This window comes from Dermacentor silvarum, chromosome 3 (assembly GCF_013339745.2).
Source record: "Dermacentor silvarum isolate Dsil-2018 chromosome 3, BIME_Dsil_1.4, whole genome shotgun sequence".
Taxonomy (NCBI): domain Eukaryota; kingdom Metazoa; phylum Arthropoda; class Arachnida; order Ixodida; family Ixodidae; genus Dermacentor; species Dermacentor silvarum.
In genome coordinates this window covers 12,707,527-12,837,230 of record NC_051156.1, presented here as the reverse complement: position 1 = coordinate 12,837,230, position 129,704 = coordinate 12,707,527, and the positions used below count along the sequence as shown (strand labels likewise).

At 47.6% G+C, this 129,704-nt stretch overlaps 1 protein-coding gene across 1 annotated transcript; it reads left to right on the top strand.

The window, feature by feature from the left end:
- Positions 1-11,561: 11,561 nt before the first annotated feature.
- LOC119443764 (meteorin-like protein) lies at positions 11,562-121,369 on the top strand. The gene is made up of 5 exons (XM_037708454.2): positions 11,562-11,738; positions 116,729-116,887; positions 117,362-117,732; positions 118,197-118,253; positions 120,871-121,369. Exons 2-5 carry the CDS (start codon positions 116,736-116,738, stop codon positions 121,161-121,163), a joined length of 873 nt encoding a protein of 290 aa, XP_037564382.1. The 5' UTR covers positions 11,562-11,738; positions 116,729-116,735; the 3' UTR covers positions 121,164-121,369.
- The last annotated feature ends 8,335 nt before the right edge of the window (positions 121,370-129,704 follow it).

Sequence of the window (129,704 nt, the reverse complement as noted above, 5' to 3'; positions counted from 1 at the left end):
GAACGATACGCATTAAGCGCGCAAGTCATAAATGGATTGCCAGATTTTCTTGGCCAGTAGTACCTAAGGAGTTCCTTTCGTTCCAAGGAGATTATAAACTTAACTGAAGCGATGCGTAGCTCAAAAGGGGCACGTGATAGAGAAGTTGTCCTTCTCTGTCGTCTTGCGTGCCCCGTTTGCGCTCGCTACACGAAGATCACGTAATGTCTCAGTTTAAATCACCGTAAGAATAATCGGGCAGCTTTCTTTATGTAGTCGCTTAGATTTGTAAGTATGCGCAACGTTAGACTCTCCCGGCATAGCATACACCAAATGCCGAGTCTCTTCTGTTATTGCCGCACCTGCGTTAAGCTGGTTAACCTCGACTCGGTAACCTGTCTAGTCAACCGAGCTGCCATGGTGTAGTGGTTTGGGTACCCGACTTCTAAGCGTGAGGACGTGCGTTCGAATCCTACCTGCCGATGCGTTTTTTTTTCGCCAGTAATTTTTTTTTATTATCGAATAAATGGCTAATTTAATTAATTCCATCTTCGAGGAGCATCGGAAAGAATAACCGTTACTCCCCTGAGGAGCATCGGAAAAGAGCAACTGTTAGTCCTCCGCATGGGGAGTAACAGTTCATCCCCTCTCACTTACCCCCTAAAGGGACGAATGGTTGTGGCAGATCAGTTCCTCCCCTAAAGGAGTAACCCCAATACCCCATTTCCTCCTTTTCTTCTTAGAGTGTAAACAACGAAGCCCTTTACGCGTCGATCCGGTGCACTTGGGAACACAACAGCCCGTCATGTCGACTCGATGCACTTGACAAGCTTGTCATTCATGCGGCTGAACACTGTCCAGCAAGTAGAAGCGTCAGCGAAGCATCCGCGCGCACTGTGACTCGAACTAAGCACCGGCACCAAACACTCGCAACCGCTCGCTGTGACTCAAGATGGCGTCGCCATAAAATAAAGACAGCGTCGCAGCGAGAAAGCGGCGGCGCGGGTACAGTGTACTAGTACACTGTAGCGCGGGTGCGGTCAAAGGATGGCACCACCCTGAACGGCGGCGCTGGCATCGAGGCACCCTTAGGGTGCCTCGATGCCAGCGCCGCCGTTCAGGGTGGTGCCAACCTTTGACCGCCCCCGCGCCGCCGCTTTCTCGCTGCGACGCCATATTGTGTCACAGCGAGCCGTTGCGATTGCTTGGTGCCGGTGCTGAGTTCGAGGCACAGTGCGCGCGGATGCTTCGCGGACGCTTCTACTTGCTAGACAGTGTTCAGCCGCATGACTGACAAGCTATCAAGTGCATCGTGTCGACATGACGGGCTGTTGTGTTCCCAAGTGCGCCGGATCGACGCGTAAAGGACTGCGTTGTTTTCGCTTCCCCCGGGACCCAGAGCGACGGAAGAGATGGAAAGCCCAAGTAAAGCGCGATCACTGGAAGGCAACGGATAACTCCTGCATTTGCGAGGTAAGTGTCAAGAATGTTTAGACTACCGCACCGTGTTTTTCATTTAAATAAGAAAGTATTCTCTGATCCTCGCTCACGTATCTACGTTCGCTCACGAACTAAGCACTGCACCGATGCTGAGTAGCCTATTGTTTGCGAGCGCGCGTCGCATAGGCTTTTGCCGTTTTGATCGGCGCAGTCTATGCGAGTAGTACCCCTATTTTAAGAACTGACGAAAATGCTTCGCCGCGAAATAGCCTTATATTAGCTACAAATCGTCATGTAAACCACCTATTTTACTTTTTCACGGGAAGCACACATCGTGTGTCTCTTGTTTCTTTTTTTTTCCCTAAGTTTCTTTTTTCGCTACTGGTTATTTGGGACTAAAGAACGCAGTGCTTCTTCTGGGGAGAGCGGCTGTTGTGTACGTGGCAAGCGAAGCATTGTGATTTTCTCTATTCTCAGGAGATATCTTGCGGACCTCAGGGTGTTACGTTACATAGCAGATTTTTTAGACTTGTACATATTTGTAGCGTGGTGATCGTAAGCCGATGGTCATTCGTGCTCATTCCCGATCGTAGTGGGTACTGTGACGGTCTTTAAATGCCTGTGCACGGTATAAGCCCAGGTGTAGTAGAGTTAAGGGGCATCATGGGACCAAAAAGTTTCGGCGCTTTCTGGCATGGTGTCTGTTGTAGCCTGTGCATTTCTTCGAAACGTGTGAAGTGAGGTAATACAGCATTGCTTCTGCTAAAATTTATTTTTAAGCACTGTAATGGGTTCTCTGTATTTACAAGGCAACTTTTCATATCAATAATCACTTTTGTTGTTTTACCTGTACTTAGAAACACTTTGAAGAGGACCAGTACGAGGGAAATCGACAGGATGGGCGCCGTCTGTTAAAGTCAACAGCCCTACATCATCATGGACTATATTTTCGAAGTGAAAAACATTGCTAATCTGTATTTGACTGTCTTAGTTTCATTTACGGTTTTTGTACGTGATATGTATGCAGTGTTGTTTATTTTTTCAATGTAGTTATCAGTGTTCTAATGGTTATTTATGAAATGTTCTGTACTCGCCATCGATGTGTTTGGCTGATACGACGTATTCGATGGTAGCTGATGTATGTATTCTGGCTGGATATCTTGATTAATATTACCCGCGGTTGCGTTTCTTGTTTGCATTCTTGTTTTCGATTTATATTGTGTGTAATAAGGTTGATGTACTCACTTGAACCCCCCCCCCCCCATGTAATGAATAAATTAAAAAAAACTCTATCCCGAATTGTGTGTCGAGCCTACCTTGCGAATTAATTTTTTATCTCGTCTTTAAACATAACCTTCAGGCGCCACACAGTACATATAATTTTTCATGTACATATATCTTTCATGATTGATTGTACTAGACATTATAAGTAAATGTATTTTGTGCATCGTTTGATTTCTTGTGTGTACTACGCAAGATTGACACAGACAAGTTACGTTACATTTTTCTCTACAGCACTAACTAAACCTTATTTTCACATCGCAGTTATTTTTACACCAGCTTAATCCTGTCAGCACACAGATTTGTGGGCAAAAAAAGCAAAAATTGCGCGTAGATATCGTCAAATAATTGCAACGAACGCGAAGAGCACGCGCAACGCAAGGGAAACTAACCGCCGTGCGCGAGTGGCTGGCTACGGTAAAGGAGGCGTGACGTGTAAACCAAAATACAACAGCGAAAAAGACAAACTTCCACACACAGGGGGTCGCAAACCTTCTATACCAAGCATCGAAGCGCAAAAAAAAAAAATAGTGCGTATTTTAAACTTACACACGGCATATTAAATGTGATTGAATTAGGCAACTTGGGGCATGTTCCCGGCGCCATACATTTACGTCTTCGACCTTCGACGAGTTAACGGCTATTGGTTATAAAGATATGCAGATGGGACACCGATAAAAAAATCCTCATCAAGGCAAAGCACTTGGAAGCGCGCCGCGAGTAACACTTTATGAACGCAAGCGTAGCTGAGTCTCAGCTCGTGTGACACAATATGGCGGCGCCAGCGGGGTTGTCTCCACCCTGGACGGCGGCGCTGGGCATCGAGGCACCCTAGGCACCCTAGCCTCTGCTAAAGTCCCTATATAAGAAAAGTACCGCCATCGTTTGACAAACGCCGCTTCTCTCTCTCTCCTGTATGTCCGATTGGACGATGATAGCGCGCGCTTTTCACTTCTTTATATTTTCTTTTTTTTCCGCCTCAGAGCCATGTTGAAAGTCCTCTGCGCAGCCGCAGTCGCCGGCGGCGGAGGCGGCGCGCGCCCGGCCTGAAAGCTTCAACGTGGACTTTCTAGGTGCGCCACTGTCGACTTGGCTTTCGCAAGCAAAAAGTAAAGAAAAAAGCAAGCGCTTTAGGAGAGGAGGCGGCGGAGGAAAGAGTAGATCGCGGTACTTTTCTTATATTGACCCTTTTCGCGGAGCAGTTTGTTTTAGAGAAACGAGATGGCGCTCACGGCGGCGCGCCATTCCTCTCCTCAGCGACCGCGCACGAATACGAAACCGTTACCGCTTCTACCTTGCTTCTGTGCAATCAGCTGTTGGAAATGCCTTGCTTCTGTGCAATCAGCTGTCGGAAATGCCACTGAGTTTTCGCTAACGCACGGTGATCCATTCATGCTGGTTTGAATCGTGTGGACTGAAGACGTGTGCAGTAGTTGGCTGCAAAAATAGTGACTGGCATGTTAAGGAATGTAATGAATCTATGTGGCCAAGTTCGCGGACCACTGCTGCAACTGTCCGAAGGTGTTACCGGCACTTCGTGATGTACGGCTTTCCTCGAGGATACAGAAATTTGCTCATCCGCCAGCCTTGTATCGCTAACCTTCAAAGAAAGGGCTTCATCCCCAGAACGTCGGCAAGAGTGAGTACCACTCGTTAAACAATGACAAAGGGAGTAGCGCGCTTCCTGTCATAGTAAGTTTCGCGCACGTTATTTATACACATCTGTCCCAAATGGCAGGAAAACTTACGCCCACTATATCACCGACGTATTAAGAAAAAGTGAATGGGCGCACAATTGAATACATGCGCACTGTATACGCACAATAAATGACGGACTACACCTATGGCGCACGAATGGTCGAAGCTGAATGTTTTGTGACGGTCCACAAGAGTAAGCGAGTTACTAGCTGTAATATATATTTGCTACAAGGTATTACAATGTACAAAAGAGCTACGTTTCAAGCCTTGTGCGCAGAAAGAACAAATCTATCGGAACTGAGCACACCCGCGAGCGATTAGGCAGAAAATAATCAGACAGTGGCCGCACCGAGGAACTTCACTGAGTCAGAAACTGACAAGAAACTGCTTCAAAATATTTGTCGAATAAAGAACAAAGAGCAAAACACACTAATCCTGACTGAATTCATAATCGGAAAGCTTGGATAGCTTGGAATACATGTTTAACCCCGCTTTTAGAACAAGCATCATATACGCTGCTTGCGCCGTTTGGACATAGCTTAATCAGCTCCGAAAGCACTTTGGCATGTTCTCTGAAGCTGTGATCAAAGCTTCGTGTCGTCCACCTAGTCACCGTCTACGATATCTCCGAAAACAGAGGTTTTCTAAGCCGCGCCGGTGTCATACACTTCCATTGTAAACAAGGAGGCAACGGAGGCAGTTGAGGCAAGCAATGGGCGCGTCACCACGTGATCAAACATGGCAGCGCCCACGGGATCGCCGCGAAAAGGGTCAATAGGGACTTTAGCTCTACCGCAGGCGAGCATCATCTGGTGGAATATTCGGAACTAGATGAGACATGTGCATGCTGCAGTAAAGATCCAGAAACCACTCAGCACATCGTGATGGAATGCGACGGGATCCACCCAGCGAGAACCGTAGGTAACGTGTAACTCCCAGAAGCGCTTGGTTTCAAAGTGGAAGGAAACATAAACAGATCAGCCGTAGAGATCAGCAAGAGACGATTGGAGTACTGGTGGAAAAAAAGCAGGGAAAAGATGGATACGACCTGATCTCTTAAAATCATAGGCAGCGGCACAAGGTAAATTTTTGAAAAAGAAAAATAATAATGAAAGTTATACAAAAATGCTAGATAAAGAACATGTATAGTATACCTGATTAAATCAAGCAGGCTAGGTGACTATTTGTCGCCGCCCCGTTTCAAAGGGGATGCCAATAAATCATCATCATCATCATCATCATCATCATCATCATCATCGTCCAATAGGAAGCGCGCAAAATGACGATGTCGTCAGCTAGCGACTTCCGGTTCGCGGGTTAGCGCTTCTGTTGCTTCGTTCAGCCTTGTCAGCAGTTTCTACAGTGCGATTTCCCGCTGTTTGCGAAGGAAACACGCTTCAGCAACGTGATTATGGCTCGGCATTAGGGTGCGCGAACTCTTCCGTGAAAGGAAAAAAAAAAGTGTTTCGTTTTCCATGGAATGAAGCGCACAAACGTAAATGGGCAGTTGCCGTCAAACGAGCGACCGTGAACGGCGAGCTGTTGGTACCGAACGTAGGAGCCAGAATATGTGAAGATCATTTCGCCACAGGCCAGTGTTTTGGCGAATAACTTCGTCTACTAACGTTCTAGTACAAATACCCCCTTTTTAACAATCAGTTAAATACACGCAGGTGCACCCAGCAAGGATCCTCAGCACATTGATTATGTGCCGTCTTCATTCCGGTACAACGAAAAGGCAACTGAGGCTGCACGAAAGAGGTAGGCGAGGTAACGTCAAAATAATTTGTGCGCTTTTGAGATACTTAAATGAGTGCTTTCTCTCTGCAGTTATACACGACATGCGTCTTTTGACAAAAAACGGGAGACCGCGAAGGCACAGCAGCTGACGACATGGCGCGCGCTGGGCACCGCTGCAGACGAAACAGCGGACGAAGCGATTGACTGTACCGTTTGTTATAGAAAGCGTTACCAACAGCCACTTATTAGGTTGACTTACCACTTATTAAAAACTACTTCTAAGTTAACGAACGTTTATATCCGCTCGACAAACGTTTGCGTTTGATAAACGTTATGACTATTTGACGCGACACAAACACGTTAGGGTATGAAATACCTGCCACATAAAAATACACGAGTCTAGCGACAAGCGACGCGATGGAGATGGCTGTCGCGTTCACTCGTCGCCTACAAGTCGTACCGCATGCGAGCGACGAGACGAGCGACGACTTTGAGCGACGTCTCCACTGTGTTACCGGTATGAAGGCAGCAAATACTCGCCGAAACTGGCGTTACGCGTGCTTTATTAATTTAAGTTGATGTGTTTTAATATAAAGAGTAGCATTAATATTTCTAAAGGTCTTGCACTACAGTATTATCCTTACACGTATCAAAATCTAGTCGTTTGCTCGTTCCGTGCGACAATCGGTAGTACTTGACAGATGTATATCCAGTTCCGACTTCGCGCTATTGGCACTTCCGAGCGACGAGCGACGAATTCTAGATTTCCAGAACCGAGCGATTGAGCGACAAGAACAAGCGATCTGTTCGCGCGACGGCCCGTTTCGTCGCTCAAAGCCGTCGCTCGTAGTCGTCGCGCACAAAATCGCTCTCATGCGGTTTGGGCTTAAGGGCGCCAACATCAGTACGAAGGAGCGATAGCTCACACCTACGTTTTGGAACTGCCCAGTAGTGCTTATACCGTGGTTTTCCTCCAAAGTTCCGCAGTATATAAAAGACAAAGCGCGTGAAGCATGGGTATGAAGTGACGACGGCATAGACGGCGTCGTGGCCTCGAACCGGAAGTTGTAGCAGAATACGCCGTACCCCACAATTCCTTGCAACAACCTCAGAGAGTGATAAAGATGCTATTTTCTGCTTACCCGGAAGGAAGCACGGCTCAGCGATTTTGCTATCCACCTATACAATAGGTACGAAGTGGTGAGAGGGATTTGGGAAGGGGGGATGGTCCCTAGTTTGACTTTCGGCAATGCGGTCCTGTGCATGAGATTGCTGTGCTGTTCGAGCAAGGTTGGAAGTTAAGCAGCGAGGAGTAGGTAGACTTGCTCTGGGAGCACACGGAAATGCACCAAATCAGGGGGTACAGGGTGACATGGGATGGACGTCATTTGAGGGCAGGGAAGCCAGCAGCAAGATAGAATTTGAGGAGCGATTGAGAGAAATGGCAGAAAAGCGGTGGGCAAGGAGAGTTTTCAGTTATTTGTACATGAGGAATGTTGACACAAAATGGAGGAAGCTGACCAGAAAATTGTCAATCAAATATTTGGACTGCAGGAGGGGTGCAAACCAGGAAACAGCGGGGAAGAAAAAGGTTAAAGAAACAGAGAGGGGTCTGTGGAAAACAGGGATGCAGACGAAATCAGCACTGGGAACATACAGAAATTTCAAGCAAGAAATTGCGAAAGAAAATATCTATGATAATTCTAGGGGAAGCTCTTTGTTGTTTGAAGCCAGGACGGGAGTATTGCGGACTAAGATGTACCGAGTCCAGTACCAAGGTATAGACACGTTGTGCGGTGCGTGTGGAGAAGAAGAGGAAACGGCTGAACACCTCATACTTTTCTGTAAAGGGCTTAACCCTACAGTGCAAAGCAACGGGGCTGATTTTTTCAAAGCATTGGGGTTTAGGGACAGTGAAGGAAAAATAGACTTTAAGCGGGCAGAAATAACCAAACGGAGGTTATCTGATTGGTGGCTAAAATCAAGGCAGGGGTCAAATTTCACCCACCACACAGTACAAAATATGTTAGTAGTCATGGCTAGGTGGCGTATGCCACCGCCCGATTTAAATGTTCAGCCTCATCCATCCATCCGCCCTGAGTATGTTTGAATACTGCTCACCCGTTACAAAGGGTATGACCACAAGTTCAGTTCAGTCAGTCAGTTCAGTCATCTGGTGGCGGTGTAAGGTTGATTGATAGAGAAGTTTTAAGGAAAAAAAATCGGGGTAGCTTGCACTAGTGGTGCAAGGCTAAAGACACAGCGGAGCTGATCGGTTCCTAGGTGGTCATAGCTACACGAAGTGATGTTAAGTTATACGAAGTAATGCCAAGTGATGCTAAGTGATACGAAGTGTACAAGCATTTCCTCGTGGTCGTCCGTGGCATCGGGGAACGCCTCGCGAAGCACTCGCAGTCCGAGCACACGTAGGGGAAGTGGGGCGAAAGCTATGAACAGTGTACGGGCGGCGCGCAGCAGACGACACGCCGAAATGACGTCACGGTGCATGCGCAGTAGCGCGCAGCTGGTGGGAGCTCGGCCAAGCCGCCGCCAGAGGCGCCTGCTGCAGACATGGATTAAAGCCCCTTGATAATTCTAATTCTAAAGTACCGCCACTCTCTTTACTCTGCCGCCGGCGCGCAACCTCCTCGCCTCCTCCTCGCCCCTCGCGAGTCCCCTCCGCGGCAGACGGTATTGCGCCCGCTTTCCTGCACGATTATTGGTCTCCCTGCCGTTGCCCTTGGAAACGAGCGGAGCTTGCGTTTTGCGTGTGTTTTGCTTTTTCGTTCGCGCCATTTTGCGCCTTAGCTCGGTTGGCTCGGTGTATAGAGAACGTCGCACGCTAACATTGCACCCTGTTTCGTGCACTGTCTGCTAGCGCTATGCCTTGCTGCTGCGCATATAACTGCAGCAGGAAGCGTGATAATAGTTATGCAGTTTTTACGATACCGCAAGGAAAGCGTGATGACTTGCGCAAGAAGCAGGGGCTGCACAACATTGGCCGAAAGAACTTTGTTCCCACAAGGAAGAGTATTGTTTGCGAGGTAAGGCGCTTTTCTTAGTGCTCATATCAAAGCATCCCCTAATGCTGCATTTTTTCATTTCTTCTGGCCTGCTCATTAGCGATTTTGCGGCAATTTGTACGTTGCATAAAAATGGGGTTCTCCTCAGAATGCTGAATATTCTGCTGGGACTCCATTACCTTGCACGTCGTCAACTGTTATTCAATCGAAAATGCAGCATTATAGATTCTGCTTTGCACTGAACAAATATACCCGAAGATACAGCCTCTCGATCGCACTTTTCGTGATTATTAGGATCCGTTGCCTGTTTTACTGAAAATAGGAATAGCAGCTTGTAGAGGAGCTATTTACAGCCTCGATGTGTGTGTCAGTCACTTAAACGCTATGAATGCAGGGCCTGAAAAAATTTGTGAGAAGTATACCCGTGATATTGCAGGTGATGAGCGCCAGCAGTCCACATTTTAAGGCGAGACCCTTAGTTGGATATGTTTCAAGGTGAGCGTTTGAGGTACAGAAAGTAACGTGACCTAATGAAGCCCAGAAGTGAGCTAAATCATGTCCAGCCGTGTATAATATATTATTAATGATTTGCAAAGTAAATTCATGACTGATTAAGGATTAGATTAAGGTGGTTTAATGTCGATTAAGGTGGATTAAGGTTAAACAAGGAGGGCTAGGGTCGATTAAGGAGGACTAAGTTGGATTAGGGTGGTTTAGGGTGGATCAAGATGTAATAAGGAGGATTAAGGTGGATTAACGTTGATTAACGTGCACGAAGGAGGATTAAGATGGATTAAGGTCGAATAAAGTATTAAAGAGGATTAGAGTGGATTAAGGTCGAATAAGGTCGATTAAGGAGGATTAGGGTGCATTGAGGTGGGTTAAGGTGTATTAAGGAGGATTAAAGTGGATTAAGGTCGAATAAGGTGCGTGAAGTTGGATTAGTGTGGATTGAGGTGAATTACAGTAGATTTTACAAGACTCGCATTCGCGCCTCTTAGACGATAGCTAAGGACACCTGGTAATTTTTTCAGTTCTTGAATTTGCTTTGATCTGGGCTGCCATGCACGCGTGAGTGGGTGACGATTATCATTTGGTTTTCTCACGGATACAGGCAATGTGCAGGAGGCGATCGCGCACCCTTGCTGTTACTTCTAGGCTGTCACAAAAGAGCGCGTAATCCAAGCGCGCGCCGCGTGTCACGCAAGCCAGGCGAAAGAACACGCCGGCCCCGCGCAACTTGAACGGAGGGGGATAGCGCATACGCCTCAAACAGCAACGCGAACAACGGTGCCTAGACGTCTAGAAGAGCATCGATGAAGTGACGTTAACCGGAGAGAGAGAGCACACGCGGGCGCCGAGACACCTTCTCACCCGGCGAGTCGAGAAAGATTGCTACAGCGTGAGCGTGCGCCAACGGGATGAGTCATCACCCCCCTCGACGACGCTCCGACGGCAGTGGTCGAAGGTGCGAGAAAAGACTAGAAGATTCCCAGGCTTTGGCCATTCTCCAAGATCACGACTCCGATAGGAAAGTTCGAGAACGCCTGTGGAAGCTATATAATCACCGTGCGAGAATCATGAGTTCACTTCAGACCGCTCCGGTAAAGAGATGTAACGTGGAGACTGACCGTCTGCGGAAGAAGGGGATTCCCGGGCAAGCTAGTCGACGAGTTCATCGAGCGTCTGCATTTCCGGAAGAAGTTTTCCTTCTTCGAGATTTGCCCCGAGCTACGCCGAGATCGTCTGACAAGGCCAGCACGGGTGAATACGATTGGGCACTTAGTCTTCCTATTCATTTTGTAATTTACGTGTCGGACTCTAATTGCTTGTCGTGAATTATTTTTCTTGTGTTTGTTAATACCCATCTTATTGTATTGTGTTGTGTCTAGCATAAGTGTACACGTGTGTGTGTGTAACTACCTTGTGTGAAGAACATATTTTGTTGTGTTTTGACAACTCCGGGCTCTGACTCGGTCTTTGGACAGCAACCGGCGTTCGCTGGCGCACCAAAGGGCCCATTCTTAATTGTCCTTGCTTTTGTGGGATTATTTTCGGAAGCTGATAAGTCGGCTTTGGAATTTGGTCCGGCGTCTGCGCCTCGTTTACGGGGTCTGTGACATAGGCGGAGGCCGGGAATCTTCGCTTTAATAGCGAATGCGTTATAATCACCTTTCATCGGTTTTGTTCTGAGGTTAAACCTTTTCCATCCATGTAACACGAGCCGATGTCATTGTATCAATGCGCCTTGATTACGAATGTTGAGCAATAAATAATGATTATGGTTATGATGTAGCAATGCAGGGAATATTATGTAGGCAATAATGTTTAGGACTGCAGCGTATTAGCCACTTGTACTTCTATAAAGGACGTTTTATTCATCCTGCCTGAGTGATTAACTCTTCGATAAATGTTTTAGCTACATTTCACTGAAGACCAACTTGAGCCGCGCATATTACAAGAACTTGGAAAGAAAAAAGCTGAGGCCCAACGCAGTTCCAACAATTTTCTCCCACCGACCTGTCGCGACGCACAGGAAGCCCCCTCGACAGCGGTATGAACCTCGATCTGACAGTAGTAAGTGATTGCTGCTGCTTGCTCCTTGTCCCGCCTCTAATAATTTCAGCAATAATGATCTCGGTCGCTTAACGACGCAGCCAACGACACTATGATCCTTTATGCAGAGCCTGTCGCCACCGTATATGCTTGTCCGCAATCTACAATGCGTCGGCAATAGGGCCCCCCGCTAATCAAAATCAGAATTTTAAATATCCTACTATATAATTTAACGGTATGTCGGTGTGAAGTATCAAAATACCTTATCCAGAGGCTTTTCTTTTGCCTAAAAATATTGAATGCCTTCTCCCATAGGTATACCGAGTATTTTTTAAGCTTCATTGACACCGACGTAAAGAATAATATGTAAATATCTTTCCTCAGCTTCTGTTATTGTGGGCGATGAGTGGTTGCCGGCACCGCTTCATCGCACTGAAATTGCGCAACCGTCCTATTCAATGCAGAAACCACAGCGCAAAAGCTATTTTGACATTCAGACTGTGGGAACACTGTCCACTACAAGACAACTTCACATGGACGGACGATGCACTCGCCAGTAATTCATTATAAGAAGGCACGCTAAATATAATACCTGCGGTGCACATGCGCGCACATGCAAGAAACAAAACGGAGCGATTTGCCACAAGTAACGCAGATGCACAAAGATGCACAAAGATCAGATGCACAAAGTAACCCAGCGTATCATGTGGCAGAAAAAATAACAAGTATATATATAGAAGTCGCCTCAAAGCTCCTTTTACATCTGTGTGTGCCATTTATACGGCTTTAAGATGAAACCAACCTCCTCATAAATGTTGCCTTCAGCATTCTCCGTGCTGTTATCACTATTTTTCAAAATTTCCTACGCAACTGGGGTTGGTAACTGGCCCAAAATCATGCGCCTTCATCGAATTTTGCGGCCCGTCCGCGGGAGCCCAGGCGCAATAGCGTGCCGTGCGCAGCGCGGGCAGCCGGCGGGCGAGGAGAATCGAGGAGGAAAGCGCGGCGGGGAGGAGAGTGTCGCTACTTTCAAGTTATCAAGGGGCTTTAACATGGATTAAAGCCCCTTGGCTTTAACATGGATTAGGGTGTCTCGATGTGGTCTCGATGTTCTCCTCCCCCGCCGCTCCGTACAGGGTCGCGACAACCGCGTCGTCTGCTACGGCATGCGCAATGTCAATGCCCACTTCTCGGCAGCCCACGGTTGGCGCGCGGTTGTAAAAAGCTTTTCGAGGGAAATAAAAGGATTTCGTGCATGAAATAACACGAATAAAATTCATTTCAAGCGTTAGCAGTTAAGGCAGTTCCATTGCTGGTCATTTTACTATTTTATATAATTGCAAAACAGCTGGTACGTTTCTTTTTCTTTTTTTCATACATAATAGTGTTTTCTGACACTGCATGATCCTTTTACTGCCTTCACCGTGGTGGGGGCAATTCTGGTTTTGTGTTGTTACACACTATAAGTAAGCAGCCTAGCCGTTCTATGACCTGTCGATGCTGCGGTCGGCGGTGGTAAATTCTACTGAACAGGAACAATGGCTGTCCTCCCGAAGGTGTAGGGGGGACACGTATGGAGCGAACCGTCACATATGGCATCGCTGGAATTTCCAGGATACTTGTCAGAAAGCATTTGTGCTTTTTGTCAAGCTCAAGTGACAGCCGTGACCTGAAGTGACTTGGTAAGTTACAAGCCGCCCATGAGTCGTCCATGTTTCTTCCTTTTCTGTGTCGTAAGTCGCGGTAAAGTAGGTCCTTAAGCCTTAGTGCTCGCGCTTTTTTCATGTGAGACCACTTAGAGATACTTTTCTGCTTCCAAAATAGTCATGCAGAGCAGCCAACCTAAGAATTTGCATATGGTTCCTGATGGGATGTGCAATCTCTCATACAACGAGCATGCTGGAATAAGCTGTCTTACCTCTGAATTGGAACACCTGTGGCACAGCGTCTGGCCTCAGTTTTTTCAACCGATCTGCTCTGTTCTGCTAAAAACTGATCTTTCAAAGTGAGCCTGTCAATCTAATAAAAACTATTATATTTGATTCAATCCATGGCAAATAAACACTTTCAGAAACTCGACGCGTCGTCTGGCTTTTTAAGAAATAAATGATGAGATTACGGCCACCAAGGGGTCCCTGGCTATACCAATGAAAAATAAACTAAAGCGACTAAAAATGCAGGATAAAACAAAACAGAGAAATAGCGGGGTACTAGGTTACCGTTTAACTCATATGTGTCAGCTTACTTGTTGTACAGATGAAAAGGGGATGTTATTTCTATCAGAAATAATAACTCACGCTACACTAAAAGGTGCCCCTAAAGCTAGTGAGCTCACGTTTTACACAGGGACATAATTTAGTTGCAAGTGGAACACAAACAAGGCCTCCCACGCAGTAGGATTCAACTCTAACTATAATGGACCGTTAAGATGTATCCTATTGATTTTATTTATTACGTATAGCAGGCACTGAACGGGCCCAAGCGGAATATGCAAAAAAAAAAACCCTCACGTAAAAAACAACCGGCTGCGCGTGCGCGAGCTCCAATTAAAGAACAAATACTGCAAGCAAGGTGCAGCATGCAGCGAACAAGAAAAAGTATATTTGAGTTTTCGGAAAAACTTTACATGTGCCTGGAAAGGCATGCCGAATTCAATGCTTATGTACTCGCATTGCATACGCGCGAGTAGTTCCCCGGTTGCTACTTCTCTCTCTTGATTTGCACCATCAGACAAGCCTTCATTTTTGGCTCTTTCGGAAATGAAAACATTCTCCAAACATTCCTGGAGTGATTCGTGCACAGGGGTACGCCACATCCAGGCATCTTTTTCTGAGCGCGGAGAATGAATGAATGAATGAATGAATGAATGAATGAATGAATGAATGAAAAACTTTATTTTCACAAAGGAGGTTTACCGGCGTAGGTGGAGCCTTCAGTCCAGGGCCCCTGTGGCCTTTGCCATCTTGCGAGCGCTGTCGATCAGCTTGAGCTGTTCTTCAGGCTTCGAGCAGGATAGCGCGGCCTCCCACGCAGAACCACCTAGATAGTGCTATCTAGGTGGTGTTGGCGACGCGCGCACTCTCTCGCTTTCATTTTCTCTTTCTCTCTCCCGGGCATATCGCGCGACCATCGAGGAAGGGAAAAGATAGGAGGGAGCCTACCGTCATGGAGGAAGAAAAATATAGGAGGGAGCATTACGTCACGCAGCCAGTCTTGGCAAGCGAACGCTTCGTGTAGCCAGCAGTGTGGCCCAACACGTGACCTCTTTGTCGAGTACACGGAGAATGAGATTTGCCGAGGCGTTTGGTTGTCGGTAGTTTTTATTTCGTGCGCGCTCGGCCGGCAGCTGCTCACATGTAGGAAGAGAAAAGATTTTTCCTGGCTTTGTTTTTTTTCCTTGTTTTGGGGTTTGTTTATTTCAAGAGTTTGAAATGGCTTCGAATGGGCACTGAAAAAAAAAATCAACAGGAGTACTAAAACCTACCGCGCGCTCTGACGTATCCTTCGTGCTCTGACGTTTTCACCACGTGTTGGGCCACCACAGTCGGCGACAATCGCGTTGCGGTGGTGGTGGTGGGGAAAACATGTATTTGGCTATGGAAGGACAGGAGGTATGCTTGGACCAGCCCGCAAGGGACTGGTCCTTACAAATAGTGGGTGGAGGTCCCTAGTTCGGGACCCCAGTGGCGGTAGCCGCAGCCCGGGCGCGCCCAACTAAGGCTTGTTGTGCCTGTAAGTCGTGGCAGCCGAGCAGGGTCACCTCCCAGTCTTCCCGCGGGTTGGGTTGGGGATGGGGGGGGGGGGGGGGGTGGCCGGGTTGGAGGGGCAGGCCCACACCATGTGATAGGTGTCCGAAGACACCACACCACAGTGTGGGCAGTTGCCACTAAAGGAGGGGTCAATATGTTTTAGAACTGCCGGGCACAGCAAAGTATTGGTTAGAAGGCGGAGAAAGAGCCGCTCATCCTCCTTCCTAAGGCCTTTGCATGGGCGGGGGTAAAGGCGATGACTGTCTTGATAGTATATTGTAATATCTTTAAACGTATGGGCCGGATAAAATCGGGTTCCTGATCGGGTGGGGAGGAGAAAAGAGCCAGGTGAGAGAGCGCGCGGGCGGCTGCTGCCTCGTTTCCTGCTAACCTCTGATGAGCAGGGCACCATATATGGTAACGGTGTGCGGGGTCCGTATCCCGTATGCAATTTATGTAGTTATTATAGGCTAGAAAGGGGGTCCAGCCTTGTTCGACGTTCCGACAGGCCCCTCGCGAGTCGGTGATTAGGTATTTCGAATCGGAATGTGAGGCCGCGAGAGCGATGGCGACTTCTTCCGCGTGTGTTGCATTGCGGGTTCTAAAGGTGAGGCCATTAACTGTATGCTGTTGTAAACTACTGCCGCAGTGTACCATCCCCCGTGGTGAGGACCGGAGGCGTCCACGTAGTAGACACCTATTTTGTTGCCATCATGTCGGGCTAGAGCTTCCGCGCGCGCCAGGCGCCGGCCATTATGATCTTCGTGTGACATGTTAGTTGGAACAGGTCGCACGTGGAGGGCGCGTCTCCACAGTTCTGGGATGCGAAACCTATCATCCATGGGAATGGTGTGTTGGATATAGAGTTGAGCAAGAAGGCGGCGACCTGACTCCGTTTGCGACAGGCGTGTGTATTGGTTTGTGAGGTGCGCTTCTCGGAGCTCCCGAAAAGTGTTCACCACCCCGAGGGCCATAAGACGGCTGTTGGACGTGGTGACGGGGAGGTCCAGGGCACGCTTAACAATTTTGCGGAGGATGACCTCTAGGGCCTCCTCCTCTTGTTTACGTAGGTGAAGGTAAGGAGTCGAATAGAGAATTCGACTGATCAGGAAGGTGTTTGCCAGCCGCAAGGCATCCTTACTTCGTAACCCCCCACATTTGTTGGAAACCCGGCGGACCATGCGGCCTACCTGGTCGCCCACCTTACGGAGTTTGGCCAATGTAGTATTTGGCCATCTGTGTTTCTGGATGTAGAGTCCGAGTACCCGGATCTCTTCAGCTTCGTGTATGGGACCACTGTCAAGAGACAGAAAGATTTGAGTTGTGCACTTCGGCGAGGGTCGGAGGTGCGCAAATTCGGATATTTGGGCGGAACATTGAAGACCGCAGCGGTGAGCGCAGTGGTCTACTATCGTCGCCGCTGTTTGCAGGCTGGTTTCAATGTGCGCTATGCTGCCCTGCGTGGCCCACAGGGTGATGTAATCGGCGTACAGGGCGTGCTGCACGCCGGCGGCCCCACCCAGCTGAGCCGGCAGGTGTATCATGGCCAGATTGAAAAGTAGTGGGGAAAGTACCGCGCCCTGAGGGGTTCCCCGCGTGCCGAGTAGGTAAGGACCGTGCTCTCTGTCTTGAATCCGGATGTAGGAATGTCGATCCGTGAGAAATTGGCGTATGTATTGGAATGTGTTGAGGCCACAGTCGGTCCGATTTAGGTGAGTGAGTATGATCTCGTGTGTTATGTTATCAAATGCCCCCTTAAGATCCAAGGCGAGTACTCTTCGGTCATTATGGGGGCATTCGAGGGGGTCAAGGACTTCCCGATTGAGTTGCAGGAATCATCCTGTGTGGATCTGTGTGGGCGAAATCCGAACATGGTGTCCGCCAACACATGTTTGTGTTCAAGATATGCAGATAGCCGGTCCCGCACCATTGTCTCCATTAGTATGCCCACACAGGAGGTCAGAGAGATGGGACGGAGGTTATCTGTGTCAATTGGTTTGCCTGCTTTAGGAATAAAGGTTCCAGAGCCGTTTTCAAGTCTATTGATAAGGGGGCGTCCCCGCGCCAAATTGCATTGATGTAGTAGAGGAGGGACTGGCATGCTGTGTCGGGCGGGTTCGCCAGAAGCTTCACGGTGAACTTATTTCTTCCCGGGGCAGTGCCTTGTTTCATTTTGGCAAGGGCCGCCCGCAGATCATGGAGCTGGAACGGTTGATCTAGTTCCGTGTTCTCTCTGCCTGCATAAGAGTACGCAGATTCACGGGAGCCTTGGGCTGTGCACAGATACTGGTCCCGGAGTTTCTGTGCGAGTTGAGTCGTGGTGCCAGGGAACGCGTGCACGGCTCTCTGCAAATGTTTCTGTGTTTCGGTTCGTGTTTGAGTTGGGTCGATGAGGGCTCGAAAGAGGCGCCATGTGTTGCGGCTCGACATTTGTCGCGCGGCCGTGTTGCATCTATCCACCCAGTTGGAGTCGGCGAGTTGGGTCGCATACTGGGCCGCTCTCTAGGTGAGCTCGGAAATTCGAGCTTTAAGCTTTGTGTTATGTTCCTGGCGTCGCCAGCAGCGGACGAGGCTGCGTCGAGATTCCCAGAAGTGTAGGAGGTATGCTCCCTCCTTTTATTTACAGCGAAAGCTGTATATGGCTAGGCGAAACGAAAAACCATTCGCCCCATGTTTCGCTAAACGTCTCCATTGGCTGCGCCGTCAGTTAGGTCGTTCTCTACGTCGCACCCAAGCGCGCGCGCCATTGGCAGCGCCGTGGCCCAACACGTGGTGAAAACGTCAGGGCACGGAGGATACGTCAGAGCGCGCGGTACGTTTTAGTACTCCCGGTTGATTTTTTTTTTCAATGCTCAATCAAAATTGGTTGAAACTCTTGAAGTAAACAAAAACAAAACCAAGGAAAAAAAAACAAGACAAGGACAAGACTACAGTGCCTAGAAGTATATTCTAGTCCCTGTAACAAGACGGCCGACGCGCACCGAATAAAATCTACAGGTAACCAAACGTCTCGGCAAATCTCGATTCTCCGTGATCTCGACGCAAGAGGTCACGTGTTGAGCCACCACTGCTGGCTGCATGAAGCGTTCGCTTGCCAAGGCTGGCTGCGTGACGTAATGCTCCCTCCTATACATAGTTTTCACGGACGTCATTACGAAGAACTACTGCCGTGGCGCCGGCGTTTGCTACGTGTGCCGGTGCGATACTTTCGTGTTGTGCGTGTTCTAATACGGTACAGCGTCGCAATGCCGATTTGTAACATGATCGGCTGCAGTGCGAGAAGCAGTCTGCCGCACAGAAAAGGAGCATGGAGCCAGGAACCGGGCTGTACTGCTTGCCTAAAGTGAGAACTCGGCAATGCGAGCGCACGAAAGTGCTGTCGGAGGAGCGTCGGTGTCACTGGCTCGGTCGCATAAACAGGAAAGATGTAAAGGAACCTACTTTTTACGCCTACATTTAACCAGAGTTACAGAAGGCCGTATTTAGGTAAGAGAATAGCGAAATAAGGTATGTTGCGTCGTACACAATGCCTGGCAGCGTCGAGCATTTGGAGCAGTGAGCAGCAGCGCACGGTGCAGTAATGAACAGCTAACGAACGAGTTCATCATGCAAATGGGTACCGTGTTAACCGCGTTATTCCAGCGGTACGGATTTACAAATATATTTTTGAAATGTTTGTAACCTTACCTCGCTCAACACGATGACGCGCTTGGGGAGTAGCCGCATTGCTGTCATGCCGCTTACCCGGTCAATTGTGAAGTAGTTGTGAGCCTCAAGGGACTTGTACGAGTTCATTTCAGTAAGAGATACGTGGTTCGTCGACAGCACCAAATAATTTACAATGTCAGCATGCGTCGTAACCGGCAGCAGGTCGACGTCCGTAGTCGTGTCGTTCCCATCGCACAACGTGTACGGGTCAACACCGTCACACATGTTGATTTTTGCGTCGTAGCGAGCACGCGTCGGGCCCACCATCTCGGCAAAATATCATGGGCAGAATCCCTTCCACCTGGCAGTCGCCATCATTGAACACGCGATCGTTCGCAAATCGCAAAATAAACGCCGAAAGAGTGCACAGGCGGCTCTCAAACATTTGCGTGCATCTGTTGCAGTGCTCCAACATGGCGGACGACCGCTAGCAGACGGCGCTGTGACTATGTATATTTTTTCTTCCCCCATGCGCGCAACGCTCCGCGAGGTGGTTGCTAGGCAACGCAGTGGCAGGCAGCTGCGGCGTCAATGGTTGCCATGGCTACGGCGCGGCTGGCTTTTCGTGAAACGCGCACGTTTTACGGCTGGCTTAAACAGCTTCGCTGTTAAAAATAACATTCAGGAGGTGCATACAAAAATGATAGAATAATAAATAAGTATAGCATGTCCTGCAGTAGACAAATATATAGGCTGATGATGATGATAGCATACCTGATTAGATCAAGCAGGCTAGGTGACTATTTCTCCCCGCCACTTTTTAAAAAAATTCTTACTTTGATCTTCACATTACAGAAAACTTCGCAAAACTTGTTTGGTGCCATAGCCTGGCTGGCAAGCAACGGGACCAATTGTTGAACATACCCACATAATTCGGCAAGCGGTAACAACAGTGACAAAAGGAAAACAAATCTGAATACAGATATTAGAAAACACATGATTCAATTATACATGAGGATAACAGCAAAGTTCACCATTTATCCATTTGCACCACTTATCCACTGAACATGAAACGCTTCATGGCCGCGGAAAAGTTGTGTGCTGCTTTCACGTCAGTCGGTATGGCATTCCAAATGAGAGCGCCATGAAAGTCAGTTCAGTTTAGTACATTTTTCTTAAGAACCCCGACTTCAGGGGTATTACATAAGGGGGGGGTACAAGATTTGTCTTTACACTCGTCCCCAGTAACACACACACACACACACACACACACACACACACACACACACACACACACACACACACACACACACACACACACACACACACACACACACACACACACACACACACACACACCACACACACACACACACACACACACACACACACACACACACACACACACACACACACACACACACACACACACACACACACACACACACACACACACACACACACACACACACACACACACGCACACACACACACACACACACACACACACACACACACACACACACACACACACACACACACACACACACACACACACACACACACACACACACACACACACACACACACACACACACACACACACACACACACACACACACACACACACACACACACACACACACACACACACACACACGTATATATATATAGGGTGTCCCAGCTATCACGCAGCAGGATTTAAAAAGAGGAACGGCGTTACGCGAATCAAACCTAGTGCGTATTGTTTGCAGTGCAGTGGAGTAGCCGCCCGTAATTTTTTCGTTACTTAGATTTCATTAGGTAATTGTAATTAATTATCTAATTCGAGAAGTACTGTCCTGATTATCAAAGTGCCAATGAGAAGATTGCAGAGCAAAATGAAAATCTCCCGATACAGATTTCTGTTGCTCAATACCTGCTACATAATTGTGTTTTTCCGAGCGTGAAAGAAGCCCGCGAATACACGCAGAATTGCTGCGCGAATACGTGCATCAGTTGTAACAGTTGTTTTATGGTATCCGTCCTGTGTGAAAATGTAATAATTCTTATTGCCCTCTTTTGTAAGCGGCTAATAGATTTCAAATACATTTTATATGTGCCGCCCCACGATACTATGCAGTAGCTCATAACCATGCACAACCATACGCTAGCTGCGAACATGTCTTGCCTATATGTGACTGCAAGTTCATATGTGAATGAAACATGACCCCTAAATATTTAAACAAGGCTACTCGTTGCAACAGTGCAGTCTCTAAAAGTAAATTAAACCTACCAAAATCGAGTTCTTTCTTCCTGGAGTGAAAAACCACGTATTTAGTTTTGTCCGCATTAATATTCAGGTGGTATCGCTTAAAGCATTAATGAACTCTCTGTAGCTCCTCGTTGATTTAGTCTTCGATCTCATTTAAGCTGTCACCAACAAAGATCAGTGCTGTATCGTCTGCGTACATTAAGGCTGCGGAGTATAATAAAATGAAGGGACAATCGTTAACATACAGCGAAAAAAGAATGAGTCCAATAGCGGAGCCTTGTGGTAGCCCAGAGACTGAGTGGAGGACACGACACCATCCATCGCTACTCGTTGCTGTCGGTCGGAAAGGTAGCATTTAAGAAGCTGGTGAATTTTGCCTCTGAAACCATACTCATGAAGCTTAGTTAACAATATGTTGTGGTTAACGGAATCGAAGGCCTTCTTTATGTCTAGGAAAACTACGACGGCAATCCTATTGTTGTTCAGGGCTTTGTTAACTTGTTGGGTTAATACCAGAACTACAGTAGATGTAAATCTGTGTGACCAGAAACCATGCTGGTTTGGGCAAATTATACTGCGCTTGGATGCAAATTATGTAGTCTGTGCTGAGAGTATTTTGTTTTTCGAATATTGAATTAATCACGCTTAGCACGGATATCGGTCTGTAACTTGAGGCACTTGAACGGTCTCCGTCTTTGTATACAGGGACGACTTTGCCCAACTTAAGTTCATTCGGTACATACCACCCTCCTGCCAGTGATGGAACATGTGCAACATGTGTGGGACTGCCAGAATGTCTATATTATTTTTATTAATTTGACTGTAATAGTACCAGGCCCGGCCGCTTTACTAGCGTCGATATTTTTTACTATTGATACGATATGTGTAATTTCTATTTCAAACAAGGCAAAGGTCGTGAGGGGCGCTTAAAATCCGAAGTGTCAGAAAACTGAGCAGCTAAAGAACGCCCGACATCTTCAAAATAGTTGTTAAAGCGATCCAACGTGTCTACAGCTATAACATCAGACAGTACACGTCTATCAGAGTCAATGCCAACTGCAACTTTTACTGTCTCCCAAACTCTTTTGGTGTTGTTCTCAGCCTCTTCGTTGAGCATGGTGTAGTATTCTTTTTTTCGTTTACTCATCAAGGAAACTGACCTATTCCTATAACATTTGAATTGGTTTAAGTAATAGTCATTGTTTCTATGTTGCTTCCATTAGTGGTACCAGCTGTCTTTTGTTTCAATTTTTCCAGAATACTGGGTGTCATCCAATGGCAATATGGTTTGGTATACAGTCAAACATCGATATAAAGAACCTCGATTTAACAAAATTCGCGATGTAACGAACTATTTTTATTTCCTCATCTTAGTTCTATTGAAATAATGAAACCTCGATATAACGAAGTTTTTCGCTGCAAGTACAACTTCGTTATATCGAGGTTTGACTGTATTTATTGTCGGTTGTAGTGGTGCTTAGTGATACAGGGTTTTAAAGAGAGCCTATGAAATTGTTATATTCTATATTAACATCCTCATCATACATTGCACAAAAATCGTTTTGACTTATTTTGTCTCTTGGTAACTTATAATCAACCTTTGTAGTCACTCTAGCCCTGGAAGGTTTAGTATTGAGAGGCTCAATTCTTATGACAACCAAAATGGGCGAGTGGTCAGCTACCGGAACAGGAAGCACACCAGCATACACACCATTGTCAACGTTGCAAATGGCACCATCAATAAGGGTTCTTAATTGGCGTGTTGGTGATACGCGTAAGCTCAGTTATTACGTTATGCAAGTTAAAATATCTCAAGAGGAGCATGTTTTCATTCCACTTATCACAGGGCAAGTCAATATTAAAATGCCCGGCAACTACAATATGATTGCAGTGCAGGCAGGAAACTCTCATAAGCACAGATTCAAATTCCTTCGGAAACGTTTTGATCGAAGAACCGGGCGGGCGGTACACAACACCAATGGCTGGCCCTCGTTCAATCTTGATAAGTAGCGTTTCTATAGTTCCATTAGTAACAGATGCATCAAAAATGACATTGCATACAATATTCTCCCGTACACACAAGGCAACTCCACCCCCTCGCGCACGCGAGTTCCGTGGTTGCGATAACAGCCCGAAATTCTGCATACTAACTGTTTCATCAGCCTTCAACCATGTTTCACTCACAGCAATAATGTCCAAAACAGCACCTAGCCGTGCTATATAGGCGACCAGAGTGTTTAAATTCCTACGTAGACTTCGCACATTGCAATGAAAAACGGAAAAATTATTACATTTGTTTTTTTTAAATCTGAAAGATTAAGCATATCGATAAATGCAGAGCTCAACTCAACACGAGCACCTACACAATTTTGGCAAGGTCACCTTCAGACTGAATCTGCAGCACCGCCGATTGTTCAGCTTTCCGCATCAGAATCCAGCCCTGAGACATCCACGCAGACTTCCATTTTAACGCGATATCGTTTAGGACCCCGTGTCGCAGAAAATCCGGCGTCGGCAACCGGCGCGTGATCGCGGGTGGTGGACAAAATCACCCAACCACATCGACCGCGCAGGCCCTCCACGTGGTACAAGGTTTTGGTGAACAAAAATTGAATTTCTCACAGTGAAATCTGTCAGAAAATGGTAAAGTACGACTTTACCATTCGGCGTCAGATTCGCCGTCGGATTGCAATTTGAATGTACAAGAAAACCTAATTCTGCTACGAGGAAACTCAAATATTTCTACTAGACCTGCGCGCGTCGCGGCAATAGCAAACAATTTATAAAATAATAAAAAAAGGTGCTAGTGCCTTCACATTTTAATATAGGACCTCTTATATCGCCCCTGGAAAAACGTCTTTCCAACAAATGCATTTCAGTTTAAAAGTGAAGCCGACTTTAAGGGGATCGGTGTAAGCTTGGTCTTTGTAAGCTGGCTATCCCACGTTCAGTGTTGCGGTGAATGAGGCCTACTTGCCACATGCGAACAATGCGATGCGAATGGGTCCCGATAACGCTATCGCGTTCTACTCTTAAAGGCGAAGCTTAAGCGTCCTCCAAGTTTTTTAGGGGCGAAGCTCCTTATAGCGACACCCGTTCGTCCCCGTCGTCGTAGTAGTAGTGTGTAACCAGTCTGAGAAAAATGAGAAAAAAAATTCCGAAGTTGAGTCCGTAGCGCGGAATCGAACCAGGGACCCCTCGCTTCCGAGCGCGCGGCGTTAGCCCACTACGCCACGAAGCTTTTTTTTTTTTCTTTATTCCCTTCTTTGCAACAATACATACACCCGTACAAATACAAAGCAGGTCACTTGGCGCTACACAATATAACGCATAATTTGGCTAGACTATGCTACTTTGAAAGGCCTTCAAAGAGGCCACCACAGACACCAAAACGTCAAGCTCCTGAATCCACTCTGGTGGTTCAATCATGTGCCTTAGGGCATCCCGGGTGTACGTAAGACTTTCAACTAGGTGTTGCCTTGCCGACCTTGCATCTACGCGGGCATTCCTGACATCCATGCGCGTTTTCCACACACTGTTCATACACAAAAGCATTATCATGTCAGCCGGCACTCCCTCTGCGTCTGCGCATGGCAAGAAACGAATACCGAAAGGGCTTATCGGCAGTTCTTTTTTCAGAGTTCGTTTGAGAACGTCCCACAAGAAAACGGAGTCATGGCAATCCAGGAAGATGTGCTCGATAGTTTCCGATTTGTTACATATGATGCAGTTAACAGACCATGGAACAAATATGCCTTTACTTTGTAGCCATGGCTTCACAGGGAGAGTGCCAGAATGCAATTGAAAAAAGAATGTTTTAGCTGAAGGTCTAACAGGCATATTTTTCACACGTTTCAAAACATTCCGTTCAGGTCCTAAGTTGTATATCGTGCGATATACAGGAAGCGGTAAGAAAACATCTACAAGATCCCGATAGAGTTTCTTTCGCGTCGCAGAAGACAAAAATTCATTCGAAAAATGAGCTTTCAGTAATGAAAATGACATAACAACTTCCCTCAGAAATCCGATTGGCGTTGGTGTTCGTTCATTTCTTGACGAAACAACCCACTCAGGCAACGAAGAACTTAATCTCACTTGAATAACAGTACGCAGAAATATATCACTTTGATCCCGTAAGAAAAAGAACCTACTTACGATCTGTTTCAAAAACAAATGTGTTAGTCCGAGTCCCCCATTCTTCAACGAATGAAACAAGTTACATCGGCTAGTTCTTTCCCAAGTAGATCCCCATATAAATACTGCAAACACTCTATGAAATTTCTGCACCGAAACTCTTGCCATGCATAAAACTTGTAGTACATAATACACTTTTGTAACTAAAAACAAATTGCACACACTAGCTCTTGAAAACATCGAGAAATTATGCCCACCCCATTTTTCTGTCTGGTCTTTAACTCTTTTTATTTCTTCGCTCCAATACTCTGCACTGTCACGATAATGTTGCAATGGCACCCCAAGGTATTTTGCAGGGATAACGCTCCAATTTATGTTGAAAAAATAGCCGGGTGTCTGTGGCCAGCTGCCGTGCCATAAGCCTAGGCACTTAGTCCAGCTGACAGCACTTCCAGTTGCGGCACAAAAAGAAACAACCTCTTTCATAGTTTTCTCCACACTCTCAGTATCTCTGCAAAAAATTGCCACATCATCCGCATAAGCCAGAACTCTAGTCTCAATTCCTGAATAGATAAATCCACTACGCCACGAAGCGGACATGGAAACACGCACCACGATAGCAATAAATACCCAACATTAACGAAAGGCCGCGTTTCTAGCGCGTTTCTAACGCGTTTGTGCTAGCGCGTTACGGCCCGTGTAAGAAGCTGGTGTAAGACGCTGTGGCCTCTCCGCCTTACCTTCAACGCGTTTCGAACGCGCTGCCCAAAGCGGTGGCAAGTCACAAGTTCAAGTCGAGGAGCGTTTATGAATACGGGGGGTATACTCTCTCAGCAGTCATGTGATGGCGTCGGCAAACGCGGTGCACGTTCCGGCATGTGTAAATGGCTGCGTAAGACGCTGTGGCCGCTCCCCCTTACTAGAGAGTACTGCACGTTTCTAACGCGTTTGTGCTAGCGTCCCCTTAAGCGGGAGATCCGATGATTCCCTCCGGAGCTTTTTTTTTCTCTTTTCGCCTCACGAGCTTTCCTGAACAATATCTTATTTTCTAAGATTAGATGAGTAGCCTCCAAAGACAGGTGATTCGTGTTTGGTCTTGTTTTCTTAGCTGCAGACAAACATTTGTCGTGAGATGTCCTGGTTGCGAATCTTACCACAACATTTGGTTTATCTTTATTCCTGGATGGGACACAATGGGCCACATTAATGTCTCCATCGGACAGCTCGATTCCCAGGCAAGTGACCATTGTACCCAATGTCGCCTTCAAATTCTCATCTGCAGTACGTGGAAGCCCTAGGATTTCCACGTTCATGTTCATTCCGTGCTGCTTCAGTTCAATTATCTCCCTCAATGCGTCAGCCAATTGTCTGGTCATCTCTAGGTTTTGTTCCGCAATCTCTTGATTTTGAGTCTTCACCTCTATTAGCTCCCATCGAAAGCTCTCAACATTTTTCTTAAACCCTTCAAAGGTCACATTGATAAATTCGACAGACTCACGCATTTTACCAACGTCGACTTTAACTTCCGAGTTGGAGTCCTCAACCTTGCCAACCTGAACTTTAATGTCAACTGCGAATCCATGATGACCTTGACAATCTCTGATACTACAAAGAGCCTTCTCGGCTTTTTTTCTTTTTGGGATTTTACGTGCCAAAACCAGTTCTGATTATGAGACACGCGGTAGTGGAGGGCTCCGGATTAATTTTGATCATCTGGGGTTTTTTAACGTGCACAACAACGCAAGCACGCGGGCGTTTTCGCATTTCGCCTCCATCGAAATGCTGCCGCCGCGGCCGGGATTCGATCCCGCGATCTCGTGTTCAGCAGCGCAACGCCTTAGCTAACTGAGCCACCGTGGCGGGTCGGGAGCCTTCTCGGCAAGCGCCTTCACTACGTCGTTAATACGAACAGGATGTGTGCCTGCCATATAGTTCGGAAAACGCAGCTATAGCGTTGGAGCAAGTGACCACACACCAATACAAAACCTCACAAAATACGCGACAGTCACAAGCACTTATGGCAATGGCAGCATCGGCATTGCATAGTATGAAACAAAAAGTGCAACCAACCTGAAAAACAGAAGTGCGCTGTCAGCCCGCGTCCCTGAGACGCGGCCGCCGCTGTCAAAGTGAACAGTTCCACGCCTACCAGCCGCACCATCTACCAGTGATAAGATTTATAAGCTTGCGTCCGTTGTTTACAGATGGCGGCTGCAGCAGTGACGTCCTAAAGTCCCTATATAAGAAAAGTACCGCCATATACTCTTTCCTCCGCCGCCTCCTCTCCTAAAGCGCTTGCTTTTTCTTTACTTTTTGCTTGCGAAAGCCAAGTCGACGGTGGCGCACCTAGAAAGTCCACGTTGAAGCTTTCAGGCCGGGCGCGCGCCGCCGCCGCCGCCGGCGACTGCGGCTGCGCAGAGGACTTTCAACATGGCTCTGAGGCGGAAAAAAAGAAAATATAATGAAGTGAGAAGCGCGCGCTATCAGCGTCCAATAGGAGATACAGGATAACAAAGGAGAGAGCGAAGCGGCATTTGTCAAAGGATGGCGGTACTTTTCTTATATAGGGATTTTATGACGTCCGTGCACAGGGAGATATGGGTTTCGAATTCCAGAAATGGGCTGTGGCGCGCCAGAAGACGTCGTCAGTCTGTCGATGCACGCCAGCCGGTTATTTGCAGCCGAGCCTGAATCGAGGGCAACACCAGGCAAGTCTTCCCTTGGAACGTCGAAATGCTGGTCGCCAACTGAAAAACAGACGAGCGCTGTTATAGCCTGCCTGCGTAAGCCACTGCCTGAGTTGTCAAAGGGTATGCCAATAAATCATCGTCATCAGCGGTGGCGGCGCCGGCCGTGCGAGGGAAAACAGAAAGCTCGCCTTTGCGCATCCGCGGCTGCACGGTAATTAGGGAGTAAACACTTCTTGGGCGCATAGAATGTATTCGAGTTGCGCTACGTGCGCATGCGCACGCTGCCTTTGAAACCATGATGCGTCGTCGTCCGTCGTCCGGCAACTCCGCTTAACAAAAGGCTCGGTATAATTTGTGTACGCCCGCGATTGTGGGTGTCTGCGTGCGCGCATTTATGCGTGCGTTCACTCTTGATGCACTCGTAATTCACTCTTGATGCACTCACACAAAGCGTCGCTGTATATCAGTAGCGTACCCAGGATCGCTGCCAGGGGGGGAGGGGGGAGATTTTTGTGACGGGAGGGGGGGAAGCAAGCACTTTACATAATATGCAATTTTCTTGCTTTAGTCAGAGGAACCCAACAGGAAATACAATGCCTACTAATTATAATAATATAACGACTCCAAGGATGATGCCGATGCTTATTTCTTCAGCGTTTTACTCAAAGTAATTTCAGGGAATGATTACATACAAGACAGCTATAGAGTGTTTGTGTTAATTAGGAAAATTCAAGCCTCTAGCAACCTCCCGAATTGTAATGACAATGTAAACAGAGCACTGGGCCGGTATTTTGTAGCGATGCCTTTCCGATTCTAATGCCTTTTCGCGCTTTGTCAGTGGTCAGAGCGACGGTCCGCTCAGGTTATCAACGGAATCAGCTGGCCGTGAGCGGTGGATGATAACACTAGTATAGACTAAAGCATAACGCATCACTACAAAATACTGGCCACAACAGGTCTACGACAGGGACAGGTCTATACGACAGATATGCTAACGCATTTCTGTCGTATAGACCTGTCCGCCTCCACAGCCTATGCCGCACTTTTGGACGTGATCTCCAACATTGGGCGCGCATCAAGCAACGCATCAAGCAACGCGTCAAGCCACCATCTAGGGTGCCTCAATGAGCATATGCTCCCCTGCTCTGGCGGGCGAGGAGGACATCAAGGCACACTACCACCGTCCTTCTCGTCCCACCCTCGCCAGCTTCCCCTCACCCCCACAGCACACAACGTGCGGGACGCAATAGGACCTTTTCGCACTTGTAATTCATACAGAACCTCACGGCGACCGCGAAAATTGGAGTGTCCATAAAATTGATATCGGAATAAAGTAGAAAGCGAAACATTTATTATGGTAGGAAATGTGAGCGGCCGACCTGAATCAAAGTTCTGACCAGCTACTCAGCATTAGGACGGGGAAAGGGAGTAAAAAGAGAAATACAAAAGAAAAGGCAATTTCTGTTTATAGTTACTTGAAAACCATTTATGTTTTTTTATCGATTTAAATAAGTAATCTTGTGACATGTTTTTGATTCAACGAAGTTTCCGGCCATTTAGAGCATGTACAGAGGGGTCCACCGTTCAAGGAAACAATTGAGTGCAGAGCATGTCCGTATTTTCCTCACTCGCAAGAGTACAATCGCCACAGATCTGCAGCAGATAACTTCTGGTTGGTAGCTTTGACTCCTTTCTAGAAACCCGCGCAGTGCACTGACATTGCTTCCGCAGTCCCCTGCCATCAGGGCGCCAGCAAAGTGAGAGGCGAACATGCGGGTGTTCCCTTTAACAGTCGATTGTTCTTGGAACCTGTATAGCAAGTAACTCTAGCAAAAAAAAAAACTATAAAATGTCGGTTGAGGTAGAAGTTATTAAGGTTACTTTTTTTTACTTGGTTACTCTTCGTGCAGACGAGTGTAGTGTGGGCAGGGGCTATAACGTCGTGGGCTGCGCTTGGCTGACTTGACTCTAGCCAATCACAGCAGACGGCGCGCCGTCATTTGGATTGGCAAACGTAAAGCGCCTGACTTCGCACCCACTGGCTGCGATATGTCCTTGCCTGAACTGAAAGCCAATTTACGAATTTCCTTTCAGCAACAGATCTGTATAAACTACAGTTTAATACCCTGCGAATGCGCAGCGCACGAAGACGACTTTTCTATGCATATAACACAATGTGGACTCTAAAAAAAGTCTGCGAAGTACCATCCGTGATTAAGATAATTTCATGTTCTTGTAAGATTAGCAGACCTTGTTCTATGACACATGGTCGCGCCAGAACTTCGCTCCCTGCAGCGAATCTTGTCTGTCGTATCGCCGACAGTCTCAGAAAAAAAAAAAAAAAATTTAAACCCCTCCCCTACCGGGAACAGGGGTGCATGCGAAGCTTGTCCAACCCTAGGGGAGGGGTTGGTTAGTTTTCGGAACGTTTGGAAGATGTTCACGGGCCCGCTGCTGTTCATTCAACGCAGCCTGCTCTTCGGCAGAACGAACCAAACGTGGCCTCCCCATCTGACTGGCGGGCCTGAACTGACGGGAAACGACGGGCCCAAGGCGAGCAAACACGCGATCACACCCTGTCCCTCTTCAGGAGAGAGGGGACGGCTGTGATTGGCTGGGGATATGGCGTGATGGTGTGATGGCGCGCGCCAGCTGCGGGCGCCGCGTCCACTTCTTAACGCATATAAAACCCCGCTTTAAAAGGCAAGTATGATGAGCCGAAAGCGGAACCAGCATTACTAATTAAAGTATGAATAGCGCCTCTTCTGTGTTGCTGCGTATGTCTGTCATTGTATGACTATGCACAATTGGTGAGTGTTTTATTGGATAACATGTTAATGTAATAAGTAACCGACAGTGACTGACTCGGTTAGCGTGGTGGTCTTGCAACCCGGAGGTCGGTGGTTCGATTCCGCAGCCTGACGAGCAATTTTTATTGGCGCGCGGCTTGGGTTTTTTCGTACGCCAACACCCGCACTGACGTCGACACGAGTGAGGCAATACAAGCTTCGCTTGAAAAATGGCGCCACACATTCGCTTGTTTGTCGTCCGCTACCTAAGAAAGTGTGTTTTTATGCTACACTTCTGCTATAAGAAATGCTATCGCGTGAGTGGGCAGAGCTACACTTCTCTTACACCAAATAAAAAAAAAGGCGGCTTCCTATACTGGCTCATGTAGCCAGTGTAGGCAAAAAAAAAAGGCCCTATTTGCACACGTCCATCGGCCTGAAAAGTTGGAGTGGCAAAAGCCCCGTTGTGTGAAGACGAAAATCGCGTTGATCGAAGCGTTCGCGCAAGAGAAGTGAACACTATATGAGAAGTGGCATGCAGGATAGGGTGCTTCGATGTCATTCTTAACCACCGTTTCGTGGCCGCGACTGGTTTTCGTAGCTGTTGCCCGCCATTGCCTAGCCTACTTCCCTCGGAACCAGCAGGTGTTAATTATGCGCGGACGCCAGGCCATGGTTTTCGGCACAGAATGCCAGGTGCATGCTGTGTGCCGTTGGACATCAACCACTCCAAATATTCTTAGAGAATGTGCCACATTCTAACAGAGCCGAAAATAATACTTGTATGGATCGCGAAAGTGAAGCATCGTCAAAGCGGTTCACTCGTGTGAACAGTGCAAGACGGCAGTCTTGGGGCCCAACAGCAGCGAGCATGCATGTATAGCAGATCCGAAGGAATGTGTTGTGATGGGAACAACCTGAATTCACTATCCGAGCGATGCAGCCTTGTGCACCCTATAAAATATTGTGAAGAGCATTTCAGAAGCATCACCACTTATTAGACGGATAGCGAGTACACCATGAAAGCGCCAGTGCAGGTCTCAACTGAGCAAGACGTTGGGGTCCAGTCTGGAAATGTGTGAGCAGCACAAGGAAGCCATGGAGAAGAAACTCGTCTCAAGCTACGCGAGACTGCATACACCTTCGTAAAGTTTCAGCAAGAGTAGTTAATGGAAATGTAAGCAAGACATACGCAGGAGTAAACCTGCCGTGAGCTCCGAAACTACCCTCTTGTGCCCGGTACATAGCCACAGCAGATGTCCATTAATTTTACTTTAGGGATATATAGTGTTATAATGTAGGCTTGTATTCCTACATTTCTCGTCATACTATGCATTTTATATTCTTTTCCTTCCTGTAATTTTTGGCATTTTATTCTGTATAGAGCTCATTTCCCCTTTCAGGTTCGGACTGGGTATGCAAGTGGAATGAAGAAAAGCCTTCAAAAGGTTTAACTGGTGTAGTTCAACAAAAACGCCAGTTTTCTTGTTTGTTTTTTTTTAAACTACGGGCGTATTCGAAGCTAGCATGAAGAAGAAAGAAAAAGCTGCTCAAGTATATTCCCCAACACAGACATAAATACCAGAATTGCCATTCAGTAGGTTTTTTGTTTTGCATTGATTCAACATTTTAAATTCACATTTAAATTCTCCGTGATGACACTTTAGTAAAAAATAAAAGTTTGTACGTCCACTTTGCTTGGCGAGGTGCAACATCTAGAGCTCGCCTACGCTAAAAGGAATGAGCCTACACCCACGCCAGCAAAGATCAGCCAACTACGTACAGTATCTGCCATACGTACGTGGCGTGAGAACACAGCGATCTACATCACGTACCTTCTATGCGAAGAATTACGGCACTATATACCTCGAAGCAAAACACACCGCATTTATAGGAGAATATCGCGTCGCAACATAGGTTGACCAAAATTATACCGTAAATGAGCGAGATTCCCTGATATATTATTATTCCCTGCCACCTGTTCAAGCACGCAACGCGCCTGCGGACGAGAATGTAGTGGCATATTCGTGTGCTTGCAGCGCGCTACCCGAGAGATGGGCTACGCAATGGCGGACGCCGTAGCGGACAACGCGCTTGTCCCCACCATGAACGGAGTGGCAAGCGAGGTGGACTTCGGGGCACCCTAATGCATGATAATGCACAATAGAACTACTGTTTAATGACCTTTGGTAGCACATCATCATTATCATCATCAGCTGCTGCAGCAGCAGCAGCAGCAGCCTAGACTCTAGAGGCACAGTGGCGATCATGAATTCATGTTTCCTGGCCAGGCTATGCAACATTACCTTTGTCTTCTGCATATTAATGTTCAACCATACTCTTACACTTTCTCGATTAAGGTCTTTAACTTGTTGCAATTCATTCCCAGTGCGACTGAACGAGACGATGTCATCTGCAAACCGGAGGTTATTGAGACATTTGCCGTCGATCCCCACTCCTAAGCTTTCCCGGTCTAATAGCTTGAATACTTCTAAGCATGCAGTGAATAGCATTGGAGCGATTGTGTCTCTTTGGATGACCCCTTTCTCGATTGGTAATTTTCTACTTTTCTTGTGGAGAACCAAGGCAGCTGTGGAACCTTTGTAGATATTTCTCAACATATTGGAACAACTATATTGCCGTGGGTGTATGTGCCAGTGGGGACGAGGTTGACGTAGCGCGGGTTTTTTGGTTAAGCGTGGTGACCAAGAAGACGTTGTTGGTTTTTTTTTGACGATTAATAAGGTGTATTAGGTTTGATTTTGTATGCCCTCTTATTTCTTTAGAGTCTCCGGCGCGCATTTTTGTCAATTACCAGAAATTTCAGTGTGTCTTAAAAGCGACCCTCAACTCCCAGATAACGGTGCCGGATGACACCAAAGCCACGAGCCTTTACGCTTTATTAAAAAGTTCCTATAAAAGGTCTCAGCTTAATGTTAACATAGATAAAAGTACTCACTCTCCTTGGTGGAATTCGGAGTGCACGCTGGATTATAGACGACGAAAAGCTGCTTGGAAAAAAATTCAGAACCCTTCCACTATACTGTGAAGACGGAAGCCAGCAAAACTGTGGCTATGGTGGGTCTGCTATAGTGAATATTGATATAGTGAATTTATATATTATCATTATTCCCTATATTGAGCGCCTTCGGCATGTTCGTCAAAGAGCAAGGACACCGGCGTCTTGTTTTCGCCCGCGCGATGGCCAAGTTGTGCGTTTGCTGCGCCAAGTCCACCCCATCGTCATAGACTAGCGTATGAGCCACAGTGTTCATAACCACGGCACACTGCACGGCATCACCAGGAACCTGACGTCGGGATTCTGGAAAATGTGGTTTAGAATTCATAGGAAAGGGCTTAGCGAAACGCTTAACATCACGTTTGCCGAATGGGCCATTAAGGCCTCCCATCGCGGATGACTTTGTGGAAGTCACAGTGTCAGAGCTTTCCAATATTGTTAGATCTTTGCCTGCCTCAGCCCCAGGTCCTGATGACATTTCCAATGTCATGCTAAAATTTCGTTTGCAGTGTCTCCTGGGGAACTTCTGAACACAGTGAATTATTCTCTAAAAAATGCTTGGATTCCTCAAGAATGAAGTACAGCGAAAATAATTCCGCTACTTAAAAAACAAGGAGCTGGCTACAATCTTGACAATATGCGACCTAATTCTCTTACGTCCAATATGGTAAAACTTCCTGAAAGAGTTCTATATGAACGCATGATGGATCATACGCGTACATCTCAAAATTCTTTAGCCCAAGTCAAATAGGCTTCCGGCCTGGTCTCTCCATTTGGTGTGCGCATGTAGACTTGGAAAGCCGTATCCAACTTGCTCGGCATAGAAAATAATTTGGCGCTTTAGTGACTCTTGGCATGGCGAAAGCTTATGACAGCGTCGAGTTCTCACTACTGCTGGACAGATTACAGTCCTACAATTTTTCAAGATATATAACGGCATGAATTTTTGAATTTCTTAGAAACAGAAAATTTTATTTTCCGTTTGATTTAGCATTTTGTTTGATAGGCCCACATTGTCCCTGAGAATAGAATTTGCACAATTTTCCCCACTAACGCAAAACTGCTGCCACCAACATATTTGAATGCCCTTTTGCAAGACTATTTGGCCCATTTCCCAATAAATGCAATAGCGACTGATGCTTTCTCGTGTGAAGAGAAGGCAGGCGTGGGAATATACTCACCATCCCTCGATTGGTCTTTGCAAGCGTTCTTCTGTATTCTAGAGACGTGCCTATTCAATCATCACCGGTCACTAAACGTAAACAAAAGTGCAATCCTTGTCTTTCCGCTTTCCAGGCCGATACAGTTATTATTAGCATATAATCAGAGAACCATTCCACAGGTAGAGTCGCTTAAGCACCTGGGTAATACATATGATGGAAAACTTAACTGGCGTTCTAACATCGAAAATATTGCAACGAAAGGAACACGAGCCGTATGTTTATTACGTATAATCAGTAACCGGCGTTCTGGTATACGAAGTGACACACTAATTATGATATACCGTATGTATGTACGACCGATTCTAGAATTTGGCTGTGTTTTGTATTCCGGAAGTGCAAAATATAAAATAAGACCACTTGTTCTTTTAGAGAGATAAGCTCTTCGAATATGTTTAGGTCTGCCTAAATTCGTTGTAAAAAAGTTGTCGCAGTTTCACCTGAAAGGCGAAGCATCAATTGCGATAGCAAATTTGTAGAGAGCTATACGGAGTAATTATATTAGCTTTATCAGCTGTATAAACTTGGACATGCAGCAGCACTGGCAACACGCAAAACTATTGTCGACGCCGTCGGCGTTTTGCCCGCGTTCGCTCAAAATGCGTGCGGCGTTGGTGACTGTTGCCGGAGCCTCTGATATAAATAGGCACTTGGTGCCGTAGCTAAACGTCGCCTCCCTTCCCTCCCCCCTTCCCCTCCCCCACGGCCTCTCGCGCGTCGGAAGAAGGCGCGTTTGCTCTACATATATGGTGATTGTAAAGGAGGAAAGAGACGCTTACTTCTGCAGCCCTTAAGCGAGCACGGCGCAGAACGCGCGTTTGTTCTCCGCCGTGCGTTCACTCCCCGTGAAAGCGCGCGCCCCTCGCTCCCTTTCACTCGCACATGCAGCGTTCGGCGCGCGGCGACGATTTCATCTCCATTGACGTCATACGGAACCTCACGGCGACGGCGACGCCGACGGCAGAAATCTGCTTTTGAGTGTCCATATAATTGCTATCGCAATAATAATGTGTTATACCAGGAAGCGCGCTTACCTTCTCTTCACAGGAGATTCCGCATGCTTACAGTTCAAACCTACTTAAGAACTTATGAATCTCCTCTTAGATGTACAGAATATACATTTATTAGTGAACTAAATTCATTTTTGGGGACACGTAGCCACGGTTACATATCCCACAAGTTGTATTTGTGCAGGCACAATTAGTGCCTTTAAATGTTCGCATTAGGGAAATCATTCCGTTTGATAGGTCCACATTGTCCCTTAGAATAGAATTTGCAGACATTTTCCCCAATAAAACAAAACTGCTGCCGCCAACATATTGCTACGAGAGAGACATTCAGCCTGAGGCAGACGACGAAGAAGACGGTTCTCTCTGGTGCTGGTGGCTGTCCACAATCTTGGCTGTGTCTCTCACATCTGCTTCTCCTGTCATCAGGCCGGGCACATTGCTCGTTATTGCCGTCGCCGTTGGACCTACGTATCTCGCCAGACCTCCATGTACCCTACTCCTTTCAGACGTCCAGCCGCTGGTTCCCCTACTTACTACTCGTCGTCCTCCCACGAGCCTCTTCCATCTGACGCCACTGCTCCTGTTCGCCGCTTCTCCCGCTCCCCGTCGCCGCAACGCCGCCAATCCCGCTCTCCGCAGCCTCGCCGCTTTTCCTCGCCGTCCTTCTCTGGACGATCGCCCCAGGAAAACTAGATCGTGCAGCTTATGGAGGTGAAGCTGCAATGCCATCGTCCCCTGCAAATCCTCTGCTGACTCTCCCCACTCACCATAGCCTTCTAGAAGTCAAAGTCGACAATGTTCCTGTGACCGCCCTCATCGACACTGGTGCACACTTGTCTATTATGAGCGCCCCTTTACGCCGCCGCCTGAAAAAGATTATGACGCCGTCTACGACACCGACAATACGTGTTGCCGATGGTGGTGCTGTTCAAGTGATCGGAATGTGCACCGCCCGTGTTAGCATTGCCGGTCGTCACACTGTCGTACTTTTTGCCGTCCTTGCTCACTGCCCCCATGTCCTTATCCTTGGCCTTGACTTTCTTTCGGCACACTCGGCCTTAATTGATTGTTCTTCTGAAACACTCTGTCTCGATCTTCCTCTTGTATCAGATGCCTGCGAAACGACCGTCAGCCGCTAAGCCCCACCGCTTTTGTCCGCCTACCGCCTCGAGCCGTTACGTACGTGTGTTTGTCATCGACCCCACCCGTTCCTGACGGCGACTATATCGTCACTCCGATTACTGACGTACGCCTGACGCGCAATGTTACTGTGCCACATACCATCGCGACATTAGCTGGTAACTGTGTGTTCCTCCCGCTACTAAACTTTGGTCTGACCCCTCAAGTGGTGCCCCACAAGATGTCACTTGCCCACCTCACCGCTATAACAGACCATGACGTCAAGGTTGTTGCCATAACTGCGCCTGAAGAAGCTGAAGTTTCCTGGTCACCAATTTCTGACGACAGCATTTTTCGCAAAATGATTGCATCAGACCCTTCGCCTGACCAGGCCGACGCTCTCTGTCGGGTTTTGGCCTCATACAGCGACATTTTTGACATTCGTGATCGACCCCTGGGTCAGACTAAGATTGTCACCCACCGAATCAACACTGGCGACTCTTTGCCCGTTCACCGTCGACCTTACCGTGTGTCCGCATCAGAGCGCGATGTTATTCAAAAAGAAGTGACGAAAATGCTTCCGAAGGACATCATCGAACCATCATCTAGTCCTTGGGCCTCTCCCGTCGTATTAGTAAAGAATAAAGACGGCTCCTGGCGTTTCTGCATTGATTATCGGCACCTCAACAAAATCACCAAGAAGGACGTGTACCCTCTTCCACGTATCGACGACGCCCTCGTCTGCCTCCATGGTGCCACCTTCTTTTCATCCCTGGACCTTCGATCTGGCTACTGGCAAATCGCTGTAGACGACCTGGATCGCGAGAAGACCGCCTTCGTGACCCCTGACGGCCTTTACCAATTCAAGGTCATGTCTTTCGGTCTCTGCAACGCACCAGCCACCTTTGAGAGAATGATGGACACACTGCTTCAAGGATTTAAATGGTCGACGTGTTTATGTTGCCTGGACGACGTGATAATTTTCTCTCCCACTTTCGCAACACACCTTGAGCGGCTTTCGACCATTCTAGCAATTTTCCGACGAGCTGGCCTCCAGCTCAATTCCTCGAAGTGCCACTTCGCTCTTCGTCAAATTACTGTGCTGGGCCACCTCGTTGACGCTTCCGGTGTCCGACCAGACCCAGCGAAGGTACGCGCTGTCACGAATTTCCCCGTTCCTCGATCTGTCCATGACGTTCGTAGTTTCGTGGGGCTGTGCTCCTACTTTCGCCGTTTCGTAAAAAACTTTGCGGCGCTCGCACGTCCACTCACTGACCTTCTCAAGCAAGACGTCCCGTTTTGTTGGGGTCCTCTACAAGCTAACGCCTTCTCTGAGCTCATCGCCGCCCTAACGACTCCACCTATTCTTGCCCATTTTGACCCAGCTGCTCCTACAGAAGTACGCACAGACGCTAGTGGCCACGGCATCGGTGCAGTTTTAGCCCAAAACCAACGCGGCATTGATCGTGTTATTGCGTACGCAAGTCGTCTACTTTCGAAATCTGAACGCAATTACTCGATTACGGAACGGGAATGTCTTGCCCTTGTCTGGGCGGTTTCGAAATTCCGTCCTTACTTGTATGGCCGCCCTTTTCGTGTTGTCACAGATCATCACGCTCTCTGTTGGCTTTCCTCACTGAAGGACCCTACTGGACGACTTGGTCGTTGGGCGCTGCGCCTTCAGGAGTACTCTTACTCAGTTACCTACAAGTCTGGCCGCCTCCATCTGGACGCGGACTGCTTGTCCCGCTACCCTGTTGACCAACCAGACGGATCGGAAATTGAACCTAGCCCCTGCGTTATGTCCATGTCTCAGTTTCTCCAGATTGGTGACGAACAACGCCGTGATGCTTCTTTGCGATCGCTCATTGACCGGCTGGAATCGGCACCTAACGACGCCTCACTGCGCATGTTCGTCCTCGTGAATGGCACACTTTACCGTCGTAACGACCAGTCCGATGGCCTTGAGCTGCTTCTTGTTGTGCCTAAACATCTGCGTTCAACGGTCCTGCATGAGCTTCACGACGAACCAACTGCTGGTCACCTTGGAGTATCCCGCACGTACGACCGTGTCCGGCGCCGCTTCTTTTGGCGCGGTCTCGCCCGGTCTGTTCGACGTTACGTGACCTCCTGCGATAAATGCCAACGTCGGAAACGTCCTGCTGCACCCCCTGCTGGTCTACTTCAACCACTCTCCATCCCGACCGAACCATTCTTCCGTGTTGGTTTAGACCTTCTCGGTCCTTTTCCTGAGTCAAGATCCGGCAACAAGTGGGTCGCCGTTGCTATCGATTATGCGACCAGGTATGCAATCACTCGAGCGCTCCCCACCAGCACTGCTACTGACGTTGCCGATTTTTTGCTCCACGATGTTATTCTACACCATGGCGCCCCTAGCCAATTGCTCACAGATCGAGGCCGTGCATTTTTATCCCGAGTAATCGACGATCTTTTGCGCTCATCCTCAACGCAGCACAAGTTGACCACCGCCTACCATCTTCAAACAAATGGCCTCACCGAGCGCCTAAATCGCACCCTCACGGACATGCTCTCAATGTATGTTTCCTCCGACCACCGTGACTGGGACCTGGCGCTCCCTTACGTGACCTTCGCCTACAATTCATCGCGTCACGATACCGCCGGTTATTCACCCTTTTATATGCTCTTTGGCCGTGAACCGACGTTACCAATGGACACCCTTCTTCCGGCTGCTGCCGCGCCGCCTAGCGAATATGCACGTGATGCCATCGCTCGTGCCGATCATGCGCGTCAGATCGCCCGCTCTCGGCTGTCGGCCTCGCAACCGACCCAAAAGCGCCTCTATGACAGCCGGCATCATGACGTTCGCTTCTCACGCGGGGCCTTAGTTCTCCTGTGGTGTCCATTCCGTCGTGTGGGCCTATCCGAGAAGTTGTTATCTCGGTACACGGGTCCTTACCGAATCATCCGCCAGGTCACGGACGTCACCTACGAGATTATTCCCGTCTCTCCGACTTTGCCGCCTGCGATCGCTCCCAGTGACATAGTTCACGTCAGCAGACTGAAAGCATACCACCCTCCTTCTGACGACAATGTTTGAAGTGCGCCGAGACGGCGCTTCTACCGCCGGGGGTAATGCTACGAGGGACACATTCTGCCAGGGGCAGACGACAAAGAAGACGGTTCTGTCGGGTGCTGGTGGCTGTCCACCATCTTGGCTACTGTGTCTGTGTAGTCTAAATACAGCGTAAATAGTCTCGCCTTGTGTCGTTTTACGTAACAATATGATTATGAGGTACGCCTTAGTAGGGGCTTTGGATGAATGTTGACCACCTGTGGCTCTCTAACATGAACCCAATGCACAGCACACGGGCATTTTTGCATTTCGCCCCCATTCGAATACGGCCGCCGCAGACGGGATTTGCGCACCTATAGCACGCCCCATATTTTGTGTCGTTGTGATTTCTCTGGTTAATGAAATATCGCCAGGCCATCTACGCCTTTTCACGCGGTTGTGTTCTTCTTTCGGGGGTTTTACGAGACAAAACCACTTCTGTTTATGAGGCACGCCGTAGTGGAGGGCTCCGGATTAATTTTGACCAACTGGGGTTCTTTAACGTGCGATACAACGCAAGCACACGGGCGTTTTTGCATTTCGCCTCCATCGAAATGATCTCGTGCTCGCTCGGCAGTGCAAAACGGCTTAGCCGACTAAGCAACCGCGGCGGGTCAGGCTGTTGTGAATTGTTGCTTTGTTTCTTGTTTACCCGTTATTTTATCAGAGCTTTATCAAATCGCTGGTAGCGATTTCCTCCAACGCACTTCTCTGGAAGGTAAGGAAAATTTAATTTTTAGTGTTGTTACGAACGTTTAGCATAGCGCTATATATCGCTTTATACCGTTGCCGCGACGATCACAGGCACAAGTCTGGTTGGCGCATGCTCGCTAAGCTGTGCCAGTTGTACGCGTGGCGTGTTTTTTAGACAATGCAAGCAAACCAACCGGTAGCTGGTGGATACGGTAGCGGCAATAGTACAGCGGCATATGGCTTGTTCATTTAATGTTCCAGTGGGAACCCGTGAGGTACCTGGTAATTAAATAAATCGAGGTATCTGTACCTACTGGCGCGTAGCGTCAAGCGTTGAGCAAAATCAGACACTTGCAGCGTTCTATCAGCAAGCTGAAGCACTGGCAAACAGAACGTCATGAGAGAGTGGTTTCCTGTGATCCACATAACGATGGGCCTTTGTTATCGCAAGACTATTTGCAACGCTGAAAAGGTCATTTCTTATTCGTCTTGTGCCATAGACATGCAGAAATATAGTCTAGAAGTCAGGCCGCATTATTGTTCCAGAGCGGATTATGTGGCATATACCTGGTGCCTTTTTTTCGCTGCACCAATTTTTAAAAATTTGCCTGTGGCAGATAGCACAATTATAAACCTTGATCAAAATTACTCGATAAGGCGGCCATTACGTTACGAGAAACCAATATGCTTTCCGAATAATTTACTTAATTGCGCTAATAAACAAACTACTTTGCAGCACATATTTTAATCTTCGAATTGTAGCTAGTGGGTATGTAATGCATATCGACTTAAACCGAGACTTGAGGACTACGCTAGTTTCGATATAATAATTTTGAATGTGTCCACCGAAGTGCATTGGCGTTCCAGTTAGTGTGTGCTTCAACGTATGAAACAATGTTTCCTTAAAAATTAAGTTTAAAAACTGTGCATTTTAATGTAAGTTTGATACCGCATATTTCGAAACCGTTGCCATCCTCAGAATTTGTTCCAAGTCGGTATGCCTGGCATAATCACTAGATACAAATAAAATATGTGCAGTGAGGTAATTAATAAAAAGTTAATTAGTGTAATCGTCAATTGTTCAATTAAACGTTTAGATTTTTGTAGAAGTAATAGGCCACCTCATCGAGTAATTTAGAACAATTTGGACAGCACAATTGTGCTGTCTGCCACATGTTCTTAAAATTTAGTTCAGCTAAAATAAAAAGGACCATGTAGAATGAGAACATACTGTATGTTCTCATTCTACAAGGTTTTTTTTTAAAGATTGAACCAAATAAAAAAAACATTGCATGTGGCAGATAGCACTTGGGCAAGCGCAATGGTCCAGTCATATCACATGCTTTAAACCATGACGCTATTAAGCTGTTTTCTGTGTCACATAGAAGAAAGAAACATTCTTTAATGAGATGCTGGAGATGTTAGCCTGGCTATTCGCATGACATGCTATTCCAGGTGCTTAATAACGTAATGGTTTGAAGCAGTGATATGACTAGCCCATGGCGCTTGTCAAGTAATTGTCATTTTAATTGAGTATGCTGTTACCGGTAAGCTGAACCAACCGCTGAGTAGGTTGAGCTTACCACTGAGGCGAGGATGACAGAAGAAGGTGAATACGTCATTGAGGCCTTAGTAATGACAGAACAAGATGTTGGCCTTCAGAATTACACACGGATGTAATGTCCTATCGTTTGCGCCTTTAAATAAATTCTAAGTGTGACCTGTACGTGTGGCATATCTATTTTTGTGTCCTCATTATCTGATAGTTTGGACCTAATTTTTTTATGCTGCTTCACTTGGTTCTTTACAAATCCATCTGTCCTAATTTAAACCACAAGAATGATTAATACGTAGAATTTTGCCGTCTTCAGTTTTTCTGCTCACATTGACTTCCATACCTTGCAACAGCTAGGATAATAAATTAAAATTCAGTGCTGCATCTGGCTTATGCTTTCTCTTGGTTCTGGAGTTCATGTTACAAGAAGAAAAAAACTGGACGACGATCAAAAAGTGGTAATAAGAATTGGACGCACGGAAGCCTTGTTCACAACACGAACTGCTCGAAACGACGGCATTCTGCGTGTGCAAGCGGGATATTTTCATTGTTGCGATACAGCGTTTTTTCTGTAGTTTTTTGTAGTCTGGATAGCAAGGGATTCCAGAAACTCCCTTCAAATCCAGTTTCCTTGATAGAAGCCTTGTCTCGTCGGCGGCATATTCAGCCTGCCACGTGCTCCACAAGTTCAATGGAAACGACATTGTTGCTGCACTTCTGATTAATTTCTAATTGATATCTTTCACATAGATTTCATGCTTCAAGCGCTCTCAGAATGACTGCTTTCGCTGATGTAAAGATAGTCGCGATTCGCGCAGGCTGTTCTGTATACAATGCTTGGAACATATCTTCTGAATCTGCACATCTGCCTGTTCATCTTGAACTAACTTGGGCAATGCCATTGGCATCGACCGATGCATCCCCGGCGCGCTTTATAAGCAGTTGGCTGTCCTCGCGCCCGCCCAGTGGGCATGGAAGAGCAGCAACAATGCAGACACCTGACACGCCTTTTCGCTTCTTGGTGCAGATACTGATTGTCATTGCCACGTGGAATGAATCATCCGGTGCTGCCTCTGTACAGTTGTTCCAGCTTGCACCGACTGAGACCGACAGCGCAAGTTGCCAGGCGTCCCTACTGGATGGCCAACATCAGTCCCACGCATCGCAGCGTTTCCTGGAGCGCTATCTTGAACTAATTTGGACAATGCCATCGGCATCGACAGATGCATCCGCGGGGCGCCATAGAGAAACATACTACGTAAAGAGTGGCCACAAGGGCCGTTTCGCGGCCGAGCAATTGAGGGTCTGACCACTCGCGAGATGGCGTAGCGACAAGCGCTTCCACTTCGCTTCAAAGATAGAAAGGTTATCATGCCTCCAGCGGGCTGCATCGACTCGTCGTATATTTCTCTATGACGTCCCCTCTGTGGTGTCCCGTCTCCATAGAAACGTTGATGCTGCGCCGGCTGATCCGGTCATGTGCCGCTGGATACGCCCACCTCGCCGCGCTTTCAACACGCCGGTTCGCTGCTGCAGTAAGTTGCATCCTTTTGTCTGCACTAAGAATTTGCAGTTGTTTGTGTTCAACATTGTTAAAGAGACGTTTATTGATGCTGATGGAGTGTATTTTTGCGTGCGTAGCATACAATATAAGCTTCGGCGCCCACCGAGGCTGGTTCGTAAGCGTGGGCTGTACATAACGCGTTGCCGTCATTGCTAAACCATTTTTGTTGTTCTGCCTGCTCTTTACCTGCAATTTTAAGGATATGCACTGAAATTAGTTGTGTCCAATAGGATCTTGGTAGTACGCTTGTAAACAAGGAAAAATAAAGCATTTTGTACTGTGCCATTACTGCTTCCTGTTGTGTGTAATTCAGAAGAACGGCAAAAAAGTGAGAACAAAAACAACAAAATCTCTGACGCATGATTTTATGCTGTTCGCATGAGCAAATTCCGTTTTGCATGGTACATCGACAACCTTGGTTGTTTTTGTTTAGTAAAAAGATTGCGATCTGCTAGTTTATACGCCTGTTTATGCCAAAAATACAACACCGGAGCTTCACTAAAGACAACGTAGTTGAACATTTAAACAGCTAGGTAAATCATATTGAAAAGCGCTGCTGTCAAAACCGAAACCAAAACAGAGCCAAACCAGGCGTCCCGAATCTCGGAAGGCAAAATTGACGGTCTGACCAGCCGCTGGTAGCAGTGCAGTAGCTGGGCCGCAAGGCCCTACGGGAGTATCCGCTCTTTACGTAGTATGTTTCTCTATGGTTGGCTGCCCTCGCGCCCGTCCCAAGGTTGATTCACATAGGTCGCGAAGCTTCGGACAAAAAGCGGTTCAGAACCAATTGTCACCAACATCAGCAAGGGTGGTTATGGCAGCAGCGATTGAAGCGCGACTATGTTTGGAGGGAATAAACACCGGGAAAGGAAAATGCGTGTTTTCATTAAAGCGAGACGCATTTATATTCATTCTACGAAAATAAAATTCCTAACCCATTTTATGTACGCATGGCGACAAAAGCAGATATACCTCTATTTTACTCAATCATTATCAATAAATACCTTTGTTCAGCGCCCACCGTGAGAGCGCCCATTGATAGCAGTGGGCGTTAACGCCGCTATCACCTGCAATGCAATGCAGCTCTTGAAGTGCGTTGAAAGGCGCGCTCGTGAAGTTCACCATTTACAATACGCCCCCCCCCCCCCCCCCACACACACACACACACACATGCTGTGTTGTGTTGCATGTCGACGTTTGTCTGAATTAGGTGACGCGGGTAGTTTTATTGTTTCTTAACCTGTGCAGTCAAAAGTGGTCAGTTGCGACCGTCATATACTTGTTTACTTTAGTTGTTTTCGTGCGACAGCGCCGGCCGACGGTCTTGGCGTCCGACGAAAGGACGAGCACTCTACGTAATCTACACCCAAAGCGTTCGTCGGCCTCCAAAGAAAGTATGTTCTGTGCAGCGATGTGATTTCGACACCCGTACGGCTGACATTTTCCTACATCGCTTCTCGCGCTTAAATCTGGGAACGGCCATTTAAGTCGAATGGCGGGGAATTTGAATACACAGCTGTAATGGCAGGCCTCCGAAAACAAATTTCGCGGCTATGAGAACAAAATGACGTCACTTTTGTTTTTAGCGGATGTGACGTCAAATTATTTTTTCTTCCGCCGGAAGTGTTCCCTCCTCACACAGATGGCGCTAAGCCCCATGAACCGCCGATAAGCCGCTATGTTTTGAACGTATGGGCTTCTATGGAAGCTTCGCTACCAGGTCTTGCCTTGCCCGTCCAGTGGGCATGGAAGAGCAGCAACACTGCAGACCCCTGACACGCCTTTTCGCTTCTTGGTGCAGGTGGGTCCAGCTACTCAACTCTTCTGTAAAAAGAATAATAATGCTTTCTTGCTGTCACTTCCATGCCCACAAGTGTTATTTTGCCTTGCTTGCGAATGTATTCATGTATCAAAAATGTTGGTACTATCAGGTGATGTACAGCTGAATCCCGGCCCTGATTCCGCTAATGACGACACCGGGAAACAATATAAAGAGCTGTTATATCACTGCTAAAGGGACTACATGCCAAGGTTGATACAAAGCATGAGGAAATCATGACTTCTCTTAACGAGGTCAAGGATGCCCAAACTGCGCTCGAGCAACGGATTGCTGAAATTGACAATAGGCAATTGACAATAGTTGAAAGCACTATCCAGTCATCTGAAGGCAAAATACAGGAAAGCCTCGTCCCTCAAGTTACTAATCTGAACCACCGTCTCGACGACATCGAAGACCGATCGCGCAGAGAAAACTTAATCTTTCACGGTATCCCTGACAGTCCTTCAGAAACATGGGCGCAATCTGAGCAGAAAATATGCGCAGCCCTTAACATCGCACTAGACCTAAATCTGAGCAGTAGAGACGGCCGCGTATCTCGCGCACATCGATTGGGAAAGTTCGTTCCTGGAAAATGTCGGCCAGTTATTGTTAAGTTTCAATCTTTCAAATTCAGAGATAGCATATTTTCATCGCGCAGCAAGCTAAAATCTTCTAGAATATTCGTCAATGAGGACTTTTGCCAGACAACCAGAAACTTGCGCAAAATACTTTTCGATTACGGTAAAGCCAGTGGACAGCAGTTCTCCGTGCGATATAACAAACTGTACATAATTAAGAAATGCTATGTTTACTCCCCATCTACTGACCGTGTCTGTGAACTTCGCCAGAGCCGTGACCCTAGTGCAGACAAGGGCGCGTCAAGCTCCTCGTTGCCAGTAGTGACACGTCGGTATCCTAACAATGCGCAGCATGATACACCTGACGCTGGCTTGTCTTTTTTACTTACTAACATTAGGAGTATGCTAAGCAAACGTGACGCTTTATCTTCTGTTGTTGACACATGCTTGGCGGATGTCGTTGTACTCACGGAAACCTGGCTCTCCGCCGAAATCGGGGATGACGAATTGTTTAACTGTGACAAAAGATACGCCATTTATCGATGTAATCGAAATGTCAGATCTGGTGGCGGGGCACTCATCGCTGTGGCAGACAATTTTGTTTCCAGCTTGGTTGTACTCAATACTCCACTGGAGCTCGTTTGTGTTAGTATCCGAGTGAATCATTAAAATATGCTACTCTGTGCATGTTACCGACCCCAAGTGCAAGTTCAGGTTTTTGTGAACAGTTGCACGACGTGCTAAATAACCTAGTATTACGTTTTCCCTGCGCTTCCTTATTACGCTTAGGTGATTTCAATTTTCCTAAAATTAATTGGTCCATCTCTCGTCCCGTTGTTACAGAATCGTCACCCGAAAGCGCAGCCTACATAAGATTATGCCTAGATTTTAACCTCACGAAGCTCATTTCTCAACTAAATAGAATTGGTACCACATCAGCTAACACACTCGATCTAGTGCTTACGACTGTCCCAGATATTATAGAGTCACTCAGTCTGGTCCCCGGTTTGAGCGACCACTCTTTCATTCATTTTTTGATAAGAGCCCCTGTCACACACAGAATAAGTGCCCCTAAAACAATACGCGATTACCCGAAAGCAGATTATACTTAAATTAACAGAGAACTTGAATTGTTTTTAGAGGATTGTATGCCTGGCTTCTTTGATCATACTGTTGAACATAACTGGAAGCTTTTCAAAAACAAATTGGTATCACTGATTAATAAATATGTGCCAAAACGTATAATTTCTGAAAAGAAGCGCTCGCCTTGGTTTACCACAACATTAAAAGAGCTGCTAAACAAGAAAAAAAAAAGACAATTTCGCCTAGCAAAACGTGCCAACAACCCCACACGTTGGCGCATCTATAGTGATAGCCTTAAAACTTATCGCGCCGCTATCAGAGAGGCCAGACAGGTTTTCTTTAATGATACGCTCCCGTCCCTCTTGACCACTAACCCATCAGGATCTTGGAATAGCGTTAAGCCCAGAAAAAAGAACGCGATATCTCTTACAAATTTCGATGACGAAGCTATGCGCAGAGAAGACTGTTGCAATGTAATAAATCAAGTGTTTGGTAAATCATTTTCAGAGTGTTCTACTGTTGTACTACCACCTCTTCATGGTTGCGATTTTTCCCCATGGATCCTGTTATCATTGATTTTTCAGGCGTTGCCAAGTTAATTCGCGGATTGAAATTGTCATCTAGCGGTGGTGTTGATAACATCAACTCAAAGATTCTCAAAAATACTGAAGTGTATTCTGCTATTATTCTGTCGCACCTTTTCACACAATCTCTATAGTGCTGTGAAATTCCAGACAATTGGAAAGTGGGAAAGGTGGTTCCTGTTTTTAAATCCGGTAACCCTCAGTCACCTCACAATTACAGACCTATTTCTTTAACGAGCATTCCCTGTAAGCTTCTGGAACACGTCATCTATTCTCATTTGGTGTCATTTTTGTAATATAACTCTTTTTTCAGCGAATCTCAGCACGGCTTTCGTAAGTACTATTCCTGTGATACTCAGCTTTTATCGTTTACCAATTACATAGCATCCGTTTTAGACAAAGGGTAAGTTATTGACTGCGTTTTTTTTTACTTTGCCAAAGCGTTTGACGAGGTAAACCACCAATTACCTCTTTACAAAATGAGCATTCTAAATATTGAACCCGATATCTTAAAATTGATTGAGTGCTTTTTGACTAATCGCTTACAGTACGTAACCACTAACGACTGTGACTCGAATTCTTGCGAAGTAACATCTGGCGTTCCACAAGGGTCCGTTTCGGGCCCGCTGCTTTTCCTAATATATATAAACGACCTTCCTGGCGCAGTTACTTCTAATACAAGGTTAATTGCTGACGACTGTGTTGTTTGCCGTGAAATAACTAACGACTCTGACCACTCTGCCCTCCAGTCTGACCTAGACAATACTTCTAACTGGTGTAGCGAATGGTGTATGACTCTCAATACTAATAAATGCAAGAGAATGACATTCTCCCGCCGTTCTAACCCATCTGAATTCCCAGCTTATGAAATCGAAGGCACATTATTAGAGCACGCAACCTCCTATAAGTATATTGGTGTGCACATAACGGATGACCTCTCATGGCATACTCTCGTTAATTATATCATTAACAATGCTAACCGTGCACTAGGATACCTACGCCACAATTTTGCTGAAGCACCAATCCATTTAAAATTATCACTATATCAAACGCTCATTAGACCTAAACTCGAGTATGCGTCTGCTATCTGAGATCCAGGCTTACGTAACCTTGCAGATGCAATAGAGTCTGTTCAAAATCGTGCAGCTCGCTTTATCGTTTCAAAGCTACTCCCGTACTGCCAGTGTTTCCCTGATGAAATCTAATCTTGGCCTTCCGAACTTGCTCTTAAGAAGAAAAATTTCACGTCTTTGTCTCTTTCATAATTTTTTTTTTCTTGAACCAGTCACTGAAACACGAACTTTTATCACGGCCATCGCATATTTGTCAGCGCGCATTGATCACCAGCATAAGGTCGCCATTCCTTTTTGCCATACTAACCTATTTCATGACTCACCCAAAGACTAGCTCAGACTGGAACCACCTTCCCAGTGCCATTGCCAGCATTGAAGATGTACAGTCATTCAAGGCCGCAGTTGTTGACCACTTCACAGCTATTTGTTAATTCAATTAGTTTTGTATTTTACATGTATAATAACGTTGCTAACACTATTTGGCCTTTCGTATTGACCTGTTAAACTGCTCTGTTAATCATTGTTCTTTTTCTTGTTTTGTTTTGTTTTTTTCACACATAGCTTTGTTGTTGTTCACATTATTGCGCTTGTCTAATCAGAATGTACCCACCCCCTCTATAATGCCACTTAGGCCCTGAGGGTATTGCAATAAATAAATAAATAGAAACTAATTGAATAATTAGAGGGTAATTAATTGTTTACGAATTGGGTTATTATATGCATGATGCACCTTGGATATAAGAACCCATATTGTAAGGCTCTGCTTTGACATTTGTGCGCTTCCATGTGCTCTGAAATCACAGCAATATTACGTCTTTGTTTCCTGCCAACATGAAGTAGTAGTTCGCTATCAAGCGAACTACCTCAGGCGCAGCACCAACAATGCACCTAAAATAGCATAGCCATCGAGATCTACTTTTGTTACCTCAATAGAGCCCTCGCTGGAAGGTGCACTTTGGATATATACCACGACTAATAATAATAACTGGCTGGTCCATGCCGGAGGTTTGTGGCGAGCCTCTGTAACCCATTGCCTGGGGGCAAGGTGTTGATCAGGGCACACACTAATGATGCCGGATGAATTCTAGTACTGCCGGCTTGCATCCAAGGAAGAGTAACATCTGTGCTCACAAGGGAAAGCGCGTGAGCAGGAACCATGCCGATTTGGCTGGGGGCTTTGGTACGCCTCTGTAATCCAACTTCCTGGAAGCCTTGGTATGGAATTGCTTTCCTTGAGAGAGTCAATTACCGTGCTTTTAGGGCCGGGGATTGGTTGCGCGCCCCTGTAATCCAGCTCACTGGAGGCCACAGCGTGGAAGTCGGATCTCAGAAGTCGGGTGTCTGGTTGAGTCCGGTATTCATTCATGGTCCAGAGGGGCCTGAACGATGCGGATGGTGGCGTGTCCGTGTAATCTAGCCTGGGTGGAGTCGCGGCCTCTGGATGGGAGCTCTCCCCACCTCCACGGGGTGCGTCACGGACAACGTGCGGGTGCAGAGAGGACCCACACGGCTAAGAGGGGGAGTTCACGCTGCGTGTCTGGACTCGGAGGACCGTGGCGGCAGTGAGGGGGAAAACGGTTGTACCTAATACCTATAAGGCACCCGCCAAACTCAGCGCGGGCTGTCCACCCCCTCCTGCAATTTTGGTGCAGAGGGATGTACCATAGGTAAGCAGAACTGGACCTTGCCTGCTAAGAGCAGTGGAGGGTGGTCTGTCTACGGCTGGGATGCCCGAAACTGCAAGTGGCGGCACTTATGGTGCTGCTGCGTCAGGAGATTGGGAAGGTCGAATGGTGTCGTGGCTGCGCCCGAATAATTGGATCAGCTTCACCCATGGGGAATCGGCGTTTCCTGGGAGCGTCCGACCCATGTCTGACACGGGGGGCGTCCCTGCGGTCTATGCAGCCAGCCCATCACCTGGAAGCAGGCTCTGAAATGGTGAACCCTGCACCGGTGATGACGTTCTCAATCGCTCCTCAAATTCTATCTTGCCGCTAGCTTCCCTGCCCTCGAATGACATCCATCCCATGTCACCCTGTACCCCCTGATTTGGTATATTTCCGTGTGCTTCCAAAGCAAGCCTACCTACCCCTCGCTGCTTAACTTCCAAGCTTGCTCGAACCTCTGATCTCAGGCACAGGACCGCATTGCCGAAAGTCAAACTAGTGACCATCACCCCTTTCCAAATCCCTTTCACCACTTCGTACCTATTGTAATTCCACAGTGTCCTATTTTTCATCACAGCTGCATTCCTGCTACCTTGAGTCGTTACATATTTTCATGTTCCGTTAGGTACTCAGCCCCATTGTTTATCCACACTCCAAGATATTTGTACTTATCCACTACCTCCAGCGTAATCTTCTGTATCCTATGCTCACTGCCCTGATTATCATTAAAATCATGAGTGCCGATTTTTCTTTACTAAACTTCAAACCTAAGCTATTTACCTATTTATCACAGATGTCCATTAATCCCTGCAAGTCTTCCTTGCTGTCAGCCATAAGTACAATGTCATCCGCGTACATCCGTCCTGGTAATGACTGTTTAATCTATTCGCCTTGCTTGAAAAAGGAAAGTTGAAGCCAAGTCCGCTCCTCTCAAATTTTTCTTTAATCCTTAAAAATACAGCATGAACAACAAAGGTGACAGAGGGCATCCCTGCCTAAGCCCCTGCTGTATCTCTATAGGCTCAGATACCTTGTTTTACCATTTTATAAGCACCTTGTTACTTTTATAGATATCTTTTAAAAGATTACTTACTCCATCTTTCACATCTAGAGTGCCCAGCATGTCCCACAAATCCTTTTGGATTACACTGTCATAGGCTCCCTTGATATCCAGAAATGCGAGCCATAGGGGCCTGTGTTCCTTTTCTGCTATTTCAATATACTGCGTCAATGAGAACAGATTATCTTCTAACCTTCTTTGTTTCTGAAACCCATTTTGTAGTTCCCCCAGCACCTCCTCGTCCTCCACCCATGCTTGTAGTCTGTCCTTTGTAATCTGCATCACCACCCTGTAAATCACTGACGTCACTGTTATGGGCGGTAGTTGTTTAGGTCGGCTTTGTCACTCTTTCCCTTATATATCATGCTCATCCTGCTCATCCACCCGTCGGGGGCTTTATCTTCCATTATCATTTTGCTCACCTGCCTCTCTTAATGCTTTCTTAGATTTTGGGCACAATGTATTTATTAACATAATTGGGATGCCATCAGAATCTGTCGACGTGCTACTAGGAATCCTCTTCTCTGCCATTTCCCACTCGCTTTGCTCAAGTGGAGCCACTGCACTAACCAGTCTATCCTCACCTGATTGAGCTCATGCTACGTTTCGTTCTTTAAATTTTCTGTCATCATTGTTCTTATATGTTCCATTGCCTCATCTCCTTCTAGCCGAACACCTTGAGCTGTAACTATAAACCTCTCATCTAGGCTAGTCTTATTACTCGAGAAGTTGAGATGTTTCCAAAATTTCTTCGTTGCTTTTCTATCGTTTTTCTTTACGTCTGAAAACCATTGGGTCCCCTTTCTTCTAATCTTCTCATTGATCAAATGGGATGCTTCCCTCCTACAGTTTAAGTTATCCCATTTTCTGTCTACATCAGCTTCTGGTTCACCCCTCTACTTTGAATATCTGTGTTCCCTGAATGCTTCCTGACGTTTCTCTATGGCCTTCTTAACCTCCTCATCCCACCAGCTCTTGGGTTTACGTCTTCTGTTCCCTTTGGGCCTGACTCGTACCTTAACAAGCTTTAGCTCAAATAGCCCTGTTAAATTCGCATATGTCCGTTATGTTTTAGTATCCTCTGAAATTATTTGGGTTGCTATTTACAGCTGCTTTTCTGAGTAAAATATCCTACCTGGTTGTTCATTTTGCCTCCTACCTACTTTCATTTTTCTTCCAAAACTCACCTTAATACGTTTGTGATCATTACCTAGACTTCTGGAGCCATATTCATCTATGTTAATTACCTTTAGCCTATCATGCATCCTATGTGACATTCGCGCATAATCTATCGTCGACTCCCTACCTGCCATGTTACGTGCCCTTCACACCTCTCAGTACTGTTGCATACAACTAAGTCATGCCTTTCACACATATCCAGCATCACGGTGCCTGTTAAGTCTGTGTACCCGTCCATTTCTTCTATGTGTGCGTTCATGTCTCCTAGTATAACAATCTCGCACCCTCCTCTTAGCTCATTAATGTCACTTGATATGCATTCCAGCATTTTTTTGTTTTCCTCTTTGGCATTTGCTCCGTTCCACAGGTATACAAAGCCAAGGAGTGTCTGCTCTCCTGCCACTTTCCCTTTTAGCCATAAATGCTCCTTGCATTCCTCTTTGACCCTTTGCCAATTCATATTTCTGTGGGTTAATGCCCCAATTCCACCCCCTTTTCTGCTGCCCTCTGTTCTATTGCAATATTCCCATCCATCGTCAGGATTACAGGGTGGTTGCTCCATGTCCCTAAGATGTGTCTCCACAAACCCGCATACCGTCAGCTTTTCCTGCCTTAGTTGCTCATCTATCTCCTCCCACTTCAGCCTATTCCTGCCACCTTGCATGTTAATATACCCTATGTCAAAATAACCTTGCCCCTGGTGCTTACATCTATTTCTTCTCCTACAGACTCTACGTTTCTTGAATCTTGGGGCCTCTCTGGGTCCGTATTTGTCTACACTGGGGGCCTCAGGGCTCTGGGCCCCCGCAAAAAAGCCGTAGCTTGGCGCCCTATCCTACTACCTACCCTCCTGCCCGTAGCATCACTGTGAAAAAGGGTGGGAGCGAGACTCGTACACGTCCCGGTTTACGTCCATTACGCCGTACCGAAGTGGTCGTCTCGGACCCCTAATGACCCGGTTAGCCTCAACCACACTCCGTTCCATCCCGCTAGCCTGGCCCTGGACCTCTAGGAATTGCACATATGGTCACATGCACCTTCGCAGAGGCTTCTCAGAGTTTAGGCAACCCAACCTCTAACTGTCTCTTTAGGTTCTCGCTCCTTCCCTTCAGCTCATCGCATGAATAACGACCAGATTTTTGTGCTCCATGTTGTCCCATACCACCTTCTGAACGTTTGCCATTGCGTCAACCATGCACTTCCCTGACTGGGCCTCCACCATCACCCGCCCGTCTGCCTTCACTTTTGTAAGGACGCCCTCCTCAACCCTCGCTACGTTGGAGTCCCCCACCACCAGGACCCTTCGCTCTACACGTTCGCCTCCCGCCTGCGATTGGTGTCCTGCAGTTCGCGCTAGCTGGTTCTCCACCCGCCGTGCGCCACTGACACGCGGTGACGCCACTGCCACTGCCACTCGTCCCATCCCACCCGAAGCCTGCCGCGCTACATCGCTGTAGCGTTGTGGAGCCTCGTGTTGCCGCCGGCTCTCGCCCGCTGTTCTACGGCCCCTAGGTGCCCCTCCCTGCTGTCAGTGCGGAGTCTCAGTGCTGAGACTCCGCACTGTCCCCGCCACCCACCTGACGCCGCTCCGACATGGGATTACCTAGCCTGCTGCGTCATCGCCCGCCCGCCCACCTAACGAGAAAGGCCGCCAAAATACCTAAACAAAGCCCCACGGTGAGCCGTACGGCAATCTAGCTATCCGGCTACCTCCGCTAGCTTCCATTAACTGCCGCCCTACACTGCTTTCAGCATGCAACACGTGCGCCACAACCCGCTTCCAAAAAATACAACTATTCGTTACCTACTAACACCCAACCAAAATAATCAAGAAACTGAAAAAGCATGAAAAAATATATGTAGATAGCTCGGTTAACCTAACACTTCTATCAACCAAATAAAGACAAACAAAAATTGAACTTATCCTTTGGTATGCTGCTCCTGCTGCGCTGAGATCCACTCGGCACGACCGTTCTGTTCGGCTTCACTCGAGAGAGTGTCGATGATGATGATTTATTGGCATCCCCTTTGAAACGGGGCGGCGACAAATAGTCACCTAGCCTGCTTGATTTATTCAGGTATACTATACACGCTCTTCATCTAGCATGTTTGTATACCTCTTTTTCTTTTTCAAAAATTTACCTTGAAGCGCTACCTATGGTTTTAAGAGATCAGTTCGTATCCATCTTTTCCCTGCTCTTTTTCCACCAGTACTCTAATCGTCTCTTGCTTATCTCTACGGCTGATTTGTTGATGTTTCCTTCCATTTTAAACCCAAGCGCTTCTGGAAGTCTACGGTTCTCACTGGGTGAATCCCTTTGCATTTCATTAGGATGTGATGAGTGGTCTCCAAATCTTTACTGCAGCATACACATGCCTCATCTAGTTCCGCATATTTGCTCCGATATGTTTTGGTTCTTAGGCAAGCGGCTCGAGCCCCAAATAACAAAGCACGACCTTTAGTGTTATCGCACAGATTTTCCCTTCTAATGTCATGCTTCTCATTGATGTAAATCTGCATGACCCTTTTTTGCTTCCATTCTTTGCATCCAATTCACTGTCTCCGTTTATCTCACTTTCGGTCTGATGACTCCTAGTTGTCTATTTACACTTTAAATTACCCTGTACTTTGTTGCCAACTTTCTTGACCTCTTCCTCCGTTCTGTGTCCACGCTATTCAGGTACAGGTACTTGTGCACTTTCGCCGCCCATTTATTTTCATCCATGTTCCTGAGCCTTTCTTCAAAACTAATTTTGCTCTGTGCTTCTCTGACTTCAAAAGAGGCCCAACCCATGTCACCTTGCACTGCCTCATTTGTGGTTTTACCGCGGGCTCCCAAAGCCAACCAGCCTACTGATCTTTGCTTAACTTCCAAACCCGACAAGATATCCCGTTTTATGCACAGAATGGCATTTGCGAATGTTAGCGCTGACACCATTACTCTTTTGCAGATTCCAAGCACCACTTCATAGTTATTGTGGCCCCACGGTGCTCTGTGTTTCATTATTGCTGCATTCCGCTTTCCCTTTACTTTGAGATTATCTTGGTGGATGCTTGAGTAAGTCTTTCCTTCGTTTATGTATACGCCGAGGTACTTATATTGCTTGACTATGGGCATGACTTGTTGAATTGAGACCACGTAATCACTCGTCTGTTCATTAAATGTCGCAATTCCTGATTTCTCTGTGCGAAAGTTAAGGCCTAGATTTGTCGCTGCGTTGCCACAGATATTCGCAAGTGTCTGTAGATCTCTTGTATTAATTGTCCGCTAATAACATTATGTCGTCCGCATACATCAGTCCAATGACCTTCTGTTGCACCATTTGCCCATCACGCATGTAGGATAAATCAAACCCTAATTCGCTGTTTTCCAGTCGTCTTCGTCTTTCTATGCCCTTAACATAACGCGTGAACAGCAATGGAGACAGAGTACATCCTTGCTTTAGTTCTTGGTGAATTCCCAACAGTTCATTACCTTTTCGACTTTCCCATACAACTTGCACTCAGTTGTCTATATGCGTATATCTCCCTCAGGAACTCCACGTATTCGCCGTCTATGCATTCGTGCTTAGACGGCCAAAATAATTCCCCTGCCTTCGTTCTCATTGGCTCCTTTATTATTCATAAATGCTATCGGGAAAGGTCTATTCGGAGCTACTGAAATTGTTCTACACTGAGCTTTTATTTGTTATCTGTGGCTCACCCACATCATCACAGAAACGTTTTATTTGGCGTGGCTCGATCAGTTTAATGCGCATTTGGGATCGTCTTGTGAAGGCTGTTTACCCTACTCTATATATATGCATGATGCATGCGCCTGGGCCGGTTCACGCAAGTGCCAGTTTTACTTGACGCGTTGCTTTTCATGGCTAAAACCTTCTTGTTGGGGACTGCGTCTTTGGCCTGCGTCTTTGTCTTTATGAAGTGTGTGATTCAGTATTCTTAAATGTGCAATTCCCAATGTAAACAAGAAAAAAATATTTTTTTTAATATGGGACCACTGCTTCCTATTGTGTGCAACTTGGAAAAGCGGTTCAAGAACGGCAAAAAAAAAAAAAAACTGCAGTAAGAACAGCTATAATCACATCATTTTTCCAATCCGCATGAGCTAATTCAGCCTTGCTTAGGTTCCTCGAAAGCTTGGCGGTTTTTCCAGTGAATAGGTTGCGATCCGCGAGATTATTACGTCTGTATGTTCGGCATGCTAAAAAATTAAATATTAAAGCTTTTTCGCTCCACTATCGAAGACGTAGTTAAACATTTCACCAGCCAAAGGCAAACCAGATTCGTAAGCATTCCTATCGAAACTGAAACCAAAACAGAGCTTGCCCCCTATCCAAAATCTCGGAAGACAAAATTATAGCCTGGGATTCATAGCGCTAAAACAACACAAGGATGAGGAAGAACAAGGGACGACCGCTCGTCCCGTGTTCTTCCTCGTCCTTGTGTTGTTTTAGCGCTATGAATCCCAGTTGAAATTACAATGATCTACCAACACGCCCAAACTTCTTCTCTGCTAAAATTATAGCCAGTCTGACCAGCCGCTCGGGGCACTGGAGGCTGAGCAGTAGCTCGGCCGCAGGGCCTTACGGGAGTGTCCGCTCTTTACATATATGTTTCTCTATGGGCGCAGGGCCACCGATGATTCCCGCGGTGCATAGGCTCGAAGGTCTGGTCCACGCATGTAGCCGTGGAGTCTCAGCCATGCAGTGGAAGCGGTGGGCAGGGCCACCAAAACTTGTATAGCAAAGAAAAAGTGGGTGCTGAACATGTTGACGATACTGCTGCTGGCCGGCCCACTGATTATGTATGATGATTATGCACCTGGTAAGCAGAAAAAAATTCTTGACCGCTTAATTGCCGCAACTGCAAGTGACCCTGAGCTGCAGAAAGTGATGCGCTACATCAGCGACAGCGGCTATCTTGATGGCAGCATGAAACCTTTTGCTGCGGAGCTGTCATTAATAGAGGGAGTGGTGCTAAAAGGAACCAAAGTAGTTATTCCAAAGTCGATGAGGGACGAAATGCTTCAACGTATTGTCACGTAGTAGTGACGCTGAAGTAAACAGTCGTAAAACTGGGCCGCGATTTTGTAGCGAGGCATTATGACTTATTCTACTCTAGTCCACCACTCACGGCCGCCTGATCCCGTTGATAACGTGAGCGGACCGTCGCTCCGACCACTGACAAAGCGCGATAAGCGCGAAAAGGCATTATTACCGGAAAGGCATCGCTACAAAATACCGGCCCTGTGTATGACGAAACTGATTCTTTATTGGGCGAACCTGTGCCCACAAAAGCAAGCTACACTCGAAGCACAACGAAAGTGGCGAACACAGTCGGTGATAGTCGAAATCTATCTGCGGCGAAACGCGTCGGCTTTTATACTTGAGTCATCGAAGGTTCCAGATTAATTCCTGGTGCCCGCGTGTCTTCCAGAAAGTTCTAGACAATTCGCGTCGCTCATACAATCAGATTACATGAGCGTCGGTGACCACAGACGACGGATAGAAGCATCAATAACGTTCGAGAAGCTTCCGAAGCAGGCGCCATCTGCGCCGAGCGATAACGTTTAACATTTGTTAGCCGGTGAAAAGCGGCCAACGGCGAAAGATAAACATGTAGACATGTCAATACCCTCCCCTTAAAAAGCATCGTCCCGACGCTACAAACAAACGCGAAAGCGAAAACAAAATGACGCGTAATAAAGAAAAAAAGTAATAAAGTGCCTAAGCTCGTCAGCGGGCGTAGAAAGGCTTAAGACGCACCACGTGGATGACTTCAGGTCGTGCGCGGCGTCGCTGTGATTGCGAAATGCCGTCTGGCACGACCTCATAGTCCAGTGCGCCAATACGTCGGATGGTCTTATAGGGTCCGAAATAGCGACGTAACGGTTTCTCGCTAAGTACTGGTCGGCGTATCCGAGTCCAGACCCAAACACAGTCGCTGGGCTGGTACTCGACGTAGCGTCGTCGAATATTGTAGTGTCGGCTGTCGGTCCTCTGCTGGTTCTTGATGCACAAGCGGGCGAACTGCCGACCTTCTTCGGCACGCTGAAAATAGCTGGCAACGTCGAGATTTTCTTCGTCGGTGACGTCCGGTAGCATGGCGTCAAACTTCGTTGCCGGGTTCCTTCCGTAGACCAGGTTGAACGGCGCTAGGTGCGTCGTTTCTTGCACGGCCGTGTTGTATGCGAAGGTCACGTGCGGAAGGATGGCATCTCACGTATTCTGTTCGACGTCGACGTAATACATTGCCAGCATGTCGGCGATGGTCTCATTTAGGCGCTCGGCGAGGCCATTCGTCTGCGGGTGGTAGGCGGTGGTCCGGCGATGGCTTGTCTGGCTGTATCGCAGGATGGCTTAAGTTAGTTCTGCCGTAATGGCCGTGCCTGTGTCGGTGATGAGGACTTCTGGAGCACCGGTGACGCAGGAGGATGTTCTCAACGAAGAATCGGGCTACCTCGGCGGCACTGCCTTTGGGCAAGGCTTTTGTTTCGGCGTAGCGGGCGAGGTAGTCCGTAGCTACGACGAGCCATTTATTCCCGTGACGTCGACGCCGGAAAATTCCCCAGTAAGTCCCGATGTTAACAAATCCCGACGTGCTGGAACGGTCGGCGAGGTGGCTCGAATGGCTGTAGAAGTCCGGCTGGCCTTGTCGGCAGTGTTTTGCGTCGCTGACAGTCTCGGCATGTCCTTACGTAATGGGCGACGTCGGCAGAGAGGCGATGCCAGTATTATTTTTCTTGTATCCTCGCGAGCGTGCGGAAAAAAACCGAGGTGTCCAGCCGTTGGGTCGTCATGGAGAGCTTGCAGAACCTCTGGACGCAATGCTGAGGGTACCACGAGGAGGTAGTTGGCTCGGAGAGGCGAGAGGTTATTCTTTAGGAGAATGTCTTTTTGCAAGAAAAACGACGCCAATCCTCGCCTGAACACCTTTGGCACAATGATGGTCGTGCCTTCCAGGTAGTCTACAAGGCTCCTTAGTTCCGGGTCGGCTCGCTGTTGTTCGGCGAATTCGTCGGCACTGATGGGTCCCAAGAAAGTGTCGTCATCCTGGTCGTCCTGTGGCGGCGGTTCGACGGGGGCGCGAGACAAGCAGTCGGCGTCAAAGTGCTTTCGCCCGGACTTGTAAACAACGGTGATATCGAATGCTTGAAGTCTTAGACTCCATCGTGCGAAGCGACCTGAAGCATCCTTCAAGTTAGCTAGCCAACACAAGGCGTGGTGGTCGCTCACAACTTTGAAGGGCCGCCCATAGAGGTATAGGGGCGAAACATTTATGTAGCCCAGATGATAGCGAGGCACTCCTTTTCTGTTGTAGAATAATTAGCTTCCGCCTTCGACAGCGACCGGCTAGCGTAACGTACAACCCTTTCTAGTCCGTCAGTCCTCTGCACAAGCACGGCGCCGAGTACTACGCTGCTTGCGTCGGTGTGGACTTCGGTGTCGGCGTTTTCGTCGAAATACGCAAGTATAGGTGGCGATTGCAGGCGTCGCTTCAGTTCTTGATATGCTTCGACTTGCGATGTCTCCCACTCGAACTCGACGAAGGCCGACGTGAGGTATACGTCAGTGGTTCCGCGATCCGTGAAAAGTCCTTGACGAAGCGCCTGTAATATGCGCACAGTCCAAGGAATCTATGCACTGCCTTCTTGTCGACGGGCGGAGGAAAGTCAGAGATGGCCGCAGTTTTCTGAGGGTCAGGGCGCACTCCAGACTTGTTGATGACGTGGCCCAAAAATAAGAGCTCCTCGTATGTGAAGCGGCGCTTTTATGGCTTCAACGTGAGTCCGGAGGTCTTGATTGCTTGAAGAACTATTTCAAGGCGCCGCAGATGTTCTTCGAAGCTTGAAGCAAACACAACGACGTCGTCCAAATAGACGAGGCAAGTCTGCCACTTCAAGCCTGCCAGTACTGTATCCATGACGCGTCGGAAAGTCGCAGGTGCCGAACAAATACCAAAGGGCAAGACCTCGAACTCTAACAGTTCGTCTGGTGTTATAAAGGCAGTCTTCTCCCGGTCCCTCGTCAACTTCGATTTGCCAGTAGCCGGTTTTGAGGTCCATCGACGAAAAGTACTTTGCGTTGTAGAGTCGATCCAAGGCGTCGTCTATTCGCGGGAGAGGGTATACGTTCTTCTTCGTTATTTTGTTGAGGCGACGATAATCGACACAGAAACGCAGGGTTCCATCCTTCTTCTTTACTAACACCACGGGGGACGCCCACGGACTCTTGGACGGCTGGATGATGTCGTCGCGTAGCATTTCGTCGACTTGTTGCCTTATGGCCTCGCGTTCGCGCGCCGAAACTCGGTACGAGCTCTGACGGAGTGGGGGGACATTTTCGTCGGTTATGATGCGGTGCTTGGCGACAGGCGTTTGTCGAACTTTTGACGACGACGAGTAGCAGTCCTTGTATTGCAGGAGCAGAGCTTTTAGTTGTTCTTTCTTATGCCTGGGAAGGTTCTGATTGGCGTCGAAAGTTGGTTCAGGTACTATAGTCGCCGTTGCAGTTGCACTGGAATCCGTGAAGGCGAAAGCACTGCTAGCTTGTACTGTTTCGTCGATTTAAGCGACCGTGGTGCCTTTGTTAATGTGCTTGTATTCGGGGCTGAAGTTCGTGAGCATCACCCTTGCTTTCCCTGCACGTAGCTCAGCTATTCCTCTAGCGACGCAAATTTCACGGTCGAGCAGTAAGTGATGATCGCCCTCGATGACGCCCTCCATGTCTGCAGGCACTTCGGTACCGACGGAAATCATTACGCTGGAGCGAGGCGGAACGGTGACTTGTTCTTCAAGCACATTCAAGGCATGGTAACTTATGCTTGTATCCGGTGGTATCGCGTTGTGCGTTGAAAGCGTCATCGAATTGGACCTTAAGTCGATGACTGCACCGTGTTGATTTAGAAAGTCCATGCCTAGGATGATGTCCCTGGAGCAGTGCTGCATGATTACAAAGCTCGCCGGGTAAGTGCGATTGTTAACCGTGACTCGCGCTGTGCAGATTCCAGCCGGCGTTATTATGTGGCCTCCCGCTGTCCGGATATCGGGTCCTTGCCAGGGCGTCCTCACCTTCTTCAACTTGGCGGCAAACGGGCCACTGAAGACGGAATAGTCGGCTCCAGTGTCGACGAGAGCGGTGACGCTATTACCATCGATTAGCACGTCTAGATCGGTAGACCGTCGTCTGGCGTTACGGTTAAGTCGTGGCGTCGGATCACGGGTGCGTCGGCTTGCTCCGCTGCTGCTACGTCGCGTCGGCAGGTCTACTTTCGGCGGTGAAGTACTGTCGTCAAGGCTCTTGCGAGGCGGTGTGCTGATACCCCGTCGTGATGATTCGCGAATCTTCTTCCTCGGCGGTGGAGAGAGAGAGAAAAACATTTATTTAGACCATCGAGTTGATCTTGCGGACGAGTGGGTGGTGTCCTCATTCCAGGACTCCACTGGCCATGGCTGCTCGACGTACTTGGTGGACGAGAGCTTCTTGTCCCGCCAGGGTATCGCCGGTCAGCTGTACCTCCCACCGCTGTGGAGGATCTTCGGCATTGCGTCGTACAGCAACCGCATCTCCATCGGTTGCTTCCTTTAGTTTCCCCGGTAAGGGCGGGGAGATCGGCCCCGGATGGGACCGGTGTACTGACGGCGATGCGGCGAGATGTAGCGGCCTGGTGACGGCGAGCGTGAGGGTCGTCGGGGTTGCCACTGGGCCTCGGCGAGGTAGTCGGCGGTGTCGCGCGGTCGTTCACCTTGCACTGGACGCGGCGCGTTGACGGCGAACCCTCGTAGGCCCATCTCACGGTATGGCCATCGGCGGTAGACATGGCCGGCTTCCCCGCAGTGATAGCAGAGGGGGCGCGCCAAATGTCCGTGTTCCTCTGGTAGCTGCACTGGGCGACTGGCAGGCGTGCTGGCGGCGGCGGTGGACGACGGAACTGCGGCGTTACGGGGCCCTGGCGCGAACGCGGAGGGGGTCCTTGACGGCGGGTGACGGCGGCGTAGATCATCGCTTGCGGCTGTGGTTGAGGCAATGCCGGAACTTCTGGCACTTCCAGTGACCGCTGAATCTCTTCTTAACTATGTAAGCGATCGAAGTCACCTGAGGATGCGACAATATGATTTCACATGATCGTTACGCTCGCGTTTCACAAATTTATATCATTTTGCAGCTAAAAGCTTCTAATAACAATGTAATTTGGTATTCCAGAAAGCCGACAGACCAGCATACTTAAACATATGTTCGCGCCAATTTAATTAGCTTTAGTTCCATCATTGTACCTTGCAATGATTGAGATTCGAAGAGCAGAGGAAGTGGCTAGCGATGAATACGGGGGGGTTCACCTATGCGATTCTTCGATTTCCGCACAACTATTATTCCCGACTTCGCAGGCAGCAAGGGTTAACTTGGTGTATTCTATCCAACCTAGGATATTTATATTAGGCTATAGTAGCTAATGCTATACCTAATATGAGCATGTGCTATACCTTTCCGGTGATATGAATATTGATATGCGAACCGCGCACCAGATCAGACAGAATTTGCTTCTTTACTTGATTCTTACGCTCTTTTGAATATAATTACTGTACCAACGCGCGTAACTTGTTCCACTTCATCTACTTAAGATTTAATGATCACTAACAGCGATAAAAGCACTATAACTTCAGGAACTTTGATAACTGACATCAGTGATCATTTTCCAGTATTTGCTTTTATTGCTAATACCAACTCTAAACATGCATCTAATTCACCGGCGTCCGGCGTCTTATTATCGCTACATTGCTTAAAAGGCCCTCGACAGCTTTCCTATTGAAATATGTACAGCTGACTTCTCTCATATATTGTCACTGTCTGATGCAGATGTTGCATACGATGCACTATTGACTGAGTTAAAACACATATATCAAAACTGCTTTCCTTTAAAATGGTGTCGCAAACGAAAATCGAGAAAACTGTGGATTACGAACTGCCTTATTAAAAAAATAGAAGAAAGAACGAAACTATATGCGCAATTCATTAAATCCAGGATCCCGCGAAATTATCTCAATATAAAAAATATCGCAATAACTTGCCCAAAAGGACTACATCAAGCCAAGTACGAATACTTCAGCTATTCGTTTTCAGATAATTCTAGCACGAATCCTCAGCATCGATGGCATCAACTAGGTAAACTACTTGGACGTCACTACAACAGTGGTCCAAACTGCATTATGAGCGATGGTGCATGCTGTGCTGACAGGGCGCGATCTCTCGAATGCCTTTAACGATTTCTTCGTGAATATCACAAAACACTCTGCTCTTCTTTTCATTCGACAAACACGTCAATTCACCAAGCACCAGAAGTCTCGATGTCGATGTTCATGTCCCCTACAACCAAAAATGAAATAATTTCTGTATTCAGAAATCTTAAAAACAGTAGGGCTTTAGATATTAACGGTTTTCAAATAAAACCTCTAAAATATGTAATTGATTTGTTAGCCCCAATCTTAACATACATATTTGTAAAATACAGGATCCGAGGCTGATCAACTGTTTATTGTTTTCATTGGATCATCTTCTCCTTCGTCTCTCTCTTCACTTCCTCTTCTTCTTTTGACCAGGACGTAACATTCTCCGGGTCTTTTGTTGCCATCCTTCCGAGGATGGTAAGGCACTAGGTTACCCAAAGTTGTAACTTCTGTTTTACCTGCTGGTCCTTCAAAGTGCACATACTTGAGTATACCTTGCTGCTTTACTGTTTTGAGGACGACATAAGGGCCTGTGAAAGCAGTCTTCGAACGATCAAGACCTTTTCGTACTAGCACCATGTCTCCTGGTTGTATGTTGGGCATATGAGTTGCATGGCGCGAGTCGTAGTATTTCTTCATGGTACGTTTATAGATATGGTATTCTTCTGACGTCTTCTTGCGTTCTGGAATATCGATCTTCCCTACTATGCCAAGTTCGTGATCTGCTGGCAACCACGTTGTCTTCTGAAAGGCAGCAAACTGAGGGCTACGGCCGAGTCCAGCTTTGTGAGATTGATTGTGATGCCTAACCGCTGCCTGAAGAGCACACTTCCATCCTCCACGAAGTTCTGCGTATATAGAAATGAAGGTCTTCAAGTCACGTATGAGACGTTCCGCTAGGCCATTTGCTTCCGGGTGGTATGGTGCTGAAAATCTCAAAGTTGTACCTTTTCTGCTGCGCATCGACGGAGCCTCTCGCTGTGGAATGCAGGTCCATTATGAGAAACAGTCACCTTGGTGTGTCTAAATGCCTCTCTTTCCATCAGTGCAATCACACTGTTTGCATCTTCTTTTCCGGGCTTGGCCGCCGCCATACGTGTGCACTGGTCAACAGCCACTATAAAAGACTGAGTCCAGCGCACACCCTCCCCTTTCTTTGTAATTTCAGCAAAATCGAGATGGACGACTTCGAAGGGGACATCTGAATACAAAGGAATGACCATCTGGTATCCTTTTGGGTGGAATTTCGCTTTGATAGTCTTACATTGATGACAGGTCTTGACGTAATTCTCTACATCGGCTCTCATTCTTTCATCGGCTTTCATCGGACACGTAAAACGTTTCTGAATCTTCCAGTAAGTACGCCAAAAGCCATCACGCCCCCCTGAGTGTGGACTGTCATGATAGAGCCGCAATAAATTGGATATGTAGCTTTGAGGTACAACAAACTTTCCGTCGATTAATTTTAGTTCTTCAGTGTCTTCCTCTACACTTGCGACGTGTGCCCCTTGGCCGTTGTTTATTTCTGGTATGTGCAACCTTGATAACGCATCTGCGTCAGGTAGCTTTTCACCAGGTCTGTGGCTAACATCAAACGTGAACTGGTGAATTTCGCTAATCCATCTTGCCACTCTTCCCTTCGGTTGTGTAAGGCTCAGAAGGTACGTCAAAGCCTGATTGTCCGTGAAAAGCTTGAACCTGCGGCCTTCCAAATAACTCCTGAAGTATCGTACCGCCAGCAGTACTGCTAAGGCCTCCTTTTCCGTGGTGGTGTAATTTACTTCCGCTTTTCGAAAGGCGTAGGAGTAATAGCCAATGACTTTTAACTGTTGGCTTCTGTCTTGGCTGGAATCTCGTTGGTATAACACTGCTCCTCTGCCATAATTGGACGCTTCAGTGCAGAGCTTGAAGGGTTTGGCGAATTCAGGTAATATCGGGATTGGATCGGAAGATATTGCGCGCACCAGTTCTTCATATGCACGGTCGCACTCGTCGCTCCACACAAAGGAAGCTTCCTTTTGTGTGAGCCTTGTAAGACACCTGGATATCGCTGCAAAGTCTTTAATGAACGCCCGAAAATGTCCTGCCAATCCCAAGAACACACGCGGGGAGTGAACATCGTAGGGCTTATGCCTTTCCTTGATTCGTTGGACGGACTGTTCCTTTGTCGTCTTCGTGAAGCCCTCCAGGACTCTGCCAAGGAACACCACCTTTCTCTGAAAGAATTCACTTTTCTTCTTGTTTATTTTCAATTGTGATTTGCTCAACGCTTCTAGTATTTGAGAGACGTGGGAACAGTGCTCTTCCTCGGTACGGGAGTAAATGATGATGTCATCGACATAAACATTGCAAAAATCTCCGATGAAATCTTTAAATACCCCGCTCATCATGCGCTGAAACCAAGCACCCGAGTTTTTCCAACCGAATGACAGACGGTTGTGTTCATATATATCGAATGGTGTTATAAATGCCGTGTACTTATTTGATTTTTGCTGGAGAGGTACCTGCCAGTAACCTTTGCACAAATCGATTGGTGAGAACAATTGGCATCCTCCAGTATCATTAATGATGTCGTCAATCAAAGGCATAGGGAATAGATACAGTTTTGTTTGGGTGTTGATTTGCCGATAATCAGTACAAAGTCGCAGTGAACCATCTTCTTTGGGAAAAATAGTTATAGGAGACGCAAAAGGTCACGTTGAGGGCCTTATTATTCCAGCGTTCAGCATTTGTTGCAGCTCTTGTTTCAGCCATACTTTCTTTTCATGAGAAATCCTGTAGGCTCTCTTCCGTACAATAGTCGTGTCGCGGAGTTCAAAAGGTACTTCGGGTACAGAAGCTGCAGGTGCATATGTATCGAGGCATATAAGTTCGGGAAAAATTGTCCATATGTCAGCGCATTTGGCAGTCCTCATCTGTGGCGGTGTCTGGACACTTGAAACCAGGGAGTCTAAAGTCACTTCATCTTTCCAAGAAATGTTCATTCATAGCTTCTTCATTGTCGGGTCTTGACAGTATAAACAAGAATTCGACATCACGCATAACCAGCGTTTCTACTGTGAAGTCCTCCCCAGCCAAATGTATACTGACTATTGTCCAGGTGTGCAGTCTTCGAGCTTGATCCATCGTAGCTCTTAACCGTTACCACTTTACCTTGTCGCATGTCATCTGCCTTTACCATGCTTTGATTAATCAGACTTACTGAAGCTCCTGTGTCGACTAGGGCACACACTTCTTTTCCGTTAATAAGCAGTGCCGTTTGTAAAACGTTTGATCGAATCAAGTAGACAGCCTCATTTTTGTTACACGGGTGGGGCTGTGCACCGACCCACGTTTATTCGTTTTTTGTCTGCTTGACGCCTCGGTTGCAAGGGAAATAGTAAGAAGCTGCGCTTCTGGTGGATGCTGCCATCGCGGTCGCAGTATTATCCGGATGAACTCTGGCTGTATGGATCCAATTGTTCTGTGCAATGGGCCCAGGGGCTTCATGGTAAACGTCCTTAAGACACCCCAGTAGGTCTTCAACTGTCTTAGACGACCTTATTTGCACTTGACTTTGGCATTCGTTTGTCATAGCGTGGATGACTAATGGTACAACAAACGACTCAGGCAAAGTAGAATCAACAATAACAGCCGTCTCTTCTCGTAGAAATAGTCAATTAGTGAACTTGAGCGTTGCTTGAAAAATATAGCTTTGTCCCATCGGTCGACCAGTTCTGATCAAAAGCCCAGATAAAACTGGCTCTCCAGTGATCCCAGGCGTCGTCCGGATGGTCTGTTATGCGGAGGTCATACCATTTCTTGGCATTGAGTACAAGAAATAGCCTCATATTTTGCACTTTATCCTGTTACGTCACCCGCAGTTCATATTACAAGCATATTCAAAGAACTTCAACCAAGTGGTTGCCGACGCGGTCGTCCCATCGAAAATGTCCGGCTTCACTAATTCAGCTTGGGACAATTGTTAGCCCGCAGTCTCTCTGTTCGCATAGCAAGCAATTGTCCATGTTGCTCAATTTGAGACGCCTGCACTTTCAGCATCCGCTCCATAAGCATACAAATGTCCTGGCTATTGTCATTTCGAAACGGCTTTCTACTTGCTAACTGCCTGAAGTGCTTTTCATAGTCGGACATTTTGATATTGATCTTCCACATACCTCGGCTGACGAGATCCGCCTCGGTGACTTTAGCCTTACTTGCGATGAACTGGAGCAGGCTCGGTGATGTTCCTGTCTCTTCGACGTCGACTTGTTCTTCATATTCGGCTTGGTATGACGTGACGTACGGTTGTCCCGCTGTAGTAGTACCAACTGGTACTTCTATCCACATCCTGTCGGGCTGCGCCAGATGTAAAATAAAGGATCCGAGACTGATCAACTGTTTACTGTTTTCATTCGGTCATCCGCTTCTTCGTCTCTCTCTTCACTTCCTCTACTTCGTTTGACCAGGACGTTACAATATTCAACCTTTGTCTCAGCAGTGGAGTATTTCCTAAGCAGAGGCAGATTGCGAAATTTATTGTGATATACAAAAGAGGCGATACCTCTGAATTGTCGAATTATAGGCCAATTTCTATTCTACGGGTAATTTCTAAAGGTATAGAGAAAATTATTCACACGAGAATAACTAATTTCTTAGATAAGCATTCTGTTTTCTCGAATGATCAGTTCGGGTTCAGACCAAGAAATCCACTGAGTTCGCACTGCTCAAGCGTAAGCAACCCATCATAAATGGATTTCAAGACAAGCTCCTTGTCCTCGGAATTTATATTGACTTTTCCAAAGCCTTCGATTTAATCAATCATGACTTGTTAGTAAATAAACTAAGCCACTACGGTATAAGGGGGATTCCTAATTCCTTGATACGGTCATACCTTCAACATCGTAAACAAATTGTAGCACACAATGATGCTCTGTCTGATGGCCAATACATAAAATCGGGCGTGCCGCAAGGTAGTATCTTAGGCCCTTTGTTGTTTTTAGTTTACTTAAATGATATATTTTACACTAAGCTACCGGTGAACCTTACTGCCTACGCTGATGACATTACGGTGCTCATTGCGGGTAGAAGAGAAAATGACATCCTCTACAGGTAATGAGTTTCGTCAAATGTCTCGGAGTAACCTTCTCGGAATCGTTTAATTGGGATGCCCAAATTAATAACACACGATCAAAAATGAACAAGGTGAATGGGGTGCTAAGTCGTCAACGGTATGTGCTATCATGAAGAATTAAACTGTTAATGTACAACGCATTCTTAGTTCCAATACTTAACTATTGCCGCATTGTTGGGGAACAAGTACGAAGCATAATTTATCCAAGATTATTGTTACTCAGAAACGTGCGATAAGGTTGGTTGCTAACAGGCCATGGTATGCCCACACAGAAAACTATTATTCGGAGTTTAACATCATTCAAGTTCCTAGTCTTTATGCCTTCAGGTAAATTATTACTTACAAGAATGCTATTAGAACAAACAACGCAGATGTGTTGACGCTATTCAACGTTCAAAGACATGTGCCATGTACAATGTGCGCCGTTGCACCGCTTGGTCTACACCGTTTTGTCGGCCTCTGTACCGATTTCAATCAAGCGCCCATAAACTTCCCTGTTTCCGTAACACACTTGAACGGAATAACATCTCACTGGAAGAAATATCCAAAAATAAGTTAATTAGTGTTTTGCCGCTCCTGCACTAATGGATGGTGTTTCATTTAGTTTTTTTTTTTTGAATGTTGCATTATTGTTAAATCACACAATGTTAACAAACGCACTAGGGCTGTTCTCAATATTGTACGTATATTTTCTTACTGATCCCTACTGTACAAATTTTTGCCCTTGTACGTTCTCAAATTCAGAATATATTCCGATATTTTCAGTATTTCTCTGCATTTCTCATAGCTGTTTACTCGCCATACTGTCGCGTTGGTCGTAATGGGGTTCTCAAAAGCCGCTGCATGCGGCTTTTACCCTTACGTCCGCTCTCACTCTGTATTCTGTGGAAAGAGAGAAATAAAGATTATTATTATATTATATACGTACAGCTGGCGTCTGCGTCTTCTTCCGGTCCCGTGGCGGCCACTGGTTGGGCTCGGTGGTGGGCGGCTGGCGTAGCTGCCGAAAACAAAAAGTATTTAAGTACTTTTCCCCGACTGCCTGATCACCCTCGTTCGAAAAGAGGGCGCACCGCAGTACTAAATTTTTTGTCCGACGCAAGGAATCCTTCCCGCGCTCCTATGTTATACATAGCAAATGCGCCGAAAAGGTCAGAACACTTTCACCTTTCACCGTTGTAAATGTTCTCACAGACGTGCTGGGTCCCGGATACAAAATCACTAAAATGGCTAGCGGCAACCTACTTCTTGAAGTTCGCGACAAATTACAGCATGAAAAGATTTCAAATCTCCTTGCTTTTGCTGATGTTGAAATCACGGTAACCCCCCAAACGCTCAATGAACACATCCAGAGGTATGGTATCCGATGATGATCTCATGAATCTGAGTGAAGAACTAGTTGAAGGATGGAAGGAACAGGATGTCATCAATGTACAAAGAATAATGATAGAACGTGACAACAAAGAAATTCGTACAAAACATCTCATTCTCACCTTTGCGACGAGTGTACTGCCAGACTCTCGAAACTGGTTACACAAAGACATGAGTAAGACCCTACATTCCGAATTCACGCAGATGTTTCAAGTGTCAGAGATTTTGCCATGGCTCGCAAAGCTGACGCGGCCGGCTCACTTGCGCAAAATGTGGCAAACAAGAACACGCTTCCGACAACTGCGCTGGCACGCTCACTGCGCGAACTGCGACGGTGAGCATGCCACATATTCCCGATCATGCCCTACGTGGAAGAAGGAAAAAGACATTTCATTGAAAGTGAAAGAGGACATCTCAGTTCAAGAAGCGCGGAAGTGCGTTTCCTTCCTGCATATTGCAGGGTATGCTGGGGCAGCGCGAAAGAGGCAACGTTCCCACTGAACACAAGTTTTGTACCAGCCAAAATGAACTAGAATGTCTACAACTATTCAAGACGGCTACAAGACGTCTTTATATAAACGTTTACATATACGTCTTGAAGACATCTTTGTATGTACGTCTTGAAGGCGTCTTTATGTATACGTGTTTAGATGTACGGACTTGAAGACGTCCTTATATGCACGACTTGAAGATGTCCTTATATGTACGTCTTGAAGACGTCTTTACACATACGTGTTGAAGACGTCTTTATATGTACGTCTTGAAGACGTCTATATATGCACGACTTGAAGACGCCCTTATATTCTTTATATTCGTTGTATGTCTTGATATAGTACGTCTTGAAGACGTCATTATATGTACGTCTTGAGGACGTCTTTATATATACATCTTGAAGGCGTCTCGCGAAAGATGGCTGGATTATATATACGTCTTGAAGCTGTTTATATATATATATATATAATATATATACGTCTTGAAGTCTTGTTAAGCTGGTTTAAGTACCATTGTCTTGCCAAGACGGATAGCAATTGTTCTGTAAAAACGTCTGGAAGATATCTGTGCGGATCCTTATCCTTATATGTATAAAATATGGATTTCAGTCCTTTCCGCTGCTTTATACGATTGCTAGATATCTAGCACCCATACTGGTCACACAGCCTGTACTTAAAAACGTGTACATGCACTGCCTTTCCTTTGGTCTGTCATTTTACCATCCTGTAATGTGTGTACAGCACTTTGCTGCACATGTGTCGTTGCACTGTACGTGCACTCGTGGCATCTATACGTATTTCACAAAGAAAAAAAACTTGAAGCAAACGTTAAAAAATGTGCTAGATTGAAGGCAGCATACATGCAAGACCTAAGGCATTTAACCACGTTAATAGAGAAAACAGAAAAAGTGAAAAATAAATCGAAGGCCTAAATTGCCTAAATGATGATGCAGACTGGTGGAGACTCCGGATTAATTATGACCACCTTGGATTTGTGAGGTAGACATCAATCTAAGTACACGATTGTTGTTGCGTTTCGATCCTATCGTACCTGCGATAGCAGTCGCGCTATAATAACATCGCGCTCAGCAGCGCGATGCTGTAGCGTTGAAAACGTCTTTAAGACGTCTTTGTGTGTACGACTTGAAGACGTCCTTATATGCACGTCTCGAAGACATCCCTACGAATACGTCTTGAAGACGTCTTTACATATATGTCCTGAAGATGTCCTTACATCTACGTCTTGAGGACGTCCTTATATGAACGTCTTGAAGACGTCTTTATACACACGTCCTGAAGACGTCTTTATTCGTACAACTTGAGCACGTCCATATATGCATCACTTGGAGACGTCTTTATATGTACGTCTTGAAGATGTCTTTACAGATACGTCCTGAGGAAGGCCTCACACATAAGTCTTGAAGACGTCTTTGTGTGTACGACTTGAAGACGTCCTTATATGCACGTCTCAAAGACATCTTTACAAATACGTCTTGCCATGTCTTTATATATATGTCCTGAAGGCATCCTTATATACACGTCTTGATGAAGTCCTTATATGCACGTCTCGAAGACATATTTACAAATACGTCTTGAAGACGTCTCTATATATACGTCCTGAAGACGTCCTTGTATCTATGTTTTGAAGACGTCTTTATTTGTACGACTTGAGGACGTCCATATAACGGCTATGCATGACTTGGAGACGTCTTTATATGTACATCTTGAAGGCGTCTTTATATGTACGACTTGGAGACGTCCATATATGCATGACTTGGTGACGTCCTTATATGTGCGACTTGAATACGTCCTTACAAATGCGTCTTGAAGACGTCTTTATATGTACGTCTTGAAGGCATCATTATGTATACGTCTTGAAGGCGTCTTTATATATGCGGTTTGAAGACGTCTTTATATGTACGACTTGAGGACGTCCATATATGCACGACTTGAAGACGTCTTTATATGTACGTCTTGAAGACGTCTTTATATGCACGACTTCAAAACGTCCTTATATGTACAGATCGATTATATTCTGCAGATCGTGGTTTTGGCGCGTATAATCCCCATAATTTTTTAACATTAAGGAGAGTTAATTACTCATGACAGGCACTGTCAGGTGACCTTATTGGTCGCCTGACAGTGCCACAATGCCCACAAGGTCCCACAATGCCAACCTGCACAGCTCCTGCTGTACGCATGCCGAAACTTTAGGGCTCCAACTAGTGTTGCTCATTTAGCGATATAGAACTACGCTGCTTGCTCTTCCAGTGGCCCACCATTCCGGCAATATTGTTGACGATCACGAACGCGATCAGGCAAACTTGCGTAGCCGACGTAGACTCGGGAACACGCCGCTTTGCGCATAATTTCCTTTCGCACTATCCATTTGACCTAGAAATTGTGGATGGGGTACGTTAATTCGCATCGGCGTTCATACCGAACGTCATAAATCTGAATATGCTAAATCTCGTGGGCTGAGAACGAAACATTAGGTAACTCGTAATTAAAATTAATAAAAATCTGGGGCTTTACATGCCAGAAGCGCGATATTGCTACGAGGGACACATTCTGCCAGGGGCAGACGACAAAGAAGACGCTTCTGTCGGGTGCTGGTGGCTGTTCACCATCTTGGCTACTGTGTCTGTGTAGTGTAAATACAGCGTAAATAGTCCCGCCTTGTGTCGTTTTACGTAACATCTTTGTGGTGGAGGTGCTGGGTAGTTCCCTGTTTCCATCACGGAGCTCCGCAACGGCCGCCTCATCACGCTTCCGACCATGTCAGTCGGTGCAGGCACAACGTCTTCACCCGCTGCCCCTCCCGTGGCTCCCATCTACATCGTTCTGCCTCCTGCTCGTGATCCTGGCGTCTTTTCCGGCCAGGATGGGGTTGACGTCGACAAATGGCTCAACCTTTACGAACGGATCAGCGCCAGCTACAGGTGGGACCCGACCCTTATGCTCGCCAACGTGCTTTTTTACCTCGATGGCCCACCACGGGTGTGGTTCGAGAACGCACGAGGCGGACATTACAAGCTGGGACTCTTTCAAAGAGAAGATACGCGACCTTTTCGATGACAGCACTGGCCGGCAGAATGCTGCGCGGAATGAACTTGCGACGTCTCTTACATCCAGGACGTTATCGCTCTTTGCCGCCAGGTTGACGAGCACATGCCTGAGTCCGAGAGGGTTTCTCATGTGCTCAAAGGTATCGCTGACGATGCCTTTAACCTGCTCGTGTATGCCAACGTTGATACCGTCGACACAATCATCAAAGAGTGTCGGCGGTTTGAACATGCCAAGAGCCGCCGTATAACCCAGAGATTCACCCGGCTGCCCAACACGGCTGCAAGTTTATCGTGTGATGCCGTTCGCCTGCCGCCAACCTGTGACCACGTTACGCGTATTGTTCGTCGCGAGATTGAAGCTGCCTGTCCTGCACCTATTCCACCACCCATGTTTACATCCCACGCCAGTGACCCAACGCCGCCTTCAGTGTCCCTTATTCAAGCTGTAGTAAGGCAGGAGCTTGCCAATCTCGGCCTTCCATCGGCGTGCCCACTGACTCGTCCTGACGCTCAGCCTTATTCCTCTGGACCTGCTCGACGATCCTACACCTCTCCTGTCTCCTTCCGCAACCCTGCGGAATGGAGAACGCCCGACGATCAGCCCGTCTGCTTCTCCTGTCATCAAGCCGGGCACATTGCTCGTTATTGCCGTCGCCGTTGGACCTACGCATCTCTCCAGACCTCCATGCACTCTACTCCTTTTAGACGTCCAGCCTCTGGTTCCCCTACTTACTACTCGTCGTCCTCCCACGAGCCTCTTCCCTCTGACGCCACTGCTCCTGTTCGCCGCTTCTCCCGCTCCCCGTCGCCGCAACGCCGCCAATCCCGTTCTCCGCAGCCTCGCCGCTTTTCCTCGCCGTCGTTCTCTGGACGCTCGCCGCAGGAAAACTAGATAGTGCAGCTTATGGAGGTGAAGCTGCAATGCCATCGTACCCTGCAAATCCTCTACTGACACTCCCCACTCACCATAGCCTCCTAGAAGCCAAAGTAGACAATGTTCCTGTGACCGCCCTCATCGACACTGGCGCACATTTGTCTATTATGAGCGCCCCTTTACGACGCCACCTGCAGAAGATTTTGACGCCGTCTACGAGACAGACAATACGTGTTGCCGATGGTGGTGCTGTTCAAGTGATCGCAATGTGCACCGCCCTTGTCAGCATTGCCGGTCGTCACACTGTTGTCCTTTTTGCCGTCCTTTCCCACTGCCCCCATGATCTTACCCTTGGCCTTGACTTCCTTTCGGCACACTCGGCCTTAATTGATTGTTCTTCTGAAACACTCTGCCTCAGGCTGAATGTCTCTCTCGTAGCAATAGTTTAACGCCCTTTTGCAAGAGTATTTGGCCCATTTCCCAATAAATGTAATAGCGACTGATGCTTCCTCGTGTGAAGAGAAGGCAGGCGTGGGAATATACTCACCATGCCTCGATTTGTATTTTTCACTTCACCTGCTAGGTTGCACATTATTTTTTCAAGCCGAACTTCTGGCAATAGTTCTTGCGTTGCGAAAGTTACCGTGACCTGTTACAAAAGTTATCGTCACAAATTCCCTTTCTGTATGCAGCGCGCTTAACGCGTCTACAAATTCGACAGCTTTGAACACGTTTCATACATTAGCTCCACCTCACTTAAGGTTAATTTATTATGGGTACCAGGCCACCGTGACATTCATCTTAATAAAATAGCCGATTCTTTAGCACGAGCTTCTTTAAAAGGTCCGACGATATCTGTGCTGCCGGCCACTGCGCATATCACTGCAGCCAGATATAGGCAGTTTTCTTTGACTGTACACAAGAAAAGCCTCTCATTAGCGAAATCTACAGACTTTAAACATCTAAATTATTCTTGAAACCGACAGAGGTGTCCTAACCGGCAATTCGAAGTGTCATTTACAAGGCTGCGTTGCCGTATTCCACAACTTAATTTTTACTTGCACAGATGTGGTCTGGTGACATCCCCATTATGCTACCTCTCCAATGAACCAGAATCCATCGATGTCTTTTTATTATCGTGACGGCGACTTTGTAATCCTCGAAAACGATGTATGAAAATTCCACTTTGCAATATTGGAGGCGTTGGCTAGAGGTGCGAGCGGAGATCGCGAGCTGTTGACGCCGGCATAGACTGTGCCCATCGTGCAATCCTTCCGCTTGCCCTTCAACGTTAATAAACCCCCTTCCGAAGGGAGCTTGCGCACGGCGGGGCGACCGAACACGTCTGCGAAGCGTTTCTTGAACGCACTCCATGTAGCGAAGTCAGACTCATGGTTGTGGTACCACAGGCTTGCGACGTGTTTTAGGTAGAACGACACATTCTGCAGTTTCAAAGGGTCGTCCCACTTATTGTGGCCGCTCACCTCTTCGAATGTCGCCAGCCAATCTTCCCCACATCGTGGTAATCGGTTCCACTAAAGAAGGGAGGGTCGCGCTGGCGCAACGCGCCGGTTACGAAGGCCTGCGGAGTTTGGACGGCGGCTTGTTGGGTGGTTTCGTCAGGCATTGTCGGGGCAGGTGGTAGCGTCCGACTTCGGAGTTCCAGGTTTGCAGACCCAGCACCTCTACCACTTTGGAAGTTGTTTATTAACATTGGACGGCAAGAGGAAGGTTCCCTAGCCTGTGACGGTGATGATGATGATGATGATGATGATTTAATGGCATCCCCTTCGAAACAGGGCGGTGTCAAATAGTCACCTGCCTGCATGACCTAATCATGGGCACGGCGGATCCAAAGCTGCCATGTCGCTAAACGGAACGCTTCTCTTGTTGATGCAGGTTTTTCTTGGCTTCACTGCTTCTGGATGCGCACGCCCACTTGATGCGTCTTGCGACGAAAAGACCAGCTCATGAGCAAAGACCCTTCGTTCCCAACTGACGTGACGTGCATGCGCACGACAAGCAACTCCGTCTCCTTAATTTGAATGCCCGCAGTGTTATGAATAAAACCAAGCACTTCGAAATTCTACTGCTGCAATACCATCCTCACGTTACCGTAATAGCTGAAACTTAGTTACATGAACGTGTGAATGATGACGACATTTTCCTGCCTTCCTATCCGGCTTTTCGTAAGGACAGGCAATCAAGGGGAGGTGGTGTGGCCGTTCTGATCAAAAAGAAATTTGACGCTGTCTTGCTAGAGGATGTACCAGAACTTGAATGTATCTGCAATAAGGTAACACTGTGGGGCCACTCGTTCATTTTATACGCATTATATAGGCCGCCTGATTCAACCCTTGTCTACTTAATAAAATTAAAGGCACATATCTCTAAATATCAGGACAACAATGTTCTTTTGGTTGGCGATTTTAATATGCCTGGAGTAGACTGGGAACGTTTTGAGACTTTTTAAATCAATACCTGTCATGCAAATGCAGTGTTTGACATAATGCTCACACATAATTTGACACAATTAGTTCGTGAACCAACGCATTATCAAGGTGCCTCTAAATCTGTTTTACATTTGGTATTCATTCCGCGTGATTTTCGCACATCCACTGTTATAATTGATCAAGGGCTGTCTGATCACTACCTTGTCTCAGTTTCTATTCCCCTGGTGCCGCTTTCGCAGACTATGAAGCCGTCCTTTCATTGGGTGAAAGACTATACACGTGCCCATGATGCACGCATTATCGACCACCTAGAAAATTGGCTTGTAGATTTTGTTGATACAGATGTTTGCCGTTTGTGGGACCAATTTAAACGCATATGCTTATACTGCATCGAAAACTTCATACCGTCTAAACGTAAAAAGGTGCATAAATATACGCCCTGGATGACGAGAGACATCATTCATCTTAAGCGTAAAGCGAAAAGATTAAAAAAAGCATGCTGACCCCAAACTTATATCTGACACTCTAAATAACCTTGCACATGCGGTGCATAGCTCGAAAGAATACTACTTCAACACGTCACTCGTAAACTTCATAAAAAAATGTCGCAGTTTCGCCCGAAAGACGAAGCATCAATTGCGATAGCAAATTAGTAGAGAGTTATTCGGAGTAAGGATAGTAGTTTTATCGGCTGCATAAACTTGAACACATTGGCTTACTAACTGAATTAACAAGCGTGGTGTCAGCGCGCACAAGCAAACATGAATAGATCACACTGAATGACTGGGGACAACGACTGTCAAAACGCTGGCAGCAAGCGCAGCCGCCGCAGCGGGCGAAGGTTCGCGCGGTCTATCGCTTCAACGGAAACTGAGTGGCGAATGCACAGCGCATACAAAGGTCAGAGCCATGTGGAGATAAGAGATAGTGCGGGCGACCGCCACCGCCGGGCAAAGTGCAGAGGAGTTGTGCAGAGCAGAAGTTGTTGGCAGAGGAGAAGCTGCCCCCTCCTTCCCTCCCACGCTGCCTTCCCGCTTTCTTGCTTTAGCGTGGGAGATTGAGTGGCCAGTTCCCCTTGCGCCCGGTTGCAAGATAAGCATTTGGTGAAGCAGCACAGCGTCGCCCGCCTCCCTCCCTCCCTCCCTCCCATACCCCCACGGCCTTTCGCGCGACGGTCGCGTTTGCTTTCCGCAGTGCGTTCGCTCTCCGTGATAGCGCGCGTCCCCCGCGCGCTTTGACTCGCGCATACGGCGCGCGGTGACGACGCCCTTGTACTTTATACGGAACCTCACAGCTACGGCGACGCCGACGGCAGAAAATCCGGTTGAATTGTCCATATAATTGCTATCGCAATAAAATGATCCAAAGAAGTTTTGTAAATATATCAGCGAAAAAAAACAAACCCATATCACAAGTTTTTGTCGACGGTTCAATGGTATCTGATCAGACCGCCATTGCTCAACACTTCAATGACTATTTCTATGGTGTATTTTCTGCCCCTAGTGCTTCTCTACCCACCAAAATGGTAAACCATGCTGTAAATGTAAACTTCATTTCTTATCCTGGTGTCGTTGCTTGCGGGCCCGACAATCTCCCTAACATATTTCTTCGTCGTTCTGCCGAGTTTGTTGCAAAATCCTTAGTTCTTATTTTACGTGTCTCTTCGTTATCAGCGGAATTACCAGATGACTGGAAGTTAGCCCGTGTTGTGCCGATATTCAAGAAAGACGACCGTCTATTATTGGAAAATTATCGCCTGATCTCCTGAACATCATCGTGTTGTAAACTTATCGAACACATAATAGTCGACAAATTAAACGAATTCTTAGAAGAACGCTCAGTTTTAACAAATCATCAACATGGATTTCGAAAAGGATTTTCTACTACAACACAATTGGTTACTATAGTCCACGCCTTTGCAGCTTGTCTTGACACTAACAGTGAAATTGATGTAATATTTCTAGATTATAGTAAAGCATTCGATACTGTTCCCCACGATAAACTAATTATAAAGCTTCGGTTAATTGGCATGCCGGAATTGTTTATTTCCTGGATTTTAGCATATCTGCATAACCGTAATCAATACGTTCAGGTGGGAGAACAACACTCTGACTGCCTTCCGGTAACATCTGGCGTTCTGCAGGGGAGCGTACTCGGCCCCCTACTTTTTTTTGCTCTACATCAATGATATTGTCAATGTGGTTAACACCCCATTACAAATTCGTCTTTTTGCTGACGATTGTGTTTTGTTTAGAGAAGTTACCTGTCTTAGAGACCAATGTGACCTTAACTCTAACTTAGGCAATGCGTTTAAATGGTGTGAGCAATGGGGAATGCTTCTTAAAGCAAGAAAATGTGTATATCTCCGCGTAACGCGCCAAAAAGTCCCCCTAGACTACACTTACAATTTGGCTAAAGCACCTTTACAGAAAGTAGCCTGCTACTTAGGTCTGACAATAACCAGTAATTTATCGTGGAACTCACACATAAATAACATCTGCTCTGCCGCTTTCCGGAAATTATGCCTTCTACGCCACAAACTAATAACTGTCCCGCCTAGTGTTAAACTACTCTCTTACTTTTAATTAATTAGGCCAAAACTTGAGTACGCTTCTATAGTTTGGGACCCTCACACAAAAATTAACATTAAGAACCTTGAAAGAATCCAAAGAAAAGCAGTCCGCCGATTTATTTACAATAAATTTAGGACTACTGACTCCCCCACTGTATTACTAACCGCAAACGGCATTGAACTATTACAAATTCGAAGAAAGAAAAGCAGACTACAGTTTCTATCAAACTTAATTAATCATTAGACACCGCAACATACGTATCTCCCTTGATAAGCAGACCCACTCGACACCACTACTTTCATGCGCTAACACCAGTTTTCGCAAGGACTGACACTTTTCGGTACTCTTTTTTTCCACAAGCAATAGCTGACTGGAATAAACTAACTGAAGCATTCCCCCAGCACCCGTGACCTGTATACCATTTGTGTAATTAATGGTGTTATTAGAGCGTGTTAGAGCTTTATTATAACCAAGTTAAATAAATTTTCTTAATCGTCTACCTTATGACGACATACATTGTGTGAAAAGCTTGTTACAAACTTGTTTCATCCCGTACCTTTCTGTAAATAATCTTGTGTATCCTGCTCGCCCTGCTTGGACTTCTTGTCAGTAGTATCATTAAATAAATAAATAAAAATAAATAAATAAATAAATAAATAAATACGTGTTCTTTATCTAGCAATTTTGTATACCTCTCATTAACCTTTTCTTTTTTTCCAAGATCTACCTTGTACCGCTACCTATGATTTTAAGAGATCAGGTCGTATCAATATTTTTTCTGCTTTTTTTACCAATACTCTAATCGTCTCTTGCTTATCTCTACGGCTGATCTGTTGATGTTTCCTTCCACTTTAAACCCAAGTGCTTCTAGAAGTTGTACGTTACCTACGGTTCTCGCTGGGTGAATTCCTTCGCATTCCATTAGGATGTGCTGAGTGGTCTCTGGATCTTACTGCAGCATACACATGCCTCATCTAGTTCCGAATATTTGCTCCGGTATGTTTTGGTCTTTAGGCAACCGGCTCGAGCCTCAAATAGCAAGGCACTGCCCGTTGTGTTATCTTAGATTTTCCCTTCTAATTTCTTTCTTCCCCAATTAACTGTCTCTGTTTCTCTCACTTTCTTTCTGATGACTCCTGGTTGTCTATTTACAGTTTCGATTATCCTGTACTTAGCTGCCAACTTTCTTGACCTATGAACTATGATAGAATCAAGGTTTCACCATCCACAATGACTTTGCTCGGCTAGGAAATAGCGTCAGTAGGTATACATCCCCTGACCTCACCCTAACTCACCGCATCACTCAGGCGACGTGGCAAAACCCCCAAAACAACTTAGGAAGCCACCATTACATCCTCGAACTCCGCGTAAATTTCAAGCACAGACCACTGGCCATGAAACCACTAAGGCTTACCAATTGGACGGAATTCAGAAAATCTCGCTCCAACACCAACGAAGAAGACATTACCGACATAGAGCAATGGGCGAACGCTTTACAAGCAGACGTAGAGGCCCATACCACCACTCTCCAGTTAGATACACCCTTGGCAACAATTGATTCGAAGCTCCTACACATGTGGGAAGCGAAGCAAGCCTTACTCAGGCAATAGCTAACAGCCCGTTACAATCACAAACTCCGAATCAGAATCGCCAAATTGGACACTCAGATTGGACAATACGCTATCAAATCGGCGGCACAGCAATGGGCTCAGGTTTGCGAAAGAGCGCATGGTCATCTTAGCACTAAAAAGACCTGGCAATTGCTCCGGCACCTGCTCAACCCCACCACGTCTAGGACGCATAATAACCACCAGATCAATAAACTGCTACATGAACATGCAGCGGACCTGCCGACAATGTTCAGTAACCTGGCTTACAAACTTATGCCCCCTCCTACGCAAATCCCCATGCCCGGCTATATTAGTGAATCCAATGAGGAACTTTGCAGCCCCATCACAGGAGCATAGGTTCGACATGCCCTCAACCAAGTGCGAACCACCACGGCACCAGGTCCAGACTCTGTGACAAATAAGACGCTTCGCAACCTTGATGTGCAATCCATACGCAAACTCACCGAGTATTACAACCACTGTCTCGAAGAGGGCGAGTTACCCCAACAATGGAAAGCAGTCAAGGTGATCTTCATTCCCAAGTCGAATAAGCCAATTCAGATTGATAACTTCCGTCCCATCTTTCTCACCTCATGTATAGGGAAGATCTTGGAGCACGTAATCCACCTACGCCTCTCCAAATACATTGAAGGGAATCGCTTGTTCCCCTCGGAAATGACTGAATTTCGCAAGTCTCTTGCCAGGATGTCATGCTAAGGCTCAAAGAAGGCATTACTGAACCGAGTGACGCACGTGACACAAAACCATTGCTCGGCCTCGACCTCAAGGGAGCCTTCAATAATGTGTCCCACTTGGCCATCCTACGCGAACTCAACAGTATAAACTGTGGAGAGTGAATCTACCGCTATATATGCAGCTTCCTCACGAAGCGTACTGCAACGCTCCAATTAGGCAGCGAACAATCAGGTCAAATACGTTTAGGAAGCACTGGTACGCCCCAAGGGGCAGTACTCTCCCCTCTCCTCTTCAATTTGGCTATGCGACCTTCAGCTTTCACTCTCAAGAAGATTCCCGACCTCCGATTTACACTGTACGCGGACTATATTACGCTGTGGATGACCGGAGGTTCGGACGGGCACATCCAAGAGACCCTCCAAGCAGCCATTGACCAGATCGAACATGTAGGTCACGACTTGAATCTTAGGTGCTCCCCCACCAAATCAGAGCTTCTCCTTCTGTCCCCCCGAGACGCTTCAGGACATCGGAGCCGAATATCGAACTCATGGTTGAAGGGCACTCCATAAACCAAGGTAGACAGGATAAGGGTGCTAAGACTTCACCTTCAAGGCAACCGAGCAAATCAGCGTACCTCGCAAGCAGTACAAACAATAGTAGATAACACGCTACGCATCATAGGAAGGATCTCCAATAAGCACGGAGGGCTTCGAGAGAAGGAACCGATTCAGCTCATCCAAGCTTTCGTCCTGAGCAAAATCACCTTCGCAATACGTACCATATCTCTCACTCTCTAGGAAGGAAGCGGATACTGTAAACTGCTTGATCCGCAAGATACACAAAGTCGCTCTTGGTGTTCCGATTAGAGCATCCACACAAGGGGTGATGGTCACAACCACAATTAGTATACCCTTGAAGAGTTAATCGAAGCACATCTATCATCGCAATATCACAGACTCTCCACCACTGAAGCTGGGCGTGAGATCCTGACACAACTTCACTACGGTCCACCACTCAAGGAGAACAAGCGACATCAACTTCCTTTGAACATACACGGCCAATACCACATCCAACCCCTACCCAGAAACATGCACCCCGAATTTCACGTTGAACGCCGGAAACTGCGAGTCAAGGCGCTAAAACGCAGCTATGGACAGGCGGAAGGAGTCTACTATCTGGACGCCGCAGCCTATAACACTAAACATCGTTATGCTCTAGCGGTCGTAGACAAGCAGGACAACGCTGTTTGTTCAGCATCAGTCAAGACCACCTCAGCGGGCGACGCAGAAGAGGCCACCATTGCGCTCGCATCGGGGCTACCTGATTGCGATGTCATCATCAGTGACTCGAAGACTGCTATCCAGAACTTCAGTAGCGGCTACATTACAAACCTCGCGCACTCTCTACTAGTCGCTCACCTGCCGAAAAACTACATCGCTCTCATCTGGATTCGAGCACATCAATTTTTAATTTAATTATGGGGTTTTACGTGGCAAAACCACCATCTGATTATGAGGCACGCCGTAGTGGGGGACTACGGAAATTTAGACCACCTGGGGTTCTTTAACGTGCACCTAAATCTAAGTACACGGGTGTTTTCGCATTTCGCCCCCATCGAAATGCGGCCGCCATGGCCGGGATTCGATCCCGTGACCTCGTGTTAAGCAGCCCAACACCAAAGCCACTGAGCAACCACGGCGGGTGCCAGCACATCAAAGACTACCAGGCAACGAAATGGCTCATGCCGACTGCTCGAGGATTCACGGACCGAGTAGACGGAAATGTGGGCCTTACCCTAGAACCCAATGACTCATAACGACAGACCAGTAAAGACGCACTGATTACATTCCATGAAATTTGCACACATTACAAACACCAACGCCTAACGTATACTGTCTGTGTCGAGCACGCGCCAGAGAGAAATATTGTGGCGCCACGTACAAACTCGCACTTTTCTTACCCCACGCACTTTGCACTTATTCGTTCCCGACACATACCCGACACCCAAGTGTCGTTTCTGCCCTTTCCAGACAGTATATCTCTCCCATATCATGTGGAAATGTCCCATCAAATATCCCCCCGCAACCTCAAACCATTAATTAGTAGCGAGGAGCTGTGGGAGACTGCCCTGCGCAGCTCCGATCCCACCCTGCAGGACCGAGTCCTGAAGTGGGCTGAGGAGGTAGCGGATGCCTACCACGACTGGTAGGCGGACGTCTGGCAGCAGAAGGTGCTAAGACTGGAGCACACAGGCCTCCCTTTCTCCCCCCCCCCTTTCTTAAAAAGGGAAATAAAAGTTCATTCATTTATTCATTCTTGACCTCTTCCTCCATTCTGCGTCAACGCTTTTCAGGTACAGATACTTGTGCACTTTAGCCGCCCATTTATTTTCAGCCATGTTCCTGAGTTATTCTTCAAAACTAATTTTGCTCTGTGCTTCTCTGACTTCAAAAGAGGCCCAACCCATGTCATCGTGCACTGCGTCATTGTGGTTTTACCGTGGGCTCCCAAAGCCAACCGGCCTACCGATCTTTGGTTAACTTCCAGTCCCGACAAGATATCCGATTTTAAGCATAGAATGGCATTTTCGAGCGTTAGCGCTGGCACAGTTACTCCTTTCCAGATTCCATGCACCACCTCATACTTATTGTGGCCCCACAGTGCCCTGTGTTTCATTATTGCTGCATTCCGCCTCCCCTTTATTTTCAGACAGGCGCGGATCCAGGGGGGATGTCCGGATGTCCTGACCCCCCCCCCCTCAAATTTCTGCATCGCCCCCTCGCTGACAGGGGGATGGCCCTGTCGCAAAATATATATATATATATATATATATATATATATATATATATGGCCACCAGCATTCTTCAAAAGTATTTTTCGCGAGTACCATTGGTATCAGCCCTGTAGAGGTAGAGCTAGCTCGCTCACAAAGCTTAGTTGTATTCCGTAGGAGTGTGGTGTCGCGAAGTTGCCGTAGTTTTTCTCATGAACACCTTGGACCTCCTGGCGCCGGCCGTGCCTCACTCGTCCCGTCGGTGGCGTCGAATGAACGAGGGGACGTCCCTTTTGCCAAGCACGCCGAGGTCCGCTCGAGCGCCTTCGCGCCTGATAAACTTAGTTTCCCCTTGGGGTGTGAGCGGTTGCCTCACTGGCTGTCATTGGTTCCGCGACCAACCTGCTTAATGAAAGAGATCTCTCGCTGAAGTGTCCATATATAAATAATAACAACTAACAGCTAAACTAAGAACTACGTATAGGCAACTTTTTTTAAAAACTGTAGCAATCATTGTGATCACAGTTACACGTTGAGAATACCCAGCACGAGCACAGTACCGTTCGTACGCTACAAGTTTTTCAATGTAACTTCGCAGTTTTATTGTCGTACATTTTAATGCATAGGAGGCTCAAAGCCGCCGGATCGGTTTATCTAAGTGGCCGTTTTCGCGGAGCGGGGCGAAGCCTCGAGCAGCGGCTGCGAAGTGGGGGAGCCTGACGTCAGCGGCCAACGCCAGCGCGCGGGCCTAGGATGGCGTCGCGTGGTTAGAGAAACGGGAGCAGATGCGCGCCTTGTGTAAAAGGATGACGTGGCGTGGGAAACAAAACATGAAGACGCTGGCTCGCGCTCTCGGCTACTACGCCACATCGTTCTTCTTGTAGGTGGCGTCGTGAGTCTTCATACGCGGTGATTCGCATATCGTAAACAACCAGCGTAGTGGTTGCCGCGTTGGAGCGTAGCGTTACGCCCGTATTCAAGAACGTTCCTGTAGTCAACGCAACACCTCGACTCAAGAGGAAACATAGCACCGCCATCCCTCGAAAGAAGTGGTCACTGAGCTTCATGATCATTCACGGGAATTCTTTAAAATTGTCGCGTCTTTATCAGTCGAGAGGAGGCGCTGTGCTCAAGAAGGTGGAGTGGAGGAAGAGCTTCGAGTCGAGGGCTGTTTGAGAATAGGGGAGTTAGTCCTCCAAATCAAACGAAGGTGTATCAGCCGAAAACAAAGAATCTTCTTAAGGAAATCAAGGTGTCCCAACAGAACTCCAAAGATGGACATGTGTCTACGCATTTATAACGAACCTGCAAAAGATCATCCCAAATTTTATTTTAAGAAACAATACAGGCTTAGATATACCGGGTGTTCAAAATTAAGTTTTATGGTTTTCTTAAAATTAGACACTGGCAGGCACGTGAAGACCATCTGCGCAAATAAGTTATGTGGCCAGGGGGACACAAAGTGAGATGATAATTATCGCTGTTAGCAGCCGAATTAACTAAAATTGAATAATTAACTTTTTATTGACTGCAGTAAGTGTGTATGTTTGTATTAAAAAGTTAAAGGCAGTCGTGTTCCTACACAGTTTCACTTGGAAGAATTCTTCTAGCATGTCTGTGCTCCGACATATCCAACTCCAAATTTTAATTGTCGTTCGCATGATTACGCATGCAACTTGCAAGAGAGTGAGGATCGGCACAAAGCTCCTCCCTGATGTGACACCGCTGTTGCGTGCGGCATTTAGTCTGACAACGGGGCGGAGGCATTGGTAAAGATAATAACTGTCCCCCTTCCCCTCACGGCTGGTGAAATGAAAAAAAAAAAAACAATCGAAGAACCCGTAACCGCTGTCGTAACACGCGACCGCGCAGCCTGTAAAGATGGCGGCAGCTGCCATGCCGAAATAATGGCGCGAGCGGAGAAGCCGGAGGGCAGTACGCGTGCGTAATGGTGACTAGACGACCGGGCATGGTCCTTGCCTGGGCTACGCAAATAAAGTGACTGCTGATTTCCAAGTATTGTAAGTTTTATTGAAATCAAGAGTAACAACGGCACCATCAACAGCAGAAACCTTTTTAGCTATGCTAACGAATATTTCATACTGCCGCTTTCAGTTTGGTGTTGTGAAGTACAAATCTCATGACAACACTTCACCCATCAAGATGTCAATGCCCTAAAAATGTTCAACATGCCTCCCTTCCACAGCAACGCAAAGCATAAACCGCTCTCGCGTCGACTCGATTATTCTGCGCAGTACGACAATTGAAATTTGGAGTCGGATATCTCGGAGCACGGACACGCTAGAATAATTATTCCGACTGATACTGTGTAGAAACACGACTGTCTCTAAGTTTTCAATACAAACATACCCACTTACTGCAGTCAACCAAAAATAGTTGTTCAATTTTAGTTAATTGGGCTGCTCACAGCGATAATTATCATCTCACTTTGTGCCCCCCTAGCCACATAACTTATTTGCACAGGTGGTCTTCGCGTGTGCCTACTTTTAAGAAAACCATAAAGCTTGAACACCCTGTATTATCAGGCACAGCCGCCAAGCACATGGCTGTATTGGGTAACGTCCTTTTCCTATAAGCTCGGAGAAACCGATACCTGGCTTCGCTACAGGTCTTCTTCCTCTTTCTGGGGTTACGTACCAAAACGAGTTCTGATTATGGGGCAGTGGCGCACCGACGGGGGGGATTAGGGGGTCGTAACCCCCCCCCTCCCCCTGAGGCTGAGTTAACCCCCCTTTTGTTTAACCCTTTTTCTTTCCTTGCGCCTTTGAGTACTGTAACTTAGATGTAAGAAGCGCAATCGTTTGCACACTCGCAAACTTGCGCAAAAAGAGCATTTTTTGACAATTTACCGTGAAGAAACTCAAATTAGGGCTGTTTAGATGGTATTGGCAAACTAAGGCAAACTGTCAACCTCCCCTGGCAGAGATCCTGGGTGCGCTACTGTTATGGGGCACGCCGTAGTGGAAGGCTCCGGATTAATTTTGGCCACCTGGGGTTCTTTAATCTGCACTACAACGCAAGGACACGGGCGTTTTTGCATTTCGCCTCTACCGAAATGCGGCCGCCGCGGCCGGGATTCGATCCTGCGATCTCGTGCTCAACGCCTGAGCTGACTGAGCCACCACGGCGGGCTACAGGTGTTGCTCTAGCCGTATAAAACGCGGGTTTATCGTGAGCAAAAACGGTAAATTTCGGTAAATAAGAAAGGCTACTATCATCATCATCATCATTGACAGAAGCTGACCCCCCCCCCCCCCTCAGAAAAAACCTGGATCCGCCCCTGTTTTCAGATTATCTTGGTGGTTGCTTGAGTATGTCCTTCCTTTGTTTATGTATTCGCCGAGTTACTTATACCGCTTCACTATGGGTATGACTTGCTGGGAAGCTAGACGCAGTGACCTCCGGCGGTGAGGTTGCCAGTAGTCGAAGTTCTCCACATCTCCCAATATCGACGAACGACGATGTAAAGAATACGACGACGAAGAAGACGGCGAATGCAACGGCGAATACGACGGATAGAACTACGAAAGACGTAACTGACGTCGTCAGCGCCGACCTCATCATTCGCATTGGCGGTTACCAAGTAGCCGCTCTTGTTGACACTGGCTCCGATTTTTCAATCATAAGCTTACAGCTTGCCGACAAACTAAGGAAGGTGAAGACGTCATGGCACGGACGCAGCATAAGAACCGCCGGAGGCAAGTTATTGACACCTGCCGGGAAATGCACGGCCCGACTCCTAATCGCCGGTTCAACCTTCGTCGCCACCCTCGTCATTCTTTCTGAGTGTTGTAAGGAACTTATATTGGGAATGGATCTCATGCATGAGTACGGCGTCGTGATTAACATCCCCGACAGAAGTGTCACGTTCGCCGCGAACTCGGATAATGTCACCCATGAGGAGCACCCACAACCTCGCTTACGTATTGCTGCGGACGGCGTCATACTTTTGCCGCGAAGGTGCTCTCTCGTACCTGTGCCCTGTGACAGCCTGCAGAATGGGACTGGAGTCGCTGAACACATCACTGCGCTAGCACTGAACTGCGGCGTCTCCATTGCCAGAGCCCTGTGTTCCGTCATACGGAAGCGCCGAACTCTTGCAGACGAATTTTAGTAAGGAGCGTCAACACATCGTGAGAGGCACTGCTTTCGCTTATTTCGACGAAGTAATGCCGATAGAAGACTGCCACTTAGCGCAAGAGACGACATCTACGATCCCCACAGCTGCGCCTATTGTAGACGTTATGTCAGACGTTAACGGCCGTTGAGCGAGACCGTCTTCTTGAGTTCATCAATCAGTACCAGGGCTGTTTCTCATCTACCTCAATAGTTGGTCAAACGCCACTTACCAAACACCACATCATTACTAATGTCGACGCCCGACCCATTCGACAAAACCCTTATCGTGTGGCCCCAAAGGAACGTGAAGCAATACAAAGACAAGTGAAGAGGATGCTGGAACATGTCGTTATTCGACCATCCAGTCCTTGGGCATCACCTGTAGTTTTAGGGAAAAAGAAGGACAGTAGCCTGCGCTTCTGCGTCGACTATCGGAAGCTCAATCAGGTCACAAAGAAGGACGTTTATTCACTGCCACGTATTGATGATTCGTTGGATAAGTTGCGGAACGCGTGCTACTTTTCCCCAATGGACTTGAAAAGCGGTTATTGGCAGATCGAAGTGGATGAGAGAGACCATGAGAAAACCGCCTTTGTGACGCCTGACGGACTTTATGAATTTCAGGTACATCCCTTCGGTTTGTGTTCGGCGCCAGCAACATTTCAGCATCTAAGGGACACTGTGCTATCTGGACTCAAATGGCAAACATGCCTGGTGTGCTTGGATGACGCGATTGTCTTTTCCGCAACGTTCGATGAACACTTACGAAGGCTGAAAACTGTTTTCGAAGCAATACGATCTGCCGGTCTCACGTTGAAGCCTGAAAAGTGCCATTTTGGTTTTCAAGAGCTCCAGTTCCTCGGTCACGTCGTCAGTAATCAAGGTGTCCGACCTGATCCGGATAAAATTGCTGCCTTCTCTAATTGCCCAACCCCATCAGACAAAAAGGTCATGTGACGTTTTCTGGCACTCTGGGCATATTACCTGCGATTTATTGAGAATTTCTCGCACATCGCATGGCCGTTAACACAGCTCACCAGAGGAGACATCCCTTTCACTTGGGGCGAAGACCAGCAGCGGGAATTTCACGAGCTCCGGCAACGCATGCAAGCGCCTCCCGTGCTTGCACACTTCGATGAAGACACCCCGACAATATTGCATACAGACGCTAGTAATATCGGTCTAGCGGCGGTGCTCGAAGAATGGTAGGACAACAGCAAAAGGTGATCGCTTATGCCAGCAGGACACTGTACCGAGCGGAGGCTAACTACTCCACCACTGAAGAAAGGATGCCTTGCAATGGTATGGACAGTTCTGAAATTTCGTCCGTATTTGTATGATTGGTCTTTCACCGTTGTTAGCGACCATAATTCGCTCTGCTTCCTCATTAATTTGAAAGATCCGTCCAGCCGGCTCGCATGTTGGAGTCTTCGACTCCAAGAGTTCGAATTTACTGTCGCATGCAAGTCGGGAAAACGGCTGTAGCGGCTCGAGGTGGCGTTTGGGCCAAGAATCCACCAAGCCCATCGATGAATAATACATACGGTAGTAGGAAATGAAGGAAAACGGTTAAATGTAGATAATTTACATTGGCCCCTGGTACGGAAGCCCACTCCACAAGGAGCCTATTAAACGTCTGAGTTCGCATCAGGACACGCCAGAACCACACTCCATGCACCACACATCTCCGCTTTTCATACCGTCATCGTCCCAGGATACGGGACGGGGGAACCTGACGACAGTAGCTCGGCCAATCACCATCGTTGGCTCGGTCGCAACATCCCTCCCAGGTTGACGCACCGTTCCGCCGGGCCCGCCTCTAATGTCGCACCCTCGCCCCCGCATTCTTGAGTATGCGCGACGTCCCTCTGGTCAGGATCAGGATTCAGGATCACGGTAATTACCATTTCCATGGATGGTGGTGGTTGTTGTTGACTCGACGTGAGCTCCTCTGTAAGCGCGTCACGGTCTATGACACGCCCGATTGTTGTCGTGCGCGCGCTGATTAACAGACCACCTCGTTGAAAACGTGCAAGGTATGTGCTTGTCCAGTTGAAACGTAACACGGCACGCAAACGCTGACTGCCTTGCTCGGTCTCCTGTTGAGACGGCAGCACAAGACGATGGTGACACGGTCTTTCTGGGACTCGTGGACACTGCCGATCTTTCACGCCAGCAACGGGATGACGTTGAATTGCTGCCGCGGATTGATTACCTGGAAGGACGAACCAACAGCGTGCCGAGGCTATTTTCAAGAAGGCTGGCGTCATACTGCTTGCGCCGCAACGTACTCTACAAGAAGAACTTTTCCTCTAGCGGCAGCAACTACTTACTCGTTGTTCCCTAATCGCTTCGACGTGAAATCTTACACGCCTTCCACAACGAGCCGACCGCTGGGCACTTGGGCTACACTCACACCTTGGCACAAATTTGGCAGAATTACTACTGGCCGAGACTTCCTGTGGTCGTTAAACGTTACGTTCAGACATGTTTGGATTGCCAGCGTCGCAAACCTCCTTCCGTCAAGCAAGCCGGCCTGCCGCACCCTGTTCAAGTACCTGCCACACCATTTGCACAAGTAGGCATGTATTTTCTGGGCCCCTTCCCAACATCTACTACCGGCAATAGATGGATAATCATCGCCACGGATTATCTCACTAGATACGCCGAGACAGGTGCTCTGCGACGGGGAACAGCAGATGAAGCGGCACGATTTTCTCTTGAATCCATCGTTTTAAGGCATGGCGCTCCCGCAGTAATCGTAACGGACAGAGGTACTGCGTTCAGGGCCAAGTTTTGGATATCGTTCTACGTTTAAGTGGTACCGCCCAACGGAAGACAACGGCCTATCACCCTCAAGCAAACGGGCTGACGGAATGACTGAACAGGACACTGGCTGACCTGATAAGCATTTACGTCGATATATAGCAAAAGAACTGGGACGAGGTTTTACCTTATGTCACCTTCGCGTACAATATACGGCTCGTCAACAGACCACTCGCAAGACACCCTTCAGTCTTGTATACGGCCGTGAGGTTACCACATTAGACGCAATGCTCCTTCATGAATTTGATGATAACGAGACGGGTTCTTAAGAGATCACACAGCGACCAGAAACAGCTAGGCAGCTTGCGCGTTGGCGAATCCACGAACAGGACTGTGACGCCAGACGCTACAACCTTTGACACAGACCCGTAACATAAAATATAGGCGACAACGTGTGGGTCTGGACTCCTATTCGTCGGCGTGGGCTCTCTGAAAAGCTCCTGCGCAGTTACTTCGGGCCTTACAATGTTCTACGACGCATCAGTGACGTAACTACAAAGTCGTTCCAGACGGTTCTCACTGTTCAAAGCGTCAACGGCATTTACCCGAGGTCGTTCACGTGCTCCGTATGAAGCCATACTATGAAAACTAAGACGGCGCAGTTTTTTTAATCGCAGTTTTCCAAGCCTCTGTCATCAGGACATGACAAGAACTATATTTGAGTCCTGAGGAACTTAGGTCTAGGCGAGCCGAAGGCTCCCCCAGATTAAGCCGGTGGCTCCGCCCACGATGGGACCGGGAGACCAAGTCCCGTCGCGGTGTCGTGGGCCCTCTGGACAGCCTGGAGTTGAATTTGAAGATTGTTGCTCTTGAGGGATTCTTCCCATTGCTCTTTCGTGATGGGTGGAAAGGCGTTAAGGGCTGGGCACAACCAGAGCATGTGATCAAAAGAGCATGAGTCATGACCACATTTGGAGCACAACTGTGAATGGTCAGGGTCTATCCTGTTAAGGGACCGGGGAGTGGGGTACGAAAGGGTTTGCAGAAGTCTGAGTGTGCTAGCCTGAGGTTTGTTCAGTTTGGCGTGGGGGGGTGGAAATGTCCTCCTGCCGAGACGATAATGGGAAACAATTTCGTGGAAAGTACATAATGGATCTTTGTGAATGTACGATGATTTTTTTTCTATGGGGGGAGCCAACGGAACAACTATGTTGCCGCGGGTATGTGCCAGTGGGGACGAGGTTGACGTAGCACGGGTTTTCAGGTTAAGCGTGGAGACGAAGATGTTTTTTTGAGGATTGATAAGGTGTAGACTACGCTGCAGAATTCCATTTTTAAATTTAAATTTTAAATTTTAAATTTTTACCTACACAGAGCTGGTCTGGTTCCCTCAGCTAACTGTCCCTATTGTGGACAACATGAAACATTAGATCATTTTCTCATTGTTTGTCAAAGATATTCTGAATTGCGAAAAAGAACCTTAGAAACACCATTCCGCCTTCTTAGAATTAAAATGTTCAAAATTTACTATCATTGGGGGCCTCTACCCTTGGGCACAGTGACAGGAAGGTTGTCGATGCCATCCAGAATTACATTGCAGGGTCAGAAAGATTTAGATGATAAAATCTGGGCTTAGGGTTCAGAAATATTTTTACAAATTTGATGAATAGCTGTTTACTTCTTTTTTTAGTCATCATTCATTCCTTTATTCTATTCAAGTCATGCGATATATTCTAATTATTCATTCTCATATGCGTATATGTTCCCACATTTATGTTTGCATTATTTTATAAATCTCCTTTCTCATTGTTATTTCAAACTACCCGGTTCTTGGCCAATCCCCCAGAGTGGGTATGTGCCACTAACTTCAAGGCATCTGCATCTATATTTGTTGGTGCTGCTCCTCGTCGATCCCACGTCGTTACAATATTCGCGTATGCCTCCTCAGGAGGCATACGTGCGGGAGGCATACTGGCTAGACTGGTGGCTGGAAGTAGAGATTCGGTCCGCGGGTGACATGCCGGCAACTACCGCGAATGCTTTCGCGAAGTTTGTTTTTGTACTTACTGGACGTAATGGCGAAAGCGCACGTTCAGGCAGAACGCTCCAAACTGAATTCGCTGATCACAGCATAATCCGACAGCGTTACATGTGCACAATCAAAGCTCCCGTGCGTATATCTGCACTTTGTGACGGTGTGCGACGCACATCGAACTGCGCGACGAGCGAAAGCGAACCGCTACGACAATGTCGACCATCGCAGCATTTCAAATACAGTCAACGACCGATTTTCGGGATGCCTTCGCGGCACCGCCACTTTCTCCATATAATAGTCAATGTATAAGAACGTCTAAAATTTCAGATGCAAAAACCCTTTGCCGTCCGATATTCCGGCCGCCATTTTCATTAATAGAGAGTTTTAGATTTAGATAGAACAGGCGCTCTTGCACGCCGCTGGCAGCCACAGCCCCCACCGCGGCAAGGCTAGGCCTATCTGCTTTGACGTTCGCTTCCTTTTTGGTGCCGTGTTTTTCATTGAAAGAATTCGCCGCTGTCAGCAGTGGCACTGACTCCACCTCTGCAATCCTCGCCAGTGGCTTCCAAGCTCGAAAAGCACAACGCATTGTATAGTGCCTTGTCTTGAAAGTCAGCTTTGCCTCACTGCAGCAATGTTACGCGGTGAAGCATACCAAAAGTGGGTAAGGGCAATTGTCACAGGACACAGTTTGTATTCCTTAATTATACACGCTTGCATCTGCCGTCTGCTATCACAGTACGAGCACACCGACACGCATTGAGAGCTATTTCCGATGCATCCCTGGTGATTTGAGCCCCTGAGGGCAGTAAAAGGAATAGATTCATTTTTTCAGATGTTTTCGCGGCCCCTAGGGAGTCCGAAAAATTGGACTTTCACTGTAGATGGTCATCAATGAATCGCAGCACAGGAAAAACTACGCAAGTTTTCATACCGCTGGCTGTAACGTTTGACGAAGGAGTACTCCATCTTAGAGGATACATTTATACGAGCAAAATCACGCTGAAGGTTGCCAAACATTTCCGAATTCTGCACGTAGCCCATCCAAGTGCTTCTGTGCTTTTCAAGCATATCATAGGACATCACCGCGTTGTCGCAGTCCACACTAAGGACTGCGATAAAGGGGGGGGGGGGTATTTTAGTGTTTGGATTGAATTTATGAACCAGTGACCATTTAATGCTTTCACATGCATTGCCCACTGTAAAAGCCCCATATAATAGTTTGCAATCGCTCTCATAAACCTGCTCCGAAAGCCCATTTTTCTGCTCCGAATAGCATTTTTGGCTGCTACAAAAGCTGCTCCGAAAGGGGATGGGCCAGTAGCATCACTGCTCCTGTAAGCTTTGATTACGCAATGCCTCCATGACTACCGGTATCTCTGTACAGGACCAAATGCATTTTCATTATCTATGAAAGCCATATAGAAGGCTGATTTTACTCTGCAGAAATTTCAATTACCTGATTGATGACATAGATGTGATCCCTTGTAGAATATCCCTTCCCGAAGCCTTTTGGTTGATTGAAGTGTTGCCCTGATTCTCAGACTGGAAATTATTTTGGTGAATATTTTATACAATACTGAAAGCAAGCCAATGGGCCTGTAATTATTTAATTCTTTAACGTCTCTCTTCTTGGAGATTAGTATAATGTTGGAATTCTTCCAGCTCTCTGGCACACTTGAAGTTGTGAGGCATGGTGTATATATAAAGGACCGCAAGCTTTTCAGGCATAATCTCTCCTCCATCTTTGATTAAACCAACTGTTATTCCAACTTCTCCCCTCGCTTTTCCCCGGGTCATGTCAGGTCAAGGGCCTTATAACTTCAACTCTAGTTATAGAGGGAGCCTCTGCATCCTTGTCATGACTAGTTCCAATGAAGGTTGCATGGCTGCTCTGGGTGCTGTAAAGGGCAGTATATAATTATTCTGCTCCTTTTACTATGTCATAGAAATTGCTAATGACATTACCCTGTTATCTTTCACTGCATACATCTTGCCCTCTCCTATGGCAAGTTTTCTTCTAATTTCATACTGCGGCCATTTGTTACTGCTTTCTCTATTTCTACGACGTTATAATTTCGAATATAGCTTAATGTTTTCGTCGATATCAGCTTTGAAAGTTCGGCGAATTTTATCTTATCTCTTGAGTTAGACACTTTCATGCTTTGAAGTTTCTATATTAGGTCCTTAATTACTTGGAAGAGCTTACTCACTGATTGCCTTTGTGCCTTACCTCCCACTTCAGTAGAATATACAGTAACTTTATTACGGGAAACACCACTGTGCCATCTGTCATGTCGCTAAAGAATTTGTGGAGGCTGCGAGACGTGTGGCAGCTCGGAGTAACAATAGCCAATCTCAGAGGCCGTGCTATTTTGTCTTAAACGGCCCCTCATCAGCTACATAGCCAGCAATCTCAATTATATGCTGGAATCTGTTACGTGCCCTCTAAGGAGTGTTTTAACCCAATAATTTTTCAAATTAGTTAGTTGATAGCCTAGATAGAAAAAAAATCATGGGGCATTCCACTCTGTGAAGGTTGCTACGAACGGCCAGCGGGGACAGCGACTTTCAACCCTCCCCCTCTTTCCTGCGACCAATCGCTTCGTGAACGTCCCACGGGAAAGACCAACGGCGGCACCAACGAACACGTGGTTGCTGGATGCCACTTGGTCGCCGACCTTGACGCTGCAGGACCGAGAAACTCTTGAGAAAGTGCATTCTACGTCGTTTCGTTATGGCCGCTGTTAGCCGCCATACTCGTTCGACAGACGAACCAGCTAATTGTTGGGCCATCCCAGCAGCCAAGACGCGCTAATTGAGTCAAGCACGACACCCCCGGTCTACGGGCATCCCTACTTTTCGTAAATTCTTCATTAAGCTTTGATGACTTCTTATAAAATATTCATGTAAAATTTAGGGTGCGTGAAAGAATGCTATTACAGGCACCTGAACTAGATGGCGCCACCATACGCTCGTACCGGTGTGACGTAGTGGTGAGGTACTGTGCTTGGGATGTAGGTCAGATGGTCGAATCCAGGGGTGGTATTTCTTTTTTTTTTTTTTTGGTTTGGTGATGTTTGTGGCGGGCGGACGTGTTTTTCCAGGGCTCCGTGGCGGCCACGAAAACATACGTTTCTTGTGCATGCTTTGAGCTTGCTGCTGTTTTTTTATTTGCTGGGTTTTTGCCGTTAAATAGTAATTTGCAAGGTTTCCTTTGTTTATTCTTTTTCGTGTACACGGGGGTGTTTTGTTTATGTTTGTTTTTGCAGGATAGTCAGAACGTCCTTTCGCGCCATGTGTTTTAACACGGGCAACCGTGTGGGACTTCCTCTCTATAGCCTTTAAATAGTAGTTTGGAAGTGGCAATAGTATTACCTATTAGTGTTTTTAGTCTGTGTGCATTGGGTATCAGGAATATAGCTTTGGTAGAACAGTAACAGCGTGGCCGCGGGTTTGAACACGTCCGAATGCGTGTCATACCTTAAGTCGGTGCGGTATGTATTGCTTCTAAGAAATTGGTGATAATTAATGTGCGGCAGTTTAATGATTTATGTTCTGTGCGTATCGGCCATTGCTTGTAGGTACGTGCTCTGAAATCTTAGATGTTTGCATTAGAACAATTTATTTCGAACAATTTATTTCCGTAATTTACAAAATACAATTATTCGGGGTAAGTACAATCGGAGGTCCCAAAGTGAAAACTGTCGGGGGGACCTCCTAGCAGAACGCAGGCAGGGGATGAATACATTATACAGCAGACAATGGCGGATTAGCAGAATAAAGATACATGATAAAATATGTACATGAAGATTCTGGCAACGAATAAGAATAATTACAGGTTGTTTAAAACAAAGAACTCAAAAGAATGAAAACAAAGATATCAAACCGATGAAGTATCTAATAAATGAATTTTAAGACATCTACAAAATGAGTACATCGTACAGGTCTTTAAATCAGGCGGTAACATATTCCAAAGTGATATACATGAAAATGTTGCTGTCATTCGGCCGTAGTTAGTTCGTACTTTAGGTAAAAGCAGATTATGGCTAGTAGAAAACATAGTGTTATTGGTATTCACATGACTACAATCACTAAAACTGGGAATACATAATTCATGATTTATAAGACGATACATGATGATCAGCATTTTATAACTAACAAGTTTGCGTAGAGGTAAAATATTCAAGTTACGAAAAATGGGGGCTGATGGAGACGAAAGTGAGTTGAAGGTGATGAGTCTTAAGGCTTGCTTTTGCAAACGTTCAAGTTGTCCAAGATGCGACCAGTACGTATTTCCCCACGAAGATAGGCAGTATGACAGATGACTATGAATAAATGCATAATATAAGGAAAGAAGGATGTCTGTTTCGAAGTAAAACCGTGTTTTGATGATCACATGAATGCCGAAAGAAATTTTTTGAATCAGGGACTGAGCATGCTCACGGAATTTTAGATGTTTATCCAAGATGACTCCAAGAAATTTCGTAGACTCAGATGTATGAATGAGGTGAACATTAAGTGTCATCGCTAGGGATAGAATTAGTGGCGATAACTGAGGGGCACGAAACACCATGAATTTTGTCTTCGATGGATTGATGCGCAATGCGTTCGTTACGCACCGTAAGTGAACGTTGTTTAAGTCGACATTTAGTAAATGTAGCAGCGTAAGTGCATTCTTATGTGTGATAAAAATTGTGGTATCGTCAGCATAAATGAGAGAGTTAGTGTGTTTCAATCTGAGCGGTAAATCGTTAATGAATAGCAATAACAAAAGGGGCCTCAAAATTGACCCCAGGGGAACACCTATGTTAGTGATTTTTAGTGTTGAGAGACAATCATTTACCTGAACAACCTGCGTCCGATTAGTAAGATAGCTTTGAATCAGTTGCAAAGGTGGCCCACATATGCCGTAACAGTCAAGTTTATGAGTGAGGATGTGGTGATTAATTGTATTAAATGCCTTCGTGAAATCAATAAACGCAACTCCAAAGAGTAGGCCCTGATCTATTGCTACCTTAACTCTGTCAGTGAAAGCGATTAGTGCGACTTCAGTAGAGAGGCCTTGTCGGTAACCAAATTGGTCATCAGATAATAAGTTAAATTTGGATAAGTATTTCGTTAAACGGTTGCAGATTAGTCTCTCAATTGCAAATTGGGCTATAGTTGTTATTGCATTCGCGATCACCTTTCTTAAATATGGGGATTATTTTTCCTGCTTTCAGGCTTTGCGGAAATACAGCAGCTAAAAAAAAGTTTGTTAACTAAATCGGCCAAGATTGGCGAGAGTTCTTTCGATACAAGTTTAGTTTGGGAAGGGTAAATTTGATCAAGCCCTGGGCCGGTTGTCTTTAGTGATGAAATAATAGTGTTAACTTCTTCTGGTACTGTGGGGTACAGAAAAAAAAAACGAGTACTGCGCGGAAGACTGGGCAGTGTGAGTCCTGACTGAGTGTTATCTGTATCTACAGGGGCACTGAAATGAGAGCTGAAAGCGTTAGCTATGTCTTTAGGATCAGTGTATCTATCTTTATTAAAAATTGTTGGTTGGGTGTGATTGAGGTTCAGTGGTGTTAAGAATTTTTTTAATTATTTTCCATTTATGTTTGGTATTGTTATTGTTGTTCTTCATTTTATTTTGATAGTACTCTCGTTTAGCGTGTTTCAGGACAGTTCCCAGTATGTTAGAATACGTTTTTAGCCGACATCTTAGAGAATAATTGAATGATTCTGACTTGAACTTCCTACGAAGATTTGCTTTTTTAATTATCGAACGCATTAGTGCCTTAGTGATCCAAGGATTCCTAGGTGTACGAAACCATTTCTTGACTGTATTTTCAGAAGAACACTGACTGATATTTCCACTTATCTTTGCTGAAAAAGAATCAAATGCTTTCTCTGCATTATCTTCCTGATATACATTGTTCCAGTTAGTCTTTCGAATGATATCAACAAATTTTTGCAGTCAAAATTAGTACGCACGTTGTTTATAATGGGGTGAATATGTTTGGAGCCAAAACATAGAAATACAGGATAATGATCTGCAATAGCCTAATCTAACACTCCTGCTGTAGTATAGTCGGTAGTCAAACTAACTAAAATATGATCGATCAAAGTATTAGGACCATTTGGATCATATCTAGTTGGAGTATGTATTAATGATGAAAATCCGCCACTAAGAAATCAGCGTACGTATTCAGAACAGGATTGGTTGTTGAGGTCAGCAATGTTAATATTGATGTCACCACAGATTACTATGTTCTTGTTCTCTTCGATTATTTTGTTTAGCATTAGTTCAAATTCTGAGCAAAATTCTGCATATGATGAGGAAGGTGAGCGTTAAAGTGATTCAATGATGGTGTTACGATTATTCATTCGCAAAACATTGCGGTCAATTTCAATCCATACGGATTTACAAAGTGGGGTGCTAAACGACAAGTCAGACCAGTGCCGATAAGGCAATTCAGAATAAACAAGAATGGATGAATCGCCACCACGATTACCCTCGCGATGGCAATATTCTGAAATGTAGCCGGGGATTCCATATGAAGTACCGTCATATGACGTTAACCGCATCTCTGATAAGCATATTGTTACGCGAACGAAGTATTAAGTACTGGAGACTAATTACAAGTATATTTATAAAAGATAGCTGCAGCGCTGGCCAGATCAGCCGACAGCTCGAGAGCCAAGAGCAGTTCGTCTTCTTCGTCTGGGCACCCGCGCGCATCGTCCAGAAGAAACACGCAATATGCATGTAGCATATCCCCGGCGGCAGAAGCACCGTGCCGGTGCGTCTAAATATCAGTGGGAACAGGAGGGTAATACGGTTTTAGGCGTGCTACATGCACAACGTCAGTGGAAGGCGGGGCAGACGAGGTGTTGGTACTGATTGGGGCGATTTCATACGTAACTGGAGTCACGGCACGCAGCACTCAATATGGGCCTGTGTACCGAGACAGGAGTTTTTCAGACAGGCAAACGTGACCAGTCGGTGACAATAGGAGTACCAGGGATCCAGGCGAAAATCCAGGGATCCCTGGATTCAAGGGATCCCTGAAAAAAGGGATCCAGTGGCAATGTGAGTTCTCGGCCAAACAACAGAAAGAACGGGGATTAGCCAGCAGTGTCGTGACGCGAGGAGTTATATGCAAATGTGACATACGGTAGGACAATGTCCCAATCAGTATGGTCAGACGAGACATACTTTGCAAGCATGTCTGTCAGGGTTCGATTGAGACGCTCCGTGAGACCATTAGTCTGTGGATGGTAAGACGTAGTCAGCTTGCGTCTGCTTGAGCAGGACTGCAGGATATCGGCGATGACTTTAGAAAGTCTGACCACGGTCAGTGAGCAGTTGGCGTGGAGCTCCATGCTGCAGAATCACGTCGCGTAAAATAAAATCGGCGACATCTGTGGCGCTGCTTGTTGGTGATGGCGTAGCGCGCGGCGTAATCTGTCGCCACAGTGACCCACTTGTTGCCAGATGTTGATAAAGGGAAAGGGCCAAGTAAGTCCAAGCCAACGCGAAAGAACGGCTCCGAAGGAATGTCGAGCTGTTGAAGGCACCCAGCAGGGAGCGTCGATGGTGCTTTTCGGCGCTGGCATTTATCACACGCCGCAACGTATTTCCGGACGGAGCGGGCAAGGCCTGGCCAAAAGAAGCGTCGGCGAATCCGGTCGTAGGTGTGGGAGACGCCGAGGTGACCTGCCGTTGCTAAGTCGTGAAGTTCTTGGAGAAGAGCTGACCGGAGGTGCCGAGGAATGACGAGGAGTGGGGGCAGGACCGTCGGGGCGGACGTTGTGGCGGTATAATACACAAACCCAAAGAACAAACAAATGAAGGGACGAATCAGAAGGCGAAGATTCCAAACGATCAATGATGGCGCACAAGGTGGCATCACGGCGCTGCTCGTCGGCGGATTGTGGCAGCTGAGAAACCGGGAAAACGCAAGCGTCGGCATCGGTGTCAGGGTCGGCGGGTGGTTCGTCCACTGGATAGCGTGATAAGCAGTCTGCGTCTTGATGTAGGCGGCTCGACTTGTAGACTACCGCATAGGAATATTCTTGTAGCTGGAGAGCCCAGCGACCAAGCCGGCCGGTAGGATCCTTGAGTGAGGAAAGCCAGCAGAGCGCGTGGTGGTCCGTGATTACAGAGAAATGCGTGCCATACAAGTACGGGCTAAAATTTAGAAACCGCCCAGAGGATAGCCAGGCATTCACGGTCTGTAATCGAATAGTTGCGCTCCGGTGCTGTGAGGAGGCGGCTAGCGTAGCGTAGCGTGCGCGTCCCTGTTGGCGTTGGGCTAAGACGGCTCCGATACCGTGACCACTGGCATCGGTACGGACCTCTGTAGGGGAGGACGGGTCAAAGTGGCCCAGAATAGGCGGCGTGGTGAGAATGCTGGTCAGGTGGGCAAACGCGGCAGTTTGAGCGGGACCCCACGTAAACGGCACGTCCTTCTTCAGAAGATCAGTAAGTGGTCGGGCAATCGCTGCGAAGTCTTGCACGAACCGTCGGAAGTAGGAGCAGAGTCCTACAACACTTCTTACGTCTTTGACAGACTGAGGTACAGGAAAAGACGTGACAGCACGAATTTTTTCCGGGTCTGGTTGAATACCGGAAGCGTCGACGAGGTGGCCCAGCACTGTAATCTGCCGACGACCGAAGTGACACTTCGAGGAATTTAGTTGGAGCCCAGCCTCGCGGAAGACTCGAAGAACAGCTGATAAGCGCTCAAGGTGTGTCTCAAACGTAGGCGAAAATACGAGAACATCGTCTAGGTAGCAAAGGCATGTTGACCATTTGAACCCCTGAAGCAAAGAGCCCATCATACGCTCGAATGTGCACGCTGGGGCGTTGCATAGACCGAATGGCATAACTTTGAATTGATATAGACCATCAGTGGTGCCAAACGCGGTTTTCTTTCGGACCCTTTCATCCACAGAAATTTGCCAATAACCAGACCGAAGGTCTATTGATGAGAATAGTTGGCACCGTGGAGACAATCGAGGGCGCCGTCAATGCGAGGCAAGGGGTAGACGTCTTTTTTGGTAATTCGGTTTAGATGACGATAATCGACGCAGAAGCGTCACGTGTCATCTTTCTTTTTAACAAGCACAACGGGTGACGCCCAAGGGCTCGATGAGGGTTCAACAATGCCTTTGGTAAGTATCTTGTGCTCTTCATCTTGAATAACTTTACGCTCTGAAACAGCAACTCGATATGGCCGACGATGAATAAAACTGGCATCACCAGTATTTATGTGATGCTTAACAATTGAAGTCTGGCCCAATCATCGGTTGTTGAGGTCGAAGATGTCTTGGTAAGAAATCAAAAAGCGAGACAGAGCTGCTGCTTGTTCAGGTCCGCAGAAATCATGGGACTAAAGGTTGCGTCAAGGCAAATAGCATCCTGCGGAAATGGTGAAGAATCGGAGCTGCCGTCCACTGAAAACGCCGTGACGTGGTCATCTCCTACAGCACGCAGCGTTGCAACCGATATGCCGTGGGGTAGAACTTGCTTTGTTAGGCCAAAATTGACGACGGGGAGGCATGTCCGGTTATCGGCGACGGTTACGACGGAGTGGGGCACAGTGATATCGCGCATCAAAAGGACATCAGGAACAGGTGAAGCGCCGTAATCACCATCGGGCACAGGGAAAGATGAAAGCAAATCGACGAAAGTCAAGGTTTTCGGCGGCAGACGGACGAAGGCGGTCGTACTAAAGTTGTTCGGCTGTTCAGCACGAATATGCGCGAGTAGAGGAAGTTCGAGGCAAAGGGTACCGGTAGAACAGTAGATCAAAGCTGAATGCGCAGTAAGAAAGTCTAGTCCAAGGATTAGGTCATGGGGACAATTGGCCAGCACTGTAAAAAGAACTGGAACGTGGCGGTCGGCGATACTTATTCGGGAAGTACACATTCCAGTGAGGCAACAGTGCTGCCATCGGAGACGCGTACGGCTCGGCTAGTAGCAGGCGTGTGAACCTTCTTCAGTCGACGACGGAGGTTATTACTCATTATGGACACCTGGGCTCCAGTATCTATTAACGCCATCAAAGGGACACCGTCGACGCGGACATCAAGTAAGTTCTGGTGCGTTGGGAGCGTCAATGGAGGATTTTGACACGGCGAAGATAATGCAGTGCTACCCCCAGGAGCTGCATGGTCTAGTTTTCCATCCGGGAGGGTCCATAATTGGTCGGCGACGAATAGCGGCGTGGCTGGGGCGACGGGGACCGGCGGCGCTGAGGTGATGGCGAGCGAGTGGGACGACTGTCATCGACAGATACCTGAGAGTTAGAAGGCATACGGCGAGGCGAGTAGCCGCGAGGGTCGGTATATGGGTGAGGATACGGGGAAAAGTAGCTCGAATACGGCGATGTCGAGGAGGTGCGGCAGTGGCGAGCGACGTGGCCAATGCGGTGGTAACGAAAGCAAATGGGCTTGTCGTCCGGAGTTCTCCACTCTGTAGGGTTGCGGTATCTGGGCGGGGAATACAGATCGCTGTGAGGCGCAGCTATCGGCACCAGTCGGGCGTCAGGTCGGGAGACGGAGCAGGCAACAGGAAATCCGAGGCTGGCAAATTCTTGCCGCACAACCTCCTGAATGAGGGATATCGCTGGGGCTGGTTGGTCAATGGTGGGGTCAAGTGGGCGTGGATGGAACGTGGCAGGACTGGCAGCCTCAAGCTCGCGGCGAACAATACGTGTGACGGTGTCATTGGAGGGGGGTGAAGCGGTGAGGGCGACGCAGGACGACGTCGCAGCCGTGTTAGGGAGTCGGGAGAACTGTGGAATGACGCGGCGGCTTTTGGCGAGCTCAAAGCGGCGGCATTCCTTGACAATGACGTCGATGGTGGACACATTGTTGAAGATCAACAAGTTGAACGCGCCGTCAGCGATCCCTTTGAGAACGTGGCCAACCTTGTCAACTTCGACCATGTTCTCGTCGACTTTCCGGCAAAGAGCTAGCACGTCTTGCATGTACGAGACATACGATTCAGTGGAAGACTGTACTCGGGTAGCAAGCTCTTTTCTTGCAGGCTGCTGCCGACCGGTCGGGTTTCCAAAGAGGTCGCGGAGCTTCTCCTTGAAAGCGTCCCAGCTAGAGATCTCCTCCTCGTGTGTCCGGAACCAGACACGAGGCGTTCCGCCCAAGTAGAAGAGGACATTCGCTAGCATTATGGTAGGGTCCCAGTGGTTGTTGCGGCTGACAAGCTGATACATGCCGAGCCAGTCATCAACGTCGACATTATCTTGGCCGGAGAATATGCCAGGATCGCGGGGAGTGGCAACCGTGACGTACGTTGTGGTTGGAGTTGCAGTAGTAGCAGAAGACGAGGTGTCGTCACCGGGAGCCATGGTGGAAAGCTGGACGGTGCGGCCGCTGCGGAGCTCCTTGGCGAGGACGGGGAACGGCACGCTCCACCAAAATGTTACGCGAACGAAGGATTAAGTACTGGAGACTATTTGCAAGTATATTTACAAAAGATAGCTGCAGCGCTGGCCAGATCAGCCGACAGCTCGAGAGCCAAGAGATGACGATGATGATGATGACCTTTTCTTTGGCGCATACCCACTCACGGGGATCGGCCAAGAGTCGGGCAGATTTTATATACGTGCTAAGTGAATAAATTTAGCAAATGTCTAATTTTGGTAAATATAATAAAGCGAATAAATTCTAATACAATTCAGTGGACAATAAATATATAAAAAGTAGGCATACTAGTACAAGAGGGAATAAGGTAATGATAAATGGATTAATATGATTAACAATGGAACCGGTTTGATTCAACAATGAATTTCTCTATGGCGATGCATACATTCCTGTGTGAGAGCCAAGAGCGTCACCACCACCGTCGTCTTCCTTTGGGCGCCCGCGCGCATCGTCCAGAAGAAACACGCAATATGCATGTAGCAATATGAATGAAAACGTGTGATAGATGATTGAAAGGAAAGCGCTAAGGTCATCGTGGTGTTTGCGGAGGCTACGGATGTTAAAATGAACCAAAGGAAATCCAGATGAATTATGCTTGAGAAGTGCTTTAGTGTGTTCGCACGATAAAATGGGTGAATCCATGCTGAACAGGAATACAAGTAATGAGTAGTGCTTACAATAACAAATTATCTAAATACTGCAAGATCACTCACACCGGAGATGCGGTGCACTCGACTTTCTTCCGATTTCCTGGCCTTAATAATGCAGTTATCTCTCCAGAGAAATTTCCAACCCTTGGCTTTCTTAAGCTCAAGGGCTTGTGCAAAAAGTAGCTTACTCTCGGGTGTGAGATGATCATTGATATAGATAGGTGCACTTGAATTCCCCGAGAGCCCAATAGCTCTAGTATTAGGTCTTGCCTACCTTGCCTTAGATGCAAAGTCTGTCTTCTTGGACCATGAACAGAACCGCGCAATAATATGCGTGCCCTGTTTTCCCGGTACACGGTGCGCTATGTCTATATCACTGAGGGCAATCGCGCACCCAACTTTCTCGCCTATGGCCTGCACAATTGTGGTGCAGCTTTCACCTTCTGTCTTAGGGATGCCTTTTATTTCTACATTGTTCATGCGTGAATACTGTTCAACCTCTGTAAGTCGTTGCGAGAAAAGCCTGTTGTCCTCTTTCAATGATTTGTTTTCTTCACTCAACAACTTGCTTTCTTTCACAAAAGCTTCATTTCTGGTTTTCATGGATGAATAAAGTTAATTAAAGGTCTGAACGCTTTCTCGCATAGCTACAACTTCAGAACGGAGAGCATCTATCTCCTTTGCCAACTCAGCGTTCGTAGGCATAGTGTCAAAAACACAAGATCAAGGGGCAGTAGGGGCAGTGGCTATGATAGAAAAAGAGTAAGAAAAAGATTACCAAGGAACCAACCTGTGCAAAATTGAAGGCGATATTTAGAAGTTGTCAGACCGCCACAACCACTGCTGCCCAAATGATCAACGTCATCCAGGAGTGCGTGCTTATGTAGTCCGTCTTCACCAGTAGGTGGCAGAGAATGCAGTCGCCACAGGCGCAGAATGCAGTCCGAGCTGGCACAGCAAATGAGCCACGACAGTGAGGCAGCGCACTTGACACGTGTGCCATGTGATGCACACAATCAGCATGCGTCGGTCGACCGGAGAGGAGACGACGACGAAGTGCGGCGACGGGTCGGATGGGCTCTACGTTTTACTTGCACAGATGTGGCATCACCATTATGCTACCTCTGCAATGAACCAGAATCCATCGATCACTTTTTATTATCGTGTCGGAGGTTTTCTAATCATCGACAACGATGTTTAGAAATCCCACTTCGTAATCTAGGACTGCCATTAAGCAGTTCAGTTTTACTCTCACTTGGAGCCACGGTGTTAGGACATGGCCACGGGAATGTTTGCCGAGCCATTTATAACTTTTTATGTGACACAAAAAGATTGCCTTATTAATATTTTCCCATTGTTACCTGATTACTTTATTTATCCTTCAATAAATTATAGCTTTAGCAAAATTCAAAAAGTAAAGTCATAAAACCAGAATTATATTATTATTATTATTATTCAAAATCTACGTACTTCCTTTGCTGTATTTAATTTATTATTAAATTCATATTACTATTCCTATTCAGGCAAGGCTGACTAACTTACTATAGACTACTTAATTCTTTTATTATTGCTTTATTTCTCATTTTCAATTAGTCAATTATTTTTATTCTTATACTTATGTATTTATAAATTAATTTATTTCGAATTTCTATCATAATACCACCCGGTTCGTGGCCTATCCCCCTCAGTGGGTTGTGCCAAGTGTTGAGGCATCATCATCATCATCATCATCATCATCTGCTCCGCACAGAAGCCACATTTTCGGCGAAATCACCTCGGCCTCCAGATTCTACGTAATCATCGTGTGTCTGAAGTCAGCCAGAGCACGTCGACACCGAACTTGAGGGTGTAAGTGCTATATTTTGCATTTTACGGTCACGCCAAGTTTCGAAGCAGGGCCGCCCCGCTAAACCCACTACGCTAGTGGCGAGGCCTAGCAAAGGCTTCGGCCGCTGCACCACTGCAGATGGCGAGCGCGTTGCGCAATACCGACGCCGACAAAGCCCACCAATTGTCCACCGAGGCCTCGGAGGACGACAACATGGAAATTCGCGAATCGCAAGGACTTCTTCCGGCCGCTGAGGAGAACGAAGAAGACAATGAGCCTTGGATCAATGTTACCAGTCGTGCCCGTCGTCGTCGGCTGCAGACACGCTCGACCACGCCCAAACTATCCCGAACACCACCGAAGCCCGTTCTCCGCCAAAGCCGACCGGCGATGCGCAAGCCCCGACAACCATCCCTACCTGCCGACGATTACAAGCAGGCGGTTGGTCCACGGAACGGCCTGCAGCTCAACAAGGTGAGCCCAGGGAAATTAGTAGACGCCATCACAAATGACAAAAAGCTACAAATCGGCTCCACAGAATTCAAAATACGCATCGACGAAGACCAAAACATCCTTGTTCTGAGCACTGCCTCAGAAGCTACAGCCTCAGCGCTAAGCAAGATGCAGAAAATTACAGTTGGTGCAACAACGTATGATATTGCATCATACGGAATATCCCCGACAACTCATGCAAAGGGGTGATATACAACATCGATCACGACACCATGCCCGAAATGCTACTTAAACGCATTGAATCTCCCGGATACGAGGCGCTGACATGTAGAAGATTGGGAAACAACAACCATGGTGATCACATTCTTGGGAAAAACAGTACCATATTACATCGAATTTTCCGGCCTTCTTCTGCGGTGCTACCTCTACAAGAGGACCATGCCACATTGCCGAACCTGTAACGAGACAGGCCACAGAGAGGACGTCTGCCCGCGTCCCCCCGCCACACCCAAGTGCAGGGAGTACGGCACTTCGCTAGCAACGGAGCAGCACGAGTGCCACCCTCGGTGCTTTCTGTGCGGCGGGAATCACCCGATGGCAGCCAAAACCTACCCCAACAGATTCCTGCCACCCGTCAACCGTAGGAAACCGCAGCAGGCCCTGAGAGCAGGCTCCTCGTCTCCGAGACCACGTGGCGAGCTCTCAGCTTCCCGCAAGTCGCGATCCCCGAAACGACGCGGAGCTGTCCTGGAGAGGAGCAGTTCCAGGCCGCGCTCCGGTTCCGGTTCCAGGCGCAGGACCTCATCGCGACGCCGGACGCCATCCCATGGCAGGACCTCGAGCCGTGGAGGTTCCGCAAGTGGCAGGAGGGGAAGCAAGGGAGCAGCGCAGGTCACGCAGCAGGTGAGCTGGGCACAGGTTGTTTCTCCCAAAGCTCGTCCCCCCCCCTCCTTTTGACACAGAGCTGGCACAGGCATACGCCCACATTAGGCGTCTCACTGAAGAGAACGCAAGACTCAAAGCAGAAATCACTAACGTACACGCAGAGTTCGTAGCACTTAAAGATGAATTGTTAGGAAGAAATAGTACTACCCCTACACAAATCACTTCAACCCCACCCCCGGAGAAGCAGAAACTGGAAGAGCAACCAGCGCACACAGTCACTTCAAATCCGACACCGCAACAAGCAACCGCGCAGCCCACTACACCACAGGGAGTCATTCCAGTCCAATATGCCACTCTCCAGAAGGTAGAGGAGATAGTAGTAGCAAAGGCCATTCAGAGCCTTCAGACATCCCTACAAGCTACTATGCAACAACTCACAGTTATACAACAGTCAGCAGGCAACAAAGAAGAAGGGTCCCATGTTCGTTCTAAACGCCTACTGTCGGCCCAAAAGCACGCCATCGGTCCTAAAACAGGTTTTGGAGCAAGCCACGCACGCAGCAGGCAACCATTCGCTTCTAATAGTGGGCGATTTCAATGCAGCCCACCCCCTCTGGAGTTATACGTACACCGACCCCAGGGGAAACTTGCTTCACAAAGTTATTGAGGACATGGACCTCACACTCGTCAACGATCCAAGGAGTAGCGCGAGGCTCGGCACAAGTGTTACAAGAGACACAAACCCCGACTTAACCCTCACCAGAAATATCCGCCAAGCTTGCTGGACCAATCTGCGGAGTACCTAGGCTGCGACCACGCGCTGCTAGCCACCAGTCTCCACGGCCTCGAATACAAAGCTAGGATAGGCACTGCTCGCCTCACGGATTCGACCAAGCTGCGGGAGATAAGAGAAGAAAGAGCTACAAACGAACAGAGCCAACAGGTTCAGTCAATTAAGGACTGGATAACTCAGCTTCACCAGGATGTGAAGGCGCATACTAAAATACTTAAAACGTCCACCACCACTACGAGCATCGACGCTCGCTTGCTCCCCATGTAGGAAGCCCAGTGTAGCCTGCTGAAGCGTTGGAAAAGGCAAAGATTAAATCGCAAGCTCAAGAGGCGAATCGCACTACTCACACAAGAGGCTGAGGAATACGCTAACACACTATGCCGCGAAAATTGGCTATCCCTCTGCGACAGCTTGAGAGGAAGACTGAGTACTTCCAAGACATGGAAGTTATTGAGGTATTTAATCAACCCGACCAGCAGCAAAACGGAATCCCACCATAATATGGCCCGAGTAATCCACCAATTTCCAGGAAACGAAGCGAACCTCCTTTTGACTCTCAAAGCCCAGTACTTCCCCACACAGCCATCGGAGCCTCTGCCACCCTACACTGGCACCCCAAATGAGCTCCTAGATGAGGACATTCATCTACATGAAGTAACAGCGGCGATAATGGGCTTGAGACGCCACACAGCCCCGGGAATGGACCAAATCACCAATAAGTCACTTGTCAATCTTGACAACCCCTCGCTGCTAGAGCTTACCGCTCACCTTAACGAAGTATGGAGAGAAGGAAACCGTCCCGAGTACTGGAAAATGGCAGAGGTTCGTCTGATACCGAAGCCAGGCAAGCCACCAGCCATTGAGAACCTACGACCGATCTCCCTCACTTCGTGTGTAGGAAAGCTCCTAGAGCACATTGTTCTCAACCAGCTACAACCATTCCTGGAGGACTCAGGGAAACTTCCAACGACGATGATAGGATTCCGTCCACACCTCTCAACTCAAGACATCCTACTTCAGCTGAAAGAGGAGGTGATTGTACCAGCGACACGCAACTCCCCCACGGCTATCCTCACCTTAGATCTTAATTTGGCGTTTGAAAACGTCAAGCATACAGCAATCTTACAGAGGCTAAACACGCTGGGCTGTGGGGCCAGGACGTATTTCTATATCAGAGATTTCCTCTCAGATAGAAAAGCCATCCTAAAGGTCGGGGACCAAGCCACAGACCCCTTTCTACTGGGCGGGCGCGGCACACCACAGGGCGAAGTATTATCCCCTCTCCTTTTCAATATCGCCCTAGTAGGCCTCCCGCCGCTCCTCGATAACATCCCGGGGATCCGGCATGGCCTATGTGCCGACGACATTACCATCTGGTCGTTCACAGGGTCCATCGGGGCAATGGAGAGCCGCTTGCAGGAAGCAGCAGACGTGGTAAGCGACTATGCTAAGTCATGCGGCCTCAGTTGCGCCCCCCAAAAGTCGGAGCTACTCCTGGTCTCACCGCGAAAGAAGCACGCATCCAACTCGCCCACTATCAACATACAACTGGAGGGACACACCATCGTTCCGTCTCAGAGCGTAAAGATATTGGGAATGGTTTTCCAGTCGGGTCGCAGCAACACAATATTAATTAACAAGCTTAAGAACACAACAGCCCAAGTTACCCACATGATCCGGCGAATAATAACCAAGACAAGAGGCATGGGGGAGGCGGACACGCTTCGCCTTGTCCAAGCCTTCGTCGTGTCTCAAATAACTTACGCTATTCCATACGCACTACTGAACGCGACGGAATTCACAAAAATCAACACAATCATCAGAAAGGCATATAATCAGGTGATGGGCCTGCCGATCTGTACGTCCACAGAACGCCTACTACGACTAGGCGTGCACAACACGGCCGAGGAGCTGATCGAGGCACATTTATCCAGCCAGCGAACAAGGTTGGCAGTTACGGAAGCGGGGAGGTCCATCCTCTTACGCCTGGGGCTATCTGCTCCTCTCAGCCATCCGCCGCCTCAGACAGTTAGCTTACCCCATGCCATCCGGAGCAACATCACCATACCTCCTCTACCTCACAACATGCACCCAGTGCACCACGCACAGCGAAGGGAAGCCCGGGCTCGGGCCATACACAAGCGATACAGGACTTTATCCTCTACAGCCTACACGGATGCGGGGTCTTACCCCAGACGCGCAGCCACAACAGCCACCGTAATCGTCAACAAAGAACATCGGAGCAGCATTTCGCTCATCCGATACAATCCCCTCCAAGCCGAGGAAGCGGCCATAGCCCTCGCGCTCTCCCAAACACAGGTTGAAGTCATAGTGACCGACTCCCAACAGGCGTGCCGCAACTTCGCTAGCGGCAGAATTCACGCCGCTACGCTCAAGATCATCAATCAAAAGCCGCCAACCAGATCAGTCATGATCATCTGGGCGCCAGCTCATCACGGCATTCCTGGCAACGAGGTCGCCAACCACGTGGTTCGAGATTTGACCCACCGAGCCGACGCCGAGAAATCTGAGCTTGCAAGCGCATGCACCCTCTAGTCTCATACCAAGACATCACACAACACTACAAGCTAACCGGCAGAACATATGCACCCCCACACAAGTCACTACCTAGACAGCAGGGGCGTTTCCTCCGAGCTCTACAGGTTAATACATTCCCCCACCCAACCAGAAACCACCTCATAGCCCCTACACAATTCTCTCCGCAATGCCGCTTCTGCGCAGAGCCCGGGTCCCTCAGGCACATAGTACAAGTTGCGTAGAGGCACCACTCAATCCTCCGAACCCTTACCACACCAACGAGCTTTGGGAGAGAGCCTTGGCCAGCTCCGACCTCGAAGATCAGCAACGGCTGATTGCGAGGGCCCAGGACGCGGCCCGAGCTCAAGGCATTCTGGAATGCGGACGCCTCTCCAAAGCTACATTTACATATTAAAGATGTTTATTCTCTCTCTCTTTTTCTCGACCGGAGACAACAGCGTCTGTGCAGAATTGAAGGTGATAATTAGAAGTTGTCAGACCGCCACAACCACTGCTGCCCAAATGATCAACGTCGTCCAGGAGTGCGTGCTCATGTAGTCCGTCTTCACCGGTAGGTGGCAGAGAATGCAGTCGCCGCAGTCCGAAGCTGGCACAGCAAATCAGCCACTGACAGTGAGGCAGCGTACTTGACACGTGTACCATGTGATACACACAACCAGCATGCGTTGGTCGACTGGAGACAACAGCGTCTGTGCAGAATTGAAGGCGATTATTAGAAGTTGTCAGACCGCCACAACCACTGCTGCCCAAATGATCAACGTCGTCCAGGAGAGCGTGCTCATGTAGTCCGTCTTCACCGGTAGGTGGCAGAGAATGCAGTCGCCGCAGTCCGAGCTGGCACAGCAAATCAGCCACGACAGTGAGGCAGCGTACTTGACACGTGTACCATGTGATACACACAATCAGCATGCGTCGGTCGACCGAAGACAACAGCGTCTGTTCAGAATTGAAGGCGATTATTAGAAGTTGTCAGACCGCCACAACCACTGCTGCCCAAATGATCAACGTCGTCCAGGAGAGCGTGCTCATGTAGTCCGTCTTCACCGGTAGGTGGCAGAGAATGCAGTCGCCGCAGTCCGAGCTGGCACAGCAAATCAGCCACGACAGTGAGGCAGCGTACTTGACACGTGTACCATGTGATACACACAATCAGCATGCGTCGGTCGACCGGAGACAACAGCGTCTGTGCAAAATTGAAGGCGATAATTAGAAGTTGTCAGACCGCCACAACCACTGCTGCCCCCAAAACTAAATGCAACACATGGCAATAAAGACGGTAAAGCGTGCAGTGTGCGGGGGTTCCCTCGAGGTGGGCGAGGGGAAGGGCGAGAATGGAGAGGGAATCGAGTCGATTGGCAGACAGTGTGATGTCGATGCTAGGCTAAAGAAAATTGAGGATTTCCAGGATGAGCTTGGGAAACAGGTCGAAGAGCTCAGAAATCAGCTAAGTAGAGAACGCGATGCACGGAAGGCGGTCGAAAAAAGACTTCAAGCAGCCGAGGAAAAGCTGAACAGGGCCGCCATCATGAATGACAATGGTCGTGACATTGGAACGCCATCTCCCGACGTGACAGAACAGAGAGTGGCAACAAAGCACGTGGAATGCATGCAACGTAGGGTGGGGGAAACTGGAAACAGCCTCACCTACCTTGAAGCCGCCACAAAAAAAAAGAAAAAAAATAGCAGGAACGCAGAGGTCAATGCCCCTTGTCAAATCCCAATCACTCGGAAAAGGATGAGAAAGAGAAGCAGGGAGAGGCCTCGGCAGTAGGAGAGAGTGAAAGGGTGAACATCGCAGGCGACTCAAACCTGGCTAGGTGCTCAGAGGCAATATTGGAGAGGGTGACAGACGACAAAAGAGCGTCAGTATAAGGACATTTCCAGGGCGGACATTAGGCGCTGGCATGGAACGAGCAAGAGGACAGCTTGCGGAAACTGCCGGTGGACGCAATCTGGTAGTAGCAGAAGGTGGGCTAAATGACGTGCTAAACAGAAAATTGGCAGGATTACCTCAGCGCTTGGTAAAGGGGGTGGACGTCTTGCGCCATATGTCCCCATGGGTGCAGATTGTGGTGTGCACGGTGCCGGAGGTGCCCTTACGTGGCAGTAACATACAAATAGCTGTTGTTGCTGCAAATGAGGCTATATGGAGATTGAGCCGAGAAAAAGTTTCGAGGTTGTAGAAGTAAACAGGGAAGTGAGAAGGTATGTGGTTTTCATCGAGACGGGATCCACTTCAACCACAGGCTTGGGCGAGAAGTGGGATGGGGACTTACTGGTCGCGCAGTTGCTTTTTTAGGGCGCCCACGGGCACTCAGGAGGCCTGGGTAGGTAGTAATGATGAAGGTCCCCTAGGGGAACCTCAGAATAGCATCGCCGTCAGTAACAGAAAAAGGAGGAAAACAAGAAAGAGGGCTCGTAATGAAATAGGGTAAATAAACATGCAGGGCGGCAGAAGAAAGGAAAAGTGGGTAGAAATTGAGGAGCTGTTAAATAGAGAACACATAGGGGTGTATGCGGTTACAGAAACGCACCTTAGAGACTCGGAAGAGCTGCCAGTGATTTAAATTATGTCAGAATTATGTTTGGGCAGGGTTCAACAGAACTAAATCGGAAAGAAAGGGTGGAGGAGTCGCAATGCTGATACATCAGGGGGCCACATGGGAAAGAATAAATTCAAAATGTCACGGGCATCTTTGGTTATCATGCACAATGAGTGGAAAGAAGACTCGGCTGGGCGTAACGTATTTGTGGATCCGGAAATAACTGCACAGAGAACAATCAAGAGATAGTAAAATGCCTAAGTGCTGCTATTAGGGGTTTCGGGAATGACGCCGAAATTATCCTTTTAGGTGACACGAATGTCCACATACAGGATCTAGACGGCTATACCGACAACAACGGGAAGTCAATGCTAGATCTCTGATCTATCTAAGAATGGATAGATCAATAATTTATCCAAACTATGTGCATGCAATAAAATATACATAAAACATGAAAGAATTCGACACGAAGGGGATATTTCTGAAATTTCACCGGAATATGGCGAGCAGAAATTCTCGAGATAGTTGCAGTTCATTTTTGATGCGGCAAGCGTCCGTAACAACTTCTCTGGAGCTACGTTCCCACGCGGAGTAGGCACGTATAACCAAGCTCCACTCTGAGCTCCCACGCTCCACGACCTCGAGTTATAACCCAATTAGGCCGTACGCTCCCGTAGCGCCAGGGAGCCCGAAGAGAAGCCAATTCCCAATGCATTGCTGCGAGCTCGTTTCTGAACGCTTCCCCCAACCGTTGCCAATACGGTTCGGCGGAGAGAGCAGCAGGACAGCGAAAAGGCGGCTTCCCCGCAGCAAGCGTCAGTGGTGCGGTGAAGCAGCCGGTGCGCCACGCGCGCGCGGCTATTGAAAAACCGTGGGAACGGCAAGCGCGTGGCTCCCGAGCCGCTCTCGCGGGTTCCCACGATCGGCGGACCGCGAGCTCCCTCGGGACTCCGGGGGCCCCAACTACAAAAACGGGCTCGGGGATCCGCCGGCTCTCAATCTCGGTCGCGCCACCGGCGCACGCGGACAGCCCCATGTTCGTCGGCGCTGCCTGCGCGAGTCGCCGTTGAACTTCGCCGATGCTTGGAGTGCGAGGATGAGGACAGTGCGAGACGAGCGGATCGCCAGGATGACGCAAGTAGTCAGGCTGCTGGCAGCGACGGTAATCTTACCGGCCGTCCACAACGCTTCTATCCATCGTTCCCCGAAGGAGAGCCATCGCCACATGACCTGCGACTGGACGCAAAGGTACGCCTGGACCAGATTATATAAACAGCGCATGTTTTAGTACGCATAAATGAAAGGTCTTCCAGAACGCGGTAAATGTTGCGAATATGGGAGTTATAGTGTACAGAACCTAAGCATTGCAGCGAAACATAAACGCGGAACAGCGTAACGTGCTGAAAGGGGGTTTTCCTCCTTACAAACAGCAGTATTCTGTGACACGCGTACAAGAGAAGCTTATCCCGAATAAACGATCTGTCGTTAGTTAGCGCTCGTACTGTGATTTTTTTGCGTTTGTCTTCTGCGTTGGCATCATTCGTTTTCTGTTCGTTAATTGCTTGTTCGCGTTGTAAATAAATACTATATTTATACAGACACGAAACCTCCCACTTTATTGATGTTGTAATGTGGCTGTACACAGATGTGTGTATATTGTGACGAGATGCGAAAAAGGTGTGAATCCCGTAGCCCAAAACTCACGTTGGCCTTTAAAAACAGCGGCCTATCGCAGTCTCCCGAAGACGTGCTTCCTGTGTACCTGAGCTCGTGCGATTCTGGGACGGTCCGCTGGAGCTACCCTCGCGGGGCCCTACGCATCGTGATACAGGGCCCACCAGCGCAGCGAGAGTTCCAAGCCTGCTTCCGGGTAGCAGCTGACAGCTCTGGTGCGCTGGTGTATGCGGAGACCGCTCAGGGTGGCCTCGTTCCGGGACCTGGCGTACGGGCCAAGTGCGTCCTCTCCAACCGAGGCTCGGCGGTCGTCTACGCGGTGGCCTCGGCTGCTCGAGCGGGAAAAAGAGCTAAGCTGACCTTGACGTACACCACAAGCCAGCCCGTAGCGTCGTTCGAGAGGCTCGAAGGATGGGAAGGTGTGTATGTTCGTATGAGAGCATGATTTGACCACGGAGAGTCTGCATTTCGTGCGCTGCTGCTAATTCCTTGCGCTTTCCCTCCTTTGTGCCCAGAGCACTGCACGTACAGCGTGTTTCCTAAAAAAAAAAAAAAGAAACCAAGACTGATATTTCCGACGTATTTTATGGACAAGCAACACTGCCGATCTTAGATATCCTCATGCAGTGATCGTCAAATTTGATCAATGCATTTGGTATATATTTCATCATAATATGGTCACACGAGTGTTGCGTTCCTTTTTCTTTCTTTTTTTTATTTTGCACGCGAACATACTGTCTCCCGAAGCACGTGTTTCATTATACTTACTTCTGGAACCAGCACGCCGGTCGACGCTCTCGTGATTTTGGTTATGTGTCATAATGAGAGCATTACAAATTCCCTCTAGCACAACGCCTGTATTTATTGTTTTTTTTTTTTGCAGACTGCCGCCCCTGCACGGAAACAGAGCTACGCGAAAGTTACTGCCTTAGCGATTTAGGTGAGTACCACGTGCCCACAAAGTATCTGTGTGTCCTTCGAGGCCGAATGGCCCACCGCGATGGCTATGGCGCGTTTTGCCGCCGAGCACGAGGTTCCATTCCGGCTGCCGCATTCCCATGGGGGCGGAATTGAGAACGTATGCTAGCGTGCAGTACTTAAATATCATCATCGTCATCATCATCAGCCTATATTTATGTCCACTGCAGGACGAAGGCCTCTCTCTGCGATCTCCAATTACCCCTGTCTTGCGCTAGCTGATTCCAACTTGCGCCTGCAAATTTCCTAACTTCATCACCCCACCTAGTTTTCTGCCGTCTTCGACTACACCTGCCTTCTCTTGGTATCCATTCTGTAACTCTAGTGGTCCACCGGTCATCCATCCTACGCATTACAAGGCCTGCCCAGCTCCTGTTTTTTTTTTCTCTTAATGTCGATTAGAATATGGGCTATCACCGTTTGCTGTCTGATCCACACCGCTTTCTTCCTGTCTCTTAGCGTTAGGCGTAACATTTTTCGTGCCATCGCTCTTTGTGCGGTCCTTAACTTGTTCTCGAGCTTCTTTTTTAACCTTCAAGTTTCTGCCCCTTATCTTAGCACTGATAGAATGCAATGGTTCTATAGTTTTATTTTCAACGACAGTGGTAAGCTCCCAGTCAGGAATTTGGCGATGCCTGCAAGCCATATGCACTCCAAGCCAATTTTATTCTTCTGTAAATTTCCTTCTCATGATCAGGGTTCCCTATGAGTAATTGACCTAGATAAACGTACTCCTTTACAGACTCTAGAGGCTGACTGGCTATCCGGAATTCTTGTTCCCTTGCCAGGCTGTTGAACATTATCCTTGCCTTCTGCATACTGATCTTCAACCCCACTCTTACACTTTCTCGGTTAAGGTCCTCAATTCACTTAAGGTCCACCTAAATATAGGTGCATGTTAACGAATCTGAGCCGATCAAAATTAATACGAAGCTCTACACTTTACGCCGTCCCTCATTGTACTTACACTGCATAGGCGTCGTTGATTTGATTTAAAAACGTCGAAGGGTTCTGTGTTGTCCCATAAAAGACACATTCATTACGGAGGACGTCACAGCGCCAAGCCACCGTGCCATTTATTTATTTTTCATTTGTCACGTGTGGCAGACCAAACTGGTCCAAGCAGGTCGGGCAACACAAATAAGGAGTGCCTGTATTATAGCAAAAACACAGTGGTATTAAATAAGAAACAAATAATAAAACAACGTTAACCAGAATTCATTCGCACAGTGTGTCATAAATGTCATTTAGGTTATCTCAATTGGACACAGAAAGCGGGAAGATGGAAAACATTAATATTACCTCTGGCAAAATACGGGGTCAGCAAGTTTCTTTGGTAATGTCGCTTAGGTTTTGTAGACCATGGGGAAAGGTACCGGGTGTGATCAGTGGCCAATTTACCGCTAATAAATAAGCTAAAAAAGTTCAAACGGCATTGTCTTCTTGATTGAAACAGTTCAATTTTGTTAGTACTAATTAGATCAGTAGAAGAATCAGTGCGTTTATATTTAGAATAGATAAACCTGCAAGCTTCTTGCTGAATCTTTTCGAGTTTCTTAATGTTAAGTTTATCATAAGGATCCTATTGAATAAAATATATTCAAGCATAACTCGTATTAATGTGAGATAGCCCAGAAGTTTAGCGTTACGAGGATAATTTTGAAGTTAATGTTTCAAGTAACAAAGTTTGCGGAAAGTTGATATATTCAGCGATTTCAGCTACGATCTGCGTGGAGCAAGGGGATGTCCGGATGAGATGTTAATATTTATAGTTTTCTAACGTCCATATATGTTCGAATATACACAGCCGTTGGGCTTTACAGCGCTATAAATGTTCGTTCTGATCCCGAGATCGAAAACTTTTGTGGTGTAGTCACTATACCAACATGAGCTACCGATTAAAAATATCAGGTCACGGTCGGGGTGATGGTGAATTACGATGACTCGAAGGGTACAAAATTGTTTAGATGAATTTGTTTTGCAAACATCCGTAACAGGTCGAAGGATTCAGGAACGGGAAAGTTGGAATTCACGTGAAAGTAGAACGACAGCTGTTCAACTGATAAGTTTTCTATAATGGCGATGTTTTACTTAAAAAAAAAACAAAGAATAAAAAAAAGAAAAAAAGAAAAACGTATGCCCGGCTTCTTTCACAGCTTCGTCCTAGTTTCATGCTAATGCAGAGTTTCAATATATTCAAGTTTTCTACATATTTCTAGTCCGCGAAATGCATTTCAGTAATCACTTTTGCAATGCTTCGAGTTTTCGGTTATTTCGCCCTCTTTTGCCAGCTAGCTTATTCGTTACGCAACTGGCCTACCTAACGGACCTCCTGGCGCGGACCATGTTGGGTTGCCGCGCCAGGATGAATATTCCTTTTTAACCACGAATATTTCTGCTGTGGAAGTTCTTTTCCTCATAGCTTTAATCTGCCTTCTGATGGACTCCAAGTTTCCCTTTTATATGGTATGACCTTTTTCGATTGTAGATCGCTGTGGTGGAGAGATGAAAATAACCTTGCCACAAATATCGTGCATAGTTTTTGACATGTGTTCATTTACAAAAGAATCTTATCTCAGTTGCAGAAGCTACAGTGCGGAATGCAACGCTCCACTCAGACCAGCAGAGCATCTACTGGTGGTTGTCCGTCACAGAAACCCACCGTGGACGCATGCCCGACTACGTTACAAGGCCTGCAAGGTGCGGCTTTCCTCGGGACACGCAAGAGCCGCGTCTAATACTCGCCAGGTGGCACCTGGGTCGCCCGATTGTCACGTGTGCCCCGAAACTGCTACAGTGGAAGAGACTCATGGTGCAGGACAAGGTGCAGTGCAATTATGGAACCAACGATTCTAGTGATGCGGTCAGGTGACGATGTGAGCAACCGCTCTCACTGTGGACACCACACGGCCAGCTCAATGTACTGTTTGTGGAGTATGGCCGTGTTCACAAGCCGATATCTGTGATGTCAACAACCACGACGGCGTCGTCGCCCTGGAAATGAAGCTTCGCAGCCATTGCAGCTTTAAGTTGCCTTTCCACTCACCTCATCTTCTAGTCATCAGGGGAAACTCTACAGGCGGTGGCGCGAGATCAAAAAATAAATATTGTTTTCACAAACTCACGTGAGCCAGCCAACAAAGCCACAGTGATGGTGGCCGAGCTGTATCTCTACTCTGGGTTGTCCTGCCTGGCGGCGCAGTGCGCCAAATAATTGTACTATTTAAAAGCTGCCAAAGTGCCGTGTGCTTCAATACGGTGCAATTTTGTTGATAAGCAGGAAAGAATGCCTTCTTCCAATTAACACAGTGTTTCTTAGAGTTAGGTCCTGTTCAGAGCTTTTTGCCCACTTTGTGACACATGGGAAGAAAACACGTCCGAAGAGATTCTCGCTATTACGCATAGTTGTACTTTATGACGTTGTATATTGTCGCATGAAACACGCATTTGCCTTAAAAGTTTCATGCAAAAGAAGAACGCCTGAGATTGACTTTCAAGAGTTGCCTGTGCCACACAGAGTGAATATTTGAAACTGCTAGCGGATGCACAGCACGAAGGGAGAACACGGAGAGAAGCAAGACACAACATGGTAATGTCCGTGCTGTTGTTATATGTATAGTGAACCGAATCTTATACAGGTGTCGCACGGGCATTTCCGATTGCAACTGAGTTCGTTGATCGAAACAGAATTTCTCCATAGAGCTTGGCTTAATTTCGCAGCTGGCACTAAGGAGCAAATCAAGACCGATAATTTCGTTCCTGATAAAGCTATATCGCCATTGAAAGTGCCCGTGTGACATAGGCGCCGACTACGGGGCGCTCTGGGGCTCGAGCCCCCTCCGGAATTTCCCCGGGGGGGCTGAGCTTCCCCCGGAGATCCGTAGCCGACCCCCCCCCCCCCCCCCGTCCCTAAAATGTCATTACCGGAGTTCTGTTACCCATATAACGTGAGGATTCTCTAGCGGTGCCTCTACATTTTCACTTTTGTTGTGGCTAAAAGCTTACGGCACCATTGTTCGCGCGGACGTGCACGGCTTTAAATTTATACTTTCGCTTTATTTCGGCAAATTCTGACAATAGGAGGACAAGCGCATTAGAAGCACCATCGGCGGCTACCTCATCCGTGTTTCCTCACTTTAACATTTTTTTCAAAATTTCCCCTGAGAACACCACGCACAGACACAATATATTTAAATATATACAAAGGACAAAGTTCATTATATTTTTTAAAGAGAAGGAGGTAGCCAACTAAATGGATAGCCTATACCTAGAGAATGAATATGTTGATGTATGTTCACCTTACTTCAAATTACTTTGCGTGCTTTTTTGACCGTGAAAAAAACCTGCAGACTTCAGTGACCCCTTCGGCAGAGTCTTCTATCAACGGCGTGTGAAAAGCACGTGAGTGATATGTGTCTCAATATTGATTCTCTTTCCAGTAGGCAATGCTAACGACTGCCGACAAAATAAAAGAAAAAAAACTCTTCTAATTATTTACAACTTTTACGCGTTAGGGATGGAAACATCGATTCTTGCATGCAGAGGCCATAAATACGGGGTGTTTCAGCAAACACTTTCAAAAAAATTTTAAAGGTTGCCTGTGGCAGATAGCACAATTCTAGTTCATGAGCTGGTCTACTCGAAGAGGTGGACGTTACTTGCACAAAAAATTTAAATGCATAATCGACTAATTAAAAAATCACCAATTAGGTTTTTAACATAGTAACTTATGGCCCGTGTTGCAATTTACAAATTCTAGCCGTGGAATTCGCAAGGCGGATGCTCTAGGAACTAATTCTCAGGATGGCACCAGTTTCGAGATAATTCCCGAACATTGTGGAGAAATGCATTGGCGTTCCAGTTACTTTTGCGCTTACCCGCCGTGGTTGTTTAGTGGCTATGGTGTTGGACTGCTAAGCATGAGGTGGCGGGATCAAATCACGACCACGGCGGCTGCATTTCGATGGGGCGAAATGCTAGAACACCCGTATACTTAGATTTAGGTGCACCTCAAAGAACCCCAGGTGGTCTAAATTATTCCAGAGTCCTCCACTACGGCGTGCCTCATAATCAGATCGTGGTTTTGGAACGTAAAATCCCATAATTTGTTCTTTTCATACTTTTGTGCTTTGATGCATAAAACGACGTTTTGTTGAGAAAGTGACTGGCACGCCAATGTATTTCTCCACAAAGTTAGAGAATTAATATCTCGACACTGGTGTTTGCCTGTGAATTAGTTCAAAGTGGATCCGCACTCCATGGCTAGAATTTGTAAATTGCAACTTGGGCCATAAGGTAATTAGCTAAAAACATAATTGGTAATGTTTGTTAATTAGTCGATTATTCATTTCATTCTTTGTACAAGTAATGCCCGCCTCTTCGAGTAGACGAGCTCATGAACTAGAATTGTACTATCTGCCACAGGCCACCTTTAAAAATTTTGGAAACTGTTCGCTGAAACACCTTAATTGTATATAGAATTCACTCAGTAACCGAAATGATGCCAAGCTGGATTCACTCAAAATGAGAATAAATAGAAGTCTAGAAGTCGTGCGCAGCCGCGCTTATACTCGGACTCAAAATACTCAAAAAATAAAAAAGAGTGCAGTTTGGCCGGGAAGGCGAAGCAGTATTAATGATAGCGAAGTAGAAGACAATTACACGAAGGAAGATTCTTACCGTGTAAATCCGTGTAAGGATCGCACCCGTGTAAGCTCCGCACCCATAACTTGACAGCCAATATTAAAGAACAAGACATCCAACTGAGAAGCAATCGCGTCTCGTGCGTTCATTCTGATCGGGCTCAACAGCGAATTGTCGAGCGCAGCGTACTTTTGCGCGTCGCTACTGGATGTTGAGAGGAGGCGATCGCGGAGGTTACCAACCTTTCCCTTTCCCTCAAGAACCACTTATCATCATCATCATCATCATACGCGTAGTTCGAAAAGTGAGGTCACATGGCCCGGTCCCATGAAAGGCTCGTCAAAATCGCGACGGAAAAGTGTGGCCCTTACACGAGTTATAGTGGGCATATAAATTGTAGTAAACATTCACCTAAAGTTAAAATAGTAAGCATAGTGGACATAGTGGACATATAAGCATGGACCATGTAAACCTGTAAATACCTCACTGGATGACCTCGAGCACTCGTTTTTACAAAGCAAGCATTGTGAAGAACGCCGGCAGCGGGAGGCAAACGGTTCGTACAGCCGCGCAATTCACTGCAACTCCGAAAATTAGATTCATCATCATGATCTGTCAATTTTTATGTCCACTACTGACGGCCTCTGTGAGTGATCTGCGATGACCTCTGTCTCTTAACTCTGCAACACTAGGGGCGCAGAAAAAAGTTGTCGCAGTTTCACCTGAAAGGCGAAGCATCAATTGCGATAGCAAATTTGTAGAGAGCTATACGGAGTAATGATATTCGCTTTATCAGCTGTATAAACTTGGACATGCAGCAGCACCGGCAACACGCAGAACTGTTGTCGACGCCGTCGGCGTTTTGCCCGCGTTCGCTCAAAATGCGTGCGGCGTTGGTGACAGTTGCCGGAGCCTCTGATATAAATAGGCACTTGGTGCCGCAGCTAAACGTCGCCTACCTTCCCTCCCCCTCCCCCCTTTCCTCCCCCCCCCACCCCCCTCCCCCACGCGCTCTCGTGCGTCGGAAGAAGGCGCGTTTGCTCTACATATATGGTGATTGTAAAGGAGGAAAGAGACGCCTACTTCTGCAGCCCTTAAGCGAGCACGGCGCAGAACGCGCGTTTGTTCTCCGCCGTGCGTTCACTCCCCGTGAAAGCACGCGCCCCTCGCGCCCTTTCACTCACACATACAGCGTTCGACGCGCGGCGACGATTTCATCTCCATTGACGTCATACGGAACCTCACGGCGACGGCGACGGCAGAAATCTGCTTTTGAGTGTCCATATAATTGCTATCGCAATAAAACAGCCCAGCAAGGAAGACAGCAGGCATGAAGTTAGCAGCCATCCCTGGTTGCCCTTTATCATTGCATCCACCAACGATTACCAACAATTAGATATGGCACGGGGCCTAATAAGCGTCAGCCGCGCACAGTCATTCACAGCTACGGCAGGGCTAGAGGAGAAGACGCGTGGTCTCCGTCCCATTCGCGTTTGATTACGTGACCTACAACTAACTCGAATATTGAGCGCGTGGGAAATAATGCCCATCAAGCCGCCAACCTTTTCGGCTCCCTGTTACGTGCTTTTTCCCGCACCTACAGGGTATGGGCCGCTCATGTATATGGCTTTTGGATTTAATGCGGAACACCACGGCGACGACAACCGCGACAATTCGCCATAAAGCTAGAAACAGAAAATTGTTAGCAGAGGGTGTATATATTGTTACGAGACTGCGCGCAATGGGACAAAGATGAGGTTGACCATTTGGATGAAGACGACGACGATTGAAGAGATTGTCTTTCGGCCATCTTGGCAGTGCTCCAGCCCGCTGTAGATATTTTGTAAATATATTTTCAGTTATACCGTTTCCCGTGACATTTTGGTGGAAGTGCTGGGGTACTACTCAAGGCGGAACTCCGTAGCGGACGTGTCCTGGCAAGTTCCACCATGTCAACAGGCGGGGATATTGCGTCAAGCGCACCACTGGCACCACAGCCAGTGATCTTGATCCAACCCCGTGACCCAGGATCTTTTTGCGGCACCGGCAACGTCGACGTTGATGACGGGATAAGGAATTATGAGCACGTCGCAACCAACAATCGGTGGGACCCGACAGTGACACTCGCTAATGTGGGTTTCTACCTGAGTGGGACAGCACGCGTCTGGTTTGACACTCATGAAACGGAGCTGACCAGCTGGGATCTATGTAAGCAGAAGCTTCGTGACCTATTTGGCAAACGAATTGGCCGCCAGAGCGCCGCTTCGAAAGATCTCTCCTGTCGCACCCAATCTCCCACGGAGTCGTACGTGTCGTAGATCCTTGACGTTATCGCCCTTTTGCCGCCGAGTTGATGCCACCATGACCGAGGCGGACAAAGTAAGTCGCGTCCTAAAAGGCATTGCTGATGATGCTTTCAACTTGCTGGTCTTTAAGGACTGCTCGACCATTGAAGACAGTATCAAGGAATGCCGGCGTTTTGAAGCACTCAAGAGTCGCCGCATCGCCCAACAATTCATGCGGCTTCCAAACACGGCCGCTACATCGTCCTGCGCAGACGTTCAGCCGCCCAATCAGCAACCGACCACCGATAGCCTTGTCCGCATCGTTCGTCGTGAAATTGAGGCGGCATCGCCACCTTCCTATTTCGCACGCCCTTCCGACGACTCCAGACCGACAGCCTCTTTAATCCAAGCCGTCGTGAGGGAAGAGCTGGCTAACGCAGGACTCCAGCCTGTTGCATCCCTGCCTCACTCTCGGGTCAATGCTGTTCTTCCGTCTTACAGAAATACAGCGACGTTGCACCGCTATCGTGATCCGGCCCAGTGGAGAACCCAGGACGATAAGCCCATACGTTTTCATTGCCACGGCGTCAGACGTATTTCCCGTCACTGCCGGTATCGCCAACCTTCCTCCCCTCGCTCATTTTTTGACATTCGCCGCGACGACAATCGACCCCTGCAATTTCCCGCTCGTAACAGCTCACCGCTGCGAGACGCTCCTGTACCAACCAGCAGCTCCAGCCGTTCACCTCCGCACGACCGTCGTTCCCGGTCCCCTCTGCCCCGCCGTTATTCATCGCCGCACCCCTCTGGCCGTTCTTCCCAGAAAAACTGAGCAATGCAGCTCCTGGAGGTGACGCTGCATTGGACCCACGACCTGCAAAGCCTCTTTTGACCTTGCCCACGCACGAGAACCAACTTGCCGAAGAAGTGGATGGCCTACCCGTTACCGCCCTTATCGACACCGGTGCACATATTTGTGTCACGAGCTCTGATCTCCGTGAACGCTTACACAAAGTGCTCACACCTGCAGAGTCCCGCGTTGTGCGTGTCGCTGACGGTGGAACTCCAGCCGTGCTTGGAATGTGCACCGCACGCGTGAGCGTCGCTGGCCGCCACACGTCCGTGTTGTTTCATGTTCTTCGCCACTTCCCTCATGACGTAATCCTTGGACTTGATTTCTTGACTGACCACTCCGCTGTAATTGACTGCTCGGTCGGTGTCGTTGAACTTGACTTTCCCGCTTCACTAGACGCTCCTGACGTAGTCCAGAGCCAGCTCTCTTGTGCCGAGTTTGTTCGTTTGCCACCCCAAGCACTCACCTGTATTGTCGCTGTACCTTGACGCTGTGTACCGGATGGTGACTATGTGGTTACTCCGTCTACCAGTGTCCTTTCGCCGCACAACATTCCTTTCCCCACACTGTTGTGACTGTTGCGACAAACCAGACTTGCCTGCCCCTCTTGAACTTTGTACTCTGTCCTCAAGTTCTTCCCGAAGGCATAGTTTTGGCCACCCTGTCACCATCAGATGAGTGCCAGATTTCATCGCTGTCACCTGATCCTACGTCAGCAATTTTGTCCGCCGACGCGCCCACTTCTCCGTCGGTACAGAGCGCTATCACAAAGATGATTTCCCCGGACCTTCTGCCCTCCAAAGTCGACGACCTCCGTCATTTGCTCGTCACATACTCCGACAATCTTCGACTTTGACGGCCGTTCCTTAGGTCAAACCTCTCTCGTCAAACATCGCATACATACTGGCGATGCGCCTCCGATTCACCGGCGACCTTATCGCGTGTCACCATCCGAGCGCCAAGTTATTCAACAAGAGGTTCACAAGATGCTGTCAAAAGGCATTATTGAGTCGTCCGCGAGACCATGGGCTTCCCCTGTTGCCTTAGTTAAAAAGAAAGACAACAGTTGACGATATTGCGTTGATTATCGGCATCTCGATAAGATCACCAAGAAGGATGTATATCCTCTTCCACAAATTGATGACGCTCTGGATTGCCTTCACGGCGCGACCTATTTTTCATCCATCGACCTGCGCTCTGGTTACTGGCAGATCACCGTGGACGACAGGGACCGTGAGAAGACAGCATTTGTTACAGCTGACGGCCTCTATCAGTTCAAAGTTATGCCATTTGGCTTGTGCAATGCCCCGGTCACATTCGAGCGAATGATGGACACGCTGTTGCACAGCTTTAAATGGTCTATCTGCCTGTGCTACCTGGACCACGTGATCGTGTTCTCCCCGACATTTGCCACACACCTCACACGTCTTTCATCCATCCTGTCGGTGTTTCGTGCGGCTGAGCTACAACTTAATTCTTCGAAATGCCACTTCGGTCGCCGCCAAATAACCATCCTCGGGCATCTCGTCGATTCAACTGGCGTCCGTCCCGACCCCGCCAAGGTTCGTGCTGTCATCGAGTTCCCTGTAGCAACATGTGCCAAGGATGTTCGGAGCTTTGTGGGCTTGTGCTCGTATTTCCGACGCTTTGTCAGAAATTTTGCAGACATAGCCCGCCCACTAACAGATCTTCTCCAGAAAGACGCTCCGTTTTCGTGGGGTTTCGCTCAAGCCACAGCCTTTTCACAACTTATCACGCTACTCACTACCCCGCCGATTCTCGCCCACTTTGATCCCAATGGTCCAACTGAAGTACGCACAGACGCGAGTGGCTATGGCATTGGTGCTGTTTTAGCCCAATGCCAACGTGGTTGTGATCGAGTTATTGCGTACGCCAGCCGGCTTCTTTCCCCTGCCGAGCGCAATTATTCCATTGCCGAGAGCGAGTGCCTCGCTCTTGTTTGGGCAGTTAGCAAATTTCGCCCCTACTTATACGGGCGGCCTTTTACTGTTACCACTGACCACCACGCTCTGTGCTGGCTTTCGAGCCTCAAGGACCCAACTGGGCGTCTAGGTCGCTGGGCTCTACGTCTCCAGGAATTCACGTACACTGTGGTGTACAAGTCTGGCCGACTACACCAGGATGCCGACTGCTTGTCTCGGCACCCCGTTGATGCCCCCGAAGCTACCACGGAGGATACACCACCTGGCCTTTTCTCACTCTCCGCTTTCAGCCACATTGGTGACGAGCAGCGGCGGGACACGTCTCTAAATGATCTCATCAACGGCCTGCAGTCTGGCTTGTCGGACCGGTCACTTCGCCTGTTTGTCATTGTAAATGGCACATTATATCGCCGTAACATGCACCCCGAGGGATCGGAACTACTACTCGTCGTTCCCGCACACCTTCGGGCGACCGTACTCGAGCAACTGCATGATGTCCCAACAGCCGGCCACCTTGGTGTTTCCAAGACGTATGACCGTGTACGGCGGCGATTTTTCTGGCCCGGTCTCTACCGTTCTGTTCAACGTTATGTCGCTGCCTGCGCGTCGTGCCAACGCCGGAAGAGGCCATCTCTTCCTCCAGCTGGGCTCCTCCAGCCTAATGACATACCCGCCGAGCCATTTTTTCG

Excerpts from the sequence above, each read along its gene's own strand:
- LOC119443764 (XM_037708454.2), top strand. The coding sequence starts at position 116,736 with ATGAGGACAGTGCGAGACGAGCGGATCGCCAGGATGACGCAAGTAGTC. Across the intron at positions 116,888-117,361 it reads ACCTGCGACTGGACGCAAAG|CGGCCTATCGCAGTCTCCCG; the intron begins GTACGCCTGGAC and ends CTTTAAAAACAG. Across the intron at positions 117,733-118,196 it reads GAGGCTCGAAGGATGGGAAG|ACTGCCGCCCCTGCACGGAA; the intron begins GTGTGTATGTTC and ends TTTTTTTTGCAG.